This window comes from Lynx canadensis, chromosome A2, assembly GCF_007474595.2.
Source record: "Lynx canadensis isolate LIC74 chromosome A2, mLynCan4.pri.v2, whole genome shotgun sequence".
NCBI lineage: Eukaryota > Metazoa > Chordata > Mammalia > Carnivora > Felidae > Lynx > Lynx canadensis.
Genome location: NC_044304.2, coordinates 125,225,274 through 125,329,674, shown reverse-complemented (window position 1 = coordinate 125,329,674; position 104,401 = coordinate 125,225,274). Strand labels below are relative to the sequence as shown.

The following is a 104,401-nucleotide window of genomic DNA, read 5'->3' as shown; positions in this document are numbered from 1 at the left end:
GGGGGGGAGGGAGGGAAGATGATATAAATAATTCCCTCTCCACCCTGAGCCTTGATATGGTAATAATTGGTACCTTTTATAGAACATTTGCTATATCTATGCACTTCATATACATTATCTGACTTAATATTTGCAACAGCTCTCTGAAGTAGGAGCTAGTATTATTTCCATTTGAGGTACGAAAAACCTGAGGCAGAGAGAAATTAAGTTCTCAGAACCTGCCTCAGTGAGATAGGCAGGATTCACATCCTGTCTGTACTCATAACTGAGACACTGTGCTAACCCCACAAATACTTCTAAATTTTAAGAAAAAAACTTAAAGCGTGCACATTGCCTTTACTGAACCCATATACACACAACCTTAATCAAGAAACATAAAAGCTGCATGATCCAACAAATTTTCTCATAGTGGATTATATAATTGTCACTGATAAGTGTCTCAAGAAGAGTTTCAGATTATGGCAAAGAACAGGAGGGAATTTTAGAGTTCCACATTCATCTTTTGGGGATGGGTCAATGTCTACGTGAAAGCAGGACTCTGTTGCCCAAAGCAAGAGACTGGTGGTCTTGATGTAAACACTTAGTACTCACTTAGGGACACTTTTCCTTCTCCCTTAAACTCTGGTTCCAAGTTAGTTCTTCTAGAGCACAGAAATAATTAGAAAATAGAAACAATGAAGCCCACCGTACTGAAAGACTAGAGGGCAAGTGGAGTCAGGGAGGAACCAGAAGAAAAGACCAGGGATGGATCAGGGGCCAGGTTGGGGCTGGGCTGAACAGGTTAGAGAGAGATAGGCTTAGCTCATTTGGGTTGGCAGTGAAGTGTAGCATCTGGAGTACAGGATGGGGATAAACTGTGGAGTAGATAGACTGCAGAGATGAAGACCCTCAGGGCAGAATCCAAACATAGCTGGACACAAAGGAGAGAAGGGAAGTGTTGGTACAAGGCACTATATGACTCAACAGATACATTTTTCCAGCTACTTAAGTATATGTGCAAATACTAACCAGAATCAAATAAAAGAATGTAATAAGGCCATGTAGTCCAAAGTCTTTATTCCATAGTTGGGGAAATAAAAGCTAGAGAAGTAAAGTAAATGGTCCAAAACATACTGGGCTCAGTGCAGTGATATTTCTAGACCACTGTGTCATAATCAAAGTCAAATCTTAAATCAATCTAAAATATTATGTGAAATAAAACATAGCACACAGATGCCTTATGCAGCATTGCTGTTTTGCTATGTTTTGCATTTAATCTGCCCACACATATTCTACAATTCACACTTTAATATATTCTAAGACTTCTGGTTATTCATATTGAATGTAGTAATTCTTATAATAGTTACTTTGGTGGTAAATAAAAATAATCTCAGTATATTGGAGTTTTCACATGGAACTACCATCATTAGGTTCATGGAAAAATAGATTTTGGGGGAGGGTGGTGTATGTATGTATGTATATATGTACGTATGTATGTGGTATACATATATTGGTTAAGTCATTTAACAGTGATTACTGAGTACTTTTTTGTTCAAATCAGTGTGTATATACTATGCAATTAGCCAGTGTCTTCATGTGGCCTGGGGGTGGGTGAAGGAATTCATGGATTCCCCCCCCCTTCCTTTGAATGAAATATGCCTATATAAGGCCATTCAAGGTCGAAGAGATCTCATTTCATCTACTATAAGCCTGGGTAACAACTGACCAGAGTATGGGTGGCAGAAGGAGCTCCAGTTTTGTTTTTGTATTTTGTTTTATTTTTTATTTGAGAGAGAGTGTGAAGCTAGGAAAGGGGCAGAGGGAGAGAAAGAGAGAGAATCTTCAGCATGGAGCCTGACATGGGGTTCGATCCCACGACTCTGGGATCATGACCTGAGCTGAAATCAATTGAGCCACCCAGATGCCCTTAGGAGCTCCAGTTTTAAAAGGAGAATATGCCCCTCGTGGACAAAGAAAATAGACTAGAACTCCCAGAAATTCCAACTTATCACAGGTACCTTTCTCATTTGGATGAAATGGCAGCATTATGCAAAGCATTACATACATTATTTACATTCAAGCTGTATGCTTCACTGACACCTGGTGCTTTCCATTTTCTCCTATGAAGAAGCACTTGCATCCAACTAGAATTTAAGCAGGCTCTATAAAGTAATTCAGTAGCAGTAAATATACTATCTAAAAATGAATCAATCCAAGATATGTAACAGTTTTAGACTGAAGTAGTTGTTTTATAAAATACACATGTACAAAAGCATTTCTTTTAGTGGAGGCAACTTGCTGAAATTTGAAAAGATCTTTTAACGTATAAAAACAGACCAATTAGAAAATACACAGCCACCAAGAAGCACATACCTATGGTTATCCTATATTTTGGAGACAAAAATAGAGATACATGATTAAACAAAAATATTTTTTTCATCTTTATAGATTTATAAGTCCTGCGAAAATATAAAAAATGAATCCCATTTGGTTCAGCTTTTTAAAACTTCTTAATTGAAATGAATAAAACTACTACATCAAATGGTTCTAAAAGAATATTGGATATGTGGTTCAATTACAGGTGATGTCATTATGAGATCCTAAAAACTTTGCTACAATCTTTGGGGCTAACTCATGGTAATAAACTAGAGATACACACTTTGATGCCAATTCCAACTCCTTGTACCATCAGAGGGGAAAAAAAGTACTTTAATGTGTAAGAAACTGTGAAACAACACTGATACAAACCCATCTTTTATGCAGAAGAGCATCAATTACAGTGGAATTAGTATGTTAAATTATCAAATTATAGTGGAAATTTTAACCTTTTCAATATGATGTTCTCAGAACTACCTCTACCTCTGTCTTTCCTGGTTGATATAACCAAGCTAAATACAGAAGTCCGCTTAGCTATGCACTTCAATTTACATCTGTGTATTCGTGCAAAGTTAAAGCATTTAAGTTTGTGGGGTGCCTGGGTGGCTCTGTTGATCATCTGACTCTTGCTTTTGGCTCAGGTCATGAGACCAAAGTCGTGAGATGGTGCCCCTGTCTGGCTCTGCTTGGGAGTGTGGAGCCTGCTTAGGATTCTCTCTCTCGCCCCTCTACCCCACTCGTGAGTGTGCGCTCTCTCCCTCTCTGTCTCTCTAAAATAAAAAAAAAATAAAATAAAATAAAAAACTTAAATTTGATTAAAAAGTTACTTGAGTCAATATAAGTAAAGTCATTATTATTTGGAAAACCAAATGTTGGCCATGATGAATATCTTAATTATTTGAAATATGAAATATGCAACATAATTATTTTTATATGGAATTACATTTGTAATTTCCCTACATTTCATATTTAGTAGATGGATTTATTATAAAACTGATTTTTTAAAATAAATTTTAAAAATACCTAAATTTTAAAAATTCTGATTTACAAGTCATTATTGCCATCTGCTGGTTATTTTGATTCATTGCATTTGGGGGGTAAAAATTACCAATTGCTTTACTAAGATACTAAGAGAAAACAGATGAGTTTTATATGTAGATTAATTAGAAACCTTTAGGTAAAACAAATAATTTGCTAAATTATGAGGCATCTTCATATTAAATAGGATAAATAATTCAAGAATATATTGTATTATATCAAATTATAATGTGCTATTTTAATTGTCAGTTCATCATAGAATAAATATCAAACATGCTGGTTTAAGTTATTATAATAATAAGTATGTAGTTAAAATACAACTCAAATAACTGTTGAAAACAACTAGGTAAAACAAGTGACTGCTGTTGGAAGTTATCGAAAGGTGAAAATGTGCCATGATTCTATTCAACTGAATAAAACTAAGTGCCATGGTTTCCCTCACATACACAAATCTATTCCTCTTCTTAGTAAGAGAATGCATAATTATTTAGGCAACTGTCACTCAGTTTTTTGAATTAACTAATGAACCTAAAACTCATATTACTGTTTAATAATATGACTACACAGAAATATAATTTAATGAAAAAGAATCCAGGTTAGCAAATATTAATGGTAAGTAACACTTACCAGTATACTTTTAATATGATCAATCTAGAGCAAGATCTAGGAACATTTATTTATTTATTTTTAGTGTTTACTTATTTTTGAGAGAGAGAAAGAGACAGCCTGAGTGGGGGAGGGGCAGAGAGAGAGGGAGACACAGAATCTGAAGCAGGCTCCAGGCTTGAGCTGTCAGCACAGAGCCCCCACGCGGGGCTCAAACTCACAAACTGCAAGATCATGACCTGAGCTGAAGTCGGACACTTGACTGACTGAGCCACCCAGGAGCCCCCAGGAATATTTTTTTTACATTAAGAATGTACTATGGTTTACATGCTTTAACATTTGTCAGATGAGAACACAAATATTAGAGTGGCTAAGCTTCTAGTTCAAGGTCATACCACAGTAATCTTCCATATATGAGCCCACTATGTAAAAGATTTAAAATGGAGCCTGGCATATAGTTAATTGTATGCATTTACTGTATGCCTAAATCATATATATCCTGCTTCTTATACCTTTTTTTGTAAATTTTTAAAAATGTTTTATTTATTTTTGAGACAGAGTGTGAGCAGGGGAGGGGAAGAGAGAGAGCGAGACACAGAATCCAAAGCAGGATCCAGGCTCTGAGCTGTCAGCCAAAGCCCTGGAACTCACAAACCAGGAGATCATGACCTGAGCTGAAGTCAGACGCTTAACTGGCTGAGCCACTCAGGCGCCCCTGCTTCTTATACCTTAAACACTATATCTTGAGTATTCTTCTATATTGTTAAATATTCATTCCAATGACTTTAGTCAATTTAGGAATGTTTCACTGCATGAGTATTCTATCATTTGCTATTTGATGTTTAGGTTATTTCTAATTTTCACTGATAGAAGAAATAATACAATGATCATTCTTATAAAAATTATGTTTTAAATGGTAAAAGTGACCAGATTTACACTTTCAAGAGCTAAACCAAGGGTAAGAATATGCTTTATTCTGTTAGTACACTGAGTGATCCAAAAGGCAACTGGAAACTCCAGGAAACAAATTAACAAATTGGCCAAAAAGTGTCACATAGGAAATAGGAAATAGGCGAAAGAAACTGAAGGGTAGGAAACAAAAATCAGAAAGTTCAGAATTGTACAAGAGAATGACACTGAAAATGACATCTGGTCAACATTCCAGTAGCATCCATTCCTTCCTTCCCACAAAAATGCCCACCCTCATGAAAAACAGAAACATAAATCATATAAAATCACTTAAATGAATAATCTATTAACAAGGACCCTCAAATTATCTTAAAAATATTCAACTACATATAGCTCAAAAGCAATACATCTATTAAAATAACAGACAGTTGAAGGATAGATAGATCCATTGAGCAATCACGATTTTTTTTTTTTTAAAGCACACATAGTCATATTAATTTCAGGTAAAGTAGGTATAAAGTTCATCCAACTTGAAATGTCTATGGGAAAAAATAAATTTCCGAAATTGACTACAGAAGAAGTAGACAATGTAAATAGACCAATAATCATGAAGGAGACGGAAAGATTAAAGGAAGAAAAAAGGCTTCCAACCAGATGTTGTAATATAGACAAAAAGGTACGAATCCACCCAGTTCATTTTATAAATCTAATATAACTCTACTAAAAAATAATCATAGAATTTCACTTACTATTCTCAAAAAATATTAAAATACATAAAAATAAGGTATTTTGAGTTTGCATATTTATTCAATAACATTTTTATCAACCACCTATAAATACTTTTCATTTTAAACTCAATATTGAACAGTTTACTAGGTATTACAACTTGGGCAAATTACTATATCCTTGATCCTCAGTTTTCTAATTTGTACAAAGTTATTGTATGAATTAAATGAGGAAATATTTTAAGCACCAAACACAGTGCCAGGAATGTAGAAATGCTCTTTGAAAAAAACTTACAAGACAACAAGTTAATAACAGTACTTACTGAATTTAAATAAGTGACAAGAGGAATACTATGGTCAGTAGTTGCTTTAGACCTTCAGAGAAGGGGGAATTCATGTGGGCTGGGGCTTGGAAGGTGACAGAATTCAGATTTGCAGGGAGAAATGGATGAAAAAGCTAGGGGATACTTTCCGGTACGAGCAAAGGGATAGATAGTTATAGAGTCTCATGCTCCGGACCTTACTCAAAATTACTGGAAAGTTTGTGTCCAGGAAAGTGGGAAATTAAAGTTGAAAAGGCAGATGGGGGCCGATTGTTGAAGGCACTGATGAGTAAGCCAAGAAGTTTACATTTCATTTGTGGGCTATGGGAACCATGAACTTTTTTTTTTTTTTTTTTTTTTTTTGAGAGAGAGAGAGAGAGAAAGAGAGAGAGAGACTGCACTCATGTAAGCAGAGGCGAGGGGTGGGGGGTGGGGAGAGAGAATCTTAAACAGGCTTCATATTCAGCGCTGAGGCCCACGCAGGGCTCTATCCCATGATCCTGGGATCATGACCTGAGCAGAAATCAAGAGTCAGACGCTTAACGAACTGAGCCACCCAGGCGCCCCTACCATGAACATTTTTGAGAGATGTTGCATCAGGAAAATTAATCTGGCCAAAATGAGCCATAGATTTGATGGGGGAGGTGGGGATTAGGGAGTTCAATCTGATCCACCATAAAACAGATGGGAAGTGAAGAATGCGTGGACTCCAAAGATGCCAAAGGACATGGAAAATGACAATGAATCATGTCCATCTTTGCCAGACGCTGTAGCATCGTGTTTGGCTATGTGGTGACTGTAGGGCTGGGTAGGGTCTGGTTTAGCAAGGCGAGAGCGCTGAGGACAATGATTCTATGCCCAAGGAATTCTGTCTTAGCAACAATTATTAGTTGGGACACACACTTCCACTTGTGAAAATTAATAGAAGGAAATCTCATTTCAAACGGAGTCTAAAGGCCAGAAGGGGGAGCTACCACACTGTACCACTGGAGGTCAATTACAGACCCCAACAAAAGACGCATCAATAAGAAAGAATCATCAATTCCAAGTCCTAACAGAGAAAGAGGTACATTGTATCTCCCACAAAAACATCGGTAAACAGCAAGTCCGCTAATGAGAAATCCTCATGCACTCTTAATGTTCAAAATAACCCCTCCCAACTGTCTCCTAATAAGTTCTCTGTTGCATTCACCTCTGGTTTTGCCTATAGCTTGCATTTCTCTGATATTCCTAAATCAGCACCCCCCCCCTTTTTTTTTTGGCTGATAAAACAACTTTAAATTTCAAGGTCCACATACTTCAAGAATGGATTCATAAATGCCGCCCTCCAAGGGCAACCGCGGTGTCACTGAACTCATGCCAACCTGAGGCCTCGAGGCTCAGCCTGCTCTGCCACATGTTGCCTATGGCCTTCGACCAATCCCTCTCTGTAGGAGGCATTTAATGTCCAATGCAAGGTGTGCGTAGGAGGGGAGGAGAGATGTTCCCAAAAGTGCCTTCCCTCCCTCTCTTTCTATGGTTCTTTCTTTGAACTAAACTCTCTTTCCCTTTTAATTACTTCCAGACGCACAAGCTTTTGGTTGAAATAACAAAACTAACCCTGAACAGGAAAAAAAATTAATAATAATAATTAAATCGGAATTCCTCCTACTTCCCCGCCAGCAGGACCATGGAGCCAAGGCGTGCGCAGGGGCGGCCAGCGTCCCAGGACGCGCGCAGGGATTGGAGTGGGGCAGTGAGCCTGTGCTGCGCGCTGGGCTGGTTAGGGGGACAAGGGGGTGCTCCTGGGGGATGCGCGGGATGCAGGGCGCAGAGGCTGCGCGCGTGGGATGCGCGAGGGGACCGTGCGCGGTGCGCGTGGAGGGCGCGCGCGGGGCCGGGGCGGTCTGGACCTCAGGCCCCTCCCTCCCGGTTTCCCGGTCGCCATGACGACCGGGCGGCCCGCAACGGCGGCGGGGGCTAGTCGTTGAGGCCGCGACCCGAGCCAGGCCCCAGCGGACCTCGCCCGACTGGGCTGGGCCCGCGCCAGCCAGAGACCCAGCTCCATCTGAACAGGGACTATGAGAAAATGGTCGGGCAAACGAGGAGTAAGCTCAAAGAAGCGGCTTCAGAGCCGGTCCAGTCCTCGCGCTCCGTGCAGTCCCGGCGGCGGCGCCGGGCCACCGGAGCCGGGGAGCCGGAGATGGAGGAGCCGCAGGCGGAGACGGAAAAGCGGCAGCCGCCTTTGCCCGTAGGCGGGGGGAACCTGCCGGGGGGCTCCCGGGATTACTCGCCGCGGAGGACCCGAAACCTGAACGCGCAGAATTGCATGCAAATGGAAGTGGTCGCCAAGACCCTTCTTCTCGGTCGCTTCCAGTTCCTCAGCTGTTTGCTGGAGCAGCTCCGGGAGAAGGTGCTGCAGTTTCGGAGACGACAGGTCAACAGCAGGACCTCCTTCGGCATAGGTGAGCAGAGGGGGGCGGGGGCGCCCGTGGCAAGGCCGGGAGGGCCTCTGAGCCCGGGTTTGAAGCGGTTTGGCTGAGTCTTCAAGATCAGTTTAACAAACAAGCTTAGCAGTTCTAATGACAAGGTCCAGCTCTGGAAGATCGCTGAAGAATTCCAGCCCCCCTGGTTCTTGTTTTAAAACAGAGTCCCGGGTTGGGGGGGGGGGGCATCGTGGTCACCCCCTGTGCCACCACCAAAATGTCGTTTTAATCAGGGCAGCCATTTATCACGGGTTCTAAAAACGATAGGCTACTTCTTGGGGGCACCCATGTTCCTCTTGTACCTTAAAGTAAAATAAAGTGTTGGTTTAATTAGCTGAGAACCCTTAATAGTTTACTTCCATCTTGCTGTAGAGCTTCACTGCTTGGATTTGGGGAATTTTTTTTTTAAGGCACTTGAAAGATTGTTTATTTACATTCTTCATTTTCTGTAGTTTAAGAGTTAATTTAAATGTTGCCGTTTCAGTAAAATCAGATTTGAGCCTAGTCCTCGTTCAGATGGGCTACTGATGTAGGTTGAAACATGGAGAAATGTCTGCTAATGTAAGTTGTTATTTCTTTTAGTCATAAGCTGACTGCTGATGTTAGAGAAGAATGGGTCTCCACACGTTGGGTATTAACAAATACGAGAGGAATAATAGATGGGAATTCACACTTACATTTTATCAGATGTGTAGTTGTGGCAGCACATACATCCCACATCCAGAATCAGCGTGGACACCATGCTGTTTCACCAACCCAAACACCAGCTCCTGAGCACCCATGTCTGGCACACTGAGGGCATTCCCTGAGTGCTGGGTGAAGTAAGGACTGAATATATTAAGTGCTAGGAGAGTTCAGAAGAGGAAACTAACACTTTAAGATGGGAAGTGGGAAATAAGGTCAGCAAAGACTTTTAGGAAAAGGTGGGATTAGAATTGTGATTCAAAAGTTAACATCTGGCTGTGTGAGACAGAGGACAGCAAGTATTAGAGGCCCGAGGAATGGCACAATTGAAGTGGCGGGAGTAAGAAAATATAAAGGTGAAGTAAGACTGCAAAGGAAGGTGACAAAAGTGGGAAGTAAGTTCACAAGGTGGGCTGGGACGAGCAGTGGAGAGTCTAACCCAAAACTTGGGTTAAGGAATTTGAACTTCATTCTGTGGAAGCAACTGATGGATTCTTTAAGGAAAGAAAAACAAAACCAACTTTTTTTTAAGGAGATGAAATGCCCGTCATATAAAATTAACCCTTTTAAAGTGAACAATTCTGTGGATACATTCACAGTGTTAGCCTTGAATAATTTTAAAATCGAGTGACATGATTAACATGGTAGTGGTTTGTAAAATGGATCCATGACGGATGGAGAAGAGCAGAAAAACATGATTGGAATACCAGAATCAAGGCAACAGTGGTCTTAGCGAGGGTGGCAACAGCAGGACTGGAGAGGAGAGGAGAGGAGAGGAGAGGAGAGGAGAGGAGAGGAGAGGAGAGGAGAGAGGTGAGAGTCGATGGAAGCATATTGTGAGGGCTGGGTAGGTGGTGAGGTAGACAAGGTGGGAGGACAGGGAGAGAGAAAGTTCAGCAATGAGGATTATAGATTTGGGAATTATCCATGTAGAAGTGAGCTGAAACTTGAGGATTGAGATTCCCAGTGAGAGAAAAGTGGGCAAAGCAGAGATACTTGAGAAAACCCCTTCTACTTGGTTTTCAGAGAGGAGAGGAAAAGGAAAAGCCAGATATGCATATAAAAACAGAGGCCAGAAAAACTGGAAGAGTTGGTGTAATAAAAGATGAAGAAATCTAAGAATCTGGTCAGATGCTAGAGAGAGGTTTGAAAAGCATAAGAATTTAAAGAGGCCATTGGTCATTAAAAAAAAAAAAAAAAAAAAGACCAGGAACATAGGAACATAAAAGAAAGACATTGTGCAAGAATCTTGGCAGCAAATGGGGTTATGGGTGGGGGAGAGACTCTGTCATAGTTTGAAGTGAAGTGCTGTTAGATCAACCAAAGTGGTTTTTTTTTTTAAATTTTTTTTTAACGTTTATTTATTTTTGAGACAGAGAGAGACAGAGCATGAACGGGGGAGGGACAGAGAGAGAGGGAGACACAGAATCGGAAGCAGGCTCCAGGCTCTGAGCCCTCAGCCCAGAGCCCGACGCGGGGCTCGAACTCACGGACCGCGAGATCGTGACCTGAGCCGAAGTCGGACGCCCAACCAACTGAGCCACCCAGGTGCCCCAACCAAAGTGTTTTAAGGCTTAGGAGAATTGAAGGCTGAAGGGAAAGATCAAGGGGAGAGGGTGAGATTCAGGTTCCAAGAGAGGAAGTAGTTGAAGTCTTGGAATCTTTGAGAAGAGTGGAATTAGAGGCACAAATTTGAGAAGCTAACTGGAAAAGAGAGAGATACTTCGTTTGCTGAGATAGATGGTAGAGAATAGCAAAGCAAGGATTAGTATATACAGAAATGTTAAAGTGGGTATAAAAGAAGTTAGGAGTGCTTTTATCAGATGATCTCCGTTTCAGTGAAATATGAGGCTAGGTCACTTTCAGAGGTGAGATTGACAGGATACAGGGATCAGGAGACATGCTTTTTATCACAGCTTTGGAAGGGACTGTGATAAGCACTTCATGCGTTTAGAATATTGGCTTCATTACACCTTATCATTTTATCAGGTGTGGAATGTGGGGTAAAGGGAAGGAATGAGAGGCATAAGAATATTTTGAAGATTTTTGGAAAGCTAGATGGCTCAAGTAGGATATTTGATCTTTTCCCTTTCCTTAAACACCATTTTTAAGAGTTTTTGCCACTATATGTAATTGCCTAGAGAGTGAGAAAGAGATTATAAATATAAGTTGAATGAGGTAGTATGTGTTTATCTTAAGGCTAATGAAACCTTATCAAAGGGGCATCTGTTTTAAGTTGAGAGAGCAGGTATAGGTTTAATTTCAAAGTGGTTCAGAGTATATTACATATGAGATAGAAAGAGCTAACATATGTAATAAATATATACTTAAAAAAATTTTTTAACGTTTCTTTATTTTTGAGAGAGGGAGACAGAGTGTAAGTGGGGGGTGGGGCAGAGAGAGAGGGAGACACAGAATCTGAAGCAGGCTTCAGGCTCTGAGCTGTCAGCACAAAGCCCGATGTGGAGCTCAAACTCACAAGCCGTGGGATCATGACCTGAGCCAAAGTCAGATGCTCAACCGACTGAGCCACCCAGGCGCCCCTGTACTTTTTCTATAAAGAGCCAGGCAGTAAATATTTCAGGCTTCACAGGTCACGTACAGTCTCCATTGCCTGTTCTTCTTCCATATCTGTACAACCCTTTACAACCCTTTAAAAATGTAACAAGCATTTTTAGCTCGTGGACAATACAAAAACAGACCAAGGGCTATAGTTGCTGATCATGTAAAATCAAGTAAATCTTCTGAGAAGTATTAAAGAGTGGTTGGGACCAGATGGTTAGGAACATGGAGAACAAGAGCTGGAGAAGCATGGCTGGGAATTTTCTTCAAAATTGCAATTTGTTATTATTACTTAATTTTTTATCGACTTATTTTGTTAGTCCAGGTGAGTAATTTCTTGAATTTTTAAGAGGCTCAAATTTGTGGTTTGCTAAAATGATTTGCCAGGCATATTTGGGACAACCATAAGAAATATTACTATAAAATCTTGGAGGGGAGACAGGACATTAGGAATAGCTGAGTGAATTCACTCCTCTGTGATAGTAACAAAAGTACTTGGAAAATTGTCAGAATCAATTTTTCAAAATTTTACAAAAATAACCAAAGGGTTACAGTACTCTAGAGAACAGGTATTCAAAAAACGACTGCAATTCTGTAAGAACAGCAGAGTTTGTGATGTTTTATTTAGGCCTCATCCCGTGCCCCTTCCCCAGCTCCGTTGTATCCTTGAAAACAAGCAGTGTTCCAGCCACCAGAGGAGTCATTGTTTGGAGCTCCTCAAAAAAATCTCCATACCCACAGGAGTGTCACTGTTTGACCTGTCTCCAAGCCCTCTGTTAAAGCCTCATTCATAGGGCGCAGCAGGGCAGCTCTAGATGGGTTTCCCAGGCCAGGTGTCTGGGAGCAATCCAAGCTCCATATATATAGGGGCTTTCAGGTGTGCTGCTGAGGAAGGCATTTCCTGCATTTAACAATCTTCTGATGAGCACGAGGGAAAGTGGTCTACGGTGGCTCCTGTAGGCTAGATTCAATTCTGAAAGGATTGAGCTGAGCATAGTGTATATGTGCGCTTGTTTTAAAAATTTTATTGTAGGGGCGCCTGGGTGGCTCAGTCGGTTGAGCGTCCGACTTTGGCTCAGGTCATGATCTCGCGGTCCGTGAGTTCGAGCCCCGCGTCGGGCGCCTGCTTCCGATTCTGTGTCTCCCTCTCTCTCTGCCCCTCCCCGGTTCATGCTGTGTCTCTCTCTGTCTCAAAAATAAAATAAACGTTAAAAAAAATTAAAAAGGGGCGCCTGGGTGGCGCAGTCGGTTGAGCGTCCGACTTCAGCCAGGTCACGATCTCGCGGTCTCTGAGTTCGAGCCCCGCGTCGGGCTCTGGGCTGATGGCTCAGAGCCTGGAGCCTGTTTCCGATCCTGTGTCTCCCTCTCTCTCTGCCCCTCCCCCGTTCATGCTCTGTCTCTCTCTGTCCCAAAAATAAATAAATGTTGAAAAAAAAAATTAAAAAAAAAAAAAATTAAAAAAAATTTATTGTAAAGAAATAGAGAATAAGAGGGAGAAGGGAGAATAAACTGAAAATCACAAAGAAGCACAAAATCAGTAATTTCATCACTCTTTTGCAATTTATGCGAATGAGATCTAGTCTTCCAAATCTTCCTTTGCTCCTCGGCCCTCCCTTGCAGAGGTGAGAACTATTCATAATTTGTTCTATGTCTGTTTGTAAATTTTTCCTATTTTATACAGATGGAATTATTTAGCCATCTTGCTAAATATGTGTGCTGTCTTAAGGCATAGGAGGGAATGCATTTGAAGTACTTGTTTTAAGGGTATATTACGGGGGCACCTGGGTGGCGCAGTCGGTTAAGCGTCCGACTTCAGCCAGGTCACGATCTCGCGGTCCGCGAGTTCGAGCCCCGCGTCGGGCTCTGGGCTGATGGCTCGGAGCCTGGAGCTTGTTTCCGGTTCTGTGTCTCCCTCTCTCTCTGCCCCTCCCCCGTTCATGCTCTGTCTCTCTCTGTCCCAAAAATAAATAAACGTTGAAAAAAAAAAATTAAAAAAAAATAAAAAAGGGTATATTACGATAAAGCAGCTTTTAATGACTTTTTTGTTTGTTTTTCCAGCTGCCTTTGTGGGAGTTTTGCACTGGTAAGATTAGTTACAGTTTTAAATGAATAAAAACATTTGGATTCAAAATTGACATTGCTGTTTGCATACAAACAATAAGACAATAACCGCTTGCTATGTGTATATAATATCTGTGTACCAGTTTACACATATTTGTTATTTAAAAAAAAACATGTGAAGCAGCATTTACAAAATAGATGCATTAAAGGAATAGTACTTATGAATTAAAATATTTTTGTGTTACCCAAGGATTCACCACTATATTTCTTAAATATCTAGCTTTCTAGTGTATTATGCATGTTTATTTCATCTAAAAAAATTCCTTTATCCTACAGTAAATGTGTGTTGTTAGTGACATAAACATAAGTTTCAAACCTAAAACATAGACATAGTGACTAAAACATAAGTTTTAGTAACACTTGTCTGCTGGAAATCAGGTAGAAATGAAACTAAAGATGCTACTGTGGTATTACAGAATTAAATGAGCACGCACATGTACCTTATTTTACACAGGTGACCTATCTATAAAAACTATATGTAATTTAATATTTTTCCTTTGATAAATTTTCATTTCTATAAGAGCTCAGGAATTTTTACTCTTAGGAAGAGTGGGATCTGCTTCACATATTTTCAGTGCTGTTCTGGCCATTTAGTTTGCAGGGAGATTTTGATTCTAGAACTAAGGCTGTAATGGTAAGAAACATTTCCTATAGCTACTGTTACCCTGACATATATATGTCTTACATGTAAATCAAGGTACGTGAAGACAGGGTTGATATATAGAAGTTTGCTTTCTGTGTATTTGGAAAGCATCTACTCGGTAAGTTAAGGATAGCAGAATTGCTATTTATTATCACATGTGCTATTTTCACTACACGGCTGTTTTCTTGCATCTCACTAATAAAATATCTTGACATACAGTTCTGTGTCTCTTTGGCACCTGAAAGTTGATCCCTTTTATAGTATTTATTTTAAAACTGCTTTAATCTAAATTTATTTTTTTTAATTCTGCATGCTTTTTGATAGTTACAGAGGCATTTCTCCAACCTGTTACATTAGAATCACTTGTGAAACTTAAACAGAAACTTGCCTCTGTTCTGATTTAGAGACCTGGAGTGGAAGAAGGGTGGTGCAGAGAGGGAGTTTTAGATATACAATTGTGCCTAAGGAATTTCACCTCTGTACACACTGAATTATAAATGCCTAAAAATATACAAATTATTAAGCAAATTGTAAAATTATCTCATTTATTACAAAACTTTATTTTTTCATGGTTTTTGTACTTTAATACTTTAGTAACGGTTTTGAAATGTTCTTATTCTTAGAATATGGTGCATCATTTTTTTTTTCCTAGGATGCATTTAGTAACACTTTTTGAAAATGATCGTCATTTTTCTCACCTCTCATCTTTAGAACGGGAGATGACTTTTCGAACTGAAATGGTTAGTTTCTTATAAATTAATTTGTAGTTTAAGAATAGTAAGACTATAAGGTGGAAATATATTAGGAACTGAAATGAATTTTTGTTGAATTGCACTGTTTCTCAAGCTACAACTTAGGTTTAATATTTAAATAGAAAATGTTTTAGGATTCTTTTACTTATGTCATTACCCTACTCTTCTAATGCACACTTCTTTTAAAGATAGTAAAGATCACTCAGAAGAGCTGGGGAAGAAGGAAAACAAAGACAGCATTTAAGAAGCGATATAAAAAAAAAAAAAAAAAAAGCGATATAGGCGTGCCAAATGTTACCAGAAATTTCTTATCCTCACCACCGTTCATTTCCAGAACTTTTTTTATTATCCCAAACAGAAACTATACCCATTAAAAACACCAACTTCCCATGCCCCTCTCCCCAAGCCCCTCATAATCTCTGTTCTACTTTCTGTCCTTGCAGATTTATCTGCATACAATTTTTACCTCACCCACTGCTTTTTGAATCTCACCCCAATAGCCTCCTTAAACCTTTGAAGAATTGGATACATTTACCATATTTGTGGCATTTAAATTTTTAACATACATACTATTTCCAAAGGGAGGATATAAAATACTATTAAATGAATTGTGTAGCTATGGGTAGGGTGTGGTCTTTGATGACAATAACTGGATTCAGATAGCAGGTCTGTGCTTCGTTGTCTGACGGCTTGTCAGTCAACCTCTCAGATTCTCAGTAATGTCATCTGTCATCTAGAAATAATTCCAGCTTTACAGGATTTTATGGAATATGAAGGGAGATCATGAATGAAGCACATAACACAGTACCAGGCATAAAAATAACAGCTGTTGTTAACAAAAACTTATTTTTATATTTTTCTATTTCTCTAAGTATAAGACTTACGCATATTAAATATTCTTTCATTGTAGTGTTGTCTTGCCCTCCTAAGGAGAAAGGAGCAATCCTTATATGAACTCCTATTTTAGCAACCAAAACTATGGGGAAATGCTCTTTCAGACATCAGCTGAAACAGAACTTCAATCTAGTAGACTCTAGCATTGCTTGATCTGTTAATAACAAAGTTTTATGAGGCAGGAATGAGTGTGGAGTTGAAAATTATTTTTAATGCTTTTGGAAGCATGTACTACAAGCAACGTGGCCCTTTATTTGCTTTTAGATTTTAGGAAGAAAAGCAGGAAATTGATGAGGAAAGTAATATTAAACAGCATGCTTTTGTTAATCTCTGAATTTTAACTAAACAGCACTTTTGCTGGCCTAATAAAGTCCTTATTTCCTATGCTAGCATAATACGCTCAGATAATCCCCTTTTCAGGACTGCGTTTGTGTCATGAACAGTGGTCAGTTGACATTTAGTTAGCTTTCACTTTGTGCAGAGCCGTTAGATGGAGCTAGGAAGTAAGTTGCAAGCCTGAATCATGTCTCATCTTTGCTTGTGACCATTGTATGTTGTTAAGAGGTGGAAAAAAGCATATGCAAAGTTGTACAAGGAGATGAAAGCTTCTCTGTTTATGCCAGAATTCATCAGATTTCAGCCTCTAGGAATCTCATAATGTGGGGGCAAAATCAGGCTTGCTGGAATTACAAATATATTGTATTCCTGTTTTTGTTTTTTTAACGTTTATTTATTTATTTATTTATTTTTTTTCAACGTTTATTTATTTTTGGGACAGAGAGAGACAGCATGATCGGGGGAGGGGCAGAGAGAGAGGGAGACACAGAATCAGAAACAGGCTCCAGGCTCTGAGCCATCAGCCCAGAGCCTGACGCGGGGCTCGAACTCACGGACCGCGAGATCGTGACCTGGCTGAAGTCGGACGCTTAACCGACTGCGCCACCCAGGCGCCCCGCGTTTATTTATTTTTGAGACAGAGAGAGACAGAGCATGAACAGGGGAGGCGCAGAGAGAGAGGGAGACACAGAATCTGAAACAGGGTCCAGGCTGAGCAGTCAGCCCAGAGCCCGACGCGGGGCTCGAACTCACGGACGGTGAGATCATGACCTGAGCCAAAGTCGGACGCTTAACCGACTGAGCCACCCAGGCGCCCCTGTATTCCTGTTTTCAACCATAGTCAGAAAAATTCCTTGCAACATTTAACCACCCCTCCACCTGTTTTTCAAGCATACAGAAAATATGAAAGAATAGCACAGTGACAACCTGAAAATACATGCCTTTTTTTTGAGCCCAAGAATGCAGTAGCAAGGAGAAATTAGGAAGTTTTACTATTGACTTTTTCCTTTTATTCAGAAGAAATTGTTCTAAAAACTTTCATATTTAATTATATCAATAATTTATACTTTTTAAAGGGACTTTATTATTCCTACTTCAAGACCATTATTGAAGCACCTTCATTTTTGGAAGGACTGTGGATGATTATGAATGATAGGCTCACTGAATATCCCCTTGTAATTAATACAGTGAAACGCTTCCATCTTTACCCAGAGGTGAGTACTATTTGGGAGAAAATATTTGTAGATGATCCTTTTTTTATCAGATAAAAATAGTAAGTAAACACAATGATGTCATAAAAGAAAGGAGACCTTTAAGGCTTGTTGACTGTGTGTCCTTATAGTTGAGCAGAGAATCAAAAATTCCTCTCCTAATTTTAAAGACTCCAGAAACTAAGCTGACATAAACTCAAAGAAATGAACATTCGTGTGGAAGTAATGACCAGCATACTTAGAGGAGCCAAATGGGAAGGAGTCAAGATGTGTCTAAATGGGGATAGTCTGTTGGCTTTTGAGACCCTGCAAATGGGCAATACTGGTCTCATGAAGGGACACTGAAAGTCATGAGCACTAACAGCGACCTTAGAGTTACATTAATAAAGCAAGATTTATTTAGTTACATAGTCAGAGGTCTATGAATATCTTCTAATGCTTAGCCTAAAAGAGTATGGATTTTCTAGTCTGCAGATTCTAGAAATTGGAAAAACGACAACAAAAAATTAGTTCAATTTTTGAACTCTTAAGATAAATGCTAATTTAATGTCATGGTATGCACTACTTTTGAGTTATCTCAGAATCCAGCACGTTTGTTAAAAATTAGTGCTTTTTAAGCCCATTTCATATTGTATAGCTTTAAAAAATTATTATTCCTTTGATTTTGAAATGTTGAAAATTACAGAAATTTAGAGAAAAGAAGTGAATGTGTGATCAACCACTTGGAATAAATAAATGCTATTCTTTTGTAATTTTTGATTCAGGTATGTTAAAGCATTGTAAATACAGTTAGAGTCATCTTTGTTTTGCTTCCCAGTCTGGTTTGCTCCTTCACCACTCCCACAAGCATCCACTACATGAGTATAATGTGTGTGCCCATCATTCCTGATTTTCAAGGATTGCTTCATGTGTTTTTATAAATCCATACAAATGCTCTCACACTGAATAAAGCACTCTACAGCTTTTTCCTCACATTATATTTTTGAACCCTGTGTATGTGTATATTTTTTCTTTAATTTTAACCATTTTATTAATTGCAAAATTATTTGTCCATTTTCCTCTTTGTGGATATTTAATTGTTTCCATTTTTTTAAATAGTCCCAAAGTATATATTCTTGTATATTCATAGTATATGTTCTTTAATTGTGTATAGGCGCAAGATTTTTTGGTAGGATATGTTCTAGAAGTAGAATTACTGTGTTATGGAGTATGTGTTTAGTCAACTTCATCAGATACTGCTAAATTGCTCTCTGGAGTAAATGTAGCAATTCACACTGCTGTGTAGGAGTATGTACTTTTCCTCTATCCTTACTAGATTTCAGTTTATCAAAATTTCTGATTTTGCTCTTCTAATTGCTGTGATATGCTATTTATTTTAATTTGGACTTGTGGAGCTAAGAATATTTTCATGTTTAATAGTCATTTGGGTTTTTTCTTTGTCACCACTTGATGGATGTGTTCTTATTGCTTTTTTGGCAAAATTTATATATGTTGTAGAGTAATCCTTAGTAATATGTGTTATACATATATTCTCTCTGGCTATTTTTTGTTTATTTAATCAGTTTTGCTGAGGTATAACTTACATGCAATAAAATACATTCATTTTTGAGTGTACAGTTCTTTGAGTTAAACGTTTGACAAATGTGTAAAACTGTGTAGCCACCACAATTGAATTCTGAAACATTTTCATAATTCCAAAAAGTTCCTGTGTGCTCCTTTGTGCTCCCCCCACTGAGTTGTCTCATCAGAGGAGCAGTGAGATGGAACATTCTTACTTTGTTCCTGATCTTAGTGGGAAAGCTTCAAGCTTCTCCTCAGTAAGTATAATTTTAGCTGTAGTTTTTTTGTAGATATTCTTGATCAAGTTAAGGAATTCCCTATATTCGTAGTTTACTGAGAGTTTTTTTAAAAATCTTGAATAGTTGTTAAATTTTGTCAATTGCTTTTTCTGCATCTATTGATATAATCTTGTGGGGCGCCTGGGTGGCGCAGTCGGTTAAGCGTCCGACTTCAGCCAGGTCACGATCTCGCGGTCCGTGAGTTCGAGCCCCGCGTCGGGCTCTGGGCTGATGGCTCAGAGCCTGGAGCCTGCTTCTGATTCTGTGTCTCCCTCTCTCTCTGCCCCTCCCCCGTTCATGCTCTGTCTCTCTCTGTCCCAAAAATAAATAAACGTTGAAAAAAAAAAATTTATAATCTTGTAATTTTTCTTCTTTAGCCTGTTGATATGTTGGATTATATTAATTCAGTTTCAAATGTTGAGCCAGCTTTACATGCTGTCAGTAAATCTCACTTGGTCTGGGTATATAAATCTTGTTATACATTGTTGGATTTGATAAGCTAATTTTTTTTTTTTGAGGATTTTTGCATCTATGTTCATGAAAAATGTTGTTTGTAGTGTAGTTTTTTTTGTAATATCTTTTTCTGGTTACCAAACCAAAAATGCTGGCCTCAACAAATGAGTTCATAAGCGTTCCCTCTGTTGTATCTTCTGGAGGAAATTGTAGAGAACTAGTATACTTTCTTCCTTAAATGTTCAGTAGAATTCAGGAGTAAACCCATCTGGGCCTGATGCGTTCTGATTTGGAAGGTTATTATTGTTAAATTTGTGTAATAGATATAGTCCTATTCAGATTGTCTATTTCTTCTTGTGTGAGTTTTGGCAACATTGTGTCTTTTAAGAAATTGGCTCATTTAGATTGTGAAATTTATGGACAAAGGGTTGCTCATTACTTTATTATTTGCTGAATGTCAATGGGATCTGTAGTGATGTCCTCTCTTTCCTTTCTGATATTAGTAATTTGTGTCTTCCCTTTTTTTTCTCAGTTAACCTGGCTAGAGACTTATCAATTTTATTGATGTTCTGTTAGATGCACGCATGGTGAGGATTATGTCATGTGGAATTGACCCCTTTATTATAATGTAATACCACTCTCCACCCGTGACAACTTTTTTATGGTAAAGTCTGCTCTGTTTGGGATTAGTATAGCTACTCCCAGTTTCCTTTAATTAGTGTTAGCATAGTATATCTTACTCCATTTATTTTTAATATATAGGTGTCTTTATTTTTAAAGTTGGGTTGTTTTTTTTTTTAATAATATATGGTTGTGGGGCACCTAGCTGGCTCAGTCAGTAGATCATCAGGCTTTTGATCCCAGGACCATGAGTTGAAGCCCCACTTTGGGTGTTAAGCCTACTTAAAAACAAAAACAAAACCCACGTATGATTGGGTCTTGTTTTCTGATCGTTTCTGACAGTCTCTGTCTGTTGATTGGTACATTTAGATCATTGACGTTCAAAGTAATAATTGATAAACTTGGACTGATATCTACTATGTTTCTTGCTGTTTTCTATTTGTTGCCTTTGTTCTTTTTACTATTTTGACCAACAGTCTTTCTGTGCCTTTTGTGGTTTTAATTGAACTTTTATATTATTACATTTTCTCTCCTTTTTTAGGGTATGAGTTATAATTCTTTTTTTTTTTTTTTTTTTTTTTACTTTTTTTGGTTGCCATAGAGTTTACAATACACATTTATGACTAATCCAAGACCACTTTCAAATAACATTAAATCACTTCCACGGTAGTGCCAGTACCTTATAATAACAAAATAATGGTAATTCCTCCCTCCCAACCCCTGAATCCTTTCTGTCATTCATGTCACCTATACATAAGCTTACATGCATTCATAACGATACATAATTGAATACATTGTTGCTATTGCTATTTTGAACAAAACTTATGTTGGATCAATTAAGAATAATAAAAAGGAAACTTTTTATCTTCACTTTTCTTATTTTGATCCTCTTTTTTTTTCCTTATGTAGATTCAATGTCTGATTTATATCTTTTTCTATCCCCTCTAAAGAACTTTTTTACAAAGTTCCTCAATTTTTGTTTGTCTGAGAAAGTCTTTATTTCTCCTTCACTTTTAAAGGATATTTTCACATGATACAGAATTCCAAGTTGCATTTCTTTTTCTCCCAGCACTTTAAACATTATCAGTTTAGTTTCCTCTTGTTTGAATGGTTTCTGAGGAGAAGTCAGATGTAATTCTTAGCTGTACTCCTGTGTAAGTAAGATGTGTTTTTTCTTCTCCCTTCTTTCAGAATTTTTCCTTTGTCTTCGATTTTCTGTAGTTTAAATACCATATGTGTAGATTTTTTTTTTTTTTTTTTTGGTATTTATCATGCTTGGTGTTCTCTGAGCTTCCTGGATCTGTGGTCTGACATCAATTTGAGGGAATTCTTTTCTTTTTTATGTTTATTTATTTTGAGAGAGAGAGAGAGAGAGGGAGAGGGAGAGAGAGAGAGAGCACACAAGCAGGGGAGAGACAGTGAGAGACGGATAGAGAGAATCCCAAGCAGGCTCCGCACTGTCAGCACAGAGCCAGACGTGGGGCTTGATCTCATGAACCCGTGAGATCATGACCTGAGCTGAAACCAAGAGTCATACACTTAGCCTACTGAGCCACCCAGGTGCCCATGACATTAATTGGAAGGAATTCTGAGCCATTTCAAATATTTCTTCTTTTCCCTTCTCCCTTCTCCTTCTGGTATTCCCATTATATGTAGGTACACCTTTTGTTGTTGTCCCATGGTTCTTGAATATTCCAGGATGTTTTTTTGTTATTTTTTTGTTTTGTTTTGTCTTTTTTTTAATTTTTTGCTTTTCAGTTTTGAAGTTTCTATTGAAATATATTCAAGCTCAGAGATTCTTTCCTCATCCATGTCCAGTCTACTAATAAGCCTATCAAAGGCATTCTTGATTTCTTTTATTTATTTATTTATTTATTTATTTATTTATTTATTTATTTATACATACATACATACATACATACATACCTCTAGCAATTGTTTTTGGTTCTTTCTTAGGATTTCTCTTTCTGATTACATTACCCATCTGTTCTTGCATGCTATTTACTTTACCCATTAGAACCTTTAGCATATTAATAATAGTTGGTCTAAATTTCCCAATTTGATAATTACAACATCCCTGCTATGTCAGGTTCTGATGCTGTTCTGTTTCTTCAAACTTGTTTTTGGCTTTTAGTATGGCTTGTAATTGTTTCTTAATAGCTGGACCTGGGTGAAAGAACCACTGTCAATAAGCTTCCAGTAGCGTGGTGATAAGAGGCATTCTATAATCCTATTAGTAGGTGTCAGTCTTTTATGAACCTGTGCCTCTGGGCTGTAAACTTCACTTGATCTTAGCCAAAAGGCCGAGAAGCGATGGGCTGTAAACTTCACAAGTGCTTCTCAGGTTTTTTCCTCCCACTTAGGTGCAACAAGATGGCTAGATAGGGCTGAAATTTGGTATTTCCCCACTTCCCTGTGTGTTGAGCTCTGAAAGAACCCTAGCAGGTTAGGCTCTAGTAAAATAATTTCTCCTAAGACAGGCTTTGTTAAGAAAAACACAGTGCCTCTGGTCCTTTTTCCACTCCCCCTGCCAGAAGTGGGAGGGTATTTTTCTCTGATACTCACTGTAAGAACCTGTTGAGCTCGTAGAAGTAAAACTCATAAACATCTGGCACTTCCCCTATTACTGGGTCTCCCTGGAGTTTGTGATTCTCAGACTTGTCTACCCTGTGCCTCCAGCAACTTATCAATTATAGTTTAGTTTTTCCTACTCTCCAACTGGTTCCCATGGAGGTTTTTGCTCATGGGTTTCTGTTCCACTAAGTTGTGATTCTCTCAATTTACCTGTCATTTTCAAATTTGGGGAGCAGGAGTTTGCCTTGTGACCTAACCTCTCTTATGGATCTAAGAATTACTGAACTTTTAGTTTGTTCAACTTTTTACTCGTTAGGATGAAGTTGCAACTTATGAGCTTCTTAGATGCTGGACTTGGAAACTTTGTATTTCATTTTTATTCAATTTAATATATATATATATTTATTTATTTATTTCCCTTGAGACTTCCTGTTTGATCCATGGATTTTTTAGAAGTGGGTTTTTTAGTTTGCAAGTGTTGGGAGATTTCCTTTTTATCTTCCTGTTACTCATTTGTGGCTTAAATTCGTTGTGTTTAGAAAACACACTTTGTAGCATTTTGATTCTTCTAAATTTGTTGAGGTTTTATGGCCCAGAATATAGGCCTCTTGATATGTATTCTGTGGGCACTTGAAAAAAGTATGTATTACATTATTCTTGGGTGAAGTGTTTTATAAATGTTGATTAGATGCTGTTGGATGATGGTGGTGGTGATATTTTCTCAGTGCTTGCTGATTTTCTGTCCAGCATCTATCCATTGTTGAGAGAGCAATGCTGAAGTCTTCAACTATAACTGTGAATTCATCTATTTCTCCTTTTAGGTCTATGAGTTCTTCTTCATATATTTTACAGCAATGTGTGAAGTGCATAGTCATTTAGGATTGCTGTCTTCTTGTTGGATTTTTATTATTATATAATAATCCTACCCCCTTCACTTATAAATTGTTTGCTCTGAAGCCTACTTTTCCTGATACTAACATAGTTACTTTTTTCTTTTGATTAATGTGTATATGGTATATTTTTTCATCCTTCTACTTTCAGTCTGCCTTTCTCATTATATTTGAAGTGAGTTTCTTGTAGATAGTTGAGTTATGTTTTTTAACTGTCAATCTCACGTTTTTTAATTATTGTATTTTACCACTTACATTTAATGTAATTATTAATTTGTTTCAGCTTGAGTCTGTTATTTTTTGTTTTCTGTTTGTCCTTGGGTTTTCATTTCTCTGTTTTCTTTTTTTTGTCTTCCTGTGGGTAATTTGAAGATTTAAAAATTATATTTTGATTTGTCTATACTTCTTGAATATATCTCCTTATGTAGCTTTTTTTAGTGGTTGTTGTAGATATTACATATATGTAACTTATTACAGTCTATTGCTGTTATCATTTTACTAGTTCAAATAGTGCATAAAACTTACCCCCTTTTACATCTCTTTACCCTTCTCCCTTAATAACATCATCATCTTAAACAATTCCTCTACATCCATTTAAAACTACATCAAACAGTACTATGATGTTTGTTTTAGCCTTCAAACTTTTTTTTTTTTTTTTAATTTGAGAAGGGAAATCTATTTTATTTTAGTCATTAAAAAAAAATTCCCTCCTTGGACAGCTGGGTGGCTCAGTCAGTTAAGCATCTGACTTTGGTTCAGGTCATGACCTCACAGTTCATGGGTTCAAGCCCTGCATTGGGTTCTGTGCTGACAACTCAGAGCCTGGAGCCTGCTTCAGATTCTGTTTTTCCCTCTCTCTTCCCCTCCCCTGTGCTCCTTGTCTCTGTCTGTCCGTCTGTCTGTCTGTCTCTCTCTCTCTCTCAAAAATAAACAAACATTAACAAATTAAAAAAAAAATTCCTTCCTTCTTGATGTTCTAAGATGCCTTCTTTTAGGGTAAGTCTGCTAGCAACGTATTTTCCTAGTTTGTTGTTTTGGTTTTTTTTGTTCCATCCCTCATGTCCAACTCCCTTTAATTCTTAAAGGCTGTATTTTGCTGGTTATAGGATTCTAGGTTGACAGTTTTTTCTTTCAGCATTTGGTAAAGGTGCCACTTAATTCTGGCCCTTCATGGTTTCTGATGAGAAATCTGTCATCAGTTGAATTTTTTTTTCCTTTAGGTAAGATTTTGTTTTCTTACTCGTTGCTTTCAATATTTTTCTTTTTCAGTTTTCACAAGTGTTCAAAAGTGTGAAGTGTCTTGGTGAGGATTTCTTTGGTTTTATACTATTTTTTGTTTGCTCAGCTTTGGTTTCCTCTTTTCTCTTTTCAAAACTTCAGTAATAAAAAATGTTAGATTTTTTTGTAATAGTCCAAGAGGTCCATAGATAACCTTATTTTTTTCAGTCTGTTTTTTTTTTTTTCTGTTATTCAGATTGAGCAATTTCTATTGTTCTATCTGCTAGTTCACTGATTATTCTCATCTATCCCCCTCATTCTCCTGTTAAGTTCATCCATTGAGTTTTAATTTTGGTTATTGTATTTTTCAGTTCTGAAATTTTTTGTTTGTTTCTTTCATATCTTCTATTTTTTTGCTAAAACTTTCAATTTCTTGACTAAGACTTTTCTGTGTTTTTATTTGTTTCAAGTACATTCATAATTGACTCATTGGAGTCATCTTGTTACTGCCAGATGGGTATGGAAGTCCATATTCTTCCCCTGGCCTCAGTTAACCCCAAGGTGGGGGTACTCTTCATTGCCATTGAAGGGATCAGAATCTGACTAACTCTGTGATCTCTATAGACACCATAATGTGGATGGCTTTGTTACCCCTGGGTGGTAATGAAAGCCCTGACTCTTCACTAGGCCTCCTCTGACATTACCCTACTGAGCAAGGAAAGGGTTAAGTTATTTCTGGTTAGGGTAGAAGTCCAGGCTCCCTACATGGTCTATACTGACACCATGAAGATAGAGAGCTTCCTAGTTGGTTTTCTCCTACAACATCCCAGTGGGTAAGTTGGGGTGACTTGTTAAAGCCTAAAGAAGGTTGAAGTCTCTGTTCTCAATTTGACCTTTGTTGGTAGGAGTGGGACCACATGTTTTTATTGTTGTTTTCTGTGGTTTTTGGTTGAGAGTTATTATTGTCTATAAAATTTTTATGTATTCCTGGGCCTCTGCTTTCCTGGTCCTTTAGCTAGAGAGAGAAGGCTTTTGTTGGTCTTTTTTTTTTTTTTTTTAATCAAATTTATTACCACGTGTATTCAAGTACTATGACCAAGGCTATGAGAATAGATTGGCTGTGTTTGCAACTTGTTTGCAAAAGCCATTCAAGGAGTTAGGTTCACACATTTTCATTTTGACTCGAGAATATAGCTTTGCATATTACCTAGAAAGACGCCATGCATAAGCAAAGGTCATGATTTTTAAAAAGTGCTACATCTCCTTTCTCCTCATTTATTTTTTATTTTTATTTTTTCAATATATGAAGTTTATTGTCAAATTGGTTTCCATACAACACCCAGTGCTCATCCCAAAAGGTGCCCTCTTCAATACCCATCACCCACCCTCCCCTCCCTCCCACCCCCCATCAACCCTCAGTTCTCAGTTTTTAAGAGTCTCTTAATGCTTTTGCTCTCTCCCACTCTAACCTCCTTTTTTTTTCCTTCCCCTCCCCCATGGGTTTCTGTTAAGTTTCTCAGGATCCACATAAGAGTGAAACCATATGGTATCTGTCTTTCTCTGTATGGCTTATTTCACTTAGCATCACACTCTCCAGTTCCATCCACGTTGCTACAAAGGGCCATATTTCATTCTTTCTCATTGCCACGTAGTACTCCATTGTGTATATAAACCACAATTTCTTTATCCATTCATCAGTTGATGGACATTTAGGCTCTTTCCATAATTTGGCTATTGTTGAGAGTGCTGCCATCAGCATTGGAGTACAAGTGCCCCTATGCATCAGCACTCCTGTATTCCTTGGGTAAATTCCTAGCAGTGCTATTGCTGGGTCATAGGGTAGGTCTATTTTTAATTTTTTGAGGAACCTCCACACTGTTTTCCAGAGTGGCTGCACCAATTTGCATTCCCACCAACAGTGCAAGAGGGTTCCTGTTTCTCCACATCCTCTCCAGCATCTATAGTCTCCTGATTTGTTCATTTTGGCCACTCTGACTGGTGTGAGGTGATATGTGAGTGTGGTTTTGATTTGTATTTCCTGTTGGTCTTTTTTGTGTCTGCGCCCATTGGTGTTTCTGTTGCCAGGATCTTTAACACCAATTCTGAGAAAATGAGGCAAAAAGAAAGTCCCAGAAACTCATCATCATTTTGTGCCTTAGGTCAGTCCTAAGATCCCTGGCTAGCTTGCCTTTTCTCTACCTTTCAAAGTTTTCTTAGATTTGATTTATATAATTCCCAAGAGCTTTAGTCTCACTTAGAGAAATAGGAGAAAGTACATCTACTCCATCTTTCCCAAAACAGAAATTCATAGTATTTAAACATTTATATGTTGTTTTTTCATTTTGGTTCTGTTCAAGTTATTTTTTAATTTCCAATATGGTTTTTCCTTTGACCCATCGTATATTTGGTATTGTGTTGTTTAATTTTGGTTTCTAGATTTATTTTTCCTTTCTTTTCTTTTCTTTCTTTCCTTCTTTCTTTCTTCTTTTCTTTTTTGATTTCTGTAAGTACTTCTCAATGTCATTTGCAATAGTAACAATTGTATAGTATGGACCTGCCTGAGATCTAAGATGAAAGAAGCAGTTTTCTGTACCAGCTTTGTCTATTTCCCAGCTAACCCTTCAAAGACACTCTTCTGTTCTTCTGTGATTACCTGTGTAACTATAGCATGAATGCAAAAATCAAAAGACAACCTATTTCTTGAATCTTCCACTTTAGTTGATGTTGACTTACTCTGTGTGTAGGATGAGGATTTAGTTTACTACACTAGCTCACTTTCTCCCAGCGTTTGATACTTATTTTTACTTTTTTGGTTATTTTTAGAACTTTATATAGTAAAATCTCTGTTTCTTGTTTCCTTAATTTCCAACAGTATGGTCTCTTAGCTAATTTTTTTCTTTTCACTTGTTCAGAGATACTTATTGAATAATTAGCAGTTTTCAGTTTCCTTGATGTTATGAAAGAGTAATCATGATAATGTAAACTTGATAGCATTATAAGGGACGAGGCAAGAAGGAGTCATTCAATCTCATTTCCCGTTGCGTAGATACAATGTGGAGATCTGGATTTGCATGCAACCTTCTCTAGTACTGCAGTGTTGAAGTGGACTTCCATACTTTTTGCATTCATCAGGGGATTAATTTCTCACCTACAGCTGAAAGTGTTAAGTGTGGAACAATATGTTTTAAAAAGGCAAAGCATTTAATGCTTAACTGTATGCCAGTATGTAATTTCTCATCTCCCATCACTCTTACAAGATGGTTATCACTAATGTCCTTTTAGAGATGAGGTGTGTGAGGTTCAGAGGTTGAAGGATTGATTACTTCAGACTATCAAAACCATAACTTACAGAGTCAGAATTTGAGTTTAATTCTGACTTCAAAGCAATGCTTCCCTATTATATCAAGCTACCTTCCAGAAAGGAGTATAATTCTAGATTTAGCACGTGCATTTAATGTAATAAAGTTTTGTACATGGGTGATAAATACACAAGAATATATAACTTTTTGCATAAGGCCAGTTTTATACAAGTAAGTGATAAAACAGTAAATCTATACTTTTTGTATATGGAAAGATGTTTATTATGTTTGGTGATGCATATTACATTAGCATTTTATTTATTTATTTATTTTTTTAATTTTTTTTTTCAACGTTTATTTATTTTTGGGACAGAGAGAGACAGAGCATGAACGGGGGAGGGGCAGAGAGAGAGGGAGACACAGAATCGGAAACAGGCTCCAGGCTCCGAGCCATCAGCCCAGAGCCCGACGCGGGGCTCGAACTCCCGGACCGCGAGATCGTGACCTGGCTGAAGTCGGACGCCTAACCGACTGCGCCACCCAGGCGCCCCTACATTAGCATTTTAGATAATATATAATCCTGAATCACTTTAGCTCTGTGTGTGTTTTTGTATACCAAGGGGGAAACTGGAGGGATGATCACCAAAATACTAAAAATAGATCTAGGTGGTTTTCACTTTCACTTTAAACTCTTTATTTATTTATTTTTTTATTTCTTTTCCCAATGATCTTGTATTATTCCCAAATCTATAAAATTATTATTTTTTAAATCCCCCAACCATGAGCATTTTGTTGTAGTTTTCTGTTGTTGTCCTTTTCCCTTGTCTTTAAACTTCACCAAAGTGGATTGCAGATTGGGAAGAATTAGTTAATTCTGCTTGGTTTAAGTTTTGTTTTGTTTTTTTAATTTTTTTTTATTTTTGAGAGAGAGACGGAGACAGAGACAGAGACAGAGTGTGAGCAGGGGAGGGGCAAAGAAAGAGGGAGACACAGAATCTGAAGCAGGCTTCAGGCTCTGAACTGTCAGCACAGAGCCTGATGTGGGGCTTGAACCCACGAACTGTGAGATCATGACCTAAGCCAAAGTTGGACACTTAACCAACTGAGCCACCTGCTTGGTTAAAGTTTTAATGGGCACAAGAGCTATTATCCCATATGCAGTTGGTTTTATATTTTGTAGACTATAACGAAAATAAATTCAGTAAATGAAATGTTATGAAATATTCCCGTAAATCATTGTATTTTGCTATTAATAAACACCATATTTTAATTATGTACTATTATACTGGGTTTTACAGCTACTGTTATTTATGTTGTAGAATTGATTACAAGAATATATTACAGAGATACTGATCATAACATACATTTTTGTAGATGTGCATTAATTAGTAATATACAACTTTAGTTTATTGTGTGTATATATATATATATATATAATTTTAAAAGGACTGTTTTCCAAGTGAAATGATTTAAATAAATTTGTCAAAAGTGTATAATGTCAAAGGAAGCCATCATAAAGTAGTATTTTGGAAAAAGTTTTCTTATGAAGATATTTTTCTCCATCATCTCTTTTTGTTTTTGTCTTTGTAGGTGATTATAGCCTTCTGGTATCGTATATTTGTGGGAATAATGAGTTTATTTGGGCTAGAAGCTAAGACCTGCTGGAATGTCACCAGAGTAGAACCTTTAAATGAAGTTCAAAGTTGTGAAGGCATGTTTCTTTCTAAATGCTGCCATGTTGTCATTAATATTTACAAAAATGTTTTATAGAGTTGTGACTCATTTTAAGAATTATAAATTACTGTGATTGATTTGTTTTCTTTAAAACACTGTAGAGCTGATTAAAAGAGTATAAATAGAATAAAAAGATTTAAAAAAAGTTTTGGGGTAGTTTAAATGTATAAAATTGGGGGATGTAGAGTAAACAGTCAAATATCTACCTGTAATAGTTCATGTAAAAATTTGGTTATGCATACATACATAAAAATCAAATATGCAATTAATAGATTGCTTTAGAAATACTGTTTCTTATATTCTCACAGTTCATGAATAGTTCTACTTGAACTCTCCGTATACATCTTCATTAGCACCTTTGTCAAAGAACCCCATTTGGAATCCTCGGTTTCCCAGGATCTATAATTGTCACTTCTATTTGAGATATTTGTCGTTTAGCACTTTTAAACTCTAAGAACTTTATTCAAAGTCACATATATCTACTTGCATAATATTTGCATTTTTATTTCTTCATATTCTCTACAACATGACTACTTAACTGTATTTTATAAATATATTTTTTAGATTTGTTTATATAACATTTATTTCTTAGAATGTTTGCTAAATCTGTATTTCTGTATTTTCCTTACATTTTTCTAATTTTCTCAGCTGATCTTTGTAGCATCTAAAATAGCATTGATAGGGGATAGTTGAGAGGCGATTAGACTTTTTTTGTACAAAGTAATCAAGAAAATGTTTCATAAAATGAGAAACTTTGTAATGACTCAGCTTAGAAGTTAACATTTTTTTCTGAAGGATGGGGAAAAATTGCCATATATATGTGTGTGTGTATATATGACACACATATATATATACACACACATATATATGATGTTTATTAAGTTGCCACTAAGTGATAGGTTATTGTTTGCACTTAGAACCCAGATGAGCTAGGTAGGCATAGACCTTACCCTCATAGAGTTTACACGTAAGAGGGGTGTTAGTGGTTACAACTGTGATGGATATTGTAAATAAGAAAATAAGGTTGCTGAGTTTAGGAGTAAAGGAGAAGTGTTTCAAGATTAGGAACCAGAATATTCAGAAGTCCTGAGGCAAGAGAGAACTGAAAGGAGGCTAGACTTTTGGGAGCAGAGAGAGAAAGAAGAAAAAATGGTGTGAAGTGATGCTAGGAATGTAAGGAAGGGTCAGAAAACAAAAGGCCACATGCTGGTTAAGGATTTTGTACTTTGTACTTTATTCATTGAAGAATGTTAGCAGATTAACATTTTAAAAACATTATTTTGACAGTTATATGGAAAATATATTAGTAAAGGACAAAAGTGGGTTTAGTGAGACCAGGAGGAGACTATTAAGCTCTTAGCAAGTGATTGCGGTTGTGTGTGGGGGGGGGGGGGGGGAGGGGAGATAACTGGGAAATGCAGAGATTTGTGGGATATTGGAAGTAGAATTGACAAGATTGGGTAATCGATTGATGGGGGAGGGGAAAGTGAGTGAAGTCCTGTTAACATTGGTTTCTGGCTTAAGTGATAGTTTTTTGAATGGAAAAAAACCTTTTAAAAGTAGCAGGTTTGGGGTGCCTGGGTGGCTCAGTCAGGTAAGCTTCTGACTTCAGCTTAGGTCATGATCTCATAGTTCGTGAGTTCAAGCCGTACATCAGGCTTTGTGCTGACAGCTCAGAGCCTAGAGCCTGCTTCAGATTCTGTGTCTCCCTCTCTCTCTCTGACCCTCCTCCACTCATGCTCTCCCTTTCTTTCTCTCAAAAATAAATAAACATTGAAAAGATGTTTTAAGGAGCAGGTTTGAATTGCTACATTAGTTTGAGATACCTAGGAGACCTGAAAGTGGGGAGGTCAAGTGGCTACCTGCCTGGATACATATGGGAAGAAGAAAGTCGCAAAAAGAAAGTCGCAAAGGATAAAAATAATGCAGTAGGTCTTCTCCTGTAAATACATCAAGTGACTTTACAGAGAATTCTAGATACTGAACAATAGCAACATCACTTTAACAAAATAATACACCACCAACTAATCATTGCAGTATAATAATACTTCATTAGGGCAAAGTATAAATGTAACTACAATAAAGTATAAAATTCAAATGTAATAATACGTGATATAAGGGGAAGGTACTTACGTAACTATTAAGTAGAGCAGCAATCTGAAAAGCAAATGTTTTCAACAAGTTCTGAACCCTGAATCCAAGGCACTGAGACAGTTATGCCCAATTGCCTTATAGTCATTTATTCATGAAGTACTAATAATCTGTGTCTTTTTTAAAGGATTGGGAGACCCTGCTTGCTTTTATGTTGCTGTGATTTTTATTTTAAATGGAGTAATGATGGGATTGTTCTTCATATATGGTGCATACCTGAGGTAAGATTACTGTGTTAGATCTTTCAGTGGACCTATAAAGACTGGCTGACATTTTCTGATTAAATGAAAAGGATAAGTGTGAGATTAATTGATTAATAGTATGAAATTTTATACATTTATTTTATTTTTTTCAGAAACTTAGTTAATATCACGCAACCAGAAACTAAAGCTGTCACTTAAAGGCCTCTCTTTTATCCTTCTGGGTTTTGTTTTTGGGTTTTTTTTGTATTTTTTTTTTTAAGACTAAGATTCCTTAACAAAGCCTTTAGTGAGAATACCACCAGGCCATATGTAAAATTATTATAACATTAGAGGAATCTTTGGTTGGCATTAGTGACTGATTATTTCTAATTTTAATGTCTGTACATGTGAAATTAAGAAAGTATAAAAGAAAACATACATCACTATGGCAGACACTTATATTTGATAGCCTATGTTTCTTGTTAATGGTACCACAATTTGGTTTCGGGTAGCAGTGTGTCCAGTCTCAGGTGATAGGTTGAAGTTAATTATGATAATCATGCAATTTGCTTCCCACTCTCCATTGCTTCTTGCTTGGGATGGCCATGTGAGTTAGTTTTTTCATCGAAAAATACGATGGAATCAGCCTTGTTTATACTTAGGAAAGCATTTGTCTTTCTGACAAAAGGATAGATTTCAGCTGTCTTTTCTCTGTCTTCTGCTTTAAAAAATTTTTTTTTAACCTTTTATTTTTATTTTTGAGACAGAGAGAGACAGAGCATGAACGGGGGAGAGGCAGAGAGAGAGGGAGACACAGAATCAGAAGCAGGCTCCAGGCTCCGAGCCATCAGCCCAGAGCCTGACGCGGGGCTTGAACCCACGGACCACGAGATCGTGACCTGAGCTGAAGTCGGACGCTTAACCGACTGAGCCACCCAGGCGCCCCTGTCTTCTGCTTTTAAACTTTAGGGTGATGCTTGGAGTTGCTGCCATCATCTTGTGACCAAGAGGGAAAGGCCACAAATATAGCACCTAAGTCTGCCCTAACATCCTTGTGCTGGTGAACCAATGCCAGCAGACACTTATCTTTCATTTTTTTAATTGAATGATATCAGCCACTTTTGTTAGGTTTTATTTCTTACAGCAAAATATATTCCTAACTGATCAGCAGCTTTCTTTATAATGTTATTCTTGAATTTAAAGTTGAAAATCTGGGGGCACCTGGGTGGCTCAGTCAGTTGGGTGTCTGACTTCAGCTCAGATCATTATCTCACGATTCGTGAGTTCGAGCCCTGTGTCGGGCTCTGTGCTGACAGCTGGGAACCTGGAGCCTGCTTTGGATTCTGTGTCTCCCTCTCTCTCTGCCCTGCCCCTGCTAATGTTCTGTCTCTGTCTCTCAAAAATGAATAAACCTTAAAAAAAATAAAGTTAAAAATGGAAAAGACCTAAAGAAATGCAAAAGACCTAAAATAGTGGAGACATTCTTGAAGAAGATAGGAGGACTTGCTTTAGTAATCATTTCTGTATTATAAATCTGATGTAAATAAGGTAATGTGATTGTGGTATGGGGATAGGCAGGTAGAACAGTGGAGTAAAGCAGGTCTCAGAAACACTTGGCCCATTTAAAGACACTTGATGTATGCTGAGAGTGGATATTGTCCATCAGTAGGTAAGGACCAGCTTCTCAACACATGGTCCTGGAATCACTGGAAGATCATTAAGGAACAAAGAGAAGTTGAAACTGTACGAAAATTAAATCCTAGTTAGAGTAAAAACTCAAATATGAAAGAAAAAATATAAAATGCTTAGAATGAATATCAGTAACTTGGGATAAGAAAAGATTTCTTTAAACAAGGAACAAAAGTTTAGCCATGAAGAAGAAAACTAATAAATTTGATGGGAAGAATTAAATTCCTCAAGGCATTATAGAATGAAAAGATAATCCACAAACTGGGAAAAGATATTACAAAGCATATAACCAACATTGTATCCAGACTTTGCAATCACATGGCACTCCAGGTGCCAGGAATACAAAAGAACCTCTGTCCTTTTAGAATTTATATTCTAGAGAGGAGACAAGACTAAGAAGACAGACAACCCAATAGAAAAGTGCACAGAGTATTTATGATCAGACATATATGAGAAGAATTCCAAATTGCCAATAAACTTATGTAAAGTTGACTACCGTAATTACTTATCAGAAAAATACAGATTTTATCCGCAAGGATATTTCACATCTACTAGATTGGCAAAAGGAACTTTTTTCTGTGGCAAGTGGACATACAAATTAGTACAACTATTTTGGAAAAACTGTGTGCATTAATTTAGTAAAGTTGAAAGTGTAGATACTTTCTAACTCTGCAATTCCAATTTAAAGTATATACACCTTTAAATACAGGGAACAAACTTGGTGTTTGCCACGGAGGAGGGGAATGGGGAATGAGCAAAATAGATAAAGGAGAATGGGAGATACAGGCTTCCACTTATGGAATGAGTAAGTCACGGGGAGAAAAGGCACAGTATTGGGAATATAGTTAATGGTATTGTAATAGTGTTGTATGGTGACAGATGGTAGCTACATCTGTGAGCATATCATAATGTATAGAGATGTTGAATCATGTTGTATACCTGAAACTAACATAATTGTGTGCCAATTATACTATGTACACCAGAAAGTATGTATTGCAGGTGACACCAGCAGTGTTGTTTGTAAGAGCTGCAAGCTGAAAACAACTCTATCTATGAACAGAGAAATGTACCCATTACAGTTTATTAATAGCGAACTACTACACAACATTGAGAATGAATGAGCTGTAGCTATACACATCAACATGGATTATTCTTACAAATAGAATGTTGAATGAATGAAGGCAAGCACAGAATTAAAGAAAGGCTGCATACTTCCATTTGTATACAGTTTAAAAACAGATTAAAGTAAATCATAGTATGTGTATAGATGTGGTTATATTAATACTCACAAAAATCAGGATAGTGGCTTTTGAAGGGGTGTCAGGTAGGGACCCAAGGCGTGATCAATTTTCTATTTCAATGATATATAGTGGTTGAAAGGATGTTCACTTTATATTCTAGAAACTAGAAAATTTTATGTATGTTTTAGTATATGTGTTTTAGGAAAATATAAGCTCATCAATATTTTGATGGAAAAGAATTATTTTTAGATTATGTTGGCAGCTTTAAAATGTTCTATTTTTGAAATTATCCATATTACTCTTTTTTTATATGGAAAATGTTATACAAGACTAAAACTTTTTAAAGTTAATATTTTTCCCTGGGAGAAGTACCCAAGAGGTGATAGTCTTCTCTGAATTGTTTACACAGTTCAGGAATATCAAATACATTATTCGGCTCCAGTCTTTAAAAAAAGGATATATAGATAAAACAAATGTTGGCTATAAAAGTGTTTACCCCCAAATCAAGAGCACACTGTATATATACTGTATGTCAGCTAACTTGACAATAAATTATAAGTTAGCTGACATACAGTGTATGTATATATATGTATATGTGTGTGTGTGTATATATGTATATGTGTATATATATATATATATATATATATATATATAGCATCACCAATATTGTGACGAGAGCAGAAACAATGGCATATGAGAAACAAAGAAATAGGAAGCAGGGGTAAATTTATATTTCTTACACTGGCTACCCTCGCCGTTGGCAGTAACTTGGAATGTAGCTATTCCATTTCTGTTCTTTTGGTGGTTAATAATAAAACATTAACATGCTTATCTGACTTTATCAAGTCTAAAATTAATTGAGATATTTCCCCTTCTTACAATACAAGGAATTTGAGGACACTTTGCTTCAAAGCAGCCCCTCATATCTTACAATTATTATCGTAGTTTAGTGCTAGTATTTCCCCTCCATAGCAGTCACTGTTATCGCCATTTATGTTGTTGAATCTTGCTCACATTTATATCCACATGGTCCTACTTTCTGTATGCTACAGTCTTCTGTCTCTCACAGGTTCCTCCTCGCAATTTCTTTCTTTTCAAAGGCATTCTTTGAATTTTCTTTCATGAAAATCTGTTGATGGTATATTACTTCCTATTAGCTTTCCTTTGCTTGTTGTTTTGAGCTCATTTCATTAGTTCTTCAGTCATTCATGTGATATTGTCTTCCAAGTGTGAAGCCGTGGATACAGTGATGACAATGTACAAAGAAAAGGCAACTTTAAGAAACAGTTCATAATCTTTGATGATTATGAGGTAATCATCTGGGATGATTAAGTTTTGCCATCTGGGATCTAAGTTTTGCATTTTGCATTGCTGTTTCTTTGGGACTTAACAAAAGAATGTAGTAGTTTAGATAGTTCAGAGTTACTGCTAAGTGAAACTTTTGGGCTCTTGTCTTCATCTCCCAGTCACTGAAATCCAATTTCAAAAACAAAACCTGGCCTCCATCGAGAAAATTCAAAGAATGCAATATAGGCTTTGAAATGCTGGCCTGTAAAAAACTTTTATGTTCACATGTATTTTGTTTAGAAAATAATTTAAATACAATAAATTATAAAATTCTGATTTCTTTATATGTATACTTTGTATGCTTGTACATTCAAGATTAAAATATTAACTACATGGGTACTTTTGAAATTGTTACTATCATTTTATATGGTTCAGTACTGTGGTGTCTTAAATATGACTTTAAATTGTAAGAGATAATTTAGTGAGAAACTCACTATATTTTGCATGAATTATGAATGTATACTCTTTTTTTAACAGTGGGACTCAACTTGGAGGTCTAATAACAGTATTATGCTACTTTTTCAACCATGGAGAGGTTTGTTTTCTAGAAAATAATTTTTAAGAAATAGAAGGGGCTATATAGGAACAAGGAAATACATTCATCAAAACAATATATAATTGCATGTTACTTAGGACTTCGCAATACTTTAAAGAACCTTATGTTGTAAGTTGATATTTTAATCATGTTAATCCACATTTTTACATAATTAGAATTCATGATGTGAAGTATCTTGCTTGGTTTTTAGTATACCTACATTTTGTAGAAAAAGCAAATACTCTATTTTGTTGAAAAAGCAAATACTGTACTTGTTGAGTTCAGGCACTTGATAAACATCTCATTTACTCATACCACACTTTTTTGGAAGGTAGCTGTTCTCCTCACGGTAGAAGATGTGAAATTGTAATTTAGGCTGGTTGTTACTTATGCAGGATTTCACAGTCAGTACCTAGTGAAGCTCGGTTTCCCATTCTCCATCTGTCTTGCTCTAATACCTTGTTTCTGTTATTACATCAGGCTGCCTTTTTCAGTTACACAAAATGCTGAATTCAAAATAGAAATTTACTAACTCAGTCCAATGGGGTATAGTCTACCTACAAAGAGCTCATAGAAACTTATTTAGAGTATGATAGATTCATTCAACAAAATACTGAGTACATGACCTATGCCAGATTCTGTTCGATGCTGAGGATGTGGCAGTGAAAAGAGAGAGAATATGACTGCTAGCTTTTGGAAGCAAAATATGTAATATGTTTTGGCATGGGTTACATAGGGTTGAAGTTTCTGTTACTACTGGGAAAGGCAAACACTTGGTGAATTTTAGAAAACTAGTTAGACAAGGGAATCATAAAAATTATACATAAATATCTTAAATGTATAAACTTAAACGAATACATTGTCATTCACCAGGTGTTAATATAAAGGCAAGAACTTTTCTTTGAGTATGCCAAACTTTCTTAAACATACCATAATTAATCTTCCAAAGTTTATAGTTTTGGTTTCTTAGAATAGGAGTAATAAGAGTTTATAAGAGTTATGATTTTCTCTAGAATTTTAGAATTCTTGACATAGAACTTTTATAATATTCTCACTCATGTCTTAGAAATGATTAGTTTTAAAGCCTGTACAAAATGTTAATACTTTCATTTATGCATCACATTAGTGATTTACAAATACTTCCAGTTGTTTTTACAAATTTACAGTTAACTCTTTTAAAGATATATTTCACGGATTCAGAGACCATCTTAATTATTTGTACTGTGTGTCTGTACTCATTAAACTTGTTATGTGTAAATTCTCTTGGTGCTTGTGCATGCCCTAGATGACATTTGGTTAAATATTTTTCTGGGCCACAGCCCTGGGATGCCAGGATCATTAGTGCAGAGCTAGAATGTGGATCTGGTTGTCAGTCCCAGAATCCTCACCACTCCTATGCCTGTCATCTTGTTTGTCCTTCAGGTTGTCAGTCCCAGAATCCTCACCACTCCTATGCCTGTCATCTTGTTTGTCCTTCAGGTTTTCTTATATTTGGCATGATACATCTTTCACTTGCTTCTGGACTTGCTAGTCAGTGGCTTTCTACCTAATGCCTGTATGCCCATTAAGCGAGCTCCAAAAACTGAGAAGCTATCCCAGCTATTCAGAAATCAATGAGTCTGGTATTAAAAGTATTAAAACCAGCCTACCCATGGTTTTTAGATTAATAATGTTTACTGTAATGGAACATAAAGCAAAGTAAGCATTTTATTGATTTCAGGCTACCCGTGTAATGTGGACACCACCTCTCCGGGAAAGTTTCTCATACCCATTTCTTGTACTTCAGATGTGCATTTTAACTTTGATTCTCAGGTAATTTTTGTTTATAAACAAATCTAAATAAATTATGTAATCTTTCTTAAAATATGCTTCAACTTATTAAAGTTATAATTGTAGAATTTAGTTTTCCTTTTATTTATAGTTACTTTAAAATTAAATTGAGTATCTAGTTGAGAAAATTATCTAAAATTACGCAAATAATTGCTTTCCACTTGAGTCTAGACTACAGATTTTTCGTAATCTAAATTCCTAGAGAGATGGTTTCTTTTTATATTTTTGAAGTGATTTTAGTCTGACCAGTCAGGGGTTTCCTGGAATGAAATGTGTTAATTACAATATTAGGATTATACCCGTGAGTGCATGTATTACACACTCTGTACTTTAGCCCAGAGTCATTTTTGTTTGGTAAATATAACTGAGTACTTAGTGAATATATTTTGTGATAATATAACAAAACAATATGAACATTTAAAGTTTTGCTTTTGAAAATTTATATAACATAGTGTAAGGATTTATCAAAATCCGGTATACCCTTTATAAAAAAGAACGGCTACAATTTTATGATTTACACAAAATGTTGTACATTTCTTTTTCATATTCGAAAAGATACTAACACTATCTGTGGTAAAAGGTGTTGGTTACTGATATTTCATAATTGCAGACTGGACAATTTAAAACTTTAGTGTGCAGTAGTTTATAACTGCATTCCAGAATTCTCTTTAAGTCATCATTTTAATTTTTTTCTTTAAATTTTCTCATTGTTAATTTATTACTTCACCAGCTTGTACACTTTTCCTCCATTGCTTTTTGAAATATAAAAATGGTGGTATATAAAACTGTTGCTGCTAATCTAGGATAAGTACCTTGAGCTATGCAGGGTCAGTTCATGTTCTATTTTCTGACCACATGGCTGGAGTATTAAATTTCTTATGTCATGCACAGTGAAAGGAAAATAAACTTTTATGTTTAAAGTATTTTATTTACTGGTAAACTAGATACAGTATTTACACTGCTAATTTAGATTGTTTTGTACTAAGCATTTTTATGACAGGTATTTTAAGTTCTTTTTAATGAGTTTTTAAATTTGACTATATTTTTTTGCCTTAGATCAAAGGTAAAGAGTCATTAGATTTCATCATTTTGCAGTTAGCTTTTCTGTTTAGTGATAGCTTAACTTTAATGGTAAAACTTACTGGTATTAATTCTCTCTATTAAGGACCTCGAACAATAGTAGAAGGCATTTTATTGCACTCTGTCTTTCCAATGTTGCTTTTATGCTTCCCTGGCAGTTTGCTCAGTTTATACTTTTTACTCAGGTAAGATGATTTCAAACTAATTTAAGTTGAATGCAAGATGTACTTGGTTGCTTTTGTAGAAGTTTTAAAATGTCATGATGTTACTGCTCTAATAGTTTTTTAAAATATGGAATAATTATAGTTCTACATTCTATTAATGTATTGGTTTAGTTAGGCAGATATTAATGATCAACACGCAAAAGACCTTTTCCTATTTAAGTCACAATTTTTCTTGTTTATTTTTGAGATGATCTCTATAAATTTGCCTGTAGATTTTCCTTTTATCTTAGGAATCACTTTGGATGCCAAGCTACCCAGCATGGTAAGGGCCAAGAAGAAGGGACCTATTCTTCATGGTAGGGGGTATCTGCTTCTAATCTAGTTTACTGTTGGCTGTTTTGTCTGAAGAGCAGAATTGTACTGGACAGCGCTTCTCAGAGCTTCAATCGTGGTATTATTTGAGTAAATTTGAGGCCATATCCTGCCATTAAGTAACTAACGGCCAGAAACTGAGCTGGAAAAGCAGAGAGTAAAAGGTCAATTTTGATGAAATTTCATGATACCCAAAGTTTCCATCAGAGCTCCTTTCTACCTAACTAACTAGCACTGATAATAATAATGTTCTCTATTGCCGATAAGAAATTGTACCAAGAAGACTGGTGCTGCCCATTATCTACAAGGAATGAAATGATAATCTCAGCTTAATTGGTGCTACATGTTTAAAGTATTCTCTGTGCTTTACTTCCTTAGAGTTGGCCCTTCCAGGTTGTAACACAGAGAGTCTGGTTTCCATTATGTGCACGTGCCAGCATAGATTTCTAATGTGCCTCACTTCCTCGCAAGCACATGTATTAATCCACTGGTGCTGATGAGACTGCTTAAGTAGCTGTTTGGGTAATTTTGATACCGCTTTAATGATTTTTGATCCATTCAAAAGATGTGCTAGGCTTTTTTTTCTTTCTTTTCTTTTTTCTTTCATTATTGAGATACAACTGATGAGCAATAATTTATAAGTTTAAAGTGTACAGTGTGTTGCCACCTACTCACTTTAAGGCCAGTGTCTGCAGAATCATGATGAAACCTTCGTCTGGGGGCAAGAAAAGAAGCCCGTTGTCTACATTTTCACAACAGAATGTCGACTCTGTTGCTTGTATCTAATGAGAGGGCTCTCTTTTCAACCAGAAATTCAAACAGCAACATTTCAGCAACTGAGCAGAATTTTCGCCCCTTCAGTGTTTCTCTTAGCCACAGCTTATTTGTGATACTTAATAAGGGTGGTCCAGACTTGTATATCCTAATGATACTGGTCTCTGAGAGGAAAGAAAGGGAGACTAACATATGCCAGATTTCAGTTTCACAGTTTATCATTTAATCCTCAAGGAGTCCAGTCAGATGGGTATTATAGATAAAGAGAGGCTCAAAGATTAAATTCAAATCAAGTCTATCCAACTGCAAAGCTCCAGCATTTTCCAGTTTATTTTTGTTGCATGTCTAAGGCCTTTGAACTCTTCTCTGTTGAAGGCTGCACACTTGGCTATATTATCTTACTTCCTTGCTAAAACGCCTTCAGCTTTCATGCAGCAGTAATAAAAGAAATATGCATTTGAAGAACATTTCTGTACCTTTTGTGAAACTATAATTAATTGAGTGTACTCTATTATCTAATTGCTTTTCTATATAAGTACCTATATGACACATTTTTCATAATTAGTGTCAAGATTAATTTTCCTCACAAGGTGAATTTATGAACTTCCTTTTAACCACTGTATCATATTAAATGAGCTGGACTCAAAAGGAGACCGGCAGAAAGCAACTGCATTTTTTCTCCTACTGCCTCTTAAAACCTTCATTCTAGACTTGTTTCTCCCCCATATTTAGATGAAATTTCAGGAGGTTCTATACCTATTCCTTTCCTTTTCATTTTGAAGAAGTTTCATTTCAGTAAAAAAAAAAAAAAAAAAAAAAAGATCTTTAAAATCTTGTGTTTTCTGACCACAAAACATGATATATATCCACTTAACTAGTTCTTGGTTAATTTTCCTTAATAATGTTACATAGATTTTTAGAGACCTTACAGATCTTTCATTAGATTTATTCCCAGGTATTTTCTATTTTTGATGCATTTTAAAAGATTGGGTATTTTATATTTGTTAGGTATATAGTTCTACATATGTTAATTGGGCAAAGTTTCTTAATTATGCTATTCAATTTTTTTTGTTATCTACTATTTTTGTTTGCTTATTTCAGTTACTAGAGGGGGAATGTGTTAAAATCTACTTTAACAGTCGATCAATATCTATTCTTTAAATATGTTGATGTAATATTATGATATGCACAGTTGTTAAATATTCCTTTTAGTTATTTTTTTTAATATCAAATTTGTTGTCAAATTGGTTTCCATACAACACCCAGTGCTCATCCCAAAAGGTGCCCTCCTCAATACCCATTACCCTCCCTTGCACCCCCCATCTACCCTCAGTTTGTTCTCAGTTTTTAAGAGTCTCTTATGCTTTGGCTGTCTCCCTCTCTAACCTTTTTTTTTTCCTTCCCCTCCCCCCTGGACTTCTGTTAAGTTTCTCAGGATCCACATAAGCGTGAAAACATATGGTATCTGTCTTTCTCTGTATGACTTATTTCACTTAGCATAATATTCCTTTTATTTTTATGTAATGTGCCTTCAAATTATTTTTTTAAATTTTTTGATGTTTAGTTTTGAGAGAGAGAGAGAGACAGAGACAGAGCACAAGTGGGGGAGAGGAAGAGGGAGAGGGAGACACAGAATCCAAAGCAGGCTCCAAGCTCTGAGGTGTCATCACAGAACTCACATGCCATGAGATCATGACCTGAGCCGAAGTCAGACGCTTAACTGACTGAGCCACCCAGGCACCCCTGTGTCTTAAAAAATTTTAAGTGCATCTGTGTGTGGTAAGAACACTTAACATAGATATCCCATCCTCACAAATTTGTTAAGTGTAGATAGAATACAGTATTGTTATCTATAGGCTCAGTGTTGTACAGATCTCTAGAGTTTATTGATATGTCATAACTGAAACTTTTTATGCATTGATTAGCAACTTTCCATTTCTTCCCCCCCCCCCCCCCCACCTAGCCTCTGGCTATCACTATTCTATTCTTTGCTTCCATGGGTCTGTCTATTCTAAATACCTCATATAAGTGGAATCATGCAGTATTTGACCTTCTATGACTAGCTTATTTCACTTAGCATAATGAAATTATGAATTATCCTCATTCATATTGTGCCATATTACAGGATTTACATCTTTTTTAAGACTTATGATATTCCATTTTATGTGTATGACACATTTTTAATCCATTTATCCATTGATTGTCATTTAGGTTATTTCCACATTTAGGATATTATGAATAGTGCTACAGTGAGCACGGGAGTGCTCGTATCTCTTCAAGATTCTGTTTTCAATACTTTTTTGTTTGTTTTTGTTTTTATCTTGTTTTATTTTTTATTTTTTTTTAATTTGCATCCAAATTAGCATATAGTGCAACAATGATTTCAGGAGTAGATTCCTTAGCACCCCTTACCCATTTAGCCTATCCCCCCTCCCATACCCCCTCCAGGAACCCTCAGTTTGTTCTCCATATTTATGAGTCTCTTCTGTTTTGTCCCCCTCCCTGTTTTTATATTACTTTTGTTTCCCTTCCCTTATGTTCATCTGTTTTGTCTCTTAAAGTCCTCATATGAGTGAAGTCATATGATTTTTGTCTTTCTCTGACTAATTTCACTTAGCATAATACCCTCCAGTTCCATCCACGTAGTTGCAAATGGCAAGATTTCATTCTTTTTCATTGCTGAGTAATACTTCATTGTATATATATACCACGCCTTCTTTATCCATTCATCCATCAATGGACATTTGGGCTCTTTCCATACTTTGGCTATTGTTGACAGTGCTGCTATACACATGGGGGTGCATGTGCCCCTTTGAAACAGCACCCCTGTATCCCTGGGATGAATGCCTAGTAGTTCAATTGCTGGGTCTAAGGTAGTTCTATTTTTAGTTTTTTGAGGAACCTCCATACTGTTTTCCAGAATGGCTGCACCAGCTTGCATTCCCACCAACAATGCAAAAGAGATCCTCTTTCTCTGCCAACATCTGTTGTTGCCTGAGTTGTTCATGTTAGCCCTTCTGACAGGTGTAAGGTGGTACCTCCTTGTGGTTTTGATTTGTATTTCCCTGATGATGAGTGATGTTGAGCATTTTTTCATGTGTCAGTTGGCCATCTGGATGTCTTCTTTGGAGAAGTGTCTGTTCATGTCTTTTGCCCATTTCTTCACTGAATTTTTTGTTTTTTGGGTGTTGAGTTTGCTAAGTTCTTTATAGATTTTGGATACTAACCCTTTATCTGATATGTCATTTGCAAATATCTTCTCCCATTCTGTCAGTTGCCTTTTAGTTTTTCTGATTGTTTCCTTTGCTATGCAGAAGCTTTTTATTTTGATGAGGTCCCAGTAGTTCATTTTTGCTTTTGTTTCCCTTGCCTCCGGAGACGTGTTGAGTAAGAAGTTGCTGCGGGCAAGATCAAAAAGGTTTTTGCCTGCTTTCTCCTCAAAGATTTTGATGGCTTCCTGTCTTACATTTAGGTCTTTCATCCATTTTGAGTTTATTTTTGTGTATGGTGTAAGAAAGTAGTCCAGGTTCATTCTTCTGCATGTCGCTGTCCAGTTTTCCCAGCACCACTTGCTGAAGAGACTGTCTTGGATATTCTTTTCTGCTTTGTCAAAAATTAGTTGGCCATATGTTTGTGGGTCCATTTCTGGGTTCTCTATTCTATTCCATTGATCTGAGTGTCTGTTCTTATGCCAGTAACATACTGTCTTGATGATTACAGTTTTGTAGTATAGCTTGAAGTCTGGGATTATGATGCCTCCTGCTTTGGTTTTCTTTTTCAAGATTGCTTTGGCTATTCAGGGTCTTTTCTGGTTTCATACAAATTTTAGGATTCTTTTTTCTAGCTCTGTGAAGAATGCTGGTATTATTTTGATAGGGATTGCATCAAATATGTAGATTGCTTTGGATAGTATCGACATTGTAACAATATTTGTTCTTCCTATCCAGGAGCATGGAATCTTTTTCCATTTTTTGGTGTCTTCTTCAATTTCTTTCATAAGCTTTCTGTAGTTTTCAATGTATAGATTTTTTTATCTCCTTGGTTAGATTTATTCCTAGGTATTTTATGGGTTTTGATGCAACTGTAAATGGGATCGATTCCTTGATTTCTCTTTCTCTCACTTCATTATTGGTGTATAGGAATGCAACCGATTTCTGTGCATTGATTTTATATCCTGCAACTTTGCTGAATTCATGAATCAATTCTAGCAGTTTTTGGTGGAATCTTTTGGGTTTCCCATATAGAGTATCATGTCATCTGCAAAGAGTGAAAGTTTGACCTCCTCCTGGCTGATTTGGATGCCTTTTATTTCTTTGTGTTGTCTGATTGCAGAGGCTAAGACTTCCAATACTATGTTGAATAACAGTGGCAAGAGTGGACATCCCTATCTTGTTCCTGACCTTATCCTTCTGTCCCTACTTTCTTGAGGATTTTAATCAAGAAGAGGTGCTGTATTTTGTCAAATGCTTTCTCTGCATCTATTGAGAGGATCATATGGTTCTTGTCCTTTCTTTTATTGATGTGATGAATCACATTAATTGTTTTGCAGATATTGAACCAGCCCTGCATCCCAGGTTTAAATCCCACTTAGTCATGGTGAATAATTTTTTTAATGTATTGTTGGATCTGGTTGGCTAATATATTATTGAGGATTTTTGCATCCATGTTCATCAGGGAAATTGGTCTATAGTTCTCCTTTTTAGTGTGGTCTCTGTCTGGTTTTGTAATCAAGGTAATGCTGGCTTCATAGAAAGAGTTTGGAAGTTTTCCTTCCATTTGTATTTGTTGGAACAGCTTCAAGAGAATAGGTGTTAATTCTTCCTTAAATGTTTGGTAGCTAGAATTCCCCTGGAAAGCCATCTGGCCCTGGACTCCCTTGTTTTTTTGGGAGATTTTTGATTACTAATTCGATTTCCTTACTGGTTATGGGTCTGTTCAAATTTTCTATTTCTTCCTGTTTCAGTTTTGGTAGTGTATATGTTTCTAGGAATTTGTCCATTTCTTCCAGATTGCCCATTTTATTGGCCTATAATTGCTCATAATATTCTCTTATTATTGTGTTTATTTCTGTTGTGTTGGTTGTGATCTGTCCACTTTCTTTCTTGATTTTATTTATTTGGGTCCTTTTTCTTTTTGATCAAACTGGCTAGTGGTTTGTCAATTTTGTTAATTCTTTCAAAGAACCAGCTTCTAGTTTCTTTAATCTGTTCTACTGTTTTCTTGGTTTCGATAGCATTAATTTCTGCTCTAATCTTTATTATTTCCTGTCTTCTGCTGGTTTTGGGTCTTATTTGCTGTTCCTTTTTGAGCTCCTTAAGGCATAAGATTAGGTTGTGTATCTGAGATCTTTCTTCCTTCTTTAGGAAGGCCTGGATTGCTATATACTTTCCTCTTAAGACTGCCTTTGCTACATGCCAGAGGTTTTGGGTTGTAGTGTTATCATTTTCATTCGCTTCCATATACTTTTTAATTTCGTCTTTAACTTCTTGGTTAGCCCATTCATTCTTTAGTAGGATGTTCTTTAGTCTCCAAGTATTTGTTACCTTTCCAAATTTTTTTCTTGTGGTTGATTTCGAGTTTCATAGCATTGTGGTCTGAAAATATGCACGGTATGATCTCAATCTTTTTGTACTTACTTAGGGCTGATCTGTGTCCCAGTATATGGTCTATTCTGGAGAACATTCCATGGGCACTGGAGAAGAATGTATATTCTGTTGCTTTAGGATGGAATGTTCTGAATATATCTGTTAAGTCCACCTGGTCCAGTGTGTCATTCAAAACCATTGTTTCCTTTTTTGATTAGATGATCTGCCCACTGCTGTGAGTGGGGTGTTGAAGTCTCCAACCCTTTGCAAGAGGGTCTCACCGAGCAATGACCGAATGCCAGCTGCACCTAGGAACGCTTGCGGGACCCTGTTGCTGCCAATGCCCTGAGGCTGCGGCCAGGTGCCAGCCCACCCCAGAAAAAGTTCACGAGATAGTGTAGCAGCAGCGTTTCAGGGATTATGGAAAATCACACCACACATCTGGCACCAGGCTTCACCCTTAATGACCTTGTTCCAGCACCAGCGAATGTAGTTTTCTGGGGTCTGCTGTGACCACGTGGCTTCAATAGTCTCCACCAAATGTCCTTCCAGCAGTGGAACCGCTTTTCCCCATGTGGCCTGGGAACCTCCCAGACCCCACTCAGTTCCTGGGGATTCGCCCTTCCCACCAGAGCACCGCCAGTATTGAGCTGTGGAATTGCAGACTTTGCACTCCCCTTGTTTACAGTCTTAATGGAATTTAAACCTTCTCCTTTCTCCTTTCTCTCTTTTTAATTTAGTCCCTGCAGCTATTTCCAATTTTCCACTTTCTCTCCAGCTGCTTTTGGGGAGGGGTGCTTTTCCCATATACTTCCCCGCCCCCCACTCCCCCACCCCAGTCTCCATCCTCTCTCTGCTCACAAAAGCACCCTCCTTCCTGCACCTTCTTGCTCCCTAAATTCACTTCTCTATACCATTTACCTGCTGAATTCTGTGGTTCAGGTTGTGCAGATTGTTGTGTTAATCCTCCAGTCAGTTTTCTAGGTGTGTAGGATGGTTTAGTGTTGTTCTGGCTGTGTCTCATGGATGCGAGACACACAAAAAACTTCCATGCTGTTCTGCCATCTTGGCTCCTCCCTGTTTTCAATTCTTTTTTTTTTTTTAATTTTTTTTTTTTTCAACGTTTATTTATTTTGGGACAGAGAGAGACAGAGCATGAACGGGGGAGGGGCAGAGAGAGAGGGAGACACAGAATCGGAAACAGGCTCCAGGCTCCGAGCCATCCGCCCAGAGCCCGACGCGGGGCTCGAACCCACGGACCGCGAGATCGTGACCTGGCTGAAGTCGGACGCTTAACCGACTGCGCCACCCAGGCGCCCCTGTTTTCAATTCTTTAAGATAAATACCTAGAAGTGTGATTGCTGGATTATATGATAATTCTATTTTTTATTTTTTGAGGAACCTTCATACTGTTTTCCATAGCAGCCATACAATTTTGCATATGTATCAACTGTGTGAACTGTGTGAAAGAGTTCCCTTTTTTCCATATCCTCATTAATACTTGTTGCCTGGTTGTTGATAATAACCATCCTAATGGGTGTGAGATAACATACCATTGTGGTTTTGATTTGTATTTCACTGATAATTAGTGACATTGAGCATTTTTTTGTATATATATTATCCATTTGCATATCTTTGGGTAAATACCTGTTCAAGCCTTTGCCCATTTTTTAATAGCATTATTAGTTTTTCCCTAGAGTATTAGGAGGTTTTGTTTAGTAATAAGTATTTTGGATATTAACCTTTTGTCAGATATATGGTCTGCAAATATTTTCTCCCATTCTATAGATTGCCTTTTTACTTTATTGATTGTTTCCTTTGCTGTGCAGAAGCTTTTTAGTTTGATGCAATGTTACTTGTCTATACATCTGATAAGAGATTAACATAATAAGATAAGAGATAATTAGTGTTGGAGAGGATGTAGTAGAAATGGAGTGAATGCTTATGCTCTGTTGGTGTGAATTTAAATTGGTGCAACCACTATGGAAGAGTTTGGAGGCTCTCCATGTAATTAAAAATAGAGCTATTATATGATCCAGCAATTTCATTTCTAGGTGTATGTCCAAAGGAAATGAAAAGAGATTATCCAAGAGATATTTAAATTTCCATGTTTGTTACAGCATTATTCACAATACCCAAGATGCGGAAACAACCTAAGTGACTTTCAACACATGAATGGATAAAGAAGATGTGATACACACACACACACACACACACACACACACACACACAGTGGAATATTCTGCTATGAGAAAGAAGAAAATCCTGCCATTTGTGCCAACATAGATGGACCTTGAGGGCCTTGTGCTAAGTGAGATATGTCAGGCAGAGAACAACAAATACTGTATGATACCATTTATATGTGGAAACAAAAACAGCCAAGCTAGTAGAGTTGAATGGTGGTTACCAGTATGTGGGGGTGGGAGATAGGGAGATATTGTTCAAAGAACACAAACTTGCAATTGGAAGGTGAATGAATTTGGGAGATCTAATACACAGGAGAGTGATTACAATTAACAATATTGTTTTATATACTTGAAAGTTGCCAGGAGAGTAAATCTTAAATGTTCTTACTACAAAAATGACATGGGAATTTGGTGACATAATGGAGGGAGATATTAGCTAACACTGAAGTGCTAATCCTGTTATATAGGTATGTCAAATCAACATGTTATACACCTTAAACTTACATAATGTTGTGAGTTAGTTACATCTTAATAAATCTGGAAAAAATAGGGGGTTCCTTAGTAGAGATTCTAACCATAATAAAAAGGGTAAAATTCTTAAATCTAGTTAAGTTCTGATTATCCATTACCTGGTATATTGCTTGGAACTACATTCCACCTGTCTTATCTCTTCTGGGGGAGGAGGTGGGTAGTAAGGTATTTAGGCTGAGAGAACAAGAAATGACAAAGGCTTTGACAGTAAGATATTAGCCTCAAACTCCCAAATTCTGGATAGTTGATTTATAGAATAAACTTGTAATAATTTATGCATTCTTGAACTGTGAGTTTTGATGGTCGCCTTCTGTTTTATGAGGCACTTGATAATGTGTTGAAAAGAGGTTTGCTGAGCTATTTGTATCCTTGCCTTTTTTTCCACACCACCAAGTAAGTACCTTTTAGGGTGGAGATAGCATTGGTACTCTAGTATCCATTGATAGGATTTAAATGTATAGGATTGTCTCTAAAAAAAACAAACAAACTTGTATTTGAAGCTCTAAGTAGCTAAGGTATGACAAAGCACTGGAAAACTGTATTCAGGTAAATTGTTTAGTACTTGAAAGTATTACCATCTTCAGCTTTGTTTAACACAAACATCTCCTTGGCACTCTTGAATGAATTACTCATTGTTTCTGTGTTTGCAAATTTTTTTTGAAATTGTACATACAATGAACTCCTAACCTCTTTACTACTGAGTGTTAAATTGCATGGGACTTTTCTGTTCAAAGGCCCAAACTAAAGAATTCCTGGGCTCAGTCATAATAATGACTGTGAATACCATCCTCTAAAATATAAGCAATGGTAATACTGTACTTTGCAGTAGAGTTCTGCAATCTTTAATTGAATAAAGTATAACCAAAATAAAATGTCAAGTAGTTGGAATCATAGAGCACGTTGCCTTTTCACCCTAGCTCCTTTCACTTAGCAGTATGCATTTAAGTTTCTCCATGTCTTTTCATGACTGGATAGCTCATTTTTTTTATACTGCTGAATGATATTTCATTGTACAGATTTACACAGTTTGTTTATCCATTCACCTTTTGAAGGACATTGTGGTTGCTTCCAGTCTTGGGTGATTCTAGAAACATTTGTGTGAATTTTGTATGCATATAAGAATGTAACACAATTGGGTACATACTCAGGAGTGTGATTGGTGGATTGTATTGTAAGACTATGTTTCGGTTTGTATGTAAGAAATTGCCAGTTTTATCAGGTTTTTGGATTTCAGCCATTCTTATAGGTGCGTAGCAGTATGTCCTTATTGCTTTAATTTACAGTTACCATTTTTATATGTGCTTATTTGCCATCTGTATATATTATTTGATAAGGTAATTGTTTGGATCTTTTGCCCATTTTTAAACTGGGTTGTTCTCTGGGGCGCCTAGGTGGCTCAGTCAGTTGAGTGTCCCGACTTCAAGTCAGATCATGATCTCACGGTCCCTTGAGTTCGAACCCCATATTGGGCTCTGTGCTGACAGCTCAGAGCCTGGAGTCTGCTTTGGATTCTGTGTCTCTCTCAAAAATAGATAAACGTTAAAAAAAATTAAAAAAAAAATAAATTGGGTTTTCTTATTTCTGAATTTTAAGAGTTCTAAATATATTTTGCATACCAGGCCTTTATCAATCAACATGGGTTTTGCAAAGATTTTGTCACAGTCTCTTCCTTGTTTTTTAATTTTCTTAATGGTGTTTTTTAATTTGCAGAACTGAGGTTTTTAATTTTAAGAATGTTCAATTTATGAATTTTTTTCATGGGTCATGCTTTTGGTTTTATGTCTAAAAACTCATTCTCAAATAAAGTCACCTAGATTTTCTCCTTATGTTATCTTTTGGATGTTTTATAGTCTGCGTTTTAAATTTAGGCCTAAGATCCATTTTTTTTTTGATGTTTATTTATTGTGAGACAGAGAGAGACAGAGTGTGAGCAGGGGAGGGGTAGAGAGAGGGAGACACAGAATCTGAAGCAGGATCCAGGCTCTGAGCTGTCAGCACAGAGCCCAATGCAGGGCTCAAACTCAAAAACCGTGAGATCATGACCTGAGCCGAAGTCGGACCCTTAACCGACTGAGCCACCCAGGCACCCCCCCTAAGATCCATTTTGAGTTAATTTTTTTGGAGAGATGTAAGGTCTAGGTCTAGGTTCATTTTTTTGTGTGTGCATGGACGTCCAAGTCTTCCAGCCCCATTTGTTGACAAGACTATCATTTCCCTACTGAATTATCTTTGCTTCTTTGTCAAGCTTCAGTTGCCTATAATTGCATAGATCTGTCTCTGGGCTTTCTATTTTATTGCATTGATTAATTTGTCTGTTATTTTTCCAATATCATGCTGTCTTGATTACTGCAACTTTATAGTAACTCTTAAAGTCAGTTAGTGTCCAGATTTTTAAAGAATTTTTCTCTTTGCCTTCGGTTTCGAGCAGTTTTGACCATGATATGCCAAGTGTGGTCAAGTTTTTGTTTGTTTTAATTTATCCCTTGTTGGGGATTTGTAATACTTTATAAATCGATGCTTGATTTTTTCTGTAAATGTTTGGAACTTCTCTGATATAATCTCTTTAAATATAGTTTTTATTTCATTCCTATATCCTCTTCTGAGATATAAAGTAGAATATATTAGACCTTTACACTGTATGTTCTGTATCTATTATATTCTTTCATATATTTTTCATCCCTTTGTCATTCTTTTTTCTAAATGTTTTCTTCTGACCTACCTTCGAATTTATCACTTCTTTGGTTGTATTTAACCTGCTTTTAAATCCATCTTTCTTGGGGCACCTGCCTGGCTCAGTTGGTTGAGCGGCCGACTTCGGCTCAGGTCATGATCTCGCAGTCCGTGAGTTCGAGCCCCGCGTCAGGCTCTGTGCTGACAGCTCAGAGCCTGGAGCCTGTTTCAGATTCTGTGTCTCCCTCTCTCTGACCCTCCCCTGTTCATGCTCTGTCTCTCCCTGTCTCAAAAATAAAATGTTAAAAAAATAAATAAATCCATCTTTCTTAATATTGATTATTCTAATATTTATATTACATATAAATTTATGTAATATTTATGTAATAAATTTATTTACATATTTACATATTTATGTAATAAATTTATATATTTCAATTTCTATTATGGCTTTCAGAACTCCCTTGGAAATTTGAAAAATTTTTAAAGTTTATTTATTTTGAGAGAGAGAGAGAGAGAGAGAGAGAGCGAGCACGAGTGGGAGGGGAGCAGAGAGAGAGAATCCCAAGCAGCCTCCGCGCTGTCAGCACAGAGCTGATGTGGGGCTCTCACCCACAAACCGTGAGATCCTGACCTGAGCTTTTAAGTCAGATGCTTAACCAAGTGAGCCACCCATGCACCCCAGGAAGTCTCAATTTTGTCTGTTATTTCCTTCCACATATCAAAAAGAAAATCTATTTCTAATGATGCCAGACATGTTTTTGAGTAGTTTACAAGCTGAGTGGTTTTTACATTTTTAAAGTGTTATTAAAGAAAAAAAAATAGACGAAGAATATACGACAGAGACTGTACATGGCCCACAAAGCATAACACATTTACTAGCTGCTTTTTACGTAAAAAGTTTACTGACCCATAAAGTAGATTCTTTATATATCTGTTTCTGTTATCCTAGTGATAATAGATATCTCCTATATCTGGTTGGTTTTGATGCGGTATTGGATATTGTACATGAACAATCACAGAGTTACTTTGGGACTAGGTTGATATTAACTTCGAGAGAGAAGATTGAAATTTGTTCCACTAGGCAGATAAAGGCACTACCAATCTTCAGTCACCCTCATACAATGAGAGAATGAGCTGATTCAAAGGTGGACTTCCATCTTTCTGAGGGCTGCTTGACTTCTGCTTCTCTCTTATATCCCAAAGCAAAGCTTGGGGACTTAGTGAGGATCTCGTTCTTTGTGTGCCCTGAGTACTGAGTCCATTGAGATCTTTCAACTACCTCTATTAGAATCTGCTTCTGTTGGAATTGGCAGCTACGTCTGGGATAAAAGCAACCCAAAATGTCACACTCATCGCTAGGTTTCCATCTCTTCTCTGGTTTTAACTTCCTAATTCTTTTTTGCTTTGTTAATGATGTGTGGCTTTCATACAGGTTTTGAAATATTTTTTCTAGCTATTCTAGTTCTTAATGATAATGTTGGTTCAAATTATTTTGATTATCATTATTGGAAATAAACTCTTATATTTACTTATAGGTAGTGAAGTGTTTGTTTTCTGCTTGTTTTCACTTTTGCTTTTTTGCTATTTTTATTTCAGATAGCTTCATTATTTCCCATGTATGTTGTGGGGTACATTGAGCCAAACAAATTTCAGAAGATCATTTATATGAACATGGTAATATTTTTAACATTTGTAAGTCAAATATTAAAATAAGATTTCAGGGTTGATAAAACAGAACTGACTCTATTTTATGGGGGTACCTCCTCCAAGTAGTATTTAATGTATATGATGTTGATATTATCCAGAAGGAAAGATTATACTATTATATATCTACATCTATAACATCAGATAGATTACACTCTATCAACTAGACTATAGATGTTTTATGTTCTGTGAAACTTTAAACATTTTTAATGTTTTATTTATTATTATTATCATTACTTTTGAAACTGCCTTTTCTCCCTGAGATCTGAGATTTTTAGCACTTTGCATTAATATGACCCTGTAAATTTTATGTTTTTGCATTTTTAAAATCTTACTTTCTAAATACATATATATATACTTCAGCTAAGAAAATAAAATATGGCCTTGTTAGTTATGGAAATCTTCAAGTAGTCCAACAAAAATAAGATTAGAAAATTAATACTTACTTTCTTACTATATTCTTTCTATATTCTTACTATAGTCTTTCTTACTATATTATTCCATCATTGAATCAATAGAAACAATAGTGTTTTTTTCTGTTTTCTTTATAGCAAGTAGCAAATAGAGAAATAAAATGAAATTCTCCTGTATATAACTTATGGTGTTGAAAATACTTAAAACCTATCAGTGTGTTGAAATTCTATTATCATTTGACCAAGATCTACTTATGTATTTATCAATCTTATTTATGCATATAACATTTGTATTAGAAGTGACTATGCCTGTAGACAAAGTATGCATCATGCTGTTTATCTAGTCACAATAAAACAGATGTTTCTTTTCCTCAATTTTCAGATTTCAGTTCTCCTTTGTTTTGTGTTGATGTTTGGAAATCCAATGTATTTATCTTCTTATTATTCATCATCTTTGTTAATGACATGGGTAAGTGTTTGCTAAGCTCCTGAAGATTTGTTTTTACCTGTCAAATAGTAGGTTTACCCATGTGATATAAGCTTAGGAGAATAAATAGTGCCCTTCCCGAATTATTGCTCACATGAAAAACTGTTTCCCAAATAATGCTTTCTATCTTATCCTTGAAAAATGAATACAATCCAAAATTTACCTCTTTAAGGCAATGCCCAAGTAAATATTTTAAAAACAATCATAAGCTAATAAGACTTACTTTAAAAATATGCCATCTATGATAAAAATTAGTTATTTCTTTCTATGTCAGTTTAGTACACTAGTTATTGCAGTGACACTGCCGTTGCCCAAAGCATTTTTGAACTCCTCTGAAATGCCTTCACAGACACAGATGGTGGCACATTCTTTTGAATATCCTCAATGGTGGCAAATCTTCATCTTTCAAGGGTGGATTTAATTTTTGGAAATGACCAAAGTCTTGTGAACAAGGTGGGTGATTAGATCTTGGGTAATATAGATCTTGATCAAAATATGGTGTGACAATAAAGTAATTAGACTGATTTTCTTGCACCATAAATTATCTCTGGAAAAAAATTTATCTCTGAAGGCAGTTTAGAAAGAGGAGTTTCAGACTGTTTTAAGCAATGGCAACATGATGAGAATAATGCATGTGACTTACTTTCATGGGATAACACTCATTTGGATTATGTATTTGGAAGGGTGGTTCAGTAAATTCGTTTTATTACTTTAGAGTCACACTTCTAATATTCATGAGCCAGAGCATGGAGTGTTTTCCTCCACTGGAATGTTATTGGGGTATTCTCTTTTTGTAATGATTAGAAATGATATGAACCACAGTAATACCAAAATGTGGCCCTTTTCCACATATGGTACATAGATGGGCTCTTGGGACTTCCCCTATATTTTAATATTTTGGTCCCCAGCCTCTTTTTCCCCCCAAATAAGTAATCCCTACTTTTTCTCTCTCTCCAAAAACCTTTCAGCATTTTGTCAAATTTTGTCAGTATTACTGACAAGTAAATTACTTTACAAGTAAAGTATTTTTACTTGTAAAATATACAAGTAAAAAATTGTAAAATATACTTGTAAAATATTGTCAAATATACAAGTTAAAATATTGTAAAAAAAAGTATTTTTATTTGTATTACTTTACAAGTAAAGTACTTGTAATCATCTACCCCTTTTTATGAAAGCATTTTGTTTTGAAATATAGCACACGTGTAGAAAACTACATAAAACAAATGTTTTATGTACTTAGTACTGACTAGTAGTGATAAATACTGATTAATGAACTGTTATTTGACAAAGTAACTTAAGCTGCCGTCAAGTCAAAATTAGAACTTGTCTAACCATTCTAGAAGCCCTCTGTGTGTCCTGCCCAATTATAACTCCCTTGCACTGCTCTAAAGCAGGAATAGCTGTCTTGATTATGGTAATTACTCCTAGCTTTCATTTATAGTTTCATCAATTAATTTTCTATTTTTACCTACAGCTTTTCTATATATCTTCCTGGTTTTGTTTCCAAGAAATTTATTTGTTAAGAATTCAGGTCATTGAACGCAGCACAGGAAGGTGCTGTGGTCTAGGTTTTGCTCTTTGAATCCTCATTGGGTGATTTTACATCTTCCTTTGCCTTCTTTATTTATAATACAGTTTATCCTCGAACAGTGCAAGGACTAGGGATGTTAAATCCCCATGCAATTAAAAATCCACATATAATTTTGATTCCCCAAAAACTTAACTACTGGTAACTAATGTTGACTGGAAGCCTTGCTGATAACATAAGTAGTCAATTAACATGTATTTTGTATGTTATGTGTCTTATGTACTGTATTCTTAAAGTAAGCTCTAGAGGAAAGAAAGTGTTATTAAGGAAATCATAAGAAGAGAGAATACATTTACAGTACTGTACTGTACTTACCAAAAAAATTTAAGTTGACACATGCAGTTCAAACCTGTGTTGTTTCAGGGTCAACTGTATATTAATAATTAGATCTAAAACTTGGACAGGTTCAGATTTGATTCCTTTGGCAAGTCCATAGTATTGTTTTTTAGCAGGAGGCACATAATATCTGGTGCCTCTCTTTTTATGGTGGCAGCCATCAATGCTTAGTACCAGATCCACTAATTAAATAGGGATTGCAAAATGGTGATATATCAATCCCTCACTTACAGTTCATAAAGGAAAATAAAGTACATGTCCAAATGAGGGAAGTTGGGAGGAGGTAGAAAAATATTTGAAGAAATAATGGCCAAAACTTTTCCAATTTGATGAAAATTACCAACTGAGATATGAAAAATCTTGTTGAATCTCAGTACAAGAAACTGAGAGAAAGCTAAATAAGGCACATGATAATCAAATTGCTCAAAATTAGTGATAAAGAGAAAATCTTAAGAACAGTCAGAGAAATAAGACCTATTAAATGTAGAAGAACAGAGGGTAAGGATGTCAAAAGATTTTTCATAAGAAAAATAATGCAAGCAGTAAGATAGTCAAGCAACATCTTTATAAAATACTTAAAGAAAAAAAAACATTGGGAATTTGTAATTATATACCCAGCAAATATATCCTTCAAAATGAACACAAAGACTTTATGACCAGCACATTTTCACTAAAATAAATGTTGAAGGGGAGTCCTTCAGATGGAAGAAATAATATATTAGATGTCAGTCTGGCTCTACACAAATGAACGGCACATGCAATAGTAGCTAAAGGTAAATATGTAAGGTTTTCCTGACATTTTTAAAAATATTTATTCTGAGAGAAAGAGAGAATGTGTACGTGTAGGGGAGGAGCAGAGAAGGAGAGAGAGAATCCCAGGCAGGCTCTGTGCTCTCAGCATAGAGCCCTTGTGGGGCTCCATCTCATGAACCCATAAGATCATGACCTAATGTGAGATCGTGACCTAAGCTGAAATCAAGAGTTGGATGCTTAACCGACTGAGCCACCCAGGTGCCCCCCTGCCATTTTTAACCACATTGTTGGACTTTGGGGGCATCATGCTCTGTGAAATAAGATAAATACTATCTTTCAATTTGTGTCTTTAGTTTCTTTCAGCAATGTTTTGTAGTTTTCAATGTATTAAGTCTTTTACCTGTTTGAGTTTATTCTTAATACTTTTTTTCAGAGGCTATTACAATTACAAATGGGATTATTTTCTTAATTTCCTTTTCAGAGTTTTCATTTTTAGTGTGTAGAAATACAAAACATTTTTGCATGTTGATTGTGTATTGTGCTTCTTTGCAGAATTTATTTATTCCAAGTGTGTATGTGTGTGTGTGTGTGTGTGTGTGTGTGTGTGTGTGTGTTTTCTATGTAGAAAATCACATCATCTGCAAACAGAGATAATTTTACATCTTCCTTTCCAATTTTTTATGCCTTTTATTTCCTTTTCTTCCTTAATTGCTGTAGCTAGGACTTCCAGTACTATGTTGAATAGAAATGGTGAAAGTTGGCAACCTTGCCTTCTTCCTAATGTTAAAGTAAAAGCTTACAGTTTTTCACCATTCAGTATGATGTTAGCTGTGGGATTTTCAAATATGGCCTTTATTGTGTTGAGGTAATCTCCCTCTATTCCTAGTTTGTTGAGAGTTTTTATCATGATAGGATACTAATTTTTTTCAAGTGCTTTCCCTACATCTATTGAGATGATCTTGTGATTTTTAATCCCTCATTCTGTTAATGTAGCATGTTACATTAACTGATTTGCATATGTTGAACCATCCTAGCATTGCAAGATCTCACTTAATCATGGTGAATGGTCCTCTTAATGTGTGCTGTTAAATGCGGTTTGCTTGTATTTTGTTAAGAATTTTTCCATTTGTGTTCATCAGGGATATTGGTCTGTAAGTTTTCTCAGTGTCCTTGCCTGGCTTTGGTATCAGGGTCATGCTGGCCTTAAGAAATATGTTTGGAAGTATCCCTCCTCTGCAGTTTTTGAAACAGTTTGAGAAGGATTGACATTAATTTTTCTTTAAATGTTTGGTAGGATTCATCAATAAAGCCATCTGGTCTTTGATTTTTTTCTTTGTTGTGAGGTTTTTGATTATTTGTTCAATATTCTTACTAATTATAGGTATGCTTAGAGTTTCTGTTTCTGTATGATTCTGTCTTGGTAGATTGTTTGCTTCTAGGAATATGTGTCTTCTATGTAATCAATTTGTTACTATATAACTGTTCACAGTAGTCTCTTATAATCTATTTTGCTTGAGTTTAGTTATTTCAGATGGGAGAGTATGTGTGATTCCTGTTATATCAACTTGACCAGAAGCAGTAGTTCCATCCTGATTGATTTTAATTACTTACTTTATTTTGGGGGTGAAATATTATCATGTTTCTAAGAATAAGAAATATATAAAAAGTTGTACTCAGAAAATGTCACTCCCTCTCATTCCCTCTACCTTTTCTCTCCAGTTTTCTTTTCACCTTTGTCCTGCCTTTCCTGTAAGATATCTCATTGGTTTTCTCATTTAGTTGTTTTTTTTCTTTTTTACACTAATAAATATTTTATATATACATATATATATACATATATATATATATATATATATATTTATCATATCTCCTCTTACTTACATGAAAGGTAGAATACTTAGATAGTCTTCTGCACTTTGGTTTATCAGCCTATTGTATATATCATGCAACAACCTATCCTGGATACAATTCCTTATAATGTCATAGAGATCTTCTTCATGCTTTATATAGTTTCATAGTACGTACTACACTGGGTATGTTCTGTAGATAATTCAAATACTGTCCTATGTCTGGGCATCTAGGTTGTTTCCTATATTTTGCACTTACAAACAGGTTGCAGTGTATAATTTGGTACATTTATATTTTCTGTTGTTGGAAGCTCAGGAATCCTGGCTCACCTTGAGCTAACTAGATGCTGCAAAATTCTACTCCAAATCTAAGTAACACAGAGGCCTAAGATTTCGGTTTCTTATAGGAAGCTTTTTCTTCCCACCCCAAACTCAAACAAATACCTTGTGAGCTTGTAGCAATGGCAGGAGGAGTATTCCTAGTCCTTGAGTATCTTTGTCAGTTTGGGTTGCTATAGTAAAAATACTATAGACAGAAATTTATTTTTCACAGTTCTAGAGGCTAGGAAGTCCAAGATCAAGATACCAGCCAATTTGCTTCTTGGTGAGGGCTCTCTTCTTGATTTACAGATGCCTTCACTATATTCTCACATGGTCAAGAGACAGACATCTCTCCCATGTCTCTTCTTATAAAAGCACTAGTCCCGGGGCACCTGGGTGGCTCAGTTGGTTGAGCATCTGACTTCGGCTCAGGTCATGATCTCACAGTTGGTAGGTTCAAGCCCCACATCAGGCTCTTTGCTGACTGTTTGCTCGGAGCCTGGAGCCTGCTTTGGATTCTGTGTCTCCCTCTCTCTTTGCCCCTTCCCCGCTCACACTTTGTCTCACTCTGTTTATCAAAAATAAATAAATGTAAAAAAATTAAAAAAAAAATAGTAGCACTAGTCCCATTCATGAGGGCTCTGCCATCATGGTCTAATTACCTCCCAAAGGTTTCATCTGTTAAGTCAGAGTGAGGATTAGAGTTTCAGCACATGCATTTGGTGGGGGACATAAACATTTAGTTGATAGCACTGAAGGGTATGATTTTTGAGGACCCCAGCTTTATACATGTCTCAAGTCCAATTTCTTACCTTCCATAGCCCCAGGCCCTTTTCTGCTTTTGATGTAAGCCCATTGTTGCAACTTTATTCTGCAGTCCTTCTTGAAGACTACCCTAAGTTTTCTCCTACATGTTTGTTTTTTAAAGTCATCTGCTTTCTCTGGCACCTGGAAAATTCATTTTCTTTCTTATAAGTTCAGTTAGGTATGTTTTTAATATTTTGTTTTTATTTTTATTTCATCCCACTACAATATTCAACCCACACGGCACAATGCCTGGCGTCCAGCACCCACAGTCACTCTAGAGCACTTCTCCCCAGTCCCCTTCATCTAAATAAATTTCCAGTTCTAACAGCATTTGTTTTTCCACAACTGTGTGCTTCCCACCCCCAGGTACCTCTTAACTGTTTGTTTATTTGAGAGAGAAAGAGTGAGAGAGAGCATGCAAATGGGGGAGAATGAGAGAGAGAGAGAGGACAGAGGATCCTAATCAGGCTCTGTGCTGACAGCAGACAGCCTAATGCGAGGCTCACACTCACAAACCGTGAGATCATGACCTGAGCCAAAGTCAGATGCTTAAATGACTGAGCCACCCAGCCGCGCCCAGTTAGCCATTTTTTAAAAATTTAAAAATACTTTATTTAGGAATTTGGGGAGGAAGGATTTTCATGTTATTTTAGACCACTAATTTTGCTGGGCGACTTAACATATATCCTTGCATGGGCACACCTCCCACAAACAACCCACACCCTCAGAGGAGTAACCTGCACAAGGCATCACAGCTAATTCAGTGAGGAATTAACTTGATTCTAGAAGCAACTTGCTGGGAATAAAGCATTGAGCTGTCACTAAAAGGAAATCTGCCATGTCCAAATTTTGAAAAATCAACAATTAAGAAGAAAAATGACTGGTGATAGCCAAGATGGAAGGGGGTGGCTGGGTAATTTTTAAAACGTATCAGTCATATAAAATGTCAATTTTATTTAATTGTTTAATTTTATATCATGTGCATTTTAGGTGATAATTCTAAAGAGAAATCAAATTCAAAGATTGGGAGTGTCTGAACTCAACTTTTGGGTAAGATTCGACATTTATACATATGCATACATTTCTTCGAACTTTTTATTTCTATAAACTGAATACAGACAGTATACTTTAAAACTCGAATGACTTATAGTCAATAAATCTTATAAATACCTACTAATATGGGGCAAGAAATAGTCCTTAGTGACATCTACAAGTCATTGTCAGAAACGAGTTCATGTATTTCAGTACCACTCTCACGCCTCTCTTCCTTTACTTTTCACCCTGCTATATATACCCTTACTGCCTTGCTTTCTAAAAAAATTTTTTTGCCTTGAGTTTCTCCCTTTAAATTTACTAACCTTCTCTTCAAAATAACTCAGCCTGTAGTCCTGCCCCCACTTTCTGTTTTTCTTTTCTCTACATCTGTCTATCATCTATTTGTTCTTCTGCTTCCCATGTTAGACTATTATTTTTGTCCCTGTCACATTTTCCCTACAGTCTCCCAGCCCCTTCCTATATCAACTCAGACACCACCTAATCTTCTTTTGACTTCTTCCCACACATGCAAATGGATGGCCCACGTTAATTCTATGTTTGTGTGTTTTGTTTCCAAGTAAACTCAGTATGCTGTTAGGTAGACACTACAATTACTAATTCTCGTAATATTGGACAGGTGACACTCCTTTTTTATCTCTTGATCTTTGATGTAGATGTACACCTATGAAAAAGTAAAACCTGCCATATTGAAGAAGTATGTGATTACATATGATATATTAATAGGGGGAAGCTGGAGAAGTTATGGTAAGATAAGGTAGATTTCTACTCAGAATGCAAAAGGACAAAGTGTATTGAGTTGCCAGTTACTCGCTACTGGAGGCTTTCTCTAATGGTGAAAATATAGAAATATTTGTGCACTTGAATTAGTGGATGATATGACTCTTCTAATATATGATTTTTTTAGTTCACAAAAATTAGCAGTTTTTTCCAAGATGAAGCCAGGAAATTGATGGAAAATTCAAAGATCTTCATTTAATAACTGAACTCAAAGTCAAAATTTCTATTACAAACTGTTGAAAAGTGGCAACAAACAGAATAGCATCCATGGACATTTAGGAAATTCTGCCAAAGCTGTACTGAGATTTATTCTCTTCTTTTCAGTTTTAGACTGGAAAGAGTAAAAATTAAGCTTTCAAGTCAAGAATTCAAAGAAACAAACATCTAAGGAGAAAAAAGTTGAGATATAATTAATGTTCAAAACATTTATTTTTTAAAGCTGACAGAATTGATGTCAGTCTTTTGCAAAGGGGAGAAATAAATTTTAGTTATCTAAACAATACAAAGGATATTCTGGCCTTTTATGGCTTTTTCCCCATAAAAGGCAAAAAGGAAAAGCAAAGATATTTTGTGAACTAACACTTTTTCTTGCAACCCCCTTCCTCCCAAAAAAACTTGGCGTTTTACTATTCCAAGTAATTCTTTCATACCTGTGGAATAAAGATTATATTGCATATCTTACTCCATATGGTATTTAGAAGCCAAGGTCTGAATGCTGAGTGTTCTCATTGCTACACTGTTTCCTTGCTTCTAGACCCATACTTCTAGACCGATATAGATACATATGCATACATACATCTAATATTTGTATCATTGAAATTCCACAAGGAGAGGTAAAAGAGAGTGGGGCTGAAAAATTTTGAATATGTAATGGCTGAAGACTTTCCAAATTTGGTAAAAGACATAAATCTACAGAGTCAAGAAATGGAGTGAATCCCGAGTAGGATAAGCCCAACAACATCCATGCCAAGACACATCATAATTAAATTTCTGAAAACTAAAGACAAAAAATCTGAAAAGCAGGCAGAGAGAAATGACATGTTGCCTATAGGGCAAAACTAATTCAGATTACATTAGCCTGAAACTATGGGGCCAGAAGGAGATGGCGTAACATTTGTCAAATGCTGAAAGAATTGTCAACTGCAAATTAAATGTCCAGGGATAGTGTCTTTTAGGAGTGTAGGGGAAATAAAAGACATTCTCAGATGAAGGAAAACTAAGAGAATTTGTTGCTAGCAGAGCAACCCTTAAAGAATAGTAAATGGAAGTTCTTGAGGCAGAAACTAAATGACCAGAAGGAATCTTAGAACATCAGGAAGAAATTAAAAAAAAAAAAAAAGAAAAAGAAAATGGATACATAAAGGAGTAAATGTAATATACTATTCTTGTGTTTTTCTTTTCACGTGTTTCCTCTTGGCTTATTATTTAGCTAGATGTTTGAATCAAATTTTAATTAATTTATTTTTTCTCTCATTTTTATTGATATGAGTTTTTGAGGCCATGGATTTTCTTCTGATCATTGTTTTACATGACTTTCTTCATTCCTAATATGTAATTTTCATGATCATATTTGAAAAAAAAATTTTTGTTTCTCTTTCACTTAAGACCTGTTTTAATAGTAAGTTTGTTAATTTCCAGGAGGGAAGGACCTTTTTTTCTTCTAACTTTGTTATTAATTTCTAGTTTTATTACATCACGATGATAGAAGATTACATTTTTAGTTTGTGGACCTACTGGATGCTTTCTCTGTGACCTAATGGATGATCATTTTTTTGTGAATATTTTATGTGTGCTTGATGAAGGTGTATCCTTTATTAGCAAGACATATTTTGATAAATTTATCCATGAAATTTATTTTTAAATGTTTTGGTCTTTTATATCTTTATGTATTATTTGCCCACTGACCTCTCTTGTATTGAAAAAGTGTATTTAAGTCTTTTAATATTAGTGTGTTTCTGTTTCTCCTTGAAGATCCAGTAACTTCTGTTTTATAAGGATGGTTGCAACACATAGATATTCATACTTAATTATATTTTCTTCATGAATTGTGTCTTTTAGTGTCAAAATAATTTCCATATCTAATGCTTTTTGGTGTGAAACTTAGTGATGATAGGATTATAAGCTTTAGTTTCTTATTAGCTTTGGTACATTTTTGCCGCTGTTTCATTGTCACGTTTTTGAATCTGTTTCAGTACATCTTTGTATAGCACAGGTCAAACACTGCTTTGTGAGAATTTGAAGATTTTTATTTATGTTGTAAATGTTATATTATTTTTTGTATTTACAATTTCTCTACATATTTCATTACACATTTCTCTTTCATTTTTAACTTTCTATATTCAGGAAAGTTGTTCCCTCAATTATTGCATACTTGAAACTGTTTTTCTGTAATCTTTATACCTGAATGACTGATGGACTAGATATAAAGTTCTTGGTTCCCACTTTCTTGAGTGTCTTGAAAATGCTTCTACACTGTTTTATCGCTTTTATGTTTCTTTTAATATGCATGATGCAAGCCAAATTTTCTTGCCCTTCTAAGTTATGTGCTGAGAAGTGTTACAGACTTTTCTTCCTTTTTTAAGTTTTACTAGGCTATGTCTCGAGGTAGTTTACCATACTGGTCAATTTTCCCAATTCCTGGTGGGTCCTTTCCACATGTAAGTCCAGGTCTTTTATTTCTAGGAAGTTTTCTTAGATTGTAGTTTGAATACTAGTGTGAATTCATTGCTCAGTTTTTCTTTTTCAGGGACTCCAATTACAAACATGTTGCCTGTCTTCTGTTTCTACTACTTTCTATGATTCTTTTATTTCCTTGTTTAATCTCATTTTTATTCTTTTGTGGGTGTTGTTTTTTTTTTACTGTCTCCAGTGCCTTTTTTGAATTTTTATTTAAATCTCTGCTCCTTTAGTTACCTTGAGATTGTCTTCATTTTTCAATGGTTTCCCTCTTTTCTTCCATTTCTTTTTCTATATTTAATAAGTACTCTCAATTTTTTTCTGGTTTTGTCCATTTATGTTCTTAGTTTCAAAAAAAAATTATGTCTCTGAATGCTTATTTGAGCTTACTTAATTCAGCTTTTTTGCATTGTAGTTTTTTCTGCTTTGTAAGATTTTTATCATTCATTTGAATGGATATCAGCAGCTGAAATGTTTGACTCTCAGTTTTGTTACCTTCTTATAAAACCTCTATTATAAATCATATAGACATCTTTCATCTAATTAGTTTGTGTTCAGAGCAGGTATTTTCTAATCCAGGTACAGCCTTTTGTCAATGTAACAAAATCTGGTTTTATCAATTAGTAACTTCCTTCCTTCATCTTTCAGTGAGAGTAGTGATTGTCTTTTGTTTGGTCCTCATTTATTTTTCTGGATACTTGATTTTCCTTTCTTCCTTATTTCCTTATCCACACATTCTTCAGAGGGTTTCTCTCTTTCTTTTCCCTTCCTCTCTTTCCAGAAGTAATGTCTTTCTGAGGTGAGTTCTTATACTGAGCATTTTAAGTCCCCACTCTGTAGCTCATTCTCCAGTCTCCTGGCTTTTCTCACATGTAAGGTGGACTTTCTCTCCCTCCGGTTATTTCAGTTCATTTTAGGACTCCTCACCTCCCTCTCTCCTCTTCTGCATGATTTTGAGACTCCCCTCATTCTCTGCAAAGGCTTAGATCAGGAACTTGAGGTTTAAGTTTGCTGTATATGTTGTTTCTTTCTATTTACAGGTAATTTGAAGTTTGTACTGTTACCTGTTTTTTATATTTGTGATTGCGTTGTCCTACTTGTTGGATGAGTGTGGAGAGATTTGGATTTAGTCTGCTGTAATTTTCCTCAGGCTACCTAGAAGTCCACATCTGTGCTTTTTCTAATCAAGGTTAGCCAAAAAATAAACAAAACAACAGAAATCCCCACGTGAGTTTTAGTTTCTATTTCTCTCTTTAAAATGAAAGCTTAAGTTTTGAAATTTTCCTTTCTTGAGGAAGGACTCATAAAATTCTATTTCCAAAAGAGTGGTAGAAGAATATTTTATAATTTAATCCTATTTTTGAAAAAAGGACTTTTCTGCTAGGAAATAATATTTGGAACCAAACATATAACTCCTTTCTTCACAGAAATTGAAAATAAATAACTTGAAAAAAATTCTTTTAGAATTTGTAGAACTCTAGTGTTGTTATGTAGTTTATATCAATGTCATCTGTTTCAATTCTTTGCCTTTAAACAAAATTTTCTAAAGGAGCAACCTTTTTTTAGACCACATCACTAATATAGTTTTCCATACCATGATTAAAATTTCCCATACCACTTGTTGATATGATTGAATTTAGTAGCTGGGTAAGTTACGATTTTTAGTGTCTGACTTCTGTCTCTTTCGTTCTTTCACTTACTTTCTAGCTGATTCAAGGCTTTGCCTGGTTGTGTGGAACAATTATTCTGAAATTTCTGACATCTAAAATGTTAGGTGTTTCAGATCATGTAAGTACTTTCTAGTTAAAGCATAAAAATTCCTATGAATATGTAGCTGGATGAAAACTTTAAAACCATCTATTTTTACCTCTTTAGTTTATAGAGAGTAAGTGCCTTTTCAAGGTCCTGGAGTTAGTTATTGGCAGACTTAGTAATAAAACCCTACAGTTAAGTGATCTTTTCTACCCACTAAGAAAAAACTGTATCAATGAATGCTAACCTAGCCATCCAGAAAAAAAAAAAAAAAGAATAATATCTTAAGTAGTTATGTGTTTATATTTCATTAAAATACAAATTGGGGCACCTGGCTAGCTCAGTCAGTAGAGCATGTGACTCTTGATGTTGGGGTTGTGGGTTCAAGCCCCATGTTGCGTATGGAGATTACTTAAAAAATAAACTCCTAAACAAATAACCTCATTTATTTAAATAATAAGTTACTCATTTATTGAAAATGTTAACATATGAGCAGTCTGTACTCAGCTTTGAAATATAATAGTCAAAATCTTAATGTAGTTTTATTTATGTATAGTTAATAGACTAAAATTAAGATATGACTTGATTTTTTTTTAATTTTTTTAACGTTTATTTATTTTTGAGACAGAGAGAGACAGAACATGAACAGGGGAGGGGCAGAGAGAGAGGGAGACACAGAATCTGAAACAGGCTCCAGGCTCTGAGCTGTCAGCACAGAGCCCAACTCGGGGCTCGAACTCACGGACCGTGAGATCATGACCTGAGCCAAAGTCGGACGCTTAACCGACCAAGCCACCCAGGCGCCCCATGACTTGATATTTTTAAAGCTTTTCTTGTTATGTAAAAGGAAAGTGGTAAATGTTAAAAATCCTCTATCTTTTCATCTTCTAGAAAATATATGGACCTATCCCTCATGTGTGGTGTGTGTTTGTTTTAAAGCCAGTGTCTTACATAATAGCCCTTGTCAAAGCTTAAGTCCCTACTTAGCTAATCAGTTTAAGGGACAGAAAACAATGCAGAAACTTACTTTTGATTCTTACTTTCTGTTTGGATATGAGCATACATGAGCAAATCACACAGTAACCTACTCTGAAATGTACTTCATCTCATACTATCTAATTAGAACCCTAATGCTGAAATTTCTTCATCTTTAACAACAGATTATGGTCCTTAGTCTCTAAAAGGTCAAGTGCTATCACTCTCCAGTAGAATTGAGCTAGCATACATGTTCAAGTTAAATAAAATTTCAAAGTATATGGATTTATCTGCCATTTATTGGTAGCTCTGTATGGTGATTTATTAGGTTTATTTGTTGCTGCTGTTCTCTGGTATGTCTGATATACTCCTTTTTTCTTTTCCTTTTTATTCGGTGGGGCTATACATTTTATGGTGAACTTTATTGAGGCCTCCTAAGTCATCTATTTGTTAAGTTGGTCTATGGGTTTCTTTTCTGCCTTGCTCCACGTTGTCACCCAACTCATTACAAATCTTACACACACACACTTATCCCCCCCCTTGGTACTCTTAAGTTGCTTCGTGTGTGTGACCCTTGTGCGAAAGACTTGCAATGAAAGTGGTTTAGTTAAATTATTATTAGTCATCAGACCCAGTCAAAATTAGAAAAATGAAGTCAATTCTAAATTATCCTTGCTACTGGTAGATAGGGGGAACCATAAATAAATGAAAACCACAGATAATTATTATACTTGATATAAAATAATTTCATTTCTGTAAAATAATTTGAATTAAGGTTTACATACCAAATATTTTTTCTGGCCTTCTGAGAATGCAGTGGAAAAACAATTGTCTCACTGACAGTGGGTAATAAATAACTGAAAATAAGAATTCTACATTGAGTTTGGTTGGTGATGTTTATTTCAAAGGCCTTGGAGATCAAGTAACTAAATCAAAGTCGTGTGTGTAGTTGTTATAATTCTTATGATGAATAGCTGTTATGTTTAATGGCTTGACTGTATGCCTGAAAAATTCAAGAAACACCAAAAATTGTAATCAGTGTATGAAACTTTGTGAAAGTGACAACACATAGGAAATTTATTCATGTTTTTCACTGTGTGGTAAAAAGGGTTAATGTGAGGCTGTTTTCTTCTTGAGAAATGATTATAAAATCTCATGACTAACTACATGGTGGTTTCTGCCCAGCTATTGTTGATCTTAACTCACTCTTAATATTATCATGTCTGCTTATTTTTTCTGACCTCTTTCTGCTTTTCATTCTTTTGATATTTCTCTTTGTTTTCAGTTTTCTTCATAATTCAGTTATAATAATGTATTGTTCACTGAATTTTTTGTTTGTTTTCTTTGAGGGCCGTCCATGTACCTTGGATTTATCTGCTCTGTAGACTTAGTTAATATTACAACAAATCAGTTATTATTGACCATAATTATTAGTGTAATTTTAATTTCTTTTACTTTATTTTCTTCCCAGATTCGCCTGAGTGACCTTATAGCAGCCAGAATCTTAAGGTATACAGATTTTGATACCTTAATTTACACCTGTGCTCCTGAATTTGACTTCATGGAAAAAGCGGTATGAACGGTTTTTTTTTTTTTGTTTTTTTCCTTCTCTACAGGTATGATGGTCTTTTGCTCTTAAGTTTTCCTTTTAGTCTGAAACTCAAATTTTTTATTCAGAGACAACCAACTTTATCATTTTTTACTATAATTTTTACTAATCATAAGCATTCCTTACCTGTTTTTGTTTATGTGTAAAATGAGTAAACAGTGACCCCTATCTTAAAGAGTTCTTGATGATGGTTGAATGAGATAATCCAGGAAGAGTGCCTACCATACTATTTGATCCACAGTGAATTACTATTAGTATAGTTCAATTACTTTTAATAGTGTATGTCACTTAGAAGTATGGGACTACTCACAAAAAATAAATCTAAGTTCTTGTTTTGGTTTTTAAAAACTTTAGTTATGTTTCATTTAATACATCAAATATTATAAAAATCTTTAACAAAATGGTGCCGACAAAGATATACTATTAATCATACATTATTCTCTTATCTATCCAACCAGTCATACATTTACTCAAAAACTATTAGCACTAATTATCTGTGAGGCTGTTGGCTGCAATGAGGAAAATGGCTTGGCTTCTGCCTTCAAGAAAGTATTTAATTTAGTGACATGGTAAATCACTCTGACCACATTAATGGGTCATGAGAATTATTTAGCTGCTGTCATTTCAGTACTTATTCATATTTACAGTAAGTATGTAGGATGACTTTCTTCCTTGTTTGCTCTAGTTTTTCACCAGTGAAAATAATGGAACTTTGCAACCCAAGAAATGATAATATACGGCCTGGGGATCGGTAAACACAAAATTTAAAAATTAATATATAAATAAAGGAAAGATAAAACCAAAAGAAGGGGAAAAATAATATGTAGCTAATTTTTGTTTTAATAGTTTTTACCGTTAAAACCTTTGGTGCATTTGTATAACTTTTTATAATTTTCATTCTTGTATTAGAAGATGAAGGTTGATAAATATACATAATATTAATGGCAAAAACATTTTTACCTTTATGAAGTTTCGTTGTGACATAAGTTTTTACTCACTTAATATAAAATTTAATAAATGACTTTTGAACAATTTGCTTTATTTCAGACTCCATTGAGATACACAAAGACATTATTGCTTCCAGTTGTTATGTTGATTACTTATTTTATCTTTAAAAAGGTATATTTAAAAATTTGTTATCATTTGCTTTTGGGTTCAAGATAAGGGCTATAATAGAATTGTAGTTCGGAATTCCATCTTATCAGAATTCCATCTTATTTTTAGGATGAACCTTCCCCCATAAAACAGATTTCTTACTCAGATCTTTATCTAGTATTATATGGGTTTTAGGAAGCCTCATTAGAAAAGATATTCTTATTTATTCTTTCAAAAGAAATTTGTCAGTTACGTACTATGTACCATGAACTATATTCACATTGTCAGTCCACTGGAACAAATAAAACAGGCCTGCTTCTATCTTGGAACTTACATTCTTGGTGGGTGTGGGTGCAGGGTGGGGCATTAAGCAAATAATCACACAATAACTAAAGAATTACAATTGTTATAGGTGCTGTGAAAGGAAGATGACAGTTTGGTAGCTTTTAAACATAAAGCACATTCAAGGAAGTCTTAATCCGCTTTAAGACCTTCACAGGAGAAATTCTACACACATTCTTTAAAAAGTCATTGTGTATTCACTGTTTTCCCAACAAAAGAAAACATTATTAATGATAGAAGAAATAATATTCTAAAATACCTGTGACAGATTTTCTTGGTCTTGAAGTGGTATATCTGAAAGCCTAAAGAACCTGGGTCTTAGTTTTTTGCAATTTTGAACCATCTTTATGATACTGTTTACAAGTCGTCTTAAGTCAGTATTGTTATGCCCAGAATTCGTGATCCCAAAAGACCACCAGGGAGCCAAGTCCGATGTAAAAGCAAAAGAGCCTTTATTGGAGCTAGCTCGAGCTCAATCCCCTACCTGCACCAACGAGATACCGAGATACCGGAGAGAGAGAGAGTTTCAAAAGGACAAAGGTTTTATTGGGGCCTAGGGGCAGTTGGTGAGGTAATGGCTATGGCCTCAGCTGATTGGCTGGGGAAGGGTCCGAGTCCTGTTAGGCAGGTGAGGGGGGGGGTTACTCAAGAAGAGGAGGTGTGGTCAAGGTGAAGGACACAGAACAAGATGGAGTCTGCCGGCGTAGGCCCGCCCTTTCAAGTATGTATTTATCATAGACTTTTAAGTAGATAGCAGGAGTATCTCTCTGCCACCATACCAGGGGTGGCCCTGATCCAACTAGTTTTCTTTGTGTAAAGTCACGGTGCATACCTTGTGTGTGTGGTTGCAATTCCTACATTTTCTCATTCCTGTGTTTTCATGTAAAATGTGAACAATTTATGAGAAGCCTCTGTCTCTACCTTGATCTCTGTTGTTTCTCCCTTGACCCAGTTCCCTAGGGACCACTTGGAAAGAGGATAGAGGTAATGAGAAGGAATGGGTAAACTAGAGCAGTGTCCCCTGGGCTCTACCTAGCTCTCCACTAGCCTGTTTCCATTCCGTCATGGCAAAGGTGGTATTCTTCCAAGGCTACACTTAAAGGGGTAATGCAGGAATTAACTCTTCAGTGAGGAGATAGCTGGCATCGGAGAAGATGACAGCTAGATCTACTATTACTATTTTTTAAAATTAAGATCCAAGACTCATAAACATAGTACTGGCCCCCAGACACACCACAGCTCAAATCATGCATGTGCATTAACATGTACACACTCTCTCTCTCTCTCTCTCTCTCTCTCTCTCTCTCACACACACACACACACACACACACACACACACACACACACACACACCCATACACCCATCCGTGCAGCTTAACTCCTTTCTGCCTCCAGGTAAACCTCTCATCTTTATTTGTCCCATTGTGGTTTCTTTTTCACCTCAAGGATATTTCTGATCTAAATTTACATTTTCACTTGTGTGAAGTCACTTCTGAGAAGAAAGAAAGAAGGCATATATAGTATGATTTTTCTGTGACACTACAGAATCTTAAACTCCCCTAAGTGCATATATTCTATCAACTATACCACCAAATAGGCTTCGTGCTTGCCTAAGTGACTAGAATCTCATTTATGTCACTTGAAACATTCATCCATAAAAAATGCTCTTGAACAAATGAGAGAAGTTAAAGATTCTAAACTTAGATTTAATTTTAAATTAGAGTTCAAATTTCACTCTATTTTTTTCATTGTTTATTTCTAAGTTGTAAAGCGTATATCCTTCACAGTTTAAAATTTTAAGTTCCCCATAAGGTTTTTATCTTACTGTTTAAGTTGCATAGGATTGTAGCTAAAGCCTCCTTGGCCCAATTTAGCCCCACCTTCCCCTTCGCTCCTCCTGCTCTCCTCCCTCCCTCAGCATCTTGTGGTACATTGTCAGAGGTGCTCACTGGCCTTCCCAGTGCTCACTCGTGGCTGAGATCAGGGAAGCTGATATGCCATAATAATTTTATAATAATCTGGAGTTTCAGTGAAGCAGGAGTATGGACTGCAGTGTATGGAGTATGGAGGGAGGTGGGTAGGGGTGGGGGAGAGTTTCCCACTTTGCGTGGAAGGTTAAGATGGTCTCTGAAAGTACATGGGAGAAGCAGCCTCCTTTATGGAAACTAATACCCCACTTTCAGCCCACCTCCCTCCCAGTAAAATACAAACTTAAACTCTAGTAAAGAGTTGTCCACATGTAAGGGCTTAGAATTTTAATGTTGAAATGGACCTTAAAGATTTCTCTCAACAGCGGGGGTGCCTGGGGAGCTCAGTCGGTTAAGCGGCAGACTTTGGCTCAGGTCATGGTCTCATGGTTCATGAGTTTGAACCCTGCATTGGGCTCTTCTGCTGTAAGGAGCCCACTTTGGATCCTCTGTCCCCCTATCTCTGCCCTCCCTGTCCCTACTCCCCCACCCACCCCCTTGTGCACTCTCCCTCTCTCTCTCAAAAATGAATAAACATTTTTTTTAAAAAAGATTTACTCCAACACTCCTTTCTTTTTTTTAATAGCAGAGGAACTTAGAACGGCAAGAAAATATTTGCCTGGGGCAAAGATGGGATTAAAGTGTTTCTGAGAACTCACTTTAACAATTAAGATACTTTTTCCTTGTGGGGGTGTTTACGTTAATGAATTGGAGCATTTTAAATGTCACATAATTCCTTAGAAAAGTTTAATTTATTCTATTCACAGGCTACTCGTGATATTTTATGTGTCTTATCTGCAAACACCTATCAAAGGTAATTATAATTGTTTTTAAATCACACTGTCTTCAGTTACTAAATAACTACTGTAATATTAAATGAATGTATATTAAATCAGCATTTTGATTAAGAAAGACATGAACCAATCTTAGATGTTCTCTTAAAAGACTGAATATATTATTCTTAGAGATTTCTTTTATGTGTTTGGACTTTGTTTTGGAGATACTTATATTTGAATTAATTTAAAGTTTAAATCAAGTTAAACTTTAATATATGGCTAGAATTTAAAGTCCATAAACAGAAGTAAGCTAAAGTTTTATTTGGGCAGGTTTTTTTTGACTTTCAGAGAAAATATAATTATTTGTTTTTCTGCATAATCATGAAATAGTTTATTCTCCATTTATTGTAAAGCCATTTGCTGTATCACTTTTTTTTTTTTTTTTTTGGTGGTGGTTTTAGTGAAGTCACTAGAATTGTGGCATAAACATATGTGAGTAAAATAACTCAGATCACACATTGCTAAACATGTGTGAGTAAAATAACTCAAATCACACATTGCTACGAGACATGAGAAGTAGATTGTGAAGAAAATTTCCTTCTGAGGAATATCTTAAGTTAAATTTTATACTTATAGCTGTATCATTAAATTTGATGTATTTAATGAAATTTATTTTTAGGACAGTTTTAGATTTATGGAATATTTGTGAAGTTAGTACAGAGAGTTTCCATGAGCTCCATACCCCTGCTTATATTTTCAGTAAAGCATTTCATATGGTTGCTAGAAGAGCTAAACAGAACCCTATGTTTGAAATGGTTAAATCTTATTTGTTGAAATCCAAATCAAGGTGCTTAATAGACCCATGTTCTGGGTCTTAAATCTTAATAGACTTTGTTCTGGTCAGATAGAGACCAGGGAAATATGCCTTGATGCAGTAAAAAGAATGTTTTTAGAGCCATGGGAACTATTCACATAAAGAATATATGATGGCACCCGGGATATTTAATTGGATAATAGAGGATTGAGAAGTACTTTGTGACTGTCTTCAAATATTTGAGAGGGTACAGTGTGGAAGAGGACAGACTTGAGGGGACCAAAGGGTGGAAGATATTTAGCTCAAAGGAAGGAGGTAATTACAGTCCTGAAAGTGACAGCCTTGTGTGTGTGTATGGGCAGAGGAGTTTTTTAAATTACAAAAATAATACATGTGTACAGTAATACATTCAGATGAAATAATATTTCAAGAAAAGAGGAAATGTTTCCCTCCCTTAGAGCTACTACTCATTGGTGCTGATCACAAATGGCTTCATATGTATCATTCTAGAAAACACTTCCAAAAACACAATAGTTTTATAAAAAATAGAATCAATATTATTGTTATGTAACTTTTTATTTTTATTTAACAGCTTTATCTTGGGTATCTGCCTAGATCTTCCTCATACTTTGTAGTGGTCTCCACATTTTATTGTTCCTCATATGAACGATTACGAAGTACTTAGCTAGTCCCTCATCAGTGGGCGTTAAGATTATATTTATCTTTTTGTCATAACAACAAGTGCTAAGAGTAATGAACATTTCTGTACATATTTCTTTGCATACTTATTTTAATATTTAGAATATTTAGTATTAGAATATTTGAAATGGGACTTTTGAACCGTAATTTATAAATGTTTATAATTTGATAAATCCTGAGAACTTATGATGGGAGTGTCCATTTCTCTGTATCTCCATGAACACCAGTGTTATCAAACTGAACTTTTTCTGACAGGTAAAAAAAGAAAAAAAAAGGTGGGGGGAAGCGGGGGGCTCATTTTATTTTATCCGTCTTTACCAGGAAAGTTTTACATCTTTCAAATGTCTGGTGTATTTGTATCTCTTGACCATTTGAAAATTGATTTGTAGGGTATTTTAATTTATATTATAGACAGTAACCTTTTGCCTATTACATGTATAACATTTCTTCTAGGATATCAATTTATAGTTTATTAATGGTCTTTGCTTTATAGAAGTTTAGAATTTCTGTACAGTCACAACTATATATTTTGTGTTAATTTGTTCCTTAGAAACACCCACATCAAAATCATTAAATTACTTCCTCATATTTTCTTTCATAATGTTTATTTTTTGCCAAGTAATAAGTACATATTTAAAGTGTACAACACAATGACTTGATGTACATATATATTGCGAAGTGATCACCACAATCAAGTTGATTAATACATCTAACACCTATATCACCTCTCAGTTACCTTTTTGTATATGAGAATGCTTAAGATCCTTACTCTCAGCAAACTTTAAGTATACAATACAGTATTATTAACTATAGTCACTATTCTGTACATTCTTTCCTCGGAACTTTTTCATCTTACAACTAAAAGTTTGTATCTTTTGGGGCGCCTGGGTGGCGCAGTCGGTTAAGCGTCCGACTTCAGCCAGGTCACGATCTCGCGGTCCGGGAGTTCGAGCCCCGCGTCGGGCTCTGGGCTGATGGCTCAGAGCCTGGAGCCTGTTTCCGATTCTGTGTCTCCTTCTCTCTCTGCCCCTCCCCCGTTCATGCTCTGTCTCTCTCTGTCCCAAAAATAAATAAATGTTGAAAAAAAAAAATTAAAAAAAAAAAAAAGTTTGTATCTTTTGATGAACATCACCCGCGTCAGCCCCCACCCCACAGCCTCTGGCAACCACCATTCTATTCTGTTTCTGAATTTACTTTTTTTTTCTTTTTTAGACTCCACGTATATGTGATACCATAAAGGATTTGTCTTTCTTTAACCTATGTCACCTAGCTTAATGCCCTCCTGGTTCATCCATGTTGTCATAAATGGCAGAATTCCCCTTTTTTTTTAAGACTGAATAATATTCCCTTGCTTATATATACCACATATTCTTTATCCATGTGTTCAGTGACAGACACTTCAGCTGCTTCTATATCTTGGCTATTATGAATAATGCTGCCATGAACATGGAAGTGCAGATATCTCTTCAAAATATGGATTTTGATTCCTTTGGATATGTTCCCAGGGGTAGGATGGTTGGATCGTATGTCAGTTCTCTTTTCAGTTTTTTGAGGAGCCTCCAATACCACTTTCCATAATGACTGTACCAATTTACATTCCCACCAACTGTACACAGGGTTTCCCTTTTCTCTGTGTCCTCATCAACACGTATCTTTTGTCTTTGATTATAGCCATTCCCATAGTAGTGAGGTGATATCTCGTTGTGGTTCGGAATTGTATTTCCTGGATGATTAATGAAATTGAGCACATTTGCATTTTTCCTGTTCTCCTTCAGAAAAAAATGTCTCTTCAGGTCTTTTGCCCATGTTTAAATCAGATTATTTATTTATTTATCGCCATTGGGTTGTATGAGTTCCTTATTTACTTCAGCTATTAACTCCTTATCAGATACACAGTTTGCAAATATTTTCACCCCTTTCATAGGTTGCCTTTTCATTTTGTTGATGGTTTCCTTTGCTGTGCAGAAACATTTTAGTTGATGTGGTCCCACTGGTTTATTTTTGCTTTTGTTGATGGTGCTTTTGGTGTCAGACTCAAAAAATCATTGTGAAGATCGATGTCAAGGAGGTTTTTCCCTGTTTTTTCTCATAGGAGTTTTATGGTTTGAAGTATTACATTTAAGCTTTTCATCCATTTCAACTTAATTTTTGTGAGTGGTACAAAATAGGAGTTTAATTTCATTCTTTTACATGTGAATATCCAGTTTTCTAAGCATCATTTATTGAAGACACTATCCTTTTCCCATTGTGTGTTAGTGCCCTTATCAAAGATAAATTGACCATATACACATAAGTTTATTTGGGGACTCTATATTCTGTTTCATTGGTCCATGTATCCACTTTTATGCCTGTACCATACTGTTTTGATTACTATACTTTTGTGATATAGTTTGAAGTGAATAACTATAATACCTGCAGCTTCATTCTGCTTTCCCAAGATTATCTTGGAAATTCAGGGTCTTGTGTTGTTCCATATGAAATTTGGGATCATTCTTTCTGTATCTGTGAAAAATGTCCTTGGAATTTTGATTGGGATTGCTTTGAATCTGTAGATTGCTTTGGGTAGTATGGATATTTTAACATTAATTCTTCCAAACCAAGAACATAGGATATCTTTCTATTTGTGTAGTCTTCAGTTTCTTTCATCAGTGTCTTACAGTCGTCGGTGTAGAGGTCTCTCCTTGGTGAAATGTACTCCTTCTTAAGTGCTTTATTGTTTTTGATGCTATTATAAATGAGATTGCTTTCTAAATTACCCGTTCAGATAGCTCACTGTGATTGTGTGGAAATGCAACTGATTTTTATATATTAACTTTGTATTCCACAAATTTACTGAATTCATTTATTAGTTTTAACAGTTTTTTGGTGGGGTCTTTAGGGTTTTCTGTACGTAAGATCACATCATCTGCAAACAGTTTTACTTCTCCCTTTCTTATTTCTTTTATTTATTTTTCTTGCCTAATTGCCCTGGTTAGGACTTCCAATACAGTGCTGGAGGGAAATAGAGTGGGCACCTGTGTCTTGTTCCTCATCTTCGTGGGAAAGTTTTTGAGGTTTTCAACATTGAGTATGAAGTTAGCTGTGTGCCTTTATTGTGTTGAGGTACATTCCTTTGGTACCTAATTTGTTGAGAATTTTTATCATGGAGGGGTTTCGAATTTTGTCAAATGCTTTTTCTGTGTCTGTTGAGATAATCAGATGGTTTTTATTCTTCATTCTCTTAAAGTGGCACATCAAATTTATTGATTTGTATGTATTGTACTATCCTAGCATTGCAAAGATAAATCCCACCTACTCATGGTGTGTGGTCCTTTTAATATGATGTTGAAATAGGTTTCTGGTATTTGTTGAAGTTTTTTGCATCTATGTTCATCAGGGATATTGGCCTACAATATTCTTTTCTTTTATCATCCTTGTCTTGCTTCAGTATGAGGGTAATGCCAGCCTTATAAAATGAGATTGGGAGTGTTCCTTCCTCTTAAATTTGTTGGAAGAATTTGAGAAGGATTAAATAAGGATTAATCCTTATTTAAATGTTTGGTAGAATTCTCCAGTGTAGCCATCTGGCCCTCCACTTCTTTTTGTGGGGAGATTTTTGGTTACTTATTCAGTCTTCTTACTAGTTTTAAGTCTATTCAGATTTTCTATTGCTTTGTAATTCAGTCTTTGTAGGTTGTATATTTCTAGGAATATGTTTCTTTGAGATGTCCAATTTGTCAGTGTATAGTTGTTCATAGTAGTCTCTTATGATCCTTTGTATTTTTGTGGTATCAATTTTAATGTCCCCACTTTCATTTGTGATTTTATTTATTTAAATCTTCTGTTTTTTTCTTAGGCTTACTAAAGGCTTATTAATTTTGTTTATCTTTTCAAAAAAACTAGCTCTTAGTTTTATTGATGTTTTCTATTGTTTCTTGTCTCTTATTTCATTTATTTCTATTATGATCTTTGTTATTTCTTTCCTTTCGGTAATTTTGGGCTTCATTTGTTCTTCTACTTCCTTGAGGTATATAATTGTTTATTTGAAATATTTTTTTCTTAATATAGGCATTTACCAGGATAAGCTCCCCTCTTAGAACTGCTTTTGCTTCATTCCATGTTTTGGTATGTTGTGTTTTTATTTCATTTGTTTCAAGATATTTTTTATTTTCTTTTGATTTCTTCTTTGATCCATCGATTGTTCAGGATTAGGTTGTTTAATTTCCGTGTATTTATGAATTTTCTTTCTTTCCTACTATTACTGATTTTCTAATGTCATACTATTGTGGTCAGAAAAGATACTTGTTATGATTTTAGTCTTCTTAAATTTATTGACCTATTTTGTGACCTAACATAGGATCTATCCTAGAGAATGTTCTGTGTGCATCTGAGGAGAATGTGTATTCTACTGCTGTTGATGAAATGCTCTGTATATATTTGTTAGGTCCATTTGGTCTAAAGTGTAGTTCAAGTCCAATATTTACTCACTGATTTTCTGTCTGGATGATCCATCCATTGTTGAAATTGGTATTGAAATCCTCTACTGTTTTGCTTTCTCATTCTCCTCTCTGATCTATTTATATTTGCTTAATTTATGTAGGTGTTTTGATGTTGGATGCATATAGATTTATAGATATAGATGTATAGATGTATATATACATATGTATAGATATATATATCACATATATATGTATATATACAGGCATATATATATACACACATATATATGTATGCATATATATATGATGCTTATGTAGTATGCATATGTATGTATGATATGTATGCATATATATATTATAAATAATATATATTTCCTGCTTTCTTTTTATTTCCATCTGAGTGGAATATCTTTTCTCATCCCTTCACTTTCACTTTATGTGTGTCCATAAAGCTAAAATGAGTTTCTTTTTTAAAAAATTTTTTATTTAAATTATCTGTACACCTCATGTGGGACTTGAACTCACAACCCCAAGATCAAGAATCACATGCTCTTACAACCATTTTACATATATACATCTACATCTATAAATCTATATGCATCCAACATCAAAACACCTAAATAAATTAAATTATGTATAATTTGTTTAGCCACTCTCTTTGGGTTGGAGAATTAAATTCATTTACATTTAAAATAATTGTTGATAGATAAGGACTTGTTTTGCCACCTAGATGCTTTCTGTTTCATAGTTCCTTTCTTCTTCTCATGCTGTCTTCCTTTTCCATACTGGTATGCTTTGTTTCCTTTCTCTTAATCTTTTGTGTATCTACTGTAGTTGTTTGCTTTATGGTTCTCATGAGGCTTATTACATAATACATCTTGTAAGTGTCTCTTTTAAGCCAATAAAAACTTAACTTCAATCACATACAAAATCTCAGCTTTTTTCTTTCACTTCCCCTTTTTATCCTTTTGATGTCACAATTTAGATCTTTCTGTGTGGTATCCATTAACAAATTATTACGGCTCTATTTATTTTTAAATACTTTTGTCTTTTTACCTTTATGCTAGAGTTAAGCGATTATATACCACTATTACAACATTAGAGTATTCCTAATTTGTGTAGTTAACTTTACGGTGAGTTTCATATTTTCATATATGTTTAGGTTACTAATTAGCATTCTTTCATTGTGGCATAAATAACTTCCTTTAGCATTTTTTTAAGGCAAGTCTAGTGGTGATGAACTCACTCAGCTTTTGTTTGTCTGAGAAAGTTATTTCATTTTATCTGAGGGATAGCATTGCTGGGTAAAGTATTCTTAGTTGGCAGATTTTTTTTAGATTTCTTATTTTTGAGAGAGAGGGAGGGGGAGAAAGAGAATTCTAAGCAGACTCTGCGCCAGCAGCAGAGAACCCAGCATGGGCTCGGTCTCACCATGAGATCGTGACCTGAGCTGAAATCAAGTCAGGCGCTTAACCACCTGAGCCACCCAGATGCCCTGCTTTGTTAGCAGATTTTTTAGTGTGAGCATTTTGAATATAACATCTTATCCTCTCCTGACCTGCAAGGTTTCTGCTGAGAAATCTGCTAATGGCCTTAGGGGGGTTCCCTTTTATGAGATAATTACTGCTTTGACAGTTTATTCTTTGTCTTTCGTTTTGACAATTTCATCATGATGGGTCTAGTGAATTTGGGGGGGGGGGGGGGGTAATTTGTATTGGTACCTGGAGCCTCATGTGCTTGGATATCTAGATCTCTCCAGATTTGGCAAGTTTTCAGCTGATCTTTATTTTTTTTTTTAATTTTTTTTTAACGTTTATTTATTTTTTGAGACAGAGAGAGACAGAGCATGAACGGGGGAGGGTCAGAGAGAGGGAGACACAGAATCTGAAACAGGCTCCAGGCTCTGAGCTGTCAGCACAGAGCCCGACGCGGGGCTCGAACTCACGGACCGCGAGATCGTGACCTGAGCTGAAGTCGGACACTTAACTGACTGAGCCACCCAGGCACCCCTCAGCTGATCTTTAAATAAGATTCCTGTCCTTTCTCTTCTCCTTGTTGGACTGCCATAATATAAATATTGTTTCTTCTGATGGTGTTCCATAATTCACATAAACGTTCTTCACTCATTTTCATTCTTTTTTTTTTTCCTCTTCTCACTGGTAATTTCAAATTAATCACTGTTCAAGTTCCCATGTTTTTGCTTCTGCTTGATCAGGTATGGTATTGATGCTGTATATTGCATTTTTCATTTAATTTATTGTATTTTTTTGGCTCTAGAATTTGTTTGGTTCTTTTTATAATTTCTAGCTGTTGAACTTCTTGTTTTATTCATGTATTGTTTTCCTAATTTTATTTAGTTGTCTGCACTCTCTGTAGTTCACTGATCTTTCTTAAAACAATTATTTTGAATTCTTTGGCAATTCATAGATCTCCATTTCTGTGGGGTCAGTTACTGGAAAATTATTGTGTTCCTTTGACTGTGTTACACTTCCGTGATTTTTCATTTCTTGTAGCCTTGCCTTGATCTCTTCAATTTCATGGAGCAATCACCTCTTTCAGATTTTAGGGTCTGGTTTGGTGAGGAAAGACCTTTACCTGCAGGTGGGTGCAAGGAGCCAGGTAGGGAGTGCTGTTTCCATTCTTGGGGAAGGCTCAACACTGTAGTATTTGTGCAGCTCTATCAGCTGAGGTTAGCGTCAGTGAAGATTGCAGGCGTCTTCAATGACCAAGGCTGTGGGTGTCTGTAATGGTGGTGATCTGCTGGGATCTGCAGTGGTGAAACTTCTGGGGACCACTTGATCTTTTCTCCCATGGTGCACGTTGTGGTCAAGGTATCTTGACCACCGGTATCTCCTTTGGCACTGGGTTTGTCTTGTGGGTGCCCTTGTGGTCATGGTGGCAGTGGTGTTTGATACGTGGGTGACCATGGGACAGCTGTGTTGCTGGGGATTGGAACTCGTGTGCTTGCAGAGCAATGGTGGCTCTGGGCTCCAGCAGTTCTGGCTAGCCTCCTGTAGTGGTGAATCTGGTTCCTGAGATGTGAGTGTACGTGGAGCAGGCACAATTCGGGGACTGCAGCCTGGGCATTCATGGAGAAACAATGACTTCTGGGTGCGGGGCACTGGCTGGCTCATGTTGGTGACAACTTGCAGGACACGGATGTGCATCAAAGGACTGCAAGGCTGGGGTCTGGAGTGCAGGCACTCATAAAGCAACAGTGGGTCTGGGGTTCTGGCTAGCCTGCAGCAGCGTTGGTTTCACACCTGAGGCATTGGTGTTTGCAGAGCAGCCACAGAGGTCTGAAATGCTGGTGTACGCAGAGTGGCCATGTCTCTCTACCTGATATGCACAGGGCTTGTGTGAGGGCTTGTGCGGGACGGCAGCCCTGCCTCCAGAGCGGTGCAACGGCAGCTCCTGCTGGGAGTGGTGCCACAGTGTTTTCCTCCCAAGGGTTTCTGAGTGCTTTCTTGTTTGAAAAATACCTTTACTTAGCCCTCACATTAAGTTGATGGTTTGTTTAATAGGTGTTCCTGGGATTTTTTTCAGCATTTTGTAGATGTTGCTTTATCGTTTTCTAGCATTGAGCATTACAGATGAGAATTTTTTTAAGTTTGTTTATTTTAAGAGAGAGAGTGCGAGAGAGTGCATAGGCTGGGGAGGGGCAGAAAGGAAGAGAGAGAATCCCAAGCAGACTCCACGCTGTCAGCACACAGCCTGAGCCAGGGCTCAAACCCATGAATGGTGAGATCATGACCTGAGCCAAAATCAAGAGTTGGACGCTCAACCAACTGAGCCCCTACACATGAGAAATTTTATATAAAGTTTTGCTCTCTGGAAATTTATAGAGTTTTAAGATATGCATGTGCATATGTACGTGTGGCTGTGTGTGTACTTTATATGTTTGTTAATTTGTAGGACATTTAAATCTGAACATTCACATCTTTCTTTACCTCAGAGAATTGTAGGTCTCTTCATCTTGTGCTTAGCCTCTCTTTTTTGAAAATCTGTTGTTGCTTTTTATCAATTTAATTTCTTTAATTTTTATCTATTAATTTTTCTGTTTGCAGATTTGGTTGTATATTCACATTTTAAATTAGCTACTAGATTTATTCACATCAGTGGCTATTCTCAAGGCCTCTCCTCTGCACAAGGCAATTCACTGCAGCATTCTGTTGTGCCCAGATTTCAGGACCAGTGGGAAGCCACACCCCCTGGCCCCTCCCTCCACTGAGCAAGTCAGGAAGGGGCCTCAATGGAAGCAGAGTAATTTGGTGATTGTAATGCTTTCCTGACAGGCCTTCCCCTGACCAGCCTTTAAAAATAAAAAATAAAAAGTAAAAAAAAAAAATCTCTAGATCTGTGTGTGCCCTTGAACTTCCCTTACTTCGTACTTTCTTACTTGAACTGTGTAACTTTTCTCTCCAACCCCAAAATCCATATTAGAAGAAGGCCTCTCTGCATGTAAAACTGAAGTCTGCATGTAAAACTGAAGTCTCCAGTCTTCTCAGTGGAACAATGAAATAGTTCTGTACCTGTTGTGTGAGTCTAACATGCAGCCTAAGAGGAGAAGGGCAATGTTTACACTGTTTATGCTGTGTTCCCTGCACAGTGCCTAGAGCTCAGTAGGTACACCATACAAATCTTGTAAACTTTTAGACATAAGCTTTTCTGGAAATAAAAATATTTATATGCTTTACCCAATAATGTTTATTCTAGAAATTTATCCTAAGGAAGTATTCAGGGATGCTCAGGGTTTTATGTACAAGGATGTTCATGGTACTTACAGTTGTCAAAAATGAAAGTAACTCAAAAGTCCAGCAGTACTTATCTAAAACAATATATATGCTTGTCATGGTTGAATATTTAATATAAATTCTTTTTTAAAAGTTCACACAGAGGTACAATCTCCTGCAATCAGTAAAACCTATTTTATCTTAACCAAAGCATGGCTTTTTTATATACCTTAAATAGGATAACTGTCAATCCTGCCTTCATATTGCTGTAATTTTTAGTGATATTGTCTAACATTTTTATTTTTTTTATTCATGTTACTGAATAGTTTAGAGAGAATCAAATTTTTTTAAATCTAAGAACAAATAAATGCAGTTTATTTTTATGTAATCATAGTGGACATTCATTAAATACAGAATGTTTTTTATTCCAGAAAACAGCTCCTTGAACATGGTGAGGTAAGGCCTTCATTTTAATCTCTGCTATATTTGTGTGTTAAATTCTAGTTCAAGGGTAATTCACAAAGGTACTGCCTTGCACTGTCAGTCGTGCTTCTGTGGTTCAGCACTGGTAATACATTTTGGCGATCCTTCCCATGCTTCCATCTGCTCTTTTGAACAGTAGGAAGGATTTGAAAACCAGAAGGCTCATTGACGACCACGGAGCATAATTAAATTACCTTCATTAATTCATTCATTCTTTTATCCGTTCAATAATAAAAGCATTAATTCCTAGCCCACTGAGCCTGTAGCTCTAGTCAGCTAGAGCCTATCCGGGTGGATACCCGTGGCCCTGTGACTGGTGGCCTGCTGCCACACATGGACTTGATGGTCAGTCAGCTACAATCTTAGCAGTGTTCCCGGACACAGAAGGTGGAATAGCAATGTTTCTGCCCTCAAATGTGTATAGTTTTTCAACAGACCTGATGCAAACAAGACAACATTTTATATGGTGCTAAATTATTTTGTGGCATATGAAGAGAAAGCTAGAAATCAGGGGCTAGAAATAAGATTTCCTAAGTATTAGCACTTTGAGTCTCAAGGGTAAGGTCAAATTTACAAGAGAATTTGTAATTCTCACAATTGAATTTGAACCTAATGAAAACAGCCTATAATGATAATGAATATTTTATAGTAGTTACTATGTGCCATGTACTGTGCTGTTTAATTCTCATGATATTATTCCCGCTTTGCAAATAAGAAAATTATGTTAATTAGATGATAGTAGCTTTTACGGAGACAAACACTAACATTTCAGTAACTTAACTCAGTAGAAGTTTCATTGTTTGCTGACATAAAGTTAAAACTAGGAGTTGCTGGTTAGCAGGTGGCCCTCCAACAGGCAGTGATTGAGGAACCCAGATTCCTTCCATTTATAGCTCTGCCATCTTCAGCGTGTGGCTTCTGGGGCCCATGTACTTGTCTTCCTCATGTCAGCACAGGAGAAGGAACAGGGAAGAGCCTGCACTGGAGGATCGATGCGCTTGTCTGCATTGAATCAGCAAAGGAGAAAGAAGAGGGAAGAGGGTGCACTGGAGGTTTTGTAAGGGCTAGGCCTGGAAATGGAAATGTGAACTTCCTGCCTGCAGCTGGAACTCAGGCATGCGGCCACGCCTGACTGCTGGGGAGCTTGGGAAATGAAGTCTAGCTGCCTGTCTGAGAAGAAAAGCAAAGCGGTCTGGGCCACGGAGTGAAGACCTAAAGAAATTAAATAGCTTTTGTCAGGTCTACAGCTATTTGTTACTAAAGCTTGCATTTGAACACTAGCAGTCCGTCTCCAATGCCCTCAAAGTAGTAGTCAGCCCTTACTGCTTCCTGTGTGCATGGCATTTTGGGGAAGTGATTTATGTCTCTTTATAATTTAATTCTCACAACAACCCATTGAGGTAAGTACTATTATTTTGTATATCTTACAGGTGAAAGAGAACTGAGGCATGGAGAAGTTGAGTAACTTAGGGTCGCAAAGCTGAAATGACCTTAGCTTTGTGGAACCGAGGGCCATGAACCCAGGCCATGTAGCAGCAGAGTCCGTGCTGTTAATCGTTCACCACATGCTACCACCTAACGTGAACTGCTCTTATGCAAGTCAGCCATGTCACATTGTCCACTTTACTTAGTGGTGCACATTCATACTTCATATTTTATCATACTGTATTTAAAACCCACCTTGGGGCACCTGGATGGCTCAGTCCATTAAGCATCTGACTCTTGGTTTCGGCTCAGGTCATGCATGATCTCACAGCTCATGGGTTTGAGTCCCACATCGGGCTCCACGCTGTTGCCGCTTGGGTTTCTTGCTCATTCCCTCTCTCTCCACCGCTCCCCTGCTCGCTCTCTCAAAATGGATAAATAAACTTAAAATAAATAGCAAAATAATAAAAAAAAAATAAAATCCACCTCTTTTTAGAAACAAAGTATTCCTTAATTTTCTGCCCTCATTTTTCACATTCTTTTGCTTTCTTCTTGTCTTTCATTTCTCCATTTATCTTTGTTTTATCCATTTTAATTTTTTCTGTTAACTCTGGATACTAATCCACTCAATCTTTATTATGTGCACCTGTACACCAGGTCCGTGCTTTCATGGAATTTAATGTATAGTGGAGGAAGACAAGCAACGTGAACACCTCATTATATGTGCCATGACGGAGGAAGTAGATAGACCAGTAGTGCAGAAGAAGTGATTAAATCTGTGTGGAGGAGATAAGGGTAGTTAGGGAAAGATTTTATTAATGACCTTAGAGGAGGAGTTTTCCAAAGTCAAAGCATGTGTGTGTATAAGGAAGCCATAAAGTAGTAAGTTATGTTCAGAGCTGCAGGCAAATCAGTATTGCTGATGCATGGAGAAGGCAAGAAGTAGCAGGAAACGACCCAGGTTCAGACTCTGGTGATTTTGTATGCAAAGACACTGGACTGTCTCCTGGACTTTATTGTTTAGGAGAGGTGGTATAGTCAGATCTGAGTTGTAGATATTTTCGCCCTGTTGGCAGTAGAGAGGATAGCTTTTTAAAAGGCAGTCAGAAGTCAAGCAGACTAAAAGACAGTGACAGCAAATCTGTTAATTTTTTTAAACTAAAGAGAGTCTGTTAACTCCTGATACATAGATTAGATGTCTAAAAACTGTAGACTTCCGGAAAGAAAGTATATTGAGCAGTGCCGATGTGGTCTTATGTCTTGCTGGCTCCTCATCCCACTCAAACTTGAGAAATCTGTCTCCTTACAAGGTTTTGGAGATGGACTGTTTTCATCTTAGGGATGATAGGGTACAGAAGGCATAGCCCTGAGAAGGGTAGAGGGTGCATCTTACTCTGGATGTGATATGATAACAAAAGTTTCTACATTCCAGCTTGTTTCAGGATTAGGTAAGGAGTCCTTAGGATAATTAGGGAATAAGTTCTAAATTCCTTGCTTTGTGCCAACCCTCTGAATCCAGGGCAGTCCACAACCTTCACCTCATTAAATAAATCCCTGGGTTACCTCTGTAGTGTCATGATAATTGGCAAACTTTGTTAGATGAAAGGATTCTGTGGTGATTTTTTTCCTCCCAATTTAATGTATTTATCTGTATTTTATTTATTTCATAAGTTGGTTTCTTTTAACCAATTTTTCTATTTTATGGGCTTAGAAATTGGTGGAGTACCTAGTAATTCGCAGGAAAGAAAAAGAGGGGAAAGAGTTAGAAACAATATTTATTGCCAGAATGTTATAGTATCAATGAGGAGCTACTGTGAAGATAGGCGAGGGAGGGATAACACTGAGGGTGTTCAATCCTGAATATTCTCTTGACCCACTCATACCTCCTTTTGTCCATGATGGCCAGTCTGTATCAGCCTTCACTCTTTTCCCAATCCCTAACCAATTTCATTAGTTTATATTTGATTCTTTATATTTTAAGTCCGTTGAGTTTGTGTTTTTTATCATAAGTAAAGTTTTTCTACAGCCAGCCAGAGAGTTTTTTGTGACATACAGCTGAAGCTGTCTGAACCAATATAGAGGTATCCTATTGAAGGAGTGAAGTAATACAGAATTGGGGGGAGAATTACTTCTTTTGAAGAAATGGATTGAGTGATATATGTTGTGGTCTGTACAAGTCTGTGTCCATGGACTAACAGAACCATGTGGTTGATAGTGTATTGTTTGGAGAGGAAGTATAGTGGTTAAAGACACAGACCTAGGATCTGGCTGGCCTCACATCCTTGTTCTTCCATTTACTGGCTTTGTGATCTTAGCCAAGTTACTTTACATCTTTTTGGGAACAACCAAAACAACAGCAGTAATAACAGCACTTAGCTCATGTGGTGGCTATGGGATTAAATGAGTTCCATGTAAGATACTTAGAATAATGCCTAGTATAAGTTAAACGCTGTGTAAATTCCCACTTTTAAATTTGTGTGCCTTTTGGACCTTTTGTCTGCCCTCTGTTACCTGTGCCAGTGAAGGGCATCCCTACCATGTTCTCAAGACATTTTTACATTGTTGTGGGAGGTAGTTTTGACCAGGACAATCTGCCACTTGGACTGGCCTTCCGTACTTAGTCTTTGTTTTCTTTGTGCTTGGTAGCTGCTACTTCACACTTTACCCAGTTGGCTCACTTACTCCAAAGATGGGTAGTGAACAGTTTGCTGGGCTTCTCTTCTTTCCTTGTTTCCAGCCTCTAAAAGATGTTGTGAGGATTTTCCTAGTTTTTTATGTGGACAGAAGTACTAACGAATTGACAACACTGTACATATAGTACAGATTTTTGGACTGTACTTTTTTTTTTTTAAGTTTATTTATTTTGAGAGAGAGAAAGAGCCGGGGGAGGGGCGGAGAGAGGGATGGCCCCATACCCCCAGCACAAAGCCGGATGAAGAGCTTGAACTCACAAACTGTGAGATCGTGATCTGAGCCAAGATCAAGAGTCAGATGCTTAACTGACTAAGCCACCCAGGCACACCTGAACTGTACTTTTTAATTTTTTTAACATTTATCGTTTTTGAGAGACAGAGCATGAGTCAGGGAGGGGCACAGAGAGAGAGAGACAGAGAATCTGAAGCAGGCTCCAGGCCCTGAGCTGTTAGCACAAAACCTGATGTGGGGCTCAAACCCACAAACCATAAGATCATTAACTGAGCCAGACAGATACTTTACCAACTGAGACACCCAGGTGCCTCCTGAATTGTACTTTTTGACTGTAACCTTCTGTCTTCCATTTGGTAGTTAAAAAGAAAGCTATTTGATAGTTTAGAAGGTCAAATAACTGGCAAGAGAGCTCCATAGAAAGTCAGTAGCCTGTGAGTAGAAGAGTGGTTGGAGCGTGTGGATGACAATAAAAAATAAACATAAGTGGTGCCATTTGGGATGGCTGTTCTATGTCATGCACCCACAAAAAGCAGTATGCGGGGAAGATAAGAAAATGGTAGGGATCTTTCAGGTCTCCCCATGAAAACAAAGTCCTTTCAGCCTTTAGATGATAGAGGAAAGTCAAGAAGAATTATTACCTTGGATTTAATTTTGGTCACATGAGAAGTTGGTCCTAAGAAGAAATGATGGAAAAATAAAGTAGAAGTGATGGGATTTAGCAGAGACCATGATAGTCTCATCTGTGGCTCAGAATAACCAAAGGAAGGCATATTGGGAAAAGTCATGTGTACTTGCATTAATTAGACCATATCTATGGTAGTCTATTTCTAGATGCCACATTTTAACAAAAACATGGGTAGTCTGTACCATGTCCAGAGCAAGGGAACCAGAATTGTGGCAATACAGAACAGTGATCCAAGTTTCTGAATATTTAGCTTAAAAATAGAAAGCTTTCTAAAGGTAAAGGTGGGGTTAGTGCAAAGTCATGATTACAGTATTTGGATAATAGAGAACTGTCATGTGTGAATGGGTTTAGACTAATTTTGTGTAGTTGCAGAGATGTGGAAATTACTGGAGACACTGGTTCAGTTTTAGGAAAGATTTTCTAACATTTTCAGCTGTCCATAATCATAACCAGGCACTCCCTTTGGCATATTCCTTTTCAGGAATTAGTGAATACCCAGTTCTTAGATTTATAGAAGAGATCTCTATTTTGGATAGATGATTAAAGAAGATGGCCCCTGTAATCTACCAATCTGTGATTTAATGGTCCTAAACAAAAGGACCTATTCGGGTATGAAATACGTTGATGTCTTTTGTTCTCTCCACATCATGTCCCTGATTTTGTCCAAAGAGGAGTTTGACTAAAGAAAAATGAAGGGAGCACCTGGGTGGCTCAGTTGGTTGAGCAGCGGACTTGAGCATGGATCATGACCTCATGGTTTGTGAGTTCAAGCCCTGTATTGGGTGCTGTACTGTCAGTACTGAGTCGCTTCAGATCCTCTTTCCCTCCACCCCTCTCTGCCCCTCCTCACTGGCACTTCCTGTCAAAAATAATTTAAAAAAAATTTAAAAATAAATAATTTAACAAAAAAAAATGGATTGTTTTTTTTTTTTTTTTAATGTTAAGTTTTGAGAGACAGTGCGAGTAGGGGAGGGGCAGAAAGAGAGTGGGATAGAGAATTTGAAGCACGCTCCACCCTGACAACAGTGAGCCCTATGTGGGGCTTGAAATCACTACTGGAGCCAAAGTCGGACCCTCAACCTACTGAGCCACCGAGGTGCTCCTGAAGGGTTGATTTTGAAATAAGTCTTCCACGTTCCAGCTTTGGGTTGAAGAATTATGAAAAAATTAGCAAATTCCATTTTTAAACATCTTTACTGAAAAAGGAAAAAAATACAGCTTTGGGCACAGTTTTGCATTATGTTTTGTGTATAAATTATATATTTCTAAATATAAAAATAACATTTTAAAAATTTTAGAAAGTTCAGGAAAATCCCCATTCAGGAATAACCTCTGTTCACTTTTTAGGTATATATTTTTATAGCCTTCCTCCCTACCCCCCCATGCGTGTGCGTGCGTGTGTGTGTGTGTGTGTGTGTGTGTATGTATGTATATATACACACCCACACTTATATATATATGTGTGTGTGATATATACATATATGTGTGTGTATACATATATATACACATACATACACATGTTTTTCACAAAATTAATATTTTGTAAGTACATAATTTTATACACACTGAAACCTCTCCATGCCATTATATAATTTTCTAACATGTAATCTTTAATGGCTCTATACATGTGGTAAATGTGGTGATTTACTTCTCTATATTGGTCACATAGATTGTTTCTATTTTTGCTGCTAAAAATTCACTTCAATGATCATCTTTGTAGAAGCATTTTTTGTCTTGATTATTCCCTTAGGTTAGAATGGAAATTTAACTCAGGGGGGTTGGCTCCTTAGTAGTGTCTTGATAAATATTGCCAAATTACAGAAATGTACCAATTAATTATTTCAGTGTGTGTTTTGTGGCATCTTCTCTAACACTCAGCATTGATTTAATATTTTTCAATTTTATAGATGAGGCTATCTTTAATATTTAATTTGAAAATTAGAGAGAACATGAATATTCAGTTTCCACTTTCGGTTGCATTATTTTTCTAGTGAAGAATCGGTTGATATTTTATGAATATGTCTGTTAGAAAAGTTTTGTCTAAAACCTCTGCTCAGTAGAACCCCATCTTAATAAAAATGGGGAGTCCTAATCAGTACAAATATTGATATATGTAATTCCACTACTTTAACAAAATTGTTTTGCTATGTGACTGAATGACACACAAGTTTGTGAAGCACTGCATGTTTGTATGTGTCTGTGGCTCACTCCTTCACCTTTTGTGGGTCTTGTTCAAATACCACCTCTCCCATGAGGCCCACCCTGATGATCCCACTTGCAGTCTCAACTGCTCCCACCTGGGGCCTCACTCCACACCGTGTCCTCCCAGTCTCCTTTCCTTGGTCCAGTCTCTTCTCCACTGAACTTACCACTTTCTAATAGACTCTGTAATGGGTCCATTTAGTTGCTATGACCATGTTTGTTTCTCCTTAATAAATGTTCTAAAATGTAAGCCTCCCAAGGGCAGCAGTGCCTCACTGTTGTTTGGTTCACTGCTGTATCCAGAGCCCCCAGAACAGTACCTGGCATATAATAGACATTTGATAAATCTTGTTGAATGAATTAATGAATATTAACAGACTTATAACTCAATTAAAAGATCCTTATCCTAGCAAATAATAGTTTTAATATATTTTATATTTATTTAAAAATATATAAAGTGAAATTGTCATTTTTTTTGTTTTTACAGCTGATTTTTCACACATTGCAACTGTTAGCGTTCACTATCCTTGCCATTTTAATTATGAGGCTGAAGTTGTTTCTAACACCTCACATGTGTGTTGTAGCTTCCTTGGTGTGCTCTCGACGGGTAAGGCATTCATCCTTGTGTAACTGTACTGTAGTAACTATAGTAACAGCAGGGTAGTGGCCATGGCTTTGCTGAGTAATCCAAAACATAAGAAAACTTGGTTTAAATTATTTAAAATGTTATTTCATGATTAACTCTGAATAACAAAAGCAACTTTGAGTAGCTTTGAAAATTATTCTTAGATTTTAACCGATACTTTTATGACAACTGAGGAGGCACACTTTCCCCTCTGTTAGTATTCTGTCCACAGACATAGTTTTTTAGAGTTCAGGTCTGTGCAAGAGTTTCTTGACGCATCAAAACTGTCCTCAAATGTTCTAATACTAGAGTAGATACAGGTGAATTTCTCTAGTATTGTCCTGTTTGGCTCCAAGAACCCCGAGGGAAAGTTGTCAGTTTGGGAGTTCTGTTACCATTATATACAAAGTAGCTAGAATTTGGGGACCAGTGCACTTCTAGAAACATCTTACTTAGCTTTGATGATAAGTGTCTTGTCTTAGAATATCATAATGCTTATTTTTCCAGGAGGAATATGTGTTTCTGCTAGTGGGGTTTCCATAGATGACCGCCCCCCCACCCTGCCCCGTGAAAGGCAGATGTTACAGGACTTAGTTCGAGGATATTCCATTATTTTGTGATTTACTGATCTTAATCCTTGGTGGTAAATCAGTACTAGAAGGGTAAGGTGTATTTCTGCCTTAATTCTTTCGAGAGGAAAGAAAGTTCCATTTTTAGTGGCCCTGTAATTCCAAAATATTTACTATGTTTAAACAGTAGGTGATGGCAGTTCCGTATATTATTAGTGCATTGATCGTATCAAATGGTAATCCACCTTGGTTAAAGTAGCAAGGTGAGAGTTTCTTACTGCCCTATAGCACTCTTCATATAAGAATTAAAAATAAATGGTTTCTTTCATTTCAGCTCTTCGGCTGGGTTTTTTGCAGAGTTCGCTTTGAGAATGTTATCTTTGGCATTCTAGTAGTGATGTCAATACAGGGTTGTGCAAACCTCCATAATCAATGGAGCATAATAGGAGAATTTAATAATTTGCCTCAGGAAGAACTGATACAATGGATCACATACAATACTAGACCAGGTATGTAGCTGTCTGGTTATATGTATAGTTAGTAACATACACACATTTAAAAATACACACACATGGTGACATTTATACACTCACAGATTTTGAGCATGCTAATTGCAGCATCCACCAAATCAAACCCTTTCAAAAAACAATTGTGTGCCCTCTTTAAATGCCTCCTAGATAACTCAGGAATTTTAATTAACATGGGGAATTAATGATTGTTCACAGTTATATATTATAACTCTGAGATCATTATTGTATTTTAACTCTACCAATGACAAATAAAAGAAATCTTTAATAACAAAATTCCACACCTAGTTACAGGCCATTGGAAAAGGTACTTCTGACCATGGGAATGTCAACAGCACTCCTTCTCCACTTCAGTCAGTGCTGACTGTCTGATCCAACTCTGTAAAACCAGTTGCGCACAAGAAGAGTTAAAATCTCAGATATTCTTTTTTCTTCACTAAATCATTTCAAGGAGATGAGTGTAAATCCTACTTTTAAATACTCTAAAATATCACTTTTAGCTTACCTTTTTTTCTTCCTGTCTTTATCCAGAACCACCTCAAGCAAAGTTATTTATTTCATGTTGAAAAACCTTTCCAGAGAATAAGTGTTTTCTACAGTATTTTCTATAACTAATCTATAATCTTGTCCCAAACTATTTTTGATATTTAGTAATTTTTTCTGGCACTAGTTGTTCACTATGGCTTCTTTAAATTCATCCTGTGACTCCTTGGGTCAGTTTCCTCTTATCATTTATTTGGCAGTTGCCATTTTACTAATTAGGCATCATTTAAGTAAGTTTTATAAGCTTCAGCTCAGATAGTTGGTTTTCAGAGGTGACAGTACCTAAATCGCCGATAGCTGCCAGGACGATTTAATCAGAATTTTTAAATTAATCCTTTTATGAATTTTCCCTATAGGAGTACCAAGTGTAGGCACTCCCTTTACTCTCCCTTATCCCTTCCCAGTTAGATATTTTTCCCAAGCTTTACCGGGTACCTACTTTCTCAATCTTTTAGTGTGTCTTTCTTTGTTCCAGTGTTCATCTTGGGTTCCTGGCAGAGAGGGCCTACCTTTGGCAACTTCTTCTAAGATAACTCTCACAGACTCCCACCTCAGTTTTAGCTGTCTCTTCTTTGATCTTCTTATAAGTCTTTTTTTCATCCTCATATTATGAGTTCTTTTATGGTTACCGCATGTGTATTAAAATCAGCATGATGCTCTATAGTATGGGTGAGACTAGTGCTTACGTTCAGGTCCCCCACGTAGGGTTGTATAGTTTGTGCACTGCATAAAAGTGCTCAGTTGAGAGGACAAGTGAGAACTGAAATCCAGCCCATGGTCTAATCACCAAGTTATGTATTAGTGAGACTCTGTCAAGTCAGAAGGGATCTTTTTTCTAATATGGTCAGTCGAGTATATGTGGAAACTTCAGTATACATATAGGAAAATATCATATTCTTTCCCCCACCGTGTTCATATTTATCTCATCACCTCGAGTGAAGAGTATATAGAGCATTTCTCCCCATCTCTGCCACAGATCGTTTCTCTTCAGTGATTACAGCTCTTGCTGAACAGGCCTGCCTCGTGTCCTCCTGATAACTGTGGCCCTGGCTTTGGGTCCCTCTAGCCCAGGTTTTCTCCACCTTGACACTATTGATGTTAGGGAGTGTCCTGTGCATCACAGAGTTTTAGCAGCATCCCTTCCTCCTACCCACTAGTTGCCAGTAGCACCTCTGTCCCGCACAGCGAGCCAACCAAAAATGTCTCCGGAAGTTGACCACATGTGTCTCTCGGAAACAAAATCATCTCTGGTTGAGAACCACTGCTCTGGCCTAAGAGCTTTCCATCATTAATTATTGAATCTTGTGATAATTAATACACATTTCTATATTGGTTGACTTAAATATTTGCAAATTTAATTCCTATGTAGAGATTTTCATTTGACGTTACATTTAGAATACTTGTTATATTTGCAAGTGAACAGTTATTTACAGTAGACCTGAATGACCTGTCTTGTTCTTATTAATGATTTTATTATGCTGATTAAAAATGATAATAACCTTCAAAATTATATAATAATGTATTATACAACAGTGCCAGGAGGTCAGCATTTGGTCTTTTTGTCTTCCAAGAAACCACAGTTCACAGCCCATGAAGGTCATTTTAAAAGATGTAGCATGAGACTTGCCCTTTGTAACAGTCTCTCAGTTCTTAGCATTTCAGATTATCAGGACGAGATATGAAATTTTTGTAGTATCATCTTTACCTTGAGCTTGACCATGGCAGGAGGCGGTAGTGAAGCGGCTAAGAGGGTTGGCTCTGACACTGCCGAGGTGTGTAGTCTTGGGCAGGTCACTCTCCCCTGTGATGTCTGTTTCCTCATTTACAAAACAAGAATAACCTATAGCCCACTTTACGGAGTTGTGCGAGCTAGATTTTTTAATCCTAGTAAAAATATTTCACACAGTTCCTCGCGCAGAGATAACAAAGTTGGTTCCTATTATAGTCGACAATATTGAGCAAAGAATAAGAACAGTGCCAGTGATGATTATTTAAATGTATTTTGTATTCTTAATTTGAGTTCAAATATTATAGATGAAAAAGAACCTTTGTTCTCTTTAAAATATGGCATTAAGGAAGGTATTCTTGCTTTCCAGATGCTGTTTTTGCCGGTGCCATGCCTACAATGGCCAGTGTCAAGCTGTCTACCCTTCACCCCATTGTGAATCATCCGCATTATGAGGATGCAGACTTGAGGTTGGCAACCGATTGAAATGTTTCAACTAGACACGCTTACAACTTATATCGGCTCTTAGAAATGGGGAAGGTTTTATACACATGCATATGTTCTCATCTTCATACTCATGATGGTAGTTTAAAAATGTGTAATAACCATCCAGAAAGTATAATTATGTGCCTGTTGACTCTAAAGGATGTTTAATAAACCTCTGAAAAAAGGAAAAAGGTTAATTTTTCTCAGAGTGAAGATGTCACATGACTAGCCTGCATGTGTGTCTCTGTTGAAGTAGAACTGCTAAGTACTAGTCATGGCAGATGGGATGGATCCGGCCCATGGGCGTAGTTGGCTAGCCCTTGCTCTGGACTCCACAAGCCCCTCTGCCTGATTTAAGAAACCATTCTCCCTCTTATTGGTGGTCTATACCTAGTTTTTTTTAAAAACAAAAAAAATATATGAAATTTGCTATATACTGTATGCACTTATGAAAATTTAGGGTGTTTTTTTGTTAGCCAGTTATGAGAACTCAGGTTTTTACTGAGGTGTGAAAGTTTTGTTTTCCTTAAATAACTGACTTTTAAAATTATTTTAATCATTTTAGTAATTGTCAGGGTAATCTTTTCCTGTTAATGCATCTTTGGCCTATTGTTAGAGGTAACATTTTAAATTATTTAAAGTTTTATGTCTGGTTGTGGACATTGGACATCCCATATGCTTGAAATTTTAAGAAATTCCCAATGCATAAATGGTAATTGCTCAGGATTTCATAAAAACACCTGTTTAAGGCCAAATCATCTTTCGTACCAAATTTTGGTAAATAATCCAGTTTCTCACACTTCCATTAAGATATTTTCTCTACCTGACTGTTACACTAGATGCCCTCTATCTCAATGTTGGATTGGCTACATTTCAACTTCAATTCAGATGCTTTTCAGAGCTTCTACAGATGAAATTATCTGTTGAAACGTTTCCACTCGTTCAGCCTCTATCTGAATGTGTTCCATGAGCAGATTAATTATTTTATGCATTATACAAAGCAAATTTTTTATCCTGAACTATTATCCTGCTACCCAGCTCTAGACTCTAAACCAGTTTATATCTGCCCGTTCCAGTAAGCACTAACAAGCAGTATATACAAAATTCCAACCACTGTAAGGTTTAGCACATGCACAATTAAGTAGGAATGTGGAAACTGCTATCCAAAAATAATCTATGCTATCCCCAAAACATTCATGCTGCTTGAGGTCATATATATGAATGCTCTATACAGTGAGTATTAAGATTTTGATTTGCTAGCAAAATTTCTCTAGTCTATTCTAATTTATTTTAAAACATTTAACTTGTGTTTTGAATGTAAAGGGCCCGGACAAAAATAGTTTATTCCACATACAGTCGAAAATCTGCAAAAGAAGTGAGAGATAAATTGTTGGCGTTACATGTGAATTATTATGTCTTGGAAGAGGCATGGTGTGTTGTGAGAACTAAGTGAGTATGAGCCCTGTGCTATACAATATGGAATATCTTTAAGCCACAACTGTTTTACTTTATTATAGTAGTTGTGATTCTTTAAGAATTTTTATTCTAAACAAATTCCACTGAAATACTATTGTGGGAGGGGTGCCTGGGGGGCTTAGTCAGTTAAGCGTGTAACAGTTGACTTCTACTCAGGTCATGATCTCATGGTTCTTGGGATCAAGCCCCATGACAGTGTGGAGCCTGCTTCCGATTCTCTCTTTCCCGCTCTCTCTTCCCCTCTCCTGCTCGCTTGCTCTCTCTCTCTCTCTCTCTCTCTCTCTCTCTTTCTCGCAAAATAAATAAACTTAAAAAAAAAACACTATTGCATTTAAAATCATTTCATGTAGAAAAGTAAATATCATTTAAAAACTATAGTGTGTTTTAGCTTCCAGATTTTTTCATTTAAATTTAGCATCATAATGTAGCTTTCTATCATAGTGTTTGAAATTCTTAATGATAATTTTTATTAGATGTGTGAAATAAAGATTTGAATTTACAGCAATAGAGACATTAGCATTCTGTTATTACAAGTGGATAACATTAAATTTATAAGACTTATGAAAAAAGTTTCAGATAACTCAAGAGAAAAGAGTAAAAAAACATTCTTAAGTATAGTTTCTAGAAATCACAAAATTCGAATAGGTTATCTTGAGGCCTTTTTTAGATTCCTTGACTTAAGAGGTTCTTTGTCGTATTAGGCCTAACATTAAGAATTTTCATTTCTCCTGTAGGTAATTAGGAATTCAACTATAGAACATTTTTGAAGAGCTAGGTTCACAAGTTTAGTAGCTAATTTTTATATCTAATTTTAATATCTAATAAATATATCTAGGAAGAAATGGCATCTTGTAAAAGAAGCAGAAACATAATGTATGTGTACATCCATTAATTTAAAATTTAATAAGACAAAGTAGACTTCAGGACAAGGCATATTACCACAGATAAAGATGGACATTTTATAATGTCAAAAGAATTAATTCATCATCAAAAATATGTAACAGTTCTAAAATGTATGCATCTAGGGGCGCCTGGGTGGCTCAGTCGGTTGAGTGTCCGACTTCAGCTCAGGTCATGATCTCGCAGTCCGTGGGTTCGAGCCCCGCGTCAGGCTCTGTGCTGACAGCTCAGAGCCTGGAGCCTGTTTCAGATTCTGTGTCTCCCTCTTTCTCTGATCCTCCCCTGTTCATGCTCTCTCTCTCTGTCTCAAAAATAAATAAATGTTAAAAAAAATTAAAATGTATGCATCTAAACAGAGCTTCAAAGTGCACAAAATAGAAATATGCATAATTAAAAGAAAAATAAGCAAATTTTTAATCATAGCTGGAAATGTTAACTTTCTCTACTGAGAAAATTAGATAAAAAGAGTGTAAGGATTGAAAGATAGAAACAACAAAAAGTATCAAATAGCCTGACCTAATTGACTCTTATAGAACAGTACAGGAAGATATATTCTGCAGAATACACATTCTTTTAAAGGGCACATGGAATTTTCATCAAGAGAAAACACATGCTGGGCCATAAAAATGGCTTCAATGTGTTTAAAAGATTTGAAGTCCTACAGAATTAAGTTAGAAATTAATAATTATAAATCTAAATATAGATATCTAGTCAATCCATACATATTTGGAAATAAGGCAGTAAACTTATGGATAACTTACGGATCAAAGAAAAAATTCAGAGAAAATTTTAAAACAGTATTTTTTTTCTTGAATGCAAAAACAGTTGTTTTCAACAATGTTGCTGATCTAACTGGATATCTGTATCAAAGAAAAAGTGAACCATGACCCATACTACCCCATACACAAAAATTAACTTGACATGGATTGCAGAACTAAATGTAAAAGTTAAAATTAAAAGATTTCTTGGAACACAGATCACTAACCATTATAAAAAAATCAATAAATCGTTCACATCAAAATTGAAATCTTTTCCTCAAAAGATATTGTTAGGAAAATGAAAAGCCAAGCCATAGACTGGGAGACAATATTTGCAGAGCATGTATCTGATGAAGGAGACACATATTTTGTGTATGAAGAAATTTTATAAAATAATACATTTATAGCACAATTGAAAATGGACAAGACTTGGACAGACATAATTCACGAAAGAAGATATGTGAATAGTAAATACATGAAAAGATGCTCAATATTGTCAGTGTTCAGGGACATGCAAATTAAAACCACAGTGGGATACTGTAACATATACTGTAGAACAGATAAAATCTTAACGAAAGTACCAAATATTGGCAAGGATGCTAGAAATCTCCCACATTGCCAATGGGAGTAAAAATGATACAACCACTTTGAAGAAGTATTTGGAGGCTTCTTATAAAAATTTAAGCATATCTCTGGCCTATTACTCAGCAATTCTCCTTGGAATTTAAACAAGGGACATGAAAATATCCATAGAGGATGTTATAGGAGCTTTATTTATAATATCTCAAACTGGAAACAACCCAAATATCAAGAGAAAAATGAATAAACAAGCTGTAGTATGTTCATATACTGGAATGCTACTCAGCAATGAAAAGGAACAAACTACTGAAATGTAAAAAGGATGAATCTCAAAAACATACTGAGTGAAAGACGCCAAACACAGAAGAGCACCTACTATGAGATTCCATTTTATCAAGTTGAAAATATGCAAAACTCATGGGAATAAAAACCAGAATAGCAGTTGGTTATGATGGAGCAGGGGGTGGAGGTGGTGGTGGGAATACTCTGTAAAGGGATTCAAGAACTTTTTTTCTTTTTCCTAGAAGAATGACAGTGTTCATTATCTTGATTGACATGTTTTTTATACGGGTGGATGCATTTGTCAAAGCTCATGGAGCTGTACACTGAGATCTGTGTGTTTTTACTTATGTAAACAACTTACTCTAAATATACAAGTAAATATTTATGCAAAGAAGAACTCTTCTAAAATTCTGGTACTTAGAAAAACATTTTTACAGCTATCACTAATAGCCTTCTGAGAACGGAAGGAATAAGTTGTAAAGAAGGAATAGCACATTTTCTCTCAAGGCAGTCTTTTTACAAAATTGGCTGCTTTTGCTTTTCTTCACAACTCTGTTCTATTAAGTATCACATACTCCTTACCTGAAAGCCCTAAGGCTGTGTGACATTTAAGGAAAATAATGAAAAGTGTGAATTGGATTTTCTAGTTTGGGCAAACTGGATTTAGGAGTTAATAGTCTGTCTAAGGCCCTAAGAAATTGAACATAAGACCCATAAGAAACCAGTTTTGGAAGGAGTTCAGTTAATATTGGCAGGAAAAGGTTGAGTTAATGCTCGCAGATATTACAGTTATAAGAATCGGGTGAAAACACAGGTACTCTTCACTTTGGATGGTACTATATTAGGTGAAACTTGAGCATGTCAAAGCTGCGTTCTTGCTTTGCATGGTTCCATGGAGCTCAGCGTCATGTTAACTGATGTGTATTGGAACTGTGTCCTCTAAGAGTTACCATGGCACTACTCAAAGCAAGGACATAGTTCCAATATGCAGATGCTTCAGTTAACAGGATGCATGCAAAGTTAGGTTTAATGGTATTAAAAACAACTATTTGAAGTCTCTAGAAAGTGACACAAAAGCAGGGAGAAACTTGAGAAAAATTTGCTCTTGAAGAACTTCTCTGAATTTGTGACCTTCAAACCTAAATCAAACAACGTTTAGTAATCACAAATAAGAATGTGACTGAACAGTCAAATCAAAAGGCAGAGATTAGTAGTAGACTGAATACAAAAGCAAAATCCAACTATGTGCTGCCTGTTAAGACATGCATTTTAAGTACAAATACATGTATAGATTGAAAGAAAAGGGATGGAATTGTTATCACGTGAGTAACACATGAAAGCTGTAGTGAATATAAATATCTAGAATATTCTAGAAAAGGCAAAACTATATTGCAGAAAGAAGATCAGTGTTTTCCTGGGCTAAGTTTGGGCGAGAGCACTGACAGCAGAAGGGCTCAAGGGAACTTGTTTCAGTACTGGGGATTTTCTGTATTACAATTATGGTGGTGCTTACACACCTATACATATTTGCCCATATTTATCAAACTTTACTCATAAAATGGGTACATTTTATTGTATATAAATTGTATACAATATAGCTATTGAAAAATAAAAGTCAATTTGGGGTGCCCGGGTGGCTCAGTCTGTTAAGTATCCAGCTCTTGACTTTGGCTCAGATTATGGTATCAGGGTTCATGAGTTCAAGCCCCACATCAGGCTCTGTGCTGACAGCACAGGACCTGCTTGGGATTCTCTCTCTCTCTCTCTCTCTCCCCCCCCCCCACTCATGTGCTCTGTTTTTCTCTCTTTCAAAATAAATAAACTTAACAAAATTTTTTTTTTAAGTCAATTTCGTCTGACTTCTTCCCTTTACTGACTCTCATGTGGGGTTATTCTCTAGTGGGAAATATTATCCCAGGCAGTTGAATCATAGAGCCACCCAAAATAGGAAAGGGTTGAAGAAAACAAATCTGGCAAAAGACCTTTCTTTCCTCACCTTGGACTATATGTTTTCATGGTAATCTAAGTTAGATTAAGCTCAAAAATATGAAATTCATCAGGAATCAGATTAGCTCTCCTTTAATTTGTCTCCTACTACTCATGGCCCTTATGCTTGGATGGTGACACCACTTTGAAAATATATCTATTTATATTTCATTTTGAAAATAAATTTTTAAATATGTATTTCTGAATGTATATTGGACCTTATTGGTAGGCTTAATAATATACTGATTATTTGCTTAAGTGGAACAGGAAAATGCAGCATAATTTCATTTTTATCTCAAATGTTGAACTGATATTTTTTTTTAAATGATGCTTTAAAACATGTATTAAATAAATTAGTCTTGACTTTGGCTCAGTTTGGAGCCAAACTTTATTTATTTATTTATTTATTTATTTATTTAATAAATAAATTAGTCTTGACTTTGGCTCCAAACTTGGAGCTACTTTATAATTTACCTATTTCCCCTGTATCTGAATGCATTTTTAATATAGGTATATATATGTGCCTTTTTTTTTTTTTTTTTTTTTTAGGCCTGGGTGCAGTATGCTGGAAATTTGGGATGTGGAAGACCCTTCCAATACAGCTAATCCTCCCTTATGTAGCGTCTTGCTCACGGACCCGAGGCCCTACTTCACCACAGTATTTCAAAATAGTATGTACAGAGTATTAAAGGTTAACTGACAACGAGACTACCTATCACACTGTGATGCAAAGAGGTGTGTAGAAAACCATCACTTTGGCTTATTTACATAAAAGAAAATCACAAGCTTTAATAAGGGATCCTTAAAAAGAAGATAATAAAAATATTTTAGTTATTCTGATTACTAAAAGGTAAATTGTTTCATTGTTTTCCATTGAATGTCAGCCTTATTAAGCTTGTTATTTAAATGACGAAATCATCTCATTCTGCAGAAACGAATGTCCATCTTAAAGTTTTAAAGAAAAATACATGTAAAAGAACAATGAGATTTAATAAATCAAGGGGAGATGTGAGTCCTTTTGAATCCAACTAGGTGAATTATTTCAGATTTTCTCTGGTACCAGCATGTACCAGCTCAAACTCTTTAAACCACTTAGAATAGACTAATGCAGTTTCTGAAAGACACTTCCATAAAATCCTGATTCTGATCACAACTTCTTTACCTCCATGAGGAAATTTGTGTGTAACCACATGTCTATTAAGGTTGTTTTTGCTTTTACTAACCCTCAGGAAAGATCTTTAATAGCTTTTAATATTTTTTTATCATTTCAGTTTAAATATTTTTAAAAACAACCTATTTTATAATGTTTTGTATCTCTTGAAATTTATTTACCCAACCAGATAAGTATTTTCTATTGATTAGTTCCCAACCTAAGTTCAACAGGTTATTAATCTATCTTTATAATCCAGTGGTTTTTCTTTTAACATCCAGATAAAAATTGCTATGGTACATGACCAACTTTTGGGGTTAAACATAATCAGAAAAGAAAATCTAGTTAAATTTGTCATATGAGATTTTAAGATTCTAGATCCCGAATGAAGCAAAGGCATTTTCATCTTGACAGCCCTGTCACTCATTGGACATAGTCTTTCCTTCCGATTACTATCTTTCCAATCGCCATCTTTTGTAATACCAAATTTCTAAATCCTCATTTATGTTTGGGTTTGGATGAGGACATTGAT

General features: G+C 36.2%; 1 protein-coding gene across 1 annotated transcript; it reads left to right on the top strand.

Moving 5' to 3' along the window:
• The first annotated feature begins 8,024 nt into the window (after positions 1 to 8,024).
• On the top strand, positions 8,025 to 103,505 carry DPY19L2 (dpy-19 like 2). The gene is made up of 22 exons (XM_030295318.1): positions 8,025 to 8,400; positions 13,726 to 13,750; positions 15,084 to 15,171; positions 17,490 to 17,627; positions 30,108 to 30,228; positions 32,530 to 32,623; positions 37,339 to 37,396; positions 39,117 to 39,208; positions 40,392 to 40,491; positions 54,188 to 54,265; positions 55,091 to 55,177; positions 61,841 to 61,900; positions 67,067 to 67,147; positions 69,558 to 69,659; positions 70,743 to 70,814; positions 73,867 to 73,913; positions 84,971 to 84,995; positions 92,750 to 92,869; positions 93,791 to 93,965; positions 96,623 to 96,722; positions 98,062 to 98,187; positions 103,269 to 103,505. Exons 1-22 carry the CDS (start codon positions 8,025 to 8,027, stop codon positions 103,417 to 103,419), a joined length of 2,316 nt encoding a protein of 771 aa, XP_030151178.1. The 3' UTR covers positions 103,420 to 103,505.
• Positions 103,506 to 104,401: the final 896 nt, after the last annotated feature.

What these genes read in the sequence shown, in the direction of transcription:
- DPY19L2 (XM_030295318.1), top strand. Translation starts at nt 8,025, where the DNA reads ATGGTCGGGCAAACGAGGAGTAAGCTCAAAGAAGCGGCTTCAGAGCCG. An exon ending in TGTCTGAACTCAACTTTTGG is followed by an intron (nt 61,901 to 67,066) that starts GTAAGATTCGAC and finishes CTTACTTTCTAG; the next exon opens with CTGATTCAAGGCTTTGCCTG. An exon ending in TTGACTTCATGGAAAAAGCG is followed by an intron (nt 69,660 to 70,742) that starts GTATGAACGGTT and finishes GCTTTATTTCAG; the next exon opens with ACTCCATTGAGATACACAAA.